At 42.5% G+C, this 142,812-nt stretch overlaps 1 protein-coding gene across 2 annotated transcripts; it reads right to left on the bottom strand.

Moving 5' to 3' along the window:
• Nucleotides 1–7,802: 7,802 nt before the first annotated feature.
• On the bottom strand, nt 7,803–107,025 carry LOC121277479 (E3 ubiquitin-protein ligase MARCHF3). 2 transcript variants are annotated; one of them, XM_041187018.1, is made up of 6 exons: nt 106,743–107,025; nt 71,402–71,548; nt 45,011–45,249; nt 40,486–40,690; nt 15,474–15,683; nt 7,803–10,029 (listed from the first exon to the last, which is right to left on the bottom strand). In XM_041187018.1, exons 3-6 carry the CDS (start codon nt 45,235–45,237, stop codon nt 9,871–9,873), a joined length of 801 nt encoding a protein of 266 aa, XP_041042952.1. In that variant the 5' UTR covers nt 45,238–45,249; nt 71,402–71,548; nt 106,743–107,025; the 3' UTR covers nt 7,803–9,870. The 2 variants fall into 2 exon arrangements, with proteins under 2 accessions (XP_041042952.1, XP_041042951.1); XM_041187017.1 differs by lacking the exon at nt 71,402–71,548.
• Between the last annotated feature and the right edge of the window lie 35,787 nt (nt 107,026–142,812).

The following is a 142,812-nucleotide window of genomic DNA, read 5'->3' on the forward strand; positions in this document are numbered from 1 at the left end:
CAATTTCCACAAACAGCAATCTGTTAACGACCACATTTTTTGGGGGGGATTTTGAGGGAGGGATAATACTGTCCCCAGTCTCTTCAAAATAGTGTCAGAGGATATTTTACATGGCTACAGTTCAACGTCTCATCCAAAAGACAGCACCTCCAGCCGTGCAGCACACCCTCAGTCCTGCAGTGGCATGCTGGCCTTGATTTTTGTGCTTACGTTCTAGAGTGGGACTCGAATCTGCAATCTTATTCTTCAGAGGCAACCAACTGATCCACAGCCGATACTAGGTTCTCCTTAAAATCTTCTGTAAATAGTAAGAGGAGAGGTGGGCTGATTAGAGGAAAAATGGGGGTCTACACATGGAGGCTGAGGTACGAAATGACTAGTTTGCATCTATCTTTACCAAGGAGGAAGACATTGCCAACGTCACAGTGAAAGAGGTGGTAGTTGAGGTACTGGCTTGAATAGGAACACAGATATTGTACCAAGTAGTGGAGCTACGTTTTCAAGGAACTCGCCTGCGGATTAAAGAACAAAGCGAAATTACAGCTCCAAATATCCAGAAAGATATTTAACATTCCAATCAATAAAATAATTGGATTCCATAGAGAAATTGTGGGTATGGAGAAGGTATTAGAAAAGCTGGCTATACTTAAATGGTTAGGACTAGATGGGATGCATTTGAGAGTAGGCTGGAAATTACAGAGATACTGGCCATAATCTTCCAGTCCTCCTTAGATGAAGGGATGGTGCCAGAGGACTGGAGAATTTCAAATGCTCCACCCTTGTTAAGAAAGCCTGCAAGGATAAACATAACTGTAGACCAGTCAGCTTAACCTTGGTGGAAAAGCTACTAGAAATAGGAGAAAATAATATATATTTTCAAACAAAGAGATCAAACCTTTGCAGTACTTCAGATGTGGTCTCACCAAGACCATGTACAGCTGCAGTAAAACTTCCCTACTTTTATATTCCACTCCCCTTGCAATAAACACCAGCAATCCATTTGCTGCCCTAATCACTTGCATACTAATGTTTTTGTCACTCAGATCCCTCTGTATCACCGAGTTTGGCGGGGGGGGGGGGGGGGGTTGGTGGCGGTGCAGAGGTGAGTATGGTGGCCATTACCAAGGAGAAGGTGCTAGGAAAACTGAAAGGTCGGAAGGTGGATAAATCACCTGGACCAGATGGATTACACCCCGCGGTTCCGAAGGAGATAGCTGAAGAGATAGTGGAGGCATTAGTGGTGATCTTTCAGGAATCACTGGAGTCAGGAAGGGTCCCAGAGGACTGGAAACTCGCTAATGTAACCTTCCCTGTTTAAGAAGGGAGTGAGGCAAAAGACAGGAAATTACAGGCCGATTAGCCTGACCTTGGTCGTTGGTAAGATTTTAAAGTCCATTATTAAGGATGAGATTTCAGAATACTTGGAAGTGCATGGTAAAATCGGGTAAAGACAGCATGGTTTCATCAAGGGGAGGTCATGCCTGACAAATCTGTTAGAATTCTTTGAGGAGGTAACGAGTAGGTGAGACAAAGGAGAGCCAATGGATGTTATCTACTTGGACTTCTAGAAGGCCTTTGACAAGGTGCCGCACAGGAGGCTGCTCAGTAAGATAAGAGCCCATGGTGTTAGAGGCAAGGTACTAGCATGGATAGAAGATTGGCTGTCTGGCAGGAGGCAGAGAGTGGGGATAAGGGGGTCCTTCTCAGGATGGCGGCTGGTGACTAGTGGAGTTCCGCAGGGGTCAGTGTTGGGACCACAACTTTTCACTTTATACATTAGTGATCTAGATGAAGGAACTGAGGGCATCCTGGCTAAGTTTGCAGATGATACAAAGATAGGTGGAGGGACAGTTGTATTGAGGAGGCAGGGAGGCTGCAGAAGGATTTGGACAGGTTAGGAGAATGAGCAAAGAAGTGGCAGATGGAATACAATGTGGGGAAGTGTGAGGTCATGCACTTTGGTAGGAAGAATAGAGGCATAGACTATTTTCTAAATGGGGAGAGAATTCAGAAATCTGGAGTGCAAAGGGACTTGGGAGTCGTAGTCCAGGATTCTCTTAAGGTTAACTTGCAGGTTGAGTCGGTAGTTAGGAAGGCAAATGAAATGTTGACATTTATTTCAAGAGGACTAGAATATAAAAGCGGGGATGTGCTGCTGAGGCTTTGTAAGGCTCTGGTCAGACCACATTTAGAATATTGTGAGCAATTTTGGGCCCCGTATCTCAGGAAGGATGTGCTGGCCCTGGAGAGGGTCCAGAGGAGGTTCACGAGAATGATCCCAGGAATGAAAGGCTTAACATATGAGGAACATTTGAGGACTCTGGGTCTATACTTGATGGAGTTTAGAAGGATGAGGGGGGATCTGATTGAAACTTACAGAATACTGAAAGGCCTGGATAGAGTGGATGTGGGGACGATATCTCCATTAATAGGAGAGACTAGGACCCAAGGGCACAGCCTCAGAGTAAAGGGAAGACCTTTTAGAACAGAGATGAGGAGAAACTTCTTTAGCCAGAGAGTGGTGAATCTATGGAATTCATAGCCACAGAAGGCTGTGGAGGCCAGGTCATTGAGTGTATTTTAGACCGAGATATATAGGTTCTTGATTGGTAAGGGGATCAAAGGTTACGGGGAGAAGGCGGGAGAATGGGGTTGAGAAGCTTATCAGCCATGATTGAATGGCGGAGCAGACTCGATGGGCCGATTGGCCTAATTTCTGCTCCTATGTTTTATGGTCTTATGGAGATATCCCTTTTAAGACTGGGATGAGAAATTTTTTTTCTGAGGGTCACTAATCTGTGGAATTCTGTGTCCCAGACAGCAGTGGAAGCTGGGTCATTGAATTTATTCAAGGCTGAATTAGATAGGGTTTTGATAGACAAGGGTTATGGGGGGGCGGGGGTCATGGTGTGATAGGAGAATAGCTTTGAGACTGCAGCCAGATCAGCTATGATCTGGCTCAAAGGGCTGAATGGCTTACTCCTGCTCCTAAGTCCTGTGGGTAAAAATTAACAGTAACTTGGACAAATGTGGATTAATTAAGGAAATTCAGCATGGCTTTGTGAAAGGGTTATCGTGTTTAACTAATTTAATTGATTTTTTTGCTGAGATATCAGAGGGTTGATGAGGGTAATGTGATGGATCTGGTGTACATGGACTTCCAAAAGGTGTTTTGCCACAACCTAGGTTTGTCAGCAAAGTTGAAGGCCATGAATGAAAAGGGCATTGGCTCCATGGGATAGGCACCTGCTGTCCATGCTCAATGTCAGTGTGCCTGCTCCCTGATATTTATAGGCAATACTTTAAAGTTGGACGATGTAAGACCATTCAGATCATGGTGATAAGGACTGTGGTAATGTGGATAGTAGGATTGGTAGGGATTACTGTTCCTGTTCCTGTTGTTCCTGCCCAGATGTTCTGGGCCCAATACAAGTTTAGAGACAGGTCATGCATTTATTGCAGATCTCTAGGGAAATCCAGGCAGAAGAACTGTTGTTTGATTATGCTGAAGGTTTGCTCTGAGGTTTCTTATAGGACAGTTCTGCATCTGTGGTTTGTCTCCTGACAGCAGAACCAGGTGGTGTATTGGGTGCATAAATCATACATTGCCAAGTGGCTAGGCTTTAATTTGATGGTCTGAGCAGGATACAAACACACCAGGCTTCTTACATGGAACACACAGTAATGGGCAATCAATTGATCAGCTCCTGCATCTTTGGGGAACCTGCAATCCACATAAAGCCCATTGCCTCACCTGGTCCCCAGAGAATTAAAAAGTCCCTTGTGCAGAAATGGTTATTGAAATGGGAGATTTCACTGATATCATCTGCTACAGTCTGGAAGAAGTTTGTGGTATAAAAGTTTAACAACCATAGTGACCTTTGCAGCCTCAGGCAGTGGTGTCCATGACCTGTTTTGAGGCCCAGGTTGGGCCTTCAAAAGGTGACACAGCTTAGTTACATGTTCTGTCATAAAACATTACATCTCCATTTTGTTGACAGGTGTGCAAAATTGAAGTCGATGGGATTCTCCACTAGTTGGAGACACACCACCCAGCACAAAGGAAGGTGGTTGTGGTTATTGGGCTCTATTCATCTCAGCTGCAGGCCATCACTGCAGGAGCTCTTCAGGGTAGTGTCCTGGGTGCAAACATCCTCAGCTGCTTCATCAGTGACTGTTCCTCCATCATAAGATAAGTGGGGATGTTCGCTGATGATTGCACAAGGTTCGGTACCATTCACGACAACTCAGATACTGAAGCGGTCCATTCTGGGTAACATTCAGGTGTGAGCTAAGTGGCAAGTAACATTTGCGCCACATAATTGCAAGGCCAAGACCATCTCCGAGAAGGGAGAATCTAACCTTGACATTCAGTGGCATTACCATTACCAAGCCCTCCAACCACATGGAGGGTTACCCTTGACCAGAAACTTAAATGGACCAGCCATATAAATTCTGTAGTTGCAAGAGGTCAGAGGCTTGAACTTCTGCAGCGAGTAACTCGCTTCTTCCCGACTTCCCAAAATAAGTCCACCATCTACGAGGCACAAGTCAGGAGTGTGATGGAATACTTTGCATGTGTTTGGATGAACACAATTCAACAATGCTGAAGAAGCTTGACACCATCCAGGACAAGGAAATCTACTTGATCCCCATCCAGCACCTTTAACATTCACTCCCTCCACCACTGGTGCAATGGCACCATCTACAGAATGCGCTATAGCAACTTGCTAAGCCACCTGCGACAGCACCTTCCAAACCCATGACCTCTACTGCTTAGAAGGACAAGGGCAGCCAGAAGCATTGGACCATCACGGCCTGCAAGTTCCCTTCCAGACCACTGTGATTGCTTCACCGTTGGTGACTAGGCTCTGAACTCTAGAATTCCTCTCCCCATCTCTATCCTCCCTGAGACGTTCCTTAAAACCTATTTCTTTGGCCAAGCTTCGGCTCAAAATCCTGGAACTCTCTTCCTAACGTCACTGTCAGTATACCTACATCACATGGACTTGTTAACAGTTCAAGAAGTCAGCTCACCACAACCTTCTCCAGATCATTAAGGGATAGGTGATAAACACTGGTCTTGCCAGAGATATTCACATCCCATGAATGAATAAAAAAGTTTCTCACCAGCCACTAGATGTCACTGTAGCACCTGTTATAAAGGTAGCCAGCTTGATTTCAGCACATTTCTTGCTTGAATTTAGAATTATTTCTAGTTTCTCTGAATTCTACTTATCACACAATTAAAAAGGTTGAATTTCATACAAGTTCTCCTGTTGTCCACTAACTTTGAGAGTAAACTCAGAGCCCTTGGAAAAATGGCATTTACCTAATAACAGTTTGCATTTATAGAGTTCTTCTGATGCAGTACAACATTCCAAGACACTGCTCAGGAGCATAACATAATTCGAAACTGAGCTACGCAAGGACAAATGATCAAAAGCTTGGCCAAAGAAATAGGTTTTAAGGAGCGTCTCAAAGAAGAGAGGTGGGGAGAGGAATTCTAGAGCTCAGAGCCTAGCCACTAACAGTGGAGCAATTGAAAGCAAGAGTTGCTTGGAGATCTTGGAGGGTTGTAGGACTGGAGGAGGTTCCAGTGATAGGAAGAGGCCATGGAGGGATTTGAAAACAAGGATGAGAGTTTTAAAATTGAAGAGTTGCCAGACAGGTCAGTGAGCACAGGGGTGAATATGGGATGCCTCTTGGTGCAAACTAGGATACAGGAGTTTTGGATGATGTCAATTTTCTATAGGTTTGAAGATGGGAGGCTGGCTACGAGCATTTTATTAGTCAGTGCTGGAGGTAACAGAGGTGTGGATGAGGTTTCGGTAGCAGATGAGCTAAAGCAGGGCAGAGTCAGGGGATGTAATGGAGTTGGAAGTAAGTGGCCTTTGTGATGGAGTGGATATGTGGTCATCTCATGGTCAGATATTACATCAAGGTTGTGAACAGTCTGACAGTTCCCAGATGGAGAATGGAACTGGCAGAGGGGCCAAATTCAATAGCTTCAGTCTTCCCAATAATTCGTTGCAGAACATTTCTTACATCCAGGATTAGATGTCTTACATACAAACAATATGACAAACTAAACAATGACAAATCGGTACAGTGGAGATGTCAAGCAAGGTGGTGGTGAGGTGGAGCGGAGGGTTGTCAGTGTACAAGTGGAACCAGATATTGTATTTTGGACGATGTAAATGAGAAGCAGCATGGAAAAGACAGATCCCAGGGGTTCTCCAGAGGTAACAATGCAGGAGTAGGAAGAGAAACCATTACAGGCGATTCTCTAGCTACAACTGGATAGATAAAAATGGAATCAGACAAGAGCAGTGCCACCCAGTTTGACAATGGAGAGGCAGTGGAGGAGGAACAAGATACGAATTTTTGAAACCTTCTCTCATGCCCAGAAGACATAGGGCTGAATTTTACATCCTGTGGGCGTGTGCCCGACCCAATCAGGCATAAAGCGCGCAAGCTATCGGGGGAGTATCCCGACATCATCATGCACTCACCTGATATTTCGCTTGGCAGGTGTGCTCAAGAGTCGGAAGCTCGCTCGCCGACAAGGGGGCAATGAAGCTCATTAACTGCGCTATTGTCTCCAATTTTTCGTGACCCATCCAAACTTATGGTTGGCGGACGGGTGAATCGGCCAGGCGGCCTTTACATTTTTCATCAAACCTCATCCAAGGGCAGGATTGAAACTTCCGTTATGAAATAAAAATTCTGTCCACAGCTATTTATTTTATCAGCTATATTTTCAGCTGATTGATTGTGATGCACAGACATTTGCCTGCAGCTTTTTCAATCTTTACCTGAGCTTTTTCAGGTCTGCCGCTCCCTGAGGCAGCGGTCTGCCTTCTGGGAGCTCTCTCGCAGTGCTCACCTGTGCCAGCGGAAACGCCATCACCTGCTCCCACTCTGGCAGCGCTGAGCTTTTCAGTGTGCATTTTACGCTGGCTGCCCGTTAATTGGCTAGCTGGTGTGAAATTGTGGTCAGGGACTGATCGCAGGCGGGGACCTGTTTCCTGACTGGTCCTGTGCCCGCCAAAGCTCAAATTCAGGTCATGAAGGAAAACATGTCTATCTCATCCTGGCTACTTTATACATTTTTTATTATAAGAAAGATAAGACAAAGCTACGGCTCACACAAAAGGAATTTCTAGCCTTCAGAAAACAACAAGGACCTTGTTATCTCTAAAGTGGTGCAAACGCCCCCCATGAATGCAGAAATCAAATTCCAAGGAAATGCACAAAGACCTTTCATATTTCTAAAGCAGAGCTCTGACCAGCAAAGACAAGACGATATATGTGAGGAGAAAGGGGCTCTAAAACCACAAACTTGTTAATGGATGCAACATTAAACATCTCAGGAAACCAGACAAGGAAAATGCATCCTTTATCCAAACCAAGGGGAAGAAGGGGGAGTTAAGTTACATGACAACACCCCATCCCACCACCAAGCTGCTAGAACCTGTAATATTACCTTGTGGAGATGAATCCAGGCAGTCCGCCATCTTCTATCAGCAGACCAGCAACAGAATCAGAGCTCTATCCAAGTTTTAAATTGCCTGGCCCTCATCTACACTTTTGTACTAGAATGTCTGAACTTCAGTACCAGTCCCTACTGCAAGACTGATTAATATCTACATGCTTCTCCTTCTGTGCTGTATCATTCTATAATCCTCACCATTGCATGACAGACCCATGTTTTAAACACTTGTAAAAAAAAAATCACTCAAAAGGAGAACCAAATTCTATCAGAATAAGGATCAACAATGAATAATTAATGCAGGATAAACTTTTTGTATTTCAAATTTTATTTCAATAACTATTGTTCCTGGTTAATACAAAATTTGTAAATAAATTATAACAGCTGCAAAAGTGAACAGCAAAGAGCAGAAAACACATGCATTGTTGTGCACAAAACTAAATTTTACAGAGTAGCAAATTAGTTTAGGTTATGAGAAGTTATGACAATGCACGACTAATGAAGCCATGACCATAGCCTTGATCTACGTTTATGGAACACATTGGCAATTTCCAAAACAGCTTCCCTCAAATTCTCCACCTCGCATCTCGAAAGAAAAGCAATTGGTTTAAAACATACATTAAAAGTAAAAAAAAAATCATTACTTACACTAGATACATAAAATGTATATAGGATTCAACAAAATGGCACAATATGGATGGCATCTCTCTTTATATATACTTTCCAGGAGGTAGAAATTTAGAATGTTAAGATGAATCAACACAAGTTTAGAAGGGCACAATATCTTGTTCCTTCTATTGCCATTATCCCTAACATTTTGCATATTTATTCTTCTCATCATACTAAATTTTCAGGTCAGTTCAGATTTTGTGTCATTTTTCAGACATTTCTATGTACTATACATGTACTCTAAATGTACTATACAATTTTTTTTAAAATTTAAAAATCAATGCATCCTGCTAAAATATTGCCAGTCCTGAATGTTTGAACAGGAACATTTGTTTCACCTAATGTTATTTTATCAGAGTGCAGAAACCTTTGGGTCTCAGAAGTCATATAATTTTGGAAATTAAAACAGCCTGAAAAAAGATCAAAGAATTAAAAATACTAAATTGTAAATTTTGTCTGCGGTTGAGAAAATTCACCGCATCAAGTTCGAGCTAACTTAATTACTGTCGTGAAATGTTATAGATCCATCAAAACAAAAATAAGTAAATATCTTTTTGATCACTATGTTAACAATACATTGATATGGCATTATACATTTGGCTTAATAGCATAAATGAACAGCCTGTAGTACTGCATGCTAATCACAATACATTTAGGTTTAATTTCCACTGGTAGAATATTCCACTAGACTTTAATATTTCTACATCATAATTATGCACACAGGATATGAACCTATTTTCAGATGTGCTAATGAGCAATTTTGCATATAACGTAACTAGGTACCAAAAATTATTCTGGACTACAGCGCCAGTGTATTGATTTAAAGAAATATTTCCCATACAAAAACAAATTATACTGCCTTTTTTTTATACAAATGCATTACATCCAAAGCAACATTGTGTAGGCAGGCCTCAAAAGATAAAAATGATGCATAACACAGTATTTTGCAGCAAACTTAAGACTGCTTAGAATAATCAATGTTAATAAAATTAATATATTAAATAGTCGGAGTCTTGAAAAAATTGGCAAATCTGTCCCAAATTGCATTCTGATGGAATGGAAAAAAGAAATTATTTCAAAGTGACATATCTACTGCATAGCAGTATCATGATCAACAGGCCATTAAATTATCATCGCACTTGCATAATTTTTTGAAAAGAATAAGTCTAAAAGCATTTTCATAAAAGTTTTGATTTTAAAATTGTGACCGTCCCCATGACAAATTAGTTGATAACCAATTATAGTTAGAAAAGTTCCAAGTTCTGGAAACAAACACAATTTTCTGAATCTGATAAAGCTTTTATGCAGAAAATGAAAAGTGATCTATCAACCCCATTTTCTAGAATAATACACAAAATCTACATCATTACCATCAAGTACATTTACCATCAAGTACATTACCCAATTAATTAAGGGGAAAAAACAAAAATCCATAAAGATTATCTGACATTAAAATGAAACTAAATACAAAAAGTTACATTATCAGTAATGTTAGTATGAAGGGCTATATTGTTGGCCTGATTGTAGTAATAAAGATTACACAATTTTATGAAAAGCTGAAAATATTATCAAATCATCCAAAGCCCATTAAGTCGCTGTATTGTGAAGCTAGGCTAACTTCTGAAGAAAGGTAGCATACTAAATTAATTTGCTTTGGCTAGAGCTCATGGAATTTTCAACCCAGAATCTTATGAAATTGACATAAGTTATACAATTGTTTCTTTTGAGTTCCTTTTCATTGGATGGAGACCAAGAAGCAATTGTTGAGAAGATGATGCAACCGACGACTTTGGGAGAAGCAGCATTACTCTTTGATTGGTTCGACGCCACTCATTGTATAATCGATAGTGATAACGGAATGAAACCTTGTGGATTTAAAATAAATTCGGTATGAATAAATTTCCTTCATACCTCCACGATACAAATAGCTAAAAAAAGTTAAACATGAAACATTGCACCCAGAAAGTGTTAGACAAAATGAAAACTGTTACTCCTTAGTCTAGTTAAAGAAAGAGTTACTTTGAACCAACTAATTTCCATTAAATGCCATCAGTTTATTTAACAGTACGTTTTCAAAAAAATTGAATATCCCATCATCGTTTTATGACTAAACTGAACGGCTGAAGAAATATTTCAACTAAATTACTATTGAACACTAGGACAGGAGGAAGAATATTCATTTAAAACGATCACATTTCAGGAGTGGTTTCCTCATTTAAAAAAAAATCGTATGCTTCTTGCATCTTTTCCGCGCCCCCCCACCACCCCCGCCAGTTTTTAATTCCAGCACCAGAACTGTTCTTGCTCTCCAGCAAAGCCTCTCACATTCTGTGGCACCGAGGCAAGTTTCTGAGACAAGAACAAAAACAGAATTACCTGGAAAAACTCAGCAGGTCTGGCAGCATCGGCGGCGAAGAAAAGAGTTGACGTTTTGAGTCCTCATGACCCTTCAACAGAACTAGGTGAGACAAGCCTAACTAAACTCTGACATCGTTGTAGATTTTACTGTAATCATGTTCAAGATTTGGGTACATTGCAATATCTGACTTTTCACCTAGCCAGAGGAAACAAATATTTTTTTCCCAGTGGTAATCAATATCTGGGCCTGAGAGAAGGTCATAGACTTGAAACATTAACTGTATGGCCCTCTAAGCACAGGTGCTGCCTGAGTTACTGCATGTTTCCAACATTTTGTGTCTTTAATTCAGGCTTCTTGTCAGTACTTTGCTTTTTTGTACCAATATCTGGTGTTTGAAATCAGGAATGCCATTATCCATTGGGGAGGCGGTGGCACAGCAGTATTGTCATTGGACTAGTAATCTAGGGTCCCAGGGTAAAGCTCCATGGAGCTGGGTTCAAATCCCACAATAGCAGATGGTGAAATTTGAATTCAAAGTGAATTCAATGAGGACCATGAAACTAATGCCCTTTAGGGAAGGAAATCTGTCACCTGGGGCACACAACTCCAGATCTGCAACATTGTGGTTGACTCTTAAATGCCCTCTGAAATGGCTTTTCAAACCATTAAAAAGCCAAAAAGGAGTGAAATTGATCTAGGTACTAGAAACGGCAACGTAAACTCAGCCCTGTCGATCCTGCAAAGTCCTCCTTACTAACATCTGGGTTGCTAAAACTGGGAAAGCAGAGACTAGTCAAGCAATAGCCTGACATAGTCATACTCATGGAATCATATCTTACAGATAACGTCCCAGACACCACCATCACATCCCAGGCTATGTCCTGTCCCACTGGCAGGACAGACCCAACAGAGGTGGTGACACAGTGGTACACAGTACAGGTGTCCTGGGAGTCCTCAACATCAACTCTGGACTCCATGAAGTCTCATGGCATCAGGTAAAACATGGGCAAGGAAACCTCCTGCTGATTACCATGCACTGCCCTCTCTCAGCTGATGAATCAGTGCTCCTCCATGTTGAACACCTCTTGGAGGAAGCACTGAGGGTGCCAAGGGCGCAGAATGTGCCCTGGGTGGGGACTTCAATGTCCATCACCAAGAGTGTCTTGGAAGCACCACTACTGACTGAGTCCTGTAGGATATAGCTGCTAGACTGGGTCTGCGGCAGGTTGTGAGGGATCCAAGAGGGAAAAACATATTTGACCTCATTCTCACCAACCTGCTTGCCACAGATGCATCTGTTTATGACAGTATTTGTAGGAATGGCCACCGCTCAGTTATTGTGGAGATAAAGTCCCAACTTCACATTGAGGATACTCTCCATCATGTTGTGTGACACTACTACCATGCTAAATGGGATATATTTCTAACAGGTCAACCTTGAGGCATTGTGGGTCATCAGCAGAATTGTGCTCAACCACAAACTATAACCTCATGGCCTGGCATATTCCCCCACTCTACCATTACCACAAAGCCAGGGGATAAACCCTTGTTCATAGAAGAATGCAGGAAGCATGCCTAAAAATGAGATGTCAGTCTGGTGAAGCTATAACACAGGACTACTTGTGTGATAGATAAGGCTAAGCAATCCCACAACCAAACAGATCAGAACTATGCTCTGCAGTCCTACCACATCCAGTTGTGAATGGTGGTGGACAATTAAACAACTTACTGGAGGAAGAAGCTCCACAAATATCCCCATCCTCAATGATGGAGGAGCCCAGCACATCAGTGCAAAAGATAAGGCCAAAGCAATTGCAACAATCTCCAGCCAGAAGTGCCGAGTGCATGATCCATCTCAGCCTCCTCCGGAGGTCCCCAGCATTACAGATGCAAATCTTCAGCCAATTTGAATCACTCCACCTCAAAGAAATGACTGAAGGCACTGGATACTGCAAAGGCTATGTGCCCTGACAATATTCCGGCAACAGTACTGAAGACTTGTGTTCCAGAAATAGCCGCGCCCCTACCCAAGTTGTTCCAGTACAGCTACAACACTGGCATCTACCCAGCAATGTGGAAAATTGTTCAGGTAAGTCCTCTACACAAAAAACACGACAAATCCAACCCAGCCAATTACTGCCCCATCAGTCTACACTTGATCGTCAGTAAAGTCACGGACGGGGTCATCAACAGTGCTATCAAGTGGCATTTGCTCAGCAATAACCTGCTCACTGATGCTCAGTTTGGGTTTTGCCAAGATCACTCCTTACAGCCTTGGCTCAAACATGTGCAAAAGAGATGAACTCCCAGGTGAGGTGAGAGTGACTACCCCTGACATCAAGGCCGCATTTGACCGAGTGTGACATCAACGAGTCAAAGGAAAACTGGAGTCAATGTGAATCGGGGGAAAACTCTCCGCTGGTTGGAGTCATACCTAGCACAAAGGAAGATGGTTGTGGTTGTTGGAGATCAGTCATTTCAGCTCCAGGAGATCAGTGCAGGAGTTCCTCAGGGTAATGTCCTAGGTCCAACCATCTTCAGTTGCTTCATCGATGATTTTCCTTCCACCATAAGGTCAGAAGTGAGGACGTTCGCTGATGATTGCACAATGTTCAGCACCATTCGTGACTCCTCAGATACTGAAGTAGTCCATGTCCAAATACAGCAAGACCTGGACAATATCCAGGCTTGGGCTAACAAGTGGCAAGTAACATTCGTGCCACACAAGTTCCAGGCAATGACCATCCCCAACAAGAGAGAATCTAACCATTACCCCTTGACGTTCAATGGCATTACCATCGCTGAATCCCCCACTATCAACATCCTGGGAGCGTTACCATTAACTAGAAACTGAACTGCATTAACCATATAAATACTGTGGCTTCAAGAGCAGGTCAGAGGCTAGGAATCCTGTGGCAAACAATTCACCTCTTGAATCTCCAAAGCCTGTCCACCATCTACAAGGCACAAGTTGGGACTTGCCTGGATGAGTGCAGCTCCAACTACACTCAAGAAGCTTGACACCATCCAGGACAAAGTAGCCTGCTTGATTGACACCCCATCCACAAACATTCACTCCCTCCACCACCGACACACAGTGGCAGCAGTGTGTACCGTCTACAAGATGCCCTGCAGAAACTCACCAAGGTTTCTCAGACAGCACCTTCCAAACCCACAACTGCTACCATCTAGAAGAACAAGGGCAGCAGATAGATGGGAACACCAGCACCTGGAAGTTCCCCTCCAAGCCACTTACCATCCTGACTTGGGAATATATCGCCATTCCTTCGCTGTTGCTGGGTTAAAATCCTGGAACACTCTCACTAACAGCACTGCGGATGTACCTACACCACATGGGCTGCAGCAGTTCAAGAAGGCAGCTCCTTCTTGAGGGCAATGAGGGATGGGTAATAAATGCTGGCCTAGTCAGTGACGCCCACATCCCATTAATGAACAAAAACAAACCTGTCACCCCTTTATATGTCTGTTGACTTGCAACTTGCTAATTCATATGCATTTCACACCTTGAATACCACATGTGCGGTTGCACTGTGCAAAGTGTCAAATGCATATCTTAATCTAATAGAGCTGAGAATATCGTATCACTGCCATAATTTGCATTCAGAATGCTGGGCTTCGGTAGTTTGGATCAAATAACAGCTTCAATATAACTACTAATCGTTGGCAGGAGGAAAGGTGCAGAAGAGTCAAAAATGGCAGGAATAAAACTGGTGGAATTGCTATACCCGAGCACTTTGGGAAAGTCCCATCTGTTTTTAATGTTCTCAATGTTCATATTGCAAGTGAAAGGACTAAAAACTCTAGACAAATATAATCCCAGTAGTTTCCTTGTTAAATGGGTTAGAAACAGAGTTTCCTATGCAGGGCATAGTGAGACTGCAGAGCCTACAAATACAGATGCAGCAAAAAAACCTGCATCTCCAGTGCCTTTTATGTAGGAAAACATCCCAGGATGCTTCAATGTGCTATAATCAAACAAAAAGTTGCAACAGCCTGAAGGCAGAAATAGTGAGATAGGTGCCTAAAAGCTTGGTTAAAAGAGGCAGATTTTAAAGGAGGAATTTCAAATCCATGAAAAGAAGAGACGAAAGTAGAGAAGTTTAGGGAGAAAATTAATGCCTAAAAGGAGGAAAGTACAGATGTGAGTGGTGGCAGGAAGGGGATGGGGGATGCACATGAGGCCAGAGCTGAAGGAATTGAAAGTTCTCGGAGGGTTGCAGGACTGGAGGAGGTCAGAGAAAAAGGCTGAGTGTTGAAGCCGTGGCAGGATTTGAACATGAGGACGACAATCTTTAAAATCGAGCAGTGACAAACCAATGCATCAGAAACTAAGGATAATGCACTTCAAAGTATCTTCTGCCATCAATTTCTTCCATATTTTTGTTTTATGTTGTGCTGGGTTATGAACAGATATTAAAACTTACCAAAGCAAATCTCTCAAAACTACCCCTTCCTGTGAATAGAATACAGCACAAAAAGGGGGTACGATGTTTCTCATTTTATGGATAGTCTTCATTGAGTCATGCAGCATAGGTAGAATATAGGAAAGTGCAAAATAGCTTTTGCTATGTCTGACACTTTGGTATTAATAGCATAATTAGTGATTAAGAACATAGGGGTTATAGTAGTCAGAGAACATCTATGTTAGAGCAACGATTTAAAAAAAATTGTTACTGTACATAAAAGGGTTCCTTGGAAACTCTGTCACTGCAACAATTAAGTGGAGGAGATGGGTGCATATACTGACTCATGGAAAATCTTTCTACAAAATAGAACACATTTATGTTCATGATGACTGCTTCATTACTGTTTGTTTCAATATGTTTAATGATGAATATAATATTTTGTTAGATCTACCATTCTGTTCAAACTATAATGGAATGATTCGCAGTAAATGGTATTTACAAGGAAAACATAATTCATACTTACTAGAGTCCAAAATAGATAAATAGTGAAGAGTGCAACAGTTAGTGCAATGAGTCCAACTGCTTCTAGGCGGCTGCTGAAATGTAGATGGTCCACTGCTCCCCGCAAACACAACCAGCCAGAGACTGTGGCCAGAGGGGTTATAAACAGGAAGCACACAATATCGCCAAACAAAGTCCGCTTCTCATGTTGTGGGCCTGGATTTCTTAACCACTGGGTGGGGTGAGAAAGGGAGATAAAAAAAGGCAAAACATTAATCATGATTTACTTGAGTGAAGTAGTCACTCACTTTCTCTTAAAGAGACATGTCTAAAGTCAAGTTCCCTTTTTCTGAATCCCTCATGTAATTTTTATTTGTGGGTCCCCAATCTCAATCCCATTCTATTTAGAAACATACAAGTTTTGAGCTTAATTTCACACTTCCTATTAAACATTCTGATATGTTGCACTGAAATTGGATCCTCCATGCATAGATTTCACAGTAGTTATTCCGGGACACACATATTATAAGCAAGAACTCTAGATAAAGGAAATTGCTCTCCTGAGTAGGTGCTGAACAAGAAAATAAAACAAATTAATAGTTAATGTATTATTTTCCAGAACACTGCAAGATCATACTTATGCACACAATTACCAAGTTTCCAAGCAAAATAACTTTGTGGCACCATTTTTTAATCCTTGGAGTGCCATAAAGAGTAAGAACTTACATCTAGTTATAGCATCTTTCTGACCTCAGGACATCCCAAAGTGCTTCACAACCAAAGAAATACCAGGACTCCTCCTTAGCTCTTCTTCAAAAAGTGCCAAAGGATCTTTTACATTCTCCAAAGGGATCAAACATGATCTCATCTCAACATCTCATCCAACAAATATCACTTTTGTAGGTGCAGCACTCACTCAGAACTTCACTGAATATCAGGTTATATACTAAAGTCAGGAGGGCATATCTTTAGAGGTGAGAGTGCTCCCTCTGAATTTAGACTGAATAAATTTATGTATCTAGGCACTGTGATTTCAGAGACACCAACGAACCTCTTCCTGGGAAGAGTGCCCTGCAGTCAGCATCACAGTGAAGCAGTCTGGGAAGAGCATCCTGAAGTCAATTCCTGTTGAAAATAACAAGAGTGACATCACAAGACAGTACGAGAGAGCAGCGGTGAGATCAGAACCAGCGTGAGTGCGAGGAAGCTTCAAAAAGTGACATCAGCACAAAGGTGAGAGCTGATTGGTGAGTGGTGTTTTTCTCCAGTTTAAAATAGATTAAGCTAAGGAAAGATATGGATTCTAGTTTTTATTTAAAGAACATAAATAATTTAACATTTTTTAAACTGTATTTAACTTAAAGTAAGTGTTTTTTCTCAATTAAAGGCATGGCAAAGCAGCTCAGTTCCATGTTATGTACCACCTGCAACATGTGGGAAGTCCTAGATGCTCCTTGCGCTCTGACTGACCACGTGTGCAGGAAGTGCCACCAGCTGCAACAACTTGAGCACGGAGTTTCGAAACTTGAGCGGCAGCTGGAGGCACTGAGGTGCATCCGTGAGGCTGAGAGTTTTGTGGAAAGCACGTTCTTAGATGTGGTTACCCCACAGCTTGGGGAAGTGCAGACAGAGAGGGAATGGGTGACCATCAGTCAGAATAAAGGTGTCAGGCAGGTAGTCAGGAAATCCCCAGGGTGCATCTCGCTCAAGAAACGTTTTTCTGTGTTGGAAAATGGTGAGAGTGATAGTTCCTCTGGGGAGTGCAGCCACGCTCATGGCACTGTGAGTGACTCAGCTCCACAGCAAGGTGGGGGGAGAGAGAAGGAAAAAGAGGGGAAGAGCAATAGTGGTAGGAGACTCGAAAGAAAGGGGAACAGGCAGATGTTTCCGCAGCTGTAGACGTGACCCCAGGGTGGTATGTTGCCTCCCTGGTGCCAGGATCAAGGATGTCGCTGAACGGCTGCAGGGCATTCTAAAGGGGGAGGGCAAACAGACAGAGATCATGGTACACATTGGTACCAGTGACATGGGTAGAAAGAGGGATGAGGTCCTGCAAGCAGAATTTAGGGATTTAGGAAGCATATTAAAAAACAGGACCTCAAAGATAGTAATCTCTAGATTGCTTCCGGCGCCACGTGCTATTGAGTATAGAAATAGGAGGTTGGTCCAGGTGAATGCGTGGCTGGAGAGATGGTGCAGGAGGGAGGGTTTTAGATTTCTGGGACATTGGGACCGTTTCTGGGGGCGGTGGGACCTGTACAAGGCAGGCGGGTTGCACCTGAACCGGAATGGGACCAACATCCTTGCAGGGAGGTTTGCTAGTGCTATTGGGTAGGGGTTAAACTAACTTGGCAGGGAGATGGGATCTTGAGAGGAGGTTCAGAAGGAGGAGATGCAGAGTCAAAATTAGGAGAGCAAATGAACCTGGATGGTACAGAAGTTACAGGCCAGTTAAGGCACAAGGGAGTTTAGCAAGGTTGGATGGTATTTATTTTAATGCAAAGAGTCTGACGAATAAGGCAGATGAGTTGAGGGCACAAATTAACACATGGAAGTACGATATCACTGCTGTCACAGGGAAGGAGGTAAAAGAGGAGGGTGTATTGCAATATTGATCAAGGAATCAATTACAGCAGTAAGGAGGTATGACATCTTAGAAGGCTCCTCAAATGAAGGCATATGGGGTAAAACTAAAAAGCAAAAAAGGAGCAATCACATTGCTGGAAGTGTACTATAGGCCTCCAAACAATCAGAGAGAAATAGAAGAGCAGATATGTAGGCAAATTTCAGAGAAATTTAAAAATAATAGGGTAGTAATAGTGGGGGATTTCAACTCCCCCAACATTAACTGGATTAGTCATAGTGGGATAGTTTTAGAGGGGGCAGAATTCTTAAAATGCATCCAGGAGAGCTTTTTAAGGAGCTACAAGAGAGGGGGTAGTCCTGGATTTAATTTTAGGGAATGAAGTTGGGCAAGTGGTAGAGGTATCAGTGGGGGAGCATTTTGCAGATAGTGATCATAACTCCGTTAGATTCAAGGTTGTTATGGAAAAGGACAAGGATGGGCCAGAAATCAGAGTTCTAAATTGGGGGAAGGCCGATTTTAATAAGATGAGATATGATTTGGCCAGAGTGGACTGGGAGCGGCTACTTTTAGGTAAATCTGTGTCAGAGCAGTGGGACTCATTCAAGGAGGAAATAGGGAGAGTACAAGGCCAGCATATTCCAGTAAAGATAAAGGGTGGGACCAACAAATCCAGGGAACCCTCCCTGGATGTCAAGGGATATACAGGATCGGATAAAGAAAAAAAGGGAGGCTTATGGCAGATACCGTGGGCTCAAAACTGCGGAAGCCCTAGGAGGAGTATAGAATATGTAGTGGGAACTTAAAAAAGAAATTAGGAGAGCAAAAAGGGGGCATGAAAAACCATAGGCAGGTAAAATAAAGGAAGATACAAAGTTATTTTACAAATATGTTAAGAGTAAGAGGATCACGAGGGAAACAGTAGGGCACATTAAGGACCATTGTGGTAATTTGTGTGTGGAGCTGGCAGACATAGGTAAGGTTCTAAATGAATACTTTGTGTCACTGTCCACAAATGAGAGGGATGATGTGGGTATGGAAATCAGTCAGAAGGACTGTGATATAATTAAAGAAATTAGCATAGAAAAGGAAGGAGGTTCTAAGTGGTCTGGCACACTTAAAATTGGATAAATCTCCAGGCCTGGATGAAATGTATCCCAGGCTGTTGAATGAGGCAAGAGAGGAGACAGCTGGGGCACTGGCAATAATTTTCAATACCTCTCTGGCCACAGGAGAGGTGCCAGAAGACTGGAGGAGAGCCAAGGTGGTACCGTTATTCAAGAAGGGAGGAAGGGATAAACCAGGGAACTACAGGCCAGTCAGTCTAACCTCAGTGGTGGGGAAACTATTGGAAACAATTCTGAGGGACAGAATTAATCTACAGTTGGAGGGGCAGGGATTAATCAAGGGCAGACAGCATGGTTTTATTAAGGGGAGGTCATGTCTGACCAATTTGATTGAATTTTTCGAATAAGTGACCAGGTGTGTAGATGAGGCAATGCATTTAACGTACTCTACTCGGACTTCAGCAAGGCTTTTGATAAGGTCCCACATGGGCCACTGATAATGAAGGTAAGAGCCCATGGGATCCAAGGCAATTTGGCAAATTGGATCCAGAATTGGCTGAGTGGCAGGAAGCAGAGGGTGATGGTTGAGGGGTGATTTTGTGACTGGATGCCTGTGCCCAGTGGGGTTCCACAGGGATTGGCGTTGGGTCCCTTGCTGTTTGTGGTATATATAAATGATTTAGACTTGAATGTAGGATGTTGATCAGTAAATTCGCAGATGACATGAAAATTAGTGGGGTGGTAAATAGTGAGGAGGGTAGCCTTAGATGACAGGAGGATATAGACGGATTAGCCAGATGGGCTGATCAGTGGCAAATGGAAGTTAATCTGGATAAGTGTGAGGTGATGCACTTGGGCAGGACAAACAAGGCATGGGAATACACAATGAATGGTAGGACCCTGGGAAGTACCGAGGATCAGTGGGACCTTGGTGTGCATGTCCACCGGTCCCTGAAGGTAGGGGGAGAGGTAGATAAGGTGGTTAAGAAGGCACATGGGGTACTTGCCTTTATTAGCTGAGGCATAGAATATAAGAGCAGGAAGGTTATGCTGGAACTGTATAAAACGCTGCTTAGGCCACAGCTAGAGGACTGTGTGCAGTTCTGGAATCTGCATTATAGGAAGGATGCAATTGCATTAGAGAGAGAGTGCAGAGGAGATTTACCAGGATGTTGCCTGGGCTAGAAAGTTTTCGTTGTGAGGAGAGATTGGAGAGACTGGGGTCATTTTCCCTGGAGCAGAGGAGATTGAGGAGGGACATGATTGAGGTGTATAAAATTATGAGGGGGCATAGATAGGGTAGACAGAGAGGAACTTTTCCCCTTGGTGGAGGGATCAGTAACTAGGGGGCATAGATTTAAGGTAAGGAGCAGGAGGTTTAGAGGGGATGTGAGCAAGAATATTTTCACCCAGAGGGTGGTGGCAATCTGGAACTCGCTGCCTGAAAAGGGTGGTAGAGACAGAAACCCTCAGAACATTTAAGTAGTATTTGGATGTGCACTTGTGGTGCCATTGCATACAAGGCTATGGGCCTAGTGCTGGAAAATGGGATTAGAATAGTTTGGTCCTGGTGTAGACTCAATGGGCTGAAGGGCCTTTTTTTGTGCTGTAGACCTCTATGACTCTGACACATTTGACTTCTAAGCATGTTAAAAAAAGAACTGGTCATATCTATTATATGACAAGGGCAATTGTTATGTATGGGCTTTTGATTGGCTTAATCTGATCTTTAAAAACAGGTTTTTAGAAAGTTGTTCCCAATGGAAGGAAGAGTAAGAAATATTTTGAAAGGGTCAGAAAAGATGCAGAATATTAATAGAAATTAAAATTATTGTAAAATTAAAGTTAAATATCAGAGGCAGAAAATGCAAAAGGAAGTGAAAAGTGGACTGGGGAAATGACACAGCAAGTAGAATTTCCCATAGCCTTGAAAATCTTTCCTTTTTGAATATATATCCAATTTCCTTTTGAAAGATTTATTGAATCTGCTTCCAATATCCTTTCAAGCAATGCATTCCAGATCATCAAACTTGCTGCATAAAATAATTTCTCCTCATTGCTCTCTGGTTCTTTTGCCAGTCACCTTAAATCTGTGTCCTCTTTACTAATCCTCCTGCCAGTGAAAACAGTTTTTCCTTATTTATGCTGTTAAATCTCTCAATTTTGCACACCTCTATTAAATCTCTCCTCAACCTGCTCTGCTCCAAGGAGAATAATCTCAGCGTCTCTTGTTTCTGCACGTAACTGAAGTCCTTCATCTCTAGCGTCACTTCCAGTAAACTCCACCACCTCTCAGATTACTCTCCCTCTCTACAGTTCTCTCGGTTGTTGTGGTTCTCTACCTCACCCTGCACCTCTTCCTCTGCTTCTTAAGCACCTTCCTCACTGGTGTTCTTGCATTCTCTGCCTTCCCATCTCTCTGTATACTCCTGGACCCTCGTCTCCATCCTGGAATGTTTCTTTTTAACCCACTCTGTTTATAACATACTATTCTTGTCTTTGTGCATCTAGACTTTCTCAGCCTTTCCACATAAATTCGTTGTTCTGATGGCTCGATCAGAGCAAATACAATTCTACAAGATATCCATATATTTTAGAAACAGACATCCTACTTGGTTGGTCATATCATCATTAAGTGATGCAAAAACTTTTTGGTAACAGGCATCTGTAGTAACAATTTCTCCTTACCTACTCTATCAAAACCCCATACAATTTGAATTAATCTATTCAACCTCCTCCTTTACTTCAAGATGATAAATTCCTATATTCTCTAATATTTCCATATAACTGACATTCCCAATATAATTCTGGTAAACCTCCTCTACACCCTCTCCATCCCTCAAAATCCTTCCGAAAGGGCGGTGGCTGCAATCAGACACAATGGGCAGAGTTTTGCCCTTGATGGGCGGGCGGACCCCACCGGCTCGGCAGCGGGCGGGCAGCCGTTCGCCACCGCCAAAACGGGCCCCCCCTCCCGCCATTTTAAAGCTAGCCGCTTTAAACGACAATGTCATATGAGATGGGACATGTTAATAAATATCACAAACTTTATTAAAGTTTTTAAAAACAGACATGAAACCTAATCCCACTGGTGGATGAGGTTTCATGTGTTTTCAGAAGCCCGCTGGGGCTCCAGGCCTCGCCGCCAGCCTTAAGGTTGGACGGGCAGGGCCTTTAATTGATTTAACTACTCTGTCAATGGCCTCAATTGGCCATTATAGGTCGGCGGGCGGACAGCTGATTGCGCTGTCCCCCCAGCCTTCCTGAATATTTAAATGGGGAGGGATGACGTTGGGGGTTTCCCCCCGATGTCATCCTGCGTCAGTTTCACATCGGTGAGCGAGCCTCGCCCCCAACTGGCCGACAGAAAAATTCTGCCCAATACTTCACCAGAGACCTTTCTTGCCTTTGATATTCTTAGCTTCTGTTTATGAAGCCAGAAATTTCAAATATCTTTTCAGTACTGTAATAAAGTAATGCTTTATATCAAAAATAACTTTGTTTATTTACTGGCTGAAAACTGCTGATTCAGTTTTAAATGACTGAAACAGTATTCCAGTGACTTAAAACAACAGTTTCTAAGATGGCTGAACATTGGTATCACTGTACCTTACAAACTTCAAAGCCTTTAAAATGGAATCAACCTGCCTGCAAGAACCCATCAAATATAATTACCTTAGAGAAATGTGAATGTGTCACATCTTCTGACCCATTCACAGAAATCCAGACAGCAACTGGGTGGGGAACAAGACATTAGACTCTGGCTGAGGGAGGAACCCTGGTAGCCATAATCTAATTAAGATAAAATTGTGGATCTGGAATCTACTAGCCTTGACCATGTTTCAGTAAAAGGACAGTTTGAGAGAGTGAATCATTTAACAAGCCAACTAACCCTCTTTTGTGTTTAAGACATTACTTTTCTCCAGAGCACAGAACAGAAGCAGAGACCCCAGGATGGGACACTCTTTTTCTCAATCTCTCCATCCAGTCTGCAAGCTTGAATCCTGTCAGCTGTTTGACCATCCACATGCCACAGGCAGCATTTTAAGAAGCAACCAACAGCTGGTGATGCCATAAGGACATAAATTAATCGTTTGTCACCATATTTAACTTGTCTCAATGCCGAATCCAGAGGCATCACAGAACTCAGCCTGAAACCATCCAAGTCCAGTTTACAAGACCCGTATAACTTAAACGTTAAAAAAAAGCTGTTTAATCTGTTCTCCCACCTTATCTTGCACGCATGTGTCTGTGTGTGCACGCGTCTGTGCCTGTCTGTCCGTCTGTGTGCCTGTCCATGCATGCACACTGTCTATGTGCGCGCATCTGTGTCTGTCCATCTGTCTGTCTGTACCTGTCCATCTGTGTGTGTGCATGCAAGTCAGTATATTTATTAAGGGATTAAAGGGTGGCAAGTCCCCAGGACCTGATGGCCTACATCCCAGAGTCTTAAAGGAAGTGGCAGCGGAGATAGTGGATGCATTGGCTACAATATTCCAAAATTCCCTGGATTCTGGAAAGGTTCCAGTGGATTGGGAAAATGCTAATATAACACCCTTATTCAAAAAGCTGGGGGGAGGCAGAAAGTAGGAAACTATAGACCAGATAATTTAACATCTGTTGTTGGGAAATTGTTGGAATCAATTATTAAGGAAGTAGTAATGGGGCATTTGGAAAGTCAAAATGCAATCCATCAGAGTCAGTATGGCTTTATGAAGAGTAAATCATGTCTGACTAATTTGCTAGAGTTCTTTGAAGATGTGACAAGCAAAGTGGATAATGGGGATCCTGTAGATGTAGTATATCTGGACTTCCAGAAGGCCTTTGATAAGGTGCCGCAGAAAAGATTAATACACAAGATAAGATCACACGGAGTTAGGGGTAACACATTAGCTTGGATAGAGGATTGGCTAACCAACAGAAAGCAGAGGGTCGGGATAAATGGGTCTTTTACTGGATGGCAAGCTGTAACTAGTGGGATGCCACAGGGTTTGGTCCTTGGGCCCCAACTATTTACAATCTCTATTAACGACTTGGATTCAGGGATAGAAGGCACTATAGACTATAGGCACTATAGGCACTATAAATTTGCAGATGACACCAAAATAGGTGGGAAAGTAAGTTGCAATGAAGAAATAAGAAATTTACAAATGGATATGGAAAGGTTAGGTGAATGGGCCAAAATTTGGCAGATGGGGTTTAACGTGGATAGGTGTGAGGTTATCCGTTTTGGTCGGAAGAATAAAAAGGCAACTTATTACTTAAATGGAGAGAAACTTCAGAATGTTTCAGTGCAGAGGGATCTGGGTGTCCTTGTGCATGAATCACTGAAAGCTAGTACGCAGGTAATAAGGAAGGCAAATGGAATTTTGGCATTTATTGCTAAAGGGAGAGAGTATAAAAATAGGGAAGTGTTGTTGCAACTGTACAAGGCATTGGTGAGACTGCACCTGGAGTACTGTGCACAGTTTTGGTCCCCTTACTTGAGGAAGGATGTAGTTGTACTGGAGACGGTTCAGAGGAGGTTCACTAGATTGATTCCCGAGATGCGGGGCTTGACTTATGAGGAGAGATTGAGCCTATACTCGTAGAGTTTAGAAGGATGAGAAGAGATCTAATTGAGGCAAATAAGATGCCAAAGGGGATAGATAAAGTAGACGTGGAGCGGATGTTTCCCCTTCTGGGGCATTCTAGAATGAGAGACCATAGTAGATTTAAATCCGACACGAGGAGGAATTACTTTTCTCAAAGGGTCGTGAATCTGTAGAATTCACTACCTCAGAGTGCAGTGGATGCCAGGGTCGCTGAATAAATTTAAGGAGGAGATAGACAGATTTTTAATCAGTACTGGGTTGAAAGGTTATGGGGAGAGGGCAGGAAATTGGAGTTGAGGCCGAAATGAGATCAGCCATGATCGTAATGAATGGTGGGGCAGGCTCGATGGGCTGAACTGCCTACTCCTGCTCCTAGTTCTAATGTTCTTATGTTCTCATAATGGGTTAAGTACAATAAATACTATTCTCTTTCCTTTGTGAAAGGTTGCAAGGAAACCTACGTGTGGATTTTACAGTCACAGCCCATAAACAGTTCAACACCAATTGAATTGGCAAGCACATCCTTATTAAAAAAACCTGTTGTGGCCAAACAAGGAGTGGGAAAAAGAAGGGAAGCATTTTACCTCTCAGCTGATCGTAACAGTACCCTCATCAATTTGCCCTGCCACCTTCAAAGATTCCTGCATGTGAAACCCCATGTCTATTTGCTCTTGCAAACCCTTTAAAATTATACCATTGTTTAAAATAACTTCCCCCACTGTGTCCCCGAATCACTGATTTTCCTTTTCATTAAAAGGCAGAATTGGCAGAAAAATCTTTCTAGACTAGTTTTCTGAATTATATATTCAAAGTTACAATTGAAGCCGCCTCCAACATCCTTTCAGGCTGCGCATTTGCAATCATCACTTGCTGAGTAAATTTCTCCTCAAAGTGATACAGGTCTGAGCAAGTCCAATGCCACCTTGGCCATAGAAGATGTTTGAATGCTTTCACCTCGTGTCACAGGCAGTTCCTTGCAGCAGCACGCAACCCGGTTCCTTACCCTTACTCATGACTATCATAGACCACTTTTTGTGTGATCGAAAGTTGCCCAATAATTTTTTTTCTACTCAATACTCTCTTGATGCTGGCAAGGGTTAGAAACTCACTTTGCAGAGAACCATGGTCAGGAATCCATGTGCTCGCACTTTGTACCAAAAAGCTGTTGACATCAGCTTTGCTCCTTGGCAACTTTCAATGAAAATGGATCTGGAATGGAACTTTGCATTCATTATGATGGATATAGTGCAGGGCTTTAGTAATGTTGACAAGGGCAGTAGGAACCAGGTGGGGTTTGGATTAGAATTAGAATTTAGGTCACAATCTTAATTAGCCAAACAATTAGTTACAAATAACAAATTCAACAACAGTATTCTCACAAGGAATTCCAGTCATTATATAAAAAAAATCTCCAGAATGAGATAGGTTCAGTTAATGGTGGAAAAGCAAATGTTCGACACAAAATCAACCTCGCCATCTCAATTCACTCCTACATATCCTTTTTTGAGCTAACATCAATAACGTGGAAAAAATAATCTATTCAACAATTTTGACATGTCATTTAGCAACCTTTACAGCTTTGTAAATCCAAGCTTAATTTGACATTGTGAGTTTTATGCAATAGATTTGCAATTTCCTGGTGGGTGCAGAATTGCATAGTGTACATGTTGTAATGTTGCACAATTCAGCACAAAAATATCATAAGTTCAACTAAGTGATCTGGCAATACTCGGATTACAAGGAGGAATGGTGTATTTTGAAAATGAAAGCCATTGTGATGTATTGGAGCTTTAAAATTAATAATCTTCAAAACATCTATTAACTAACCATTTAGTTTTGTTTTGATATTTTTTTAAAAAAACAAGCTTACTTTTAAAAGGTGTTACAATGTTTAAAAAAAATCATACAAATGATTGTTTTCCAACTTGGAAATGTAATATGATTTAATCTCTCCATTTAAAAAAATACTATTTGTAAAATTTTGTGCCAAGTGTATCTACATTTCTATTAAAATACATTGGCAATGTCTTTGGGACATTTTCATAGCGGTAATTGTCTAATTCTAGACAATTTGGCTTAATTGCTTATTAATTTGATGAGATTCTAGCCATCATGCTTTTAAAAATGAGGTACAAAAAGCTGATTACCTTTAACTCTTCTTGCTCCCATCTCTACTGTTTGTTGTTGTGAGAAACTGTTTAAACATGAGCCACACCACTTGGAACAATCAGCCTACTAATCTGTGGGATCTGAATACAGTATTGGCAGATATGCAGCTATTAGCCCGGTTTACTTTAGCAATAAAGTTATTACAATTGAAACATTATGGCCGAGGTCAATAACTCCCTCAAGTTCTACGTTCATTTAGAGAAATGACAAAGAAAAACGTGTTAAGCATTTTCTGGTACTTTGCTAGGCATTACGCTTTTTAAAAATATTATTGGTTAATTTTATTAAAATAGTCTATTGCTTTTTCTCTCCATTTCAGGTGGAGTTTAAAAGAGCATGTTTTTCAATATTCTTCATCCTAGGTCAGGCATTATTTTGGCATGGAATCATCATAGCATTTTAAAAAGAATTTTGACAAGAATTCACATGGACAAAGACTAGTCTTTCTTTCCAGCACCCCCCCCCCTACCAATTCCCAATTTGTTGTGATGTCCCTCAGAGTTGAACAGCATGCCTACACTTATTGCCTAGGCTTACATATGAAGAATGGTCACTTATCCATGATATTAAAAACCAGACACTTTGAACTGAATAATTGGGCATTTAAGTGCAGACAAGTTTATGGAACCCAAGAAGGTGCAAGTTTTTCCAATCATCTAAATTGATATTTTTATTTTAGATCAAATTTCCAGACTTGGAAGTTTTCATTCAAAATTGAAAAAAATCTTCTGAAACTAGAGCTTCTCTTGTAGCTATTTAAGGGAATATTCCGGCCATCAAAAAGTCCACAACTGCGATACATCACTCATGTTACATCCTTCGGTACTAGTTTCATTGTTCCTCATGAAATTCTGCACTGCTTTCCTCAAGACAAAAAGCCTTCAGTTAACAATTAAAAATAAACTGATGGAAATTCTTTTATTATGATCCTTATACCCCCTTATACATTCCATCTATCTGTTAGAAATGTTGGGCTTTTAAGATGCGTTTCTTAAAGGTTTGATAAACTGGTTAGAATAATGAGCATCATTCAAATATCGAAGTGATCGTATTCTAAATGTTTGGTAAATGAGTTAATTCAAAGATAAAAGCAAAATACTGCGGATGCTGGAAATCTGAAACAAAAACAAAAATAGCTGGAAAAACTCAGCAGGTCTGACAGCATCTGTGGAGAGGAACACAGTTAACGTTTTGAGTCAGTATGACTCTTCAACAGAACTGATGAAGTCATACGGACTCGAAACGTTAACTGTATTCCTCTCTGCAGATGCTATCAGACCTGCTGAGTTAATACAAAGGTTCATTTGCATTTATAATTTACTGAAAGATTTACACTTTGATTAAGACTTCAATACAAGTTCCTTAAACAAACTTGGATTTCTCAGAACATGGAAAATATTTTGCTCAGTTCATTTAAAAAAACTTTCAAAAGTATTTTGCCCCAACACATGGTGATTTAATAAATACTGTAGATGTTAAATATTTTACAATTAGAAAATAGGGGTAAGTTTAAAAACTACTATTTTTCACTCAGTATGTTTCTGTTTTCTGTCTACTGAATTGACTTTCCATTTTTGTTGATTGTCTTTTATGCCATTGCTCATCATCCCTTTGACTTTACAACAATTATTTTCCCTTGTGATCCATTCCATCTTTGTTCCTTTGCACTTTTCCCCTTCCTAATTGTTCCCTCAACTTATTTTGCAGTCTTTACTTTAGACTTAATTTATTAATTTTTTTGTTTCCTTTCATTGTTTGTGCACTTCTCAATTTCTTTCCTGTTGGCTTCTCTCACACCCACAAAGCCCATGGGAAATTCAAGGACCACAGCCTATGGTGAGTGACCCACATTCCCAATCTGCACAAATACTGTTGGCTTTAGGAAGTAGGGACAAAATAAAAGACACAGTACTATACATATCAGCTTGTACAAATACAGAACAATGCCAGTATGGCTCTTCAGCAGTTTCACACTACTTTCAAAACAGCTAACAAGGGGATGAGTACAGAACTGAATCCAAAGCCAGAATATCCTATGGACAAGAGAAGGAATGCCATTCTCAAAATTATTTAGAGAGATAGGCCAGGGTATTGAGGTTGGCGAGCGGGGGGGGCAGGGCCCGATCGCCGACATGTAAAATGATGTCAGGCGGAACTCCCGGCGTCATTTCAATTTTCAGGTCAGCGGGGACGCAGCTGAATCAGCTGTGCACCCGCCGACCTGTCAACGGCCAATTGAAGCCGTTTAAAAACTAATTGAACTAGTTAATGGACCGGCCATTCCAAACTTAAGGTAAGCGGGCAGGCTGGGAGCCCTGGCAGGCTTCAGAAAAAGCATGAAACCTCATCCACGGGCGGGATGAGGTTTCATGTAGGTTTTTAAAAATTTAATAAAAGTTTGCATGAAAGTGGTGAACATGTCCCAACTCATGTGACACTGTCACTTGAGGGGACATGTCAGGTAAATTTTAATTTTGTGCACTGACTGATTTTGAATTTGGCACCAATCTCCCTGAGGCAACATTTAGCCTCAGGGAGACGAGTACACTCTTTCACGCGCATGTGTGAAAGAACGCACTCCTGGCTGAGGGAATCCCCACCCCCCCAGCCCCTGCCTGCACAGGGAGCGCAGAGCGCTTCCTGGCGGACGTCACGATGGGCAGGCCAATTAAGGCCTGCCCACGTAAAATGGCGGTGCGCCCCCTAATCCGGGGTGCCAATCGGAGACGCGCCTGTACATGCCCGCTCCTGCACTCCTCCACCCCCCCCCCCCACCCTGGATGGGGGGAAAATTCTTCCCATAAAGATTATGTTGACTGAATTTCACCTGACTCAAAACATAATTCAGGGCAATTAGTTAAAGGTTATGGGGGCAAACTGAAAATATGTCCCCATTTTTAAAATGAACACATGAACATAGAAGTAAAAGTAGGCCATCTAGGAGTTCAATAGGATCAGTGAACTCTTGTCCAGCCAGTATTTTGCTTTTGTACTTGTCCAGTCAGCCCTGAAACAGCAGCGTAGCAAATTTCTGAAGACAATTGGAGCGGCTCATGGAAAGACCCCGCTAAAAATTGTGTATATTTTGATTATTGCTTTTCAAACTGGCATGATTGTGAAATTCGCAGATGGCCATGCAGTTGATAGTGAAGAGGATAGCTGTTGTCTTCAGAATGATATCAATGGTTTGGTTGAGTGGACGGAAAAGTGGCAGATGGATTTCAATCCAAGAGAAGTGTGAGGTAATGCATTTGGGGAGGGCAAATAAAGCTAGAGAATACACAATAAATGGGAGGATATTGGGAGGGGTAGAGGAATGCATGTCCACAGGTCCCTGAAGGTGGCAGAACAGGTGGATAAGATGGTAAAGAAAGCATATGGAATGCTTTGCTTTATTGGATGAGATATAGAATACAAAAGCAGGGATGTAATAATGGAACTGTATAAAACACTGGTTAGGCCACAGCTGGAATTGTTACACAGTTCTGGTCGCCGCATTACAGGAAGTACGCAATTGCTCTGGAGAGATGAGAGAGGAGATTTACAAGAAGATTAAAGCAAAATACGACGGATGCTGGAAATCTGAAATAAAAACAGAAAATGCTGGAAAAACTCAGCAGGTCTGACAGCAACTGGTGAGAGAGAAACAGAGTTGACTTTTTGAGTGCTTATGACTTCTTCAGAGCTAAAAGCTTTAATTTTTCAGATTTCAGGTTTACAAGAATGTTGACAGGGCTTGAAAATTGTAGCTATGAGGAAAGATTGGATAGGCTGGGGCATTTTCCTTGGATCTGAGGCTGTTGAGGGGTGACCTGATTGAGGTGTACAAGATCATGAGGGCCTAGATAGAGTAGGCAGGGATGTCCTGTTTCCCCTAGCAGAGAGGTCAATTACCAGGGGGCATAGATTTAGGTGATTAGTACAAGGATTAGAGGGTACAAGAGGAAAAACTTCTTCACGCAGAGGATGGTCGGGGTTTGGAATTCACTGCCTGGTTTGGTGGTGGAGGCAGAAACCCTCAACTCATTTAAAAAGGCACCTGGATCTGCACTTAAAGTGCTGTAACCTGCAAGGCTATGGGTCAGGTGCTGGAAGGTGGGATTAAAATGTGCAGTTAGCTTTTTTATTTCTTTCTGTTCAGCCAGCACAGACACGATGGGCTGAATGGCCTCCTTCTGTTCTGTAGCTTTTCTATGGCTCCAAGTTGATTTACAAGAGATTTATGAGATTCAAATAGTTTGTGAAGGAAAATATTCCATCTTCCACCTCACATTGCCTTTTCAAACTAGGTCAACATCCAAAACCACACGTTCCTCACACCACCACAATGATGTACATATCTTTCAAATTTCCAAGCGGAAAAAGAAAGCTGAAAAGCAACTTTGTCATACTTTATAAATAAGATAACAGCAAGTTTTCACAAGGGCTTCCTCACAATAAGCAAACTGAATTGGAAGTAACACTTCTTAGTTGTGTGTTACCTGTTCAAAACACCTTTAACATAGGACAATTTTCCTAAGTCTCTTCACAGAAATGCAGCACAAATCAGAAAGAAACCAACATTGAGCCAAAAGAAACAGCTATTATGCGAGGGTGACCAATTGTTTGGCCAAAGAGCTGGGCATTAAGTAGGACCTTAAAGGAGAAGAGGGAAGTGGAGAGGCAGAAAGGTTCAAGGAGTGAGGCCTGTTACAGCAATGCAATATTCCCAATGGTTGTAGGATTGGCGAAGAGATAGGGAGTTTAAGTAAGAGGATGAGATCTTTAAATTTTAGGTATTAGAGGACCAGGAGTCAATATAGGTCAGTGATCATGGGGTGACAGCTGAATGTGAATTGGTGAAGGATAGGATAGGAAGGCTAGGAGTTTTGGAGGAGCTGATATTTATGGAGGGAGGAGAAGGGAAGGCTGGCAAAGATGACATTGGAACAGTAGTTTGAAGGTGATTTTAAGCATGGATGAAGGTTTTGACAGACAACCTGAAAAAACCCACAATCTAAGCACTGGCATCCCCTTGACTACATGCTTGTCAGGTGGAAGGAAAACGTTGACATCAAGATAACAGACTACTTCCTGATCCACACCAAGCTGAGCCTAAAGATCCTGCCAAAACATCGTAAAGCTCCTTGCCAAATACAGCCAACAGTAGATGTTAAACTCCCTAAGAACCTTGCCATTGCTTTATATCTTGCTACACAACTTGACACGGCTCTGCAGTTTGATCTTCCTTTCCCAAGTGACGGAGACGATAAGTGGAAACAGCTCCATGATCAGATCTTCCAAGACTTCAGAAGACATCCTGGGACACTGCAAGCCCAAACACCAAGACTGGTTTGTTTGAGAAGGGTGAAAACATCTCATTTTCTCAAACAGACACAGCTCACAGATGCAAGTCTGTTAACAGGCCCACAGTAAACAGTAAAAATGGTAAACACAAGCCGAGCATGCTTTAAGAGAAATGCAGAATGACTGGTGGAACACAAAAACAGATGAACCACAACATCTAGCTTAGAGGCATGGTCCCTGTTATAACAATGTGTTGAAGACTTTATTTGACTACACATCACAACCTTTGCTCCTATCCAATAACTGATGAAAGGAACTAATCACTGAAAAGGATTGAAGTAACACGCCGAGATAATCAACTCAGCAGTTTCTCTGCACCGAATTGAACAGTTGCCTGAGAAAGAATGCCTGATTCTTCTTCCTTCCACTGAAGAGGTGATAAAGGCTATCAAATCAACCAAACAAAGCAAGGCCAATGGCCCAGAAGACATTCCAGAAGAGATTTGGAAATGTAATAACACAGGGAGTATTAACAAACTCACAACGGCCTTTAATAGTATTTGAGATCAGAAAAGTGTTCCACAGGATCGCAAGGATGCCAATAGTGTCAGCATCTGGAAATAGAAAGGATCCAAAAACATATGCAGCAACTATCAAGGAATAAGTCTTCTCTCAATGGCAGGGAAGATCCTTACAAGGACCTATTAAACCATTTACTAGACAGCCTCATAGATAATGCGCTCCTAGAATCATGGTGTGGCTTTAGGAAGAACCGTGGGGCAGCCAATATGGTGTTTGCAGTTACAGCAAAAGCATAAGATCTATATGTTGTTCATAGATCTAAAACAACATTTTAGTTGCTGGCCACAGTGGCGGCTTTTCACACCGTATTGTCCCAAACCCGCCGTATTAATTATGCATTCCTGGGAAACATGCTGTTTCCATGGTGGGTGGGCTCTAGTTCGCCCGCCACGCCATCACCTTGATGTTTCATCACGCAGGGCACCACATTTAAAGTCCAGCCACGCACACACCTCTCAGTGGTTCTAGCCACAACTGCTGCAATGAAGACATGGCCCTGAAAGGCAAGACGACTGAAGCCGCAACCCCCCCGCCCCCCCATCTCCACACCACCCCGGTTTAATGATGCACCCCTCGAGCACCTTTTGGAGGCAGTGGAAGCTTGTCGTGATGTCCTCTACTCCCGCCCTGGCCGCAGGATTGGTAACAACCTCACTAATCTGCTTGGGAGACGGTGGCAGCGGTGGTCAGCGCCTATGCCCTGCAAAAGAGGACAGCCACCCAGTGCCGCTACATGGTGAATGGTCTCATCCGTTTTGCCAGGGTAACTCTTTCTCATCACTCTCAACTCACACTCTCAAACCCAGCAGACATCCACAGGGATTTCACATCTCAAGGGACAACACCACTAACTCTCTCACACATCCTCACATCTCCATCAGGCTCATACCCTCTTGAGCTCACGTCCTCATCTGTCCATGGCTCCACTCGCCACACAAAGATTCCACGCATTGCCATGAGCCCTGCTCTCTCAATCTCCATCTATTCTCATGAAGGAGAAGCCTGCTCACATCAGCAGGGAGAGGTCCCAGACAGGGGGTGGAGTGGCCCACATTAGGCTCCTCACTCGCTTTGAGGGGTGTGTGATTACGCTGACTGCTGGGGACATGGACTGTGCCAGCGGTGACAGTGAGGTCAGCAGCGAACACCCACATGAGGATCCTGCACCACATAATCATCTCCCTCTCAACGCAAATGTGAGCCCTTTCTCTCTCCTGCTTATTTCTACTTCAGTTTACAGGGAGCTCTGCCAAGCAACTGACACCCTCAGCCGGACAGTATCCAAGCTCCATTCATTCACGTCCTCACCTCCAGCCAAGAGGACACCACCTCCATTGAAGAGCTGGAAACAAGCAGCCTGGAAGACCCGCCACAGCGCTTACTCATACCCTGCACCAGCACAGAGACACACACCTTGGTGGAACCTAGATTTAGAACAGGCTAGGGTTCACCATCTGGTGGTCACCGCATCGACCCAAGTCCGCAGCAGCAGGAAGCGGGTCCGTGTGAGCACTCAGAGGACTGCTGGGGATCAGGCATCTATGAGGCCCGAGTTCGCTGACGGGCCTCTGGATTTGTCCTTCTAACTGATCCTGGAGAGTCAGCAGAAGGCGGGGGAACATCATGCAGAGCTGTTGGAAGCCCTCAGCAGAGTGGCACACAACTCAGATGAGCGCGTCCGCCTACTCTCTGATGAAGTGGTGCCCACATGTGCTGTATGGAGGTCACATGGGGAGAACGGCGGACGCCATGGAGACCCTGGTCCAGCAGAACACAGATGTGTGCAGACCTGCACTCCATCACAGGAGCCATGGGTGAGTTTCTGCAGTGGTAACGCGAGGGGCACCTCAGCCTCCCTCCAGGAGCTCCTTCCCCTCAAGGAGTCAGGCCAGGGCCCCTGGACACCCGAATGGAGGAGCAGCAGCAGCTGGACACCCCTGGGTCATCCACTCAGGAATCTCAGAGGCTGTCCTCTCCCTTCAAGTCCGCTTTGCATGTGACCCCCCCTCAACCTCGTCCTTTGTCACCACAGAGGGGGCAGCTGGCCAGTGAGTGATTCTGGAGGGAGAAGTGGCCTTTCAGAGCCTCGTGCAAGCACTCTCCCACACACATGGATCCTTTACATATCACACTCACATCAATGTCCTGACCATTTTCAATGCTGCCTGCTGGGTTCGCTTTCAGTTGTCCATCTGAGCTGATCTGCATCTCCGCCCACCCAGTCACCACACTCCCACACAGCACCTGATCTCGCCCACCACGACTGTTGTTTCACTTTCGATTTGGACAGCATGGTCTGGATTCACTTTTTTGTCAGCTCCCCTGTCCTTCCCCCTGCCCCAAACACCCATTTTCCTCTCCCCAATCACAGTTGAACCCCCCCCCCAAGCAACACCTTCTATATCTCCGCTGTGACTACCAGCCGCAACCCTTTCCCTCAGGGAGGTCCAGGTGAACGTGCATGTTCTCATCGTTCCCGAAAATCCCACCCACATCCACATTCACCTCCCCAACCTTCACCTTCCCACCCCCCGGGTGCCTCTGAGTCCCCACCAACCCCCCCACCACCATCCCCCCCTCATTGCCCTCTCTACCGCTACTATTGAACCCTCACCCTCCCACCCTATTGTCTCACTCTGCCCTCAGTCATTCTCACCATTCCCTCACACCATGCCCACCCTCAGTTCGCCCCCCCCCCCAGAAGACAGACCCCTCCCTTGCATGTTCACTTGGACATGCTCCCCTCTGGGCCCCTTCTAACTTTGGAACCCCAATTGCCTCTCTGGAACCTCCCCTGCCCGGCAAAAATCCCTTCTCCCCTGACCGAATCCCTTCCCCTGCCCTCCTGACCCCCCCCTCCCCCCCCAATTAATTCCTCTCCCTTCTCGACTCCCTCAGATACCCTTGCATCTTCTGCCACCCTTAGTCCTTCCCCCTCCAGACTCCTTCCTCCAGCCCTGAGCCTCCCCCTCCCTCCAGCCTCACTTCTTCCTCCAGCCTTACCCCTTCTCCCTTCCTGATTCCCTCATTTTTCCTTCAGCTGTACTCCGTCCCCCTTCCTAACTCCTTCTTCCACCCTTACTACCTCCCCTCTCCGCACTCCTTCCTCCCCCTGCACACCTGCTCCTTTCTACACTCTTTCCTTCCCCTAGACTTCCTCTCCTCTCTACACTCTTTCCACCCCCTGGACTCCTTCACCCCTCTGAACTCCTTCTCTTTCACCTTCATCCCCCCTACTCCTACCTCCAAGTTGCTATCTTCTCCCCTGTTACCTCTTCCTCCCCCCCCCGTACTCTCTCCCCTCCCAAACCCACCCCCCAACACCTTTATTTCCTACTTCAAACCTCAACCCCCTACACCTTCATTCTCCCCCTCAACACCTCTTCCTCTCCCAGTCGATCCTAGATCTTCTTCCCCCACCCCCTTGACCATCATCCGTTGTGAGCATCAACAGTGACTTTTCAACTTCCGTGAGCTGCTTTGCAGCAGAGCCATGTACATGAGAATCCACCTAGTATTCCATGGATGTTCCTCCAGTGTTCCATTGCTGTCGGGCTCCAGCATCTTCTGTTCCTCGGATGTCTGCGATGTGAGCAAAGCCCTGGCGGTAAGTCCGGACTTCAGCACGTCACAATTGTCAAGCCGTGTTCTGCACTGGTGTATTTTCCGCCTATGGGTGGGAGGGGGGGGGGAGGGGGGAGAATGATTCTGGCGGGCTGGCCTTATAATCCCCAACATTCGATAGCGGGGAACGTGGCCAGCCATCGACGGGGTGAGAGGATGGTCGCAAACTGGTTACATGATGTCGTGAAACCGATTTTTTGCCTTCTTGCCATATTGTCAGCTCACGTCACCAAACACTCCCGAACACCAGCAGTCACAGAAAATCCCGGCCATGGGTAGTATAATCCATGATAAATCACCAGCCAAGCTTGTTCACGTATTTCATCTAAGAATTTAAACTTGCCCTGATTTTATCTCAATAAAGTCAATTCACACAAAGCTTTGTTGCCAAGTCTTTCCCTGCCTTAAAAGTGTGAAAGACCCCCAAAACTTTGCACAGGATTGTAGAAAAATTCTCATACCTTAGTAGTGTGTTGTCTAGGAATGCCACCATTGATGAAGATATCAGTGCACACATCCAGAAAGCAAGTTGGCCTCAGGCCAACTCCATGATCATGTCTAGAAGTAGCATGGCATTAAGCTGAAGGCTAAAATCAAACTACCAAGCCACTGTCCTTCCAACTCTGAGATGGCTCAGAATCCTGGGTCCACTAGAGGGACCACAATAAAGCTCTGGAACACTTCCAACAAACACACCTGATGTCCATCATGAGAATTTGATGGCAAAGCAAAATCACAAACAATGAGATCCTCCATCATGCTGGTGTTATGACACAGCAGTTGGTAAAGGCTGAGTTGTTTAAATCCCTGAGGGAAACTTGAACAACTGTCACAAACTGTATTTTCAATTGGCATGTTTGAGATTCAGCTCTGAATTCAGGAATAAAAGCACCAAACCTCAAGAGGTTTTTTTATAAAAACTAAATTAAACATTTATTAATTTAACAATGAATTAAACACATACACAGGTCTACAATAATAATAGCTTTTAAACAAATCCCCAAATTAATCACCCCCAGGTAAACACCAAGGCAACAATAATCCATAAGCTTTAAACAGACACCAAGTAAAGCACATTTGACTTTATGAATTCAAAATGAGGCCCCTTGCAATTTGGTTCCTTTGCAGACAGTTGTAGGCTTACAGGCTGGTTAGATCTTAAATGCCTCTGGCCTATACACACACAAACTCCTTTCTGTTTATACCTAGCTTCCCCTTTGAATGTAAAATTTCCATTGCAGGTTTTATATTTTCACCTCTCCTAACAATAATCCTTTCAATCCAACAATTTTATTAGTAATATAAACACATTGCTTGGTGTCTGTCAGCTAGGTGCAAGATTTTACCCATTCTTTTGAATGGTTTATTCAACAAATGCAAATGTATTCTTTACCTTCTATCCTCACTTACTGTTTACCCAATTAACATCTCAAACTACTCTACATCAAATTACCCAGACTAGCTGGCTTTAATCCAGTTAAGCCACACATACATAGACACACACCCTACTACAATTCCAATTTAACAATAATTTCCGATAACATTATAGACATTAATATCTCATCATGACACTGGGTTCAACATGCTGGAGACCACCCTCCAGAAAATTCAATTTAAATGAATGGGCAGGAAAAGTCTCCTACATGGTTAACTGCAGAATTCCCAAGCAGATCTTCTACAGGGAACTGTCTTAGGGCAAACCACATCAAGGTGGTCAGTAGAAATGATACAAGGACACCCTAAAAAAGAACCTTACAAACGTCTGGATTGAAGACCACCTCTCTGCAGCCAACCAGCCCACGTGAAGGCAAACACCAACATTTGATTCAGCATACTAACCTCGCAACATCCGACATGCCTGAAGGGAGGTCAGAGGTGGCACAGCTCCAAGCATCAACAATCATGTCATGAACTGCCAATTCTGTGCATGTCCATGCTGACCCCATATTGGACTCTTCGGTAATGAGTGGTCCCACAGAAATCACTTATGGCTTGGACATACTTGAACAATGAGGAGTTACCATGAATGTGGGCTGAGACAGGCAATATAACAAGGTTGAAGGTGGCAGCATTTATGGTAGAGAAGATATGGGTTCAGACCCCAACTTCAGGATCAAATAGGCTACAAAAATCTTGTTCAATCAGAGACAGAGACTGGGGTGGGGAATGGGATTGGTGGTGAGTGTACAGTGATTGTAGTTAGGGCCAGAGATAATGGTTTTGGTTTATTCAGGACTGGATGTCTGACAAGCAGCCTGACAACACAGAGGCAGCGAAGAAGTCAAAAAAGAGGTGGTGGACAGGTACAAGTTGCATATTGTCAGCGTACACATGAAATCCCATCCCACGTCTTTGGTTGATGTGGCCAAAGGGAAGCATGTAGACAAAGGAAGGGACAAGGCCACAAAGGATCCTTTGTAGCTCCTGAAGTAATGAGGAAATTAATTTGGGGATGCTCTTGCTATGACTGGATAGGTAAAAGCAGAATCAAGTGAAGGTAATCCCACTGAGCTAGGCAACAGAGGAGAGGGGCTGGTGGAGGATGGTGTTTTTGATTGTTAGTCTGCAGGGAGGTTGGGATGGATGAAGTGAGATAGTCACAGAATATGTATCATTGTGATTTTGATCAGGGCCATTTCAGTGCTGCAGCAGGGTTGGTGAAGTTGTAAGACTGGGCACAGAAATTGAAGGTGATAAGATTTACAAGAACTTGAGAAGAAATAAAGGTTGGAGATGTAGTTTAAAAGATCAGAGGGGTAGAGAATGTAATTTTTTTTGAGTAGGGGAGTGGTGATAATGGTTTTAGAAGAGAGTGGTGGGTGAAACAGTGTCTGAGGAGAGCCATTTAATATGTCAGCTATTATGGGGACCAGGAGCAGAATTTGGATGGTCAGCAGCCTAATGGGAAGAGCCAAGAGAAAAGCAGGTGGATTCCATAGATAAGATAGGAGAGAAACTGTTAAAAAATATGCTTGAGGCTGGGCAAGGAGGGAGTGGGGTTGTAGCAGAGGCAGCTGAACAGATGGTCTTAATACCAGTGAAGAAGAAATAAATGAGCTCTTCATAATGGTTGGAGGTGTGGATGGAGGGAGGAGAGAGGGGGTTTAGGGAATAGTTTGTAGCGCAGTAAAGAAGCCAGGCAGTTATCTTTGCTATCCAGGATAATCTAGGGTTTGCGAGCAGTTTTGGAAAAGGAAAACAAGGCCTTATGGTGCATGATATGGTCCAGAAAAGATCATACAATTCTCTTTCATTCATATATACTCTGTGCCGGATAAACATTTTCACGTCTCTTTTCTGATTGGCGATCCCAGTTCAGAAATCTTGCGGTAATAGCCGATTAGGACTTTGCTCTTTCAATACAAGTGTTAAACAATGTCAGACCTGCTCTATTATTTTATCAACAGATCTTTGTTTTAAGGAGAGGCAATAAGAAAATTCTAATGTGATAAAAAGCACAATTTTGAGGAGGATAGAAAATGCCGAAAGTTTGAAGATATATATTTTGATTTAAAAAGGTGTTAGAACTGGACGACAATGCAAGTTCTTACTGTTATATAGTTGTACTTTGAGGGAGCAAGGAAAATTAAACATGCGGAAGTGTGAAATTTACAACTTCAAACTCATGTCTCACTGATATCAACACTTGTTGAAACGTTAATGTGGTATGCTTTCTATATGTGAATATAGAAGGCTAGGAAGGCCTCCCAAAAGGAAAAGTACTTGGAGGAACTTGAATTGAGTATTTATAGGGAAAGTAGTTGTTCCTAATTAAGTAAACGTATTAGTTAGGCAATAAAAACAATTTTTGAAAAACTCTGAAATTTATGCTCATTAATGGATGTTAGTATTGAGAAGGAAACAGTGTTCATTTCAGATCCCCAATCTGATTATCAGATATAGCATGAGTTTGATAAGGAAGAAATGCTTCCCCAACTGTACTTCAAAACCAAACAGCACTCCCTTGAAAGAAACTCTATGGCTGGTTAACTCAAACAAAAGCTTTTCCACAGCCTCAAATTTACACAACTACAATTACATGGATTTTTAAAAAAATGGAAATTAATTGCTGCACATTGTGAACTATTTTTGGAGAACACTATTTGTGGACATGCATGACTTACTGACCTCTATTAATGGTCTAGGTTTACGCTCCACTGAAAACTTGAAATGGCAGAGTTCACAGTAACTGGTGTTTGAAGAAGAAAGCCAGTGCTCTAGGCAGCTTCTATGAATAGTTCCTAGGGTTCCTGTACATTCACAGGGGGATAGCAGATCTTCCTGGTTGCTGCCTTCATGGCAGATCCTGCACATAGGACGGTCATGGAGTGTGCTACAAAGGAAAGAGGTTCATCAATGGCAACTTCAAAGCTATTTTAAACAATCTAGAACACACCCAAAATGCTATACTAGTCATATTAATATCACAGAATCACAAAACTGTTCACAGAATCACAAAGTGCAGGTGAGGACCTTCAGCCCATCGAATCTGCACCAACACAAGAGAAACACCTGACCTGCCTACCTAATCCCATAGCCTTGAATGTTATGACATGCCGAGTGCTCATCCAGGTACTTACTAAAGGATGTGAGGCAACCCACCTCCACCACCCTCCCAGGCAGCAAATTTCAGACCGTCACCACCCTCTGGGTAAAAAAGTTTTTCCTCACATACCCCCTAAACCTCCCCTGTCCCTCACCTTGAAATTATGCCCCCTCATGACTGACCCTTCAACTAAGGGGAACAGCTGCTCCCTATCCACGCCCCTCAATCTTGTACACCTCGATCAGGTCACCCCTCAGTCTTCTCTGCTCCAATGAAAACAACCCAAGTCTATCCAACCTTGCTTCATAACTTAAATGTTCATCCCAGGCAACATCCTGGTGAATCTCCTCTGCACTCCCTCCAGTGCAATCACATCCTTCCTATAATGTGGCGACCAGAACTGCACACAGTACTCCAGCTGTGTCCTCACCAAGGTTCTATACAACTCCAACATGACCTCCCTACTTTTGTAATCTATGCCTCGATTGATAAAGGCAAGTGTCCCATATGCCTTTATCACCACCCCGCTAACATGTCCCTCTGCCTTCAGAGATCTATGGACACACACGCCAAGGTCCCTTTGCTCCTCAGATCTTCCTAGTGTCATGCCGTTCATTGAATACTTCCTTGTCAAATTAGTCCTTTCAAAGTTTATCACCTCACACTTTTCAGGGTTAAATTCCATCTACCACTTAAATGCCCATTTGACCATCCTGTCTATATCTTTCTGTAGCCCAAGACACTCAACCTCACTGTTAACTACCCGGCCAATCTTTGTGTCATCCGCAAACTTACTAATCCTACCCCCCACAGTCATCTATGTTGTTTATATAAATGACAAACAATAAGGGACCCAGCACAGATCCCTGTGGTACGCCACTGGACACTGGCTTCCAGTCACTAAAGCATCCTTGTGTCATCACAGGAGGAGGCCATTCAGTCCATCATGTCTTCACCAGCTCTCCAAGTCAGCAATTCACCTAGTCAGCAATTCACCTAGTCAGCAATTCACCTAGTCAGCAATTCACCTAGTCAGCAATTCACCTAGTCAGCAATTCACCTAGTCAGCAATTCACCTAGTCAGCAATTCACCTAGTCAGCAATTCACCTAGTGCCATTCCTCCTGCCTTCTGCCCATATACCTTGCACATTCCACATTCTTCCTTTTCAAATAACTGCTCTTTTGAATGCCTGGATTAAATTTACCTCCACCACACTCAGGCAGTGCAATCCAGACCTTAACTATTCTCTGTATGAAAAAGTTCTCTCTCACTTCTTGTCCTTGATCCTTTCACAAATGGGAACAGTTTCTCCCTATCTACTATCCAGACTTTTGAATACTTTTATCAGATCTCCTCTCAGCCTTCTCTTCTCCAAAGCAAAAAATCCTAACTTATCCAATCTATCTTCATAACTGAAGTTCCTCATCCCTAGAACCATTCTTGTGAATCTTTTCTGCAATCTCTGCAAATCCTTCCTATTGTGCGGTGACCTGAACTGGACGTAGTACTCCAGCTGATGCCGAACTGGTGTCTTATGCAAGTTTAACATAGCCCCTTTGGTCTTACACTCTATGCTCCTATTAATAAAGCCTAGGATATCATAAGCTTTATTAACTGCACTCTCAACCTGTCCTGCCACTTTCAATTAATTATGCAGACATACACCTAGCTCCCTCTGCACTAGCACCCCTTAGAGTTGCTTCCTTTATTTTATATTGTCTCTCAATGTTCTTCCTACCAAAGTGAATGAACTCATTTCTCTGCTTTAAACTTCATCTGCCTGCCCATTCCACCAACTTATCCAAGTTCCCCACTCATAGTTTACAATGCCAGGCTTCATGTTAGGATAGAGCAGTGCATATTCTGTCACCCTCCAGAACAGGCGCCGCCCCCTAAAGGAGCACAAGGCTCAAAATGGCAAAGCAATATTCAGGCCACGAGGAACAGCAGTCGCAGCAGTGTCTGCCCAGCCCCCTGCCTGGGCAGCTGGAGTCTCAGACAGGGTGGTGTGAGGAAATGCGTCTTGGCATCTTCACAGCCACCCTAAATTCCTCCTCGATGGTAAAATGTCTAAACCTCCTGGGCCCAGGTGGGGAGTCTGTGAGAGTGGGCGCTCGCTAGTGGAAGGGAGAGAGAGAAAGGGAAGGAAGAGAGAGAGAGAGGAAAAGCGAGAAAGCGAGAGAGAGAGAGAGAGAGAGAGAGAGAGAGAGAGGAAAAGCGAGAAAGCGAGAGAGAGGGGGGAAAAGCGAGAAAGCGAGAGAGAGGGGAAAAGCGAGAAAGCGAGAGAGAGGGGAAAAGCGAGAGAGAGGGGAAAAGCGAGAAAGCGAGAGAGAGGGGAAAAGCGAGAAAGCGAGAGAGAGGGGAAAAGCGAGAAAGCGAGAGAGAGGGGAAAAGCGAGAAAGCGAGAGAGAGGGGAAAAGCGAGAAAGCGAGAGAGAGGGGAAAAGCGAGAGAGAGGGGAAAAGCGAGAAAGCGAGAGAGAGGGGAAAAGCGAGAAAGCGAGAGAGAGAGAGAGAGGGGAAAAGCGAGAAAGCGAGAGAGAGAGAGAGAGGGGAAAAGCGAGAAAGCGAGAGAGAGAGAGAGAGAGAGGGGAAAAGCGAGAAAGCGAGAGAGAGAGAGAGAGAGAGGGGAAAAGCGAGAAAGCGAGAGAGAGGGGAAAAGCGAGAAAGCGAGAGAGAGGGGAAAAGCGAGAAAGAGAGAGAGAGGGGAAAAGCGAGAAAGAGAGAGAGAGAGGAAAAGCGAGAAAGAGAGAGAGAGAGGAAAAGCGAGAAAGAGAGAGAGAGAGGAAAAGCGAGAAAGAGAGAGAGAGAGGAAAAGCGAGAAAGAGAGAGAGAGGGGAAAAGCGAGAAAGCGAGAGAGAGAGAGGAAAAGCGAGAAAGAGAGAGAGGGGAAAAGCGAGAAAGCGAGAGAGAGGGGAAAAGCGAGAAAGCGAGAGAGAGGGGAAAAGCGAGAAAGAGAGAGAGAGGGGAAAAGCGAGAAAGAGAGAGAGAGAGGAAAAGCGAGAAAGAGAGAGAGAGAGGAAAAGCGAGAAAGAGAGAGAGAGAGAGAGAGGAAAAGCGAGAAAGAGAGAGAGAGGAAAAGCGAGAAAGAGAGAGAGAGAGAGGAAAAGCGAGAAAGAGAGAGAAAAAGTGAGAAAGAGAGAGAGGAAAAGTGAGAAAGAGAGAGAGGAAAAGCGAGAAAGAGAGGAAAGAGAGAGAGAGACAGAATGTGGAAGGGAGAGAGAGTGCTCGTGAGTGGAATGGAGAGTGTGTGTGCGAGTGGAAGAGAACGAGAGAGAGAGCGCAAACATGAATGGAAGGGAGAGGGAGGTTGGGGGTGGGGGGAAGAGAGTGGAACTGAGGTGGGGAGGGGGGTGGGGAGAGAAACCCTGAGACCGGGAGTGACCCAGACACACACACACACACACTTCCCCTCCTCCTCCTCCTCCATCTCCCCAAAATCTTATCCACAAAGCAGGCCAGGGCAGAGGAAAACCCACGCTGAAAGGCAACCAGCTTCCGACCCCCACTTTTGTATGATTTTGGCCAAGGTCAGCTTGGAGCGTGCACCATCAGAGGTGAACGCAAGGTCACTGTTAGTCAAACCCAACTCCTTAGCTTGGCCGTGGTCCCCACCCCTTCCCTGGTGACCAGGACCTGGGGCCTAGTCTGTCTTTTTAGCTCTGCTTCTTTAGCAAAAAAAAGGCAGAAAAGATTTTACTGGTTAACTCTGCTGCTTGGCACTTCTTAGTGGTCATTTTTATTACTTTAAAAAAAATTTATCAATTTATTGTTTTGACATTGCTTTTTAAATCCATGTTTAATGTTGTGCCAAACGTATCTTTCTGAAATTTGCTCATCAGCCACTTGAGTGAAAAAAAAATTGAAACGTGGACCCTCACATGAATAGGTTACACCCCTGGTCTAAGGTAAACACAGTCTTGTTGCACAGTAGAAACTATGTCTGCTGGCTGTCTGGAAAAATTCAGTGTTTGTTTCCAAAGTACAAGGTCAGTAACCCAACCAAATAACACAATTTATGCTAGAAACTTATTTACATTAGGGTTCAAAATATATTCTCTTTGCCTTTGCATTGCCGTGATTAATCTGATAGAAAATTTCTTGTACCTGTGTGTGTTCAGTGTCCTAACTACCGCTGTTGACAGCAGTTGCCCATCTTTAGCTGAAACTTGCATGACATATTGTGGCTGCCCATTCACGACATCAGCAGAATCTTCCACTGTTTTTACTAAAGGTACCAAGCTAGTGCAGTCTGGAAGAACCTCAGGCAGGTGACTGCAATGGCTGGTTGTCATGGCAACAGGAGTTACACCGTCAATTAGTGTGAACCACATTCATACTTCCATCTAAAAGGAAAGTGGGGGAAAAAATAGATTCAAATGATTAAAATCTGGGGGACATTTGCAAAGAGAAAAAAAACACTTTTCTGCATCACGTGTAAGGATTAACTAAACCGTTACTAAACCAAATCTAACTTTTCTAATTTCTTTTGTGGGGGGTTGGGTGGGGAGGAATTGGTAAGTGGAAGGAGATTTTGGGCTGATCAGAATATAAATTTTCTCATTCTTCATCACCAGTGTCAGCAACAAGTACTGACAAACCATGTCTAGAATGAATTGGATGCTCACTTCAGCAGAACACCATCCGCTACCTCCTTAAACTGTATTGGAGTAACAGCTACATTCCCACAACACTTAGTGCCATTTAAGGGTATTTTTGCGCTTTGGACTTGCAACTAATCATAGAAGGCTTAAGGTGTATCAAAAGCAAAGAGGTAGTGTTAACCTGTTACAAATCAACAAATCAATAATTAAGCTGAAATATTAAGTAGAATATTGTGGCCAGTTACAGAGGCTTTACTTTAGGAAGGAAGTCAAGGCACAAAGTGGACACAGAAGAGATTTATTAAGATGATGCCAAGAAACAGAGGTATAAAGAGAGCTCGAGATTCTCTGCTTATTTTTTATTGAAGAACAGAAATTTAAAATGAAATCTGGTTGCGGTGTTCACAATTACGAATTAAGGGTTTAGATAAAGGTATGGAGAGGAAAGCCATTTCTAGTGGTCAATGAATCGATTACATCACAAATTTAAGATCACCAAAACAAAAGGTAGAGGATGTGATTATATTTATATGCAGAAGGTTGTTAGGACATGAAATATAGGATAATGTGCTAGAAGCAAAACCATATTTGGCTTTTAAATGCAAAGCGGATAAATATTTGGAAAATAAATATTTCAAAAGGTATGAGGAAAGCGCAAAGAAATTCGACTAAGTGACTAGCTCTTTTAAGAAGCATAATGGGTGAATGGCCCCCTTCTGTACAATTAAATTCAATGGCCCTTATCTTAACATGGAATCGGAAATGGTGTGCAAGAGCCCCAAAGCGCGTGGCAGACCCAGTAATTGGCATTTCGAAGATGTGGATTTAATGGTTGGGGCTTATTTCCATAAATTTCCTCATACTCCCACCTGGATTTGATCTGTATCCACTAACTGACCATGGGCAGGAATTTGGGAAGCAGGAAGCTGCTGCCACTGGGACTCCCTAGAAACAATCCCCAGTAGTCAGGGATATAGCTTTACAAGTATCTGAAAGGCCAATATGTTTTTACAAAAACAACTGACAACTATCAGATTAAAAAGAGACAGCAAAAAGCATTGTCCTATTAATTCAATGATATATAAAGGTCATTGCACATGGCTTAGCTGCATTTTCTATGAAATGGACAGCATAAAATTAAAACCACTGAGAAGGCAGGGCAAAAACTATACACCTGTAAAGGTCCAAGTTTGGGATTATAGGCAGAAACATCAAAGGCCAAGGCAAGATGGTGGCATAGTGGTAATATCACTGGACTAGTAATCTAGAAGCCCAGGCTAATGCTTTGGGGACGTGGGTTCAAATCTCACTATGGCAGCTGGTGGGATTTAAATTCAATTAATAAATCTAGAATTGAAAGCTAGTGACCATGAAACTATCAAGGATTGTGGTAAAAACCTGTCCGGCTCAATGTCCTTTAGGGATGGAAATCTGCTGTCCTTACCTTGCCTGGCCTACACAGGACGCCAGATCCACGGTAATGTGGTTGACTCCTAACTGCCCTCTGAAATGGCCCAGCAAGTCATTTAGTTCAAGAGAATAAAGGATGGGCAACAAATGCTGGCCTTGCCAGTGATGCCCACATCCCATGAAAGAGTGAAAAAAAAGTTGCTATCTTTTCAGTGAAAAATTAAATAGACTCCCTCGTTTACATTCTCAAGTGTAGCTAAAGATCCCATTGCATTATTGAAAGAGAAGGGGAGCTCTCCAGGTGTTCTGGCAATCTTTATCCTTCAAGCAACATCAGTGAAAAAAGTTTCTGAGATCTCACTGCTGTTTGTGCAACCTTGCTATGCAAAAATTAGTTGCCACATTTCCCTATAACTAAAACAATGTTTTTTTTTAAAACATTCATTCATGGGATGTGGGCTTCACTGGCTGGGCCAGTATCTATTGCCCATCCCTAGTTGCCCTTGAGAAGGTGGTAGTGAGCTGCCTTCTTAAAACTGCTGCAGTCCATATGGTGTCGATACTCCTATAGTGCTATTCCTTTTTTGAGATTTTTTAGCGATTTGATACATTCGTGGCTTGCTAGACCATTTCAGAGGGCATTTAAGGGTCAACCACATAGTTGTGGGTCTGGAATCACATGTTGGCCACATAAGGTTAAGATGTCAGATTTCCTTCCCTAAAGGACATTATTGAACCAGATGGGTTTTTATGACAATTGACAATGGTGTCATGGTCATCATTAGACTTTTAATTCCAGATTTTTATTGAATTCAAATTCCACCATCTGCTATTACCCTGGGTCTCTGGATTACTGGCCCAGCAGCAATACCATTACACCATTACCTCCCCAAAACACTTCAAAACCAGTAAAGTACTTTGAGACATTCTGAAGTCACAAAAGATACTACATAAACACAAATTCTTCTTTCCTTGAACAGTGCCATGTGACGGCACACGAGGAAGGCTTTGCTTAATATCTCATCTTGAGGACAACAGCTTTAATTGTGCAGGACTCTCAGTACATCGTCTTTCACAATTGTATTTATTGAAAGGGTTCAATAGAATAGATAGACAAACATTACACAAACATTTCTGGAGTTCTGTGAATGCTTTGAGCGATGCAGGTTTTGACAAAAAGGACAAATGGTGCAACCCTTTGGTTGACACCAATATCACCACAGATCTGGTGAGTGATCCAACAGTAGAGCCTCCAGGGTTTGACCTCTCTTGAATACAGCAGGGTCTACACTCAACAGGATTTCCACTCTCCATACAAGGACATCATACCTCCTCCACAAATTGAATTTCAAAGACAGCCCAGCATGCAAGCGTGTTCACCTGGATCAGACTGCTCACCACATTCTGAATAAATGTGGCCTATGAAAATTTGCTGCAGGATTCAAGGTGATTGATCTAACAACACAGTGCTGTGACTTGGCTACCCAGCTGGGACTTAAGACTTCAGAAGCTGCAAGACGTCACAGGCAGGAAGAATAGAATTAAACACTGCCTGTTATGGTAGAAGTGCCAACTCGAATTCTGAAGTCAAACCAAGCTTACCAGTGAGTTCTCCAAATAACTGAATTAAGTCCAATTCAATGATCTCAAAATAATCACCACCTGCATGTCAAAAAACAAAGTGACACTGCCTCCAGTCATATTTGGTACAGAGGTGCTGTTGCTGATGAGAATCAATGCTATGGGTTTAAAAATTGACATATTTAGCTGTACTAGCTCAGAGTGTATGTGTCAAGGGAGAAAGGAAAGGTGGTGGTGGAGTGGTGGTGGGGGGGAGGGGGGGGTGGCGGGGGGTAAGAACAAAGATCAGTTAACTCTAATTAAATGCACTCCTGGCTGGCCTCCCACATTCCATTCTTCGTAACATCTTTCATAGAGAAAATGGTAGTACCTATTATTAAAAGGTGGTTATAGCAGGGCACTTAGAAAATCATAATGCAATGAGGCAGAGTCAACATGGTTTTGTGAAAGAAAAATTGTGTTTGACTAATTTTGAGAGTTCTTTGAGGAAGTAACAAGCAACATGGAAAGGGGAACTTGTAGATATGGTGTACTTGGATTTCCAAAAGATATTTGATAAGGTATCACATCAAAGGTTGCTACACTAAATAAAAGCTCACTGTATAGGGGATAACATATTAGCAGAGAGAGGATAGGTTAGCAAACAGGAAGCAGATAGGGGTAAATGGATCATTTTCAGGTTAGCAAGCTGTTACTAGTGGAGTTCCACAGGGATTAGTGCTGAGGCCTCAACTATTTACAATTTATATAAATGACTTGGATGAAGGGACTAGTGTATGGTTGCTAAATTTGCTGATGACACAAAGATAAATAACAGAATATGTTGTGAAGAGGAAGTAAGTTGTGAAGAGGACATGAGTCTACAGAGGGATTTAGATTGGTTAAGTGGGTGGGCAAAAATTTGGCAAGTGGAGTACAATGCGGGAAAACGAGAGATTGTCCGCTTTGGCAGGAAGAATAGAAAAACAGTATTTTATTTAAATGGAGAGAGGTTGCAGAACTCAATGTTACAGAGGGGTATGGGTGTCCTGGTACATACACATAGTTAGCATACAGGTACAGCAAGTGATTAGAAAGGCAAATGGAATGTTGCTGTTTATTGTAAGGGGAATTGAGTATAAGCTTAGGGAAGTGCTGCTACAGCTGTACAGGGCTTAGTGAGACCACATCTGGAGTACTGTGTACAATTTTAGTTTTCTTACTTAGAAGCAGTTCAGAAAAGATTCACTTGACTGATTCCTGGGGTGAAGGGGTTGGATTTATGAGGAAAGGTTAGACAGGTTGGGCCTGTATCCATTAGACTTCAGAAGAACAAGAGATGATCTTATTGAAATATATATCTTGCAGGGACTTGACAGGGCAGATGCTGAGAGGATATTTCTAGAATCTAGGACAGGGGGACACAGTTTAAAAATAAGGGATCTCCCATTTAAGACAGAGTTGAGGAGAATTTTTTTTTTCCTCTGAGGGTCATTAGTCTGTGGCATTCTCTTCCCGAGAGAGCAGTGGATGCTGGGTTATCGAATATTTTAAGGCTGAGTCAGATTCTCCATTGACAAAAGAGTCAAAGGAAATAGTGGGTAGGCAGAGAAGTAAAGTTGAGGCCACAATCAGATCAGCCATGATCATATCAAATAGCGGAGCATATTTGAGGGACCGAGTGGCCTACTCCAGCCCCTAATTCTTGTGTTCTTGTTGCTCATGTCCTAACTCACACCAAATCCTGTTAATCCAACCCTGTGCTCGCTGACTCACACTGGCTCCTGGTCAAGAAATGCCTTGCTTTTAAAACTCTCATCCTTGTTTTCAAATCCTTCCACGGCCTTGCCCCTCTCTACTTCTCTAATCTTCTCCAGCCCTCCAAGACATCGGGGCTCCTCTGGCCTCGAGCATCTCTGATTTTAATTGCTCTATCAGGTGTCCCGACAACTTGTGAATGTGGAACTGAGCCACAGACTATGCAACATCTCCTGCCCATGCATCTCGCTAGAAGAACCCTGCACTGTTGCGGATCTTGCCGAATTCAACAACAAGGCGCAAAAATGCGTCAAGTTCTGGCTGGGCCATGTATAGACTGTCCGTGGACACGATAAGAAAAAAGGTGTCCATGTCTTTCCATGGCTGCCTAGGCTCTAAGCTTGGGAATTTGTTCCCTAAACCTTTCCGCCTCTCTACCTCACTTTTAAAACCTCCGACCATGCTTTGCCCTGATATCTCCTTAGGCGGCTCAGTGTCATATTTTATTTTATAATGCACCTGTGAATTCCCTGGTAGGTTTTATTATGATAAAGGTGCTTTATACATATAAATTGTTGCTGTATCTCTCGTGGTTTAGTTGGTGGTTTGTACCAGGTTGCCTGATCTCCAAAATTTCTTAGCACAGATGAGAGGTTTTGTATCCTATGGCTCTATTTATAATGCAACTACCATAGATTTTGGAATATGTCAACCTCTGAAGCATCGAAAAATCCCTCCAAAAAATGGGGGTTGACTTAAACACAGAGCATAGAAGTAAACTGCTGGTGTGGGTGTGGGTGGTTTTGAGATGTCATTGGCATCCAATACAAAGAGTGGGGCATGTCTTAAGCTCTCACGTATCTTTGCAACACAGTCCTTAATGCCTGCTTGATCTCTTGCACCTAGTAATAATGTACCAGCATTTATAGGGTGACTACTAATGTGAGTATAGCATGTCATGCCTGAAAAGTGAGTTTGGGGGCGGGGGTTGACTTATATGTCGAGTATATGCAAAAACATGATTTTTGGGACCAGAAAAATGGGATTGTTTTATATGCTGCAATTTACAGTATGTATCTCAGCTGTAACAGCAATTCCAGCCAGGCAGTACCTCCTGTCTGGCTGGAACTCCAGCTGCTTTGTATAGAAGACAACCCTGCACATTCACATAATCACATCTGTGCTGAGCTTTTAGGAGCAGTTAAAATTTGCACATTGCAAATACAGAGTGGTGTTTTCCCACACTCTAAATCGGTTATGTCAATATTATGGAGATTTACAATGTGGCCACTGGATCAGCAGCCCCAGGTACTTTTGAGTCTGCTTTAACTTCCCTAGAAAGAGTCAAGTTTGGAGCTGATACTGTATTTAAACTAAAGATTAGTGTTGAAGTAAAATTGAAACGAGTTTGCAGTGATGCTAAACTTGTAGAATAAATACTAGTTTTATAGGTCTGAATGGGAATAGCATACCACAAAGTCATATCTCCTGCTCATGGTTGAATTAGCTAAGATTACTTAGCAGCTTTTTTTTTTAAAAACAAGAAAACTGATTTGTGCCCATGCTTGCATATTCTGGATTTGCTGAGTTCAAATCCTCTTAATCTAAACTCAATCTTGAATGCTAATCCCTTGTCATAAATTTTAATAAAATGTTGCCAAGCCATATATGCAGCTGAATTGAATCAAAAATCTAGTGGCACCAAAGCTGAGAGTTAAGAATCAAAATAATGTTTGTATTGAATGGTGTACTAGTTGATTCCATTTATGTATTTAGTGTATTCATAAGAATGTTTTAAAACTAAAAGACAAGACAATCATTTCGTACAAAAAAGCAAAATACCATGGATTCCGGAAATTGGAAATAAAAACAAAATCCTGAAAATACTCAGCAGGCCAGGCAGCATCTGCGGAGAGAGAAAAAGTTAGAGATCTGATGAAAGATCATCCCATTTCTCTCTTCACAGTTGCTGCCTGACCTGCTGAGTATTTCCAGCATTTTCTACCTTTATAATCATTTAGCATCTTGTTTTTGTTGCAATAAATGTTTCATGAAAGTACTGATTTCAACTGTTCAGATAATTGAAGATAAGCCACACTTAAAATGACATTTCCTTCTGTAGAATAAAATTAGATAAAACGAATCTGCACTGTATTGGAAAGTAGTGGCTTAGTCAAATGATTTTTAAAAAAATCATCCCATTGGTTAAAAGTGAAGTGGGACTTTCCCGAAACAAAATAAATCCTGTACATTTTGAAACCAGGCAGGCAAACTTTGTCTGCAACATTTACTGTCAGCAAAATGAGGTCAAACTACAGGAGGGTGGGGTGGAAAATGCACAGCTTCAGTTCCTTGAACTGGCACAACTCCAGTTTCGGCACAGGATATACAGCTGCTCTCTTTCTGCTACCTCTAACTTCATATTAAAATCTATAGGGTTGCTTAAAAAAAAAAACTTGGCACAAGGAGGTTATGTTGAACTTGTATAAGACACTAGTTTGGCCTCTGCTGGTGTATTGATCCAGATCTGGGCGTTGCACTTTAGGAAGGATGTGAAGGCACAGAGAGTGCAGAAAAATTCATGAGAATGGTTCTAGGGATAAGCAACTTCAGCTATGAAGACAGATTGGAGAAGTTGGGACTGTTTTCCTTGGAGAACAGAAGGTTGAGAAGACTCTGGCCCCCACCACCCTCCAGCGCCATGCTGTGCTCGGCCCCCACCCCCCCCGCCCCCCTCCCCTCTGGCACCGCGCTCCGGCCCCGCCACCCTCCCGCGCCACACTCGGGCCCAGCCGTGCTCCGGCCCCACCACCCTCCCGCGCTGTACTCCGGCACCGCTGCTGCCACGTTCTGATGCCAGAGCCACCATGACCAGAAGCTAAGGCTACAGGGAGAGACCAAGGCCCTAGATCCAGGAGCAGGGAGTCTGACCCAAAGAGTTGGCTGGGACAGTTAGCGCCACACAGAGAGGTGTTTGGCAGCTTCCCGTCCGGAGCCACCACATCAGGTGGTGAAGTGTGAGTAACCTCGGGTGGGGGCGGTGGGGGTGGGTTGAAGAAGAGGAGGAGTGGGGACACTGGCTTAATACGTGGCATTCCCTCCCTGCCCTGTCTCAATCCTTACTAACATCTAAGAGTCTTTTAATAATGCTTTATAAAAAACACAGGTATTTACCACAGATATCAGTGAGATGGGTCTGCCTGTTTCTCACTGTAGAGCCCATCTTTGTATGATGTTCGATAGTTGACTCTCAAAAAATTCATATATAAAAGCGCAAAGACTATTGTTTTTTTGATTTTTCAGGGAAAGAATGGACGAAATTGAAGAACGTGGTCCCTAAAGCACCCTTAAAAATCCCATGTATTTAAAAAATAAAATTGGATTTATTCAGTCTGGTGAAGCAATGGCCCTGCATAGCACTGGGAGACCAGTCAAGAATGGTCTGAGACTAGTTTGACATTTTTGTGTTGCTTTGAGTGACAATGCAACAATGCAAGAGGCTGCCGACCCTCTTAATATTTACTATATCACTCCATATGGGAATTATAACCAAAGGTTCAGCTTTTGAAGCAGAGCCAGTCAATCCTGAGTGGCTACATGGTGGCAAGATGAAACCCATGCCCCAATCATGGCACATGGGATGGTTAGCCACATTGGACAGAGAACCCAAAATTGTTTTGTTCATTACTGCTAACAATACAGTACAATGCAGTGTAACCTACTAGCCTTGGAAATACTACTTATATTAGAAATGAAGCTAGTTTAAATGCATATACTTATTGGGAATCAAGTTGCAACTTACTGATCATAACGTTTTGTAAGCATATTAGCTGTTAGAACTATTGAGTTGTTATTTCTTTATTAAAGGTGTAGGCCTGCTCTGTATTTAATCCAGAAACTGAACTGGACTAGCCATATAAATACTATGGCAGGTCAGAAGCCAGGAATCGTGCGATGAACAACTCATCTTCTGACTCCCCAAAGCCTGTCCACCACGTACAAGGTGCAAGGAGTGTATGATGGAATACTCCCCACTTGCCTGGATGAATGCAGCTCCCACAACACTCAAGAAGCTTGACACCATCCAGGACAAAGCAGCCCGCTTGATTGACACCACATCCACCACCTTCAACATTCACTCCCTCTGCCACCGATGCACAGTATCAACACTGTGTACCATCTACAAGATGCACTGCAAGAATTCACCAAGGCTCCTTAGACAGCACCTTCCAAACCCATGACCACTACCATCTAGGAGGACAAGGGCAGCAGATAGATGGGAACACTAACACCTGGAAGTTCCCCTCCAAGTCACTCACCATCCAGACTTGGAAAAATATCGCCGTTCCTTCACCGTCGCTGGGTCAAAATCCTGGAGCTCCCTCCCTAACAGCACTGTGGTTGTACCTATACCGCATGAACTGCAAAGGTTCTAGAAGGCAGCTCACCACCACCTTCTCAAAGGCAACTGGGGATGGGCAATAAATGCTGGCCCAGCCAGCAAAGCCCACATCCCGTGAATGAATACAAAAAAATTAACTGACATTTCAAATGAACCAAATGACAACTCAAAATTACACATACGTATTGACTTCCATACATATAATTCTCAGAGATAAACTATCATAGGTGAATTAAAAACCTGAATTACACACCAAGAAAAAATGTAAAGTCAGGGGCTATATTAACAATAGCTAGAGGGTAATACACAGCTAAGACACTTCAGATCAAATCACAACTAAAAGACAAACTGTAAATGAATTGAGCAATGGCTATAATATAATTAATATTTAATAATACACATGACAGTGTTATGGACTTGATTTTCCAGACATGTTTCTCGTAAGAAACAGTGAACTTTATTTACAGGGCTTCAGCAGTCATATGCTTCCATCAAGAACCACAATGAGGCACAAACTCCACCCCTAAGGTTTCCCGCACTTGGAACTGATTCGTTCACACTATCACGTGACACCACACAGTCCATTAAGTCTTAAAGCTGCGGTTACAACAATAACATTAAAAGGGGAAGAATGTAAACAGTTTGTATTCACAAGAACCACTATGTTCATGACATTACAAACATATACAGGGTTATGAAATTATATGTTCAGTCTCAGGCGGTTTCCTGATCCAGGTAGAAGGACGTAGCTCCACTACTTAGAATCTCTTACTGAATCTTCATTTTCTGGAACGCAACATCATCAGGGACCTCCTTAGGCACAGTCAGTTCAGTGTTATCCTTTCCAACAGAGACATCTGGTATGTCTTTCCTTGGTTGATCAATCACAACGGGGACCATAGGTTCTACAATGGTTACAGGTGGAACATTGGCTTGTTGGGGTATCTCCCTTCTTCTCAAATGATCCAGGTGTTTTTTGGGTGATCTGGCCCTCCACTTCTACATGGTACAACAACAGTCCAGTCATAGAAACTATTACACTAGGTAACCAACTCGATCCACCACTGAAGTTTCGTACAAATACTGTTTCGCCGGCAGTAAATTCATGCTCTCAACTAAGCAAACCATGAGTCATTTTTGATTCCCTTGACTTTTCTCCACCTTCCCCTCCAAATTTGGAAGTACCAGGCTTAATCTTGTATGAAGGTGGTACTTCATAAATAATTCTGAAAGTGTTCAACCTCTAGTAGTGTGGGGGGGCTGTTCTATAGTGAAACAGGAAATGTGAAAGTTTAATCTCCAATGATCCTCCTGATAACATTTTCATCCTAACTTTAAAAGTTTGTACTGCTCTCTCGGCCAATCTGTTAGACGATGGATGATACGGTGCTGTCTTTACATGTTTGATACCATTCAGGCTCATGAATCTTTGAAATTCAGCATCAGTAAATGCAGTACCATTGTCTGAGATTGGCTTCTGGCAATCCATGTATAGATTGGCGTGACATTTCTATAATCACGCCTGATGTTGGTGATCTAACTTCATACGTCTCTAACCATTTGGAATGTGCACCAATTATTAGTAGAAACATGGTGCCTAGAAATAGACCTACATAATCTATATGTAGTCTCACCCAGGGTCGACCAGACCATTCCCACGGGTACAGTGGGGCTGCAGCAGGCAACTTACGAAGTTGCTGACATTGGAGACAGCATTTAACCATTCGTTCCATATCACTGTCTATACCTAGTCGCCAGATCTAGCTCCTTGCAAGCATTTTCATTTTGGAAATTCCAGGATGCGCACTACGCAACTTAGTTAGGAGCAGTTCCCTTCCTTGTGAAGAAATGACTACTTGCACAGCCCATAATAGGATATCATCCTGGTTACTCAATTCATTCGAGTGAAGGATGGCTTCAATTCATAAGAACATAAGAAATAGGAACAGGAGTAGACCATTCGACCCCTCAAGCCTGTTCTGCCATTCAATAAGATCATGGCTGATCTTCGTGTATTTCAATTTCCACATTCCCATCTAAACCCGATAATCTTTAATTCCCTTGCCTAAAAATCTATCTACCTCTGCCTTAAAAATATTCTATGACCACCTCCACCACCTTGTGAGGCAGAGAATTCCAAAGTTGCACAATCCTCTGAAAAAAAATTTCTCCTCATCTCTGAACTAAAAGGGCGACCCCTAATTTTAGAACAGTGCGCCTTAGTTCTGGACTCACCCACAAGAGGAAACATTCTTTTGACATCCACCTTGTCAAGGCTGTTCAGGATCTTGTACACTTCAATCAAATCACCCCTCACTCTTCTAAATTCCAGTGGAAACAAGCCAGTCTACATAACCTTTCCTCATAAAACAACTCACTCATTCCAGATATCAATCTAGTAAACCTCCTTTGAACCGCCGCCAATGCATTTACATCCTTCCTTAAATAAGGAGACCAAAATTGCACACAGTATTCGAGATGCATTCTCACCAATGCCCTGTATAACTGAATTTTTCGGGGGCTGGTTCCTGGGACCATCCCTTTCATATTTGGTCTCGTACTCTAGACAAGACTGGATCACGGGTTGGTCCAATTCCTTATTCGTCTTGCGCAGACAGGTGAGAATCCAGGAAATTCATCGCTAATATGACCTCTTGAGGAGTTGGAACATGTTCTACTAAAAGGATCAAAATTAAACAGCACATGCACTCTTTGAACCCGGTGGCCCAAGTAAACAACTTCATTTGCCTGAAAGATACACTTTTCCTCTTTCAAGTACTCTCCTGCGAAGGAAGGCGACACAGGGCATCTGCATTGGTTATATGCATCCCTGGTCTGTGCATAAAAGTATATTCATATGCTGATAAAATCAAAGCCCATCTTTGAATTCTTGCAGAAGCTGTGGGAGGGATAGCTTCTTCTTCACTAAATGGACACACGAGCGGTTTGTGATTAGATACTATAGTAAAGCGTCAGCCATGTACATCCTCATGGAATTTTTTAACTCCAAAAATAATCGATAATCCTTCTTTCTTGATTTGTGAATAACCCTTCTCGGCTGCAGAGGGGGTTCTGGATACATAGCCTATTGGCCTTTCTGAGCTGTCGTCCATCTTGTGAGATACTCCCGCACCATAGGATGCATCACAAGTCAGCACCAATTCTTTTGTCGTGTTGCAGTGCACTAAAAGGTTCAAAATTAAACAGCATATGCACTCTTTGAACCCGGTGGCCCAAATAAACAACTTCACTTGCCTGAAAGATACACATTTCCTCTTTCCAGTGCACCCCTGCTTCCAAGAATCATTTTAAGATTTCTTCCAAGTTAGCCAAGTGTTCAGCTTCTGTTCAGCCAGTTATTTGGACGTCGTCCAGGTAGACCACGAGGTAGTCCTTGCAGCAAGCTCTCTATTACCTCTGGAAAATCACACAGGCCGAAGAAACACCAAAAGGCAGGCACCTGTATTGATACAAACCTTGTGCGTGTTTATGGTTATAAATCCTCTGGATGTATCATCCAGTTCCAGCTGCTAATATGTGTGATTCCTAACTAATTTAGCGTAAGTTCTCCCTCCTGCTAATTTGGCATACAGATCGTCAATCCTGGGGATAGGGTACTTGTCCAACTTGGCAGCCTTGTTTACTGTTAACTTGTAATCCTCACAGATACAGATGGTCTGATCCGGCTTCAAGGCAGTGACTATGGGTGCTGCCCATTCCAAAAATTGAACCTCTGCATGATTACAGGGGGGTTTGGGTTGAAAATGACCTTTTGAGGTCTACCAATTTGTTGACATTCTTCGAATAGGGGCCTTCAGACTATAGATTAAATTTTACTCCCACAGACGCTTAGGAGAATTGCTTCCTTTTTACCTCCAGTTATTTCGTTTGCTTGGAAAAGAAAGCGAGGCGTTCTATATATTGACTCCAGTCCTCTGTGGATGAGCTGAAGGGGTAGATCCTGCCAAAAAGTGACATACCAGGTGAATATATTTTCCCCTTATATTTAAAACAAAATACTCATTCACTGGGCGAGGGACAGGACCGGAACCAGTTTATCCTCGTTGCCAGTTGTTATGCACTTGATTTTTCTAGACAGGTTTCTCATAAGAAACAGTGAACTTTATTTACAGGGTTTCAGCAGCAGTCACATGCTTTCATCAAGAGTCACAATGAGACAACAACTCCACCCCTAAGGTTCCCCGCGCTTCAGGCTGATTTGTTCATGTGTCACGTGATACTACACAGTACAATAAGTCTTAAAGTTACAGTTACTACAGACAGTTAATCCAATACACAGCATAAACATAGAAGACAAATGAGATAATTGAGGCATGGTATTGTTCACATTTTCCTGCTAACCCAAGTCTATTAAAAAGAAATGAAATTTGGAAAGAGTACTTTGAGAAATTGAGAGAGGAATCATGGTCAGCTGATGCTGTGGTTATTAAGTTTCCTGTTAAGAAGAACTAACCTCCCTTTATCCTCTAATTGGAAATGCAACCACAGCATCAGCCGACAACTGGTTTCATAATTCTTCCCAGATACAGCTTCAAATGATTTGCCACGTTCTGCAATTAACAAACGTGGGAGGGCTATATTCATTTAAATTACAAGCTGTAGTAGGTCTGTCAGCGTGGCAGCTACTATGCTGAAGTTTGGGTCGAAATTGTGGTAGAACCCATACAAACCAAAGAACCTCATGATTTCCCATTTTGTCGTGGGAATGGGGAACTGTACTACTGCTCGTCAATTTGCAGCCCTGGGCAGTACTTGTCCTAGACCCGCTATGTGTCCTAGATAGGTCACTTGAGCCTTAGCAAACGTGTTCTGAGGTTAACCACTAGATCAACTGACTGTACTTTCTGGAAGAGAGTTTCCAGTTGCTCTAAGTGAGTTTTCCAGTGTCGCTGTACACTAGGAAGTTGTCTAGCTACACTACATACTTGGCTAAACCCAATACTACCTCGTTCATCAGTCTTTGAGAGGTGGCTGGGGCATTTTGGAGATTTGACTCAACACCGGTATAACCTATCTGGAGTTATGAAGGTGGAGATTTCCTACGCGCGGGCAGTCAAGGGAACCTGCCAGTATCCCTTGAGTAAATCCATCTTTATAAATCTATCTTTACCTCCCCTATCCATGCGGTCTTCCCGCCAGGGTATCGGGTAGGAGTTGGCTCTGGTTATGATATTAACTTTTCAGCATGAGCACAACTGGGGAGCTCCAGCTACTGCTGCTGGGCTCTATTAGTTGGTGCTCCAGCATGTAGTTAATCTCCTCCCATACCTGGGCCAGCTTTTCTGGGCCTAGATGATAGGGATGTTGTCTTATGGGAGGGGCCCCTCCCACATTCACATCATATAGAGCTAGTGTGCTGCAGCCTGGCTTGTTTCTGCATAAGCCTTTGAATGCAGTGAGCAACCTCGTCAAGTCTGCTCGCTGTTCTGTACTTAGATGGGTGAATAAGGGGTCTAGGTTTGCTAGTATCTCTGTATTGGTTAGCTGGGTAGGAGTGGGTTCAACATGGGCCTCGCCCACGTCTCCCTCCAATTCATCCCCATTGCCATCCTCATCCTCTAAGTCGGTGGCAATGGGACAGACCTTAACCTGCTTGTCACCTTCTCGGCTGTGATATTGCTTTATCATGTTGACATGACACAGTCTTTGCTTTTTCCCCTGAATGGGAATTTCAATTAGATAGTTTATTTCCCCGAGCTTCTTTGTTACTCTGTATGAGCCACTGAACTGGGCTTTTAAGGGTTCACCTGGTATTGGTAGCAGCACTATCTCTGTCTCCTGGCTGAAAGGTTCGGGCCCTGGCATGTTAGTCTGCCCGTTTTTTCATAGTCTGGGATATTTTCAAGTGTTTGCAGGCCACATCACAGGCTGTTGAGTCGTTCTTGGAACACCATTACATGAATAACATGGAGACTTCCTCTTTCTATTCTTAAAAACCTCTCCTCGATTAGTTTCAGAGGCCCTTGCACTTGGTGTCCGTAAACTAATTCAAACGGAATAAAACTGGTGGACTCATTGGGTGAGTCCCTGGTAGCATACAGAAGAAAAACAAGTCTGTTATCCCAGTTATGGGCGTACTCGTGGCAGTATGCCCTGATCACTGTTTTTAGGTATTATTCTAACACCCCCCTATGACTGCAGCTGGGTCTTGCCCAGGTTTCCCATGACTTCCTAGAATATTTGGGACACGAAATTTGAGCCCTGATCTCGGTGGGCAGACCATACCTGGTAAAGAATTGGATCAGTTCCTTCACTACTGTTTTGGTCGATATAGTTCTCAGGGGAACAGCCTCTGGGAAACAGGTAGCTACATCCGTGATGGTAAGGTTATACTGGTAGCCCCCTTTTATTTTGGGCAGGGGCCAAACAGTCCACAAAAACCTTGCTGAATGGTTCCCCAAAAGCCAGCATGGGAATCATAGGTGCAGGTCTTATTGCAGCTTGGGGTTTTCCCACAACCTGGCATGTGTGACAGGTTCTGCAAAACCTTATCACATCCCTGTGGAGGTGTAGCCAGTAAAGATGCTGGATGATGCAGCTTGGGCTTTGAGCATATCGACATGCCCAGCTATTGGAATTTCATGAGATAGCGGCAATGTTTCCCTCCAGTGCCTTGGTGGCAGCACTACCTGGTGGGTCAGTGTCTACTCCTGTGAGGGGGTCTCCACTTCATCAGCACCTCATTTTTAACGTAGTAGCATTTAGAGACTGCCTCTGCCTCAGCTTCAGTGTGTGCAGTCTGACCTAATGTTTTTAACAGTGGGTCAGCTTGTTGGGCTGCTACCAAGGAAGATTTATTTATTTATTATCTCTTTAGGGTCTTCTAGACTCCTGAAAAAGGTTTCAGGTAACCAGACCATATAGTCCCTGTCTCCAGTGCCAGTTCAGCCTCCACTGACGGAGGTTGTCTGGCCATAGAATGCATTGCCATACAGTCAGGGAAAATGCCAGGCTCTGTCTCCTGCAGCTGTTCTGTCTCCCTGATCTCAGTCGGCTTCTGTGGGACCACTGGGGTTGCTACTGCATTTGATCCCGCCAGGTCACTGCTGAGGAGCAGGTTGATCCCGTTCCCTGTGGACAACTCCCACAGTCACTGGTCCTGACACAAGGCCGCACTCCAGATGCACCCGTTATAAGGGGATGGGCATGCACCGTCCTTCAGTCCCCTTTACCAACACCTTGGCACTTGCCAGCACTCTTTGGTGGGAAGGTCATGCCTCTTCCCAGCAGTTGAGTTTGGTTGGCCCCTGTATCCCTCAGTATCACTGCAGCTTACTCACTTCAGCCTGAGCATGCAAAATCCTTGTAACTCTTAGGGATTTGTTTAACCTCATCTGCACTCTCAGGAGTGCTTCCACAGGGACTCACAGCCACTGTCAGAGCCATAGCCTGGTCTGCCATTTTCTGACTCATTCTCTGCATGGGGGTGGTATGGGCTCTGATAAATCCCACTGGTTTTTCCCACAACCTCTAGCAATTTTTCCTGTAACGGCGCGGAATTTGATGGTACGCCTCTGGCACTAACTGGTAAGCACTTAAAATAGCCCTTTTTGCTGCCTCATGGTCAGCAGCACTTTCGTCAGGCAAGAGGGAGTAAACCTTGTGATCTGTCCCCGAAAGTCTACTCTACAGTAATAAAGGACCAGCGTTGGACTGGCCACTTTAACTGCTGTGTTAACCGCTTGAAAGAGATAAAGGCGGCTTCTACCACTGCTTCATCAAACTTGGGGATTAAACGAGCAAACCGGGTTGTCTTAGCTCTAAGTCTGAGCTAGTGGTGTCTTCAAATGACACAATAGGATTTCTGCCCATCAGCTAGAGTTGTATTAGATTAAATGCCCTTTCCTTCTCTCGGTCCTGAAATTCTCTCTCTTCTCTCCGTGCCCTCTCCTCTCTTTCCTCTTACTCCTTCCCTTTTCTCTTTCCTGAAATTGTAATTTCCACTGCTCTAATTTTCATCTCTCTACTGCTACTCCAACCATTTCATCGTCCTCAAATTCCACCTGTAGACCGTTGATCACCCATTTTAAAATTTCGGGTTTTCTGGCTTTCTAGCGAAATTCTAACCCCAAGTGCCTCACTAAATCTTTTAGCTGTTTGAGGGACAGAACTTTAAATTCTCAAAAGTAACTTCCCCTAATTCTCCGGGAAAATCAATGGCATCAAATGTCGATATTTTCACACTTTAGTAGTATAGACTCAAGAAAGCCTTTTTGCAGTTTTTAAAATTGGTTTCAAAGGAACAATTTACTTTCCCCACTCTTGTTTGGTTGTTTAGTCTGTCGGAACAATTTCGGCACTGAGCCCTCAATTTGATAAGACAGGTTCCCGGGCAAGGTTCCCCAAATTGTTATGCTCCCGGGTGAGGAGGGATGAACTGACTCACTTTCTGTATTCAACGCCCCCCCAGTTGGTCGCAACAAGGATAATTTAAAAAGGATCCTTTCCTTCATGGATATCTTTCCACAGTCCAAACAAATATTTTAAAAGGAGCCAATTTAACCAAGCTTTCTTGAGTCAGATAAACAGAGAGTTTATTAGTTACTAGAACACAAGAAACATAATAAAACAAAACACAACACATATACATACAGATTAGAAATGAGAAGAGTGTGTCCAGAAACAAAAGCTAAAAAAAGATACGAATCAGTCTTTGGCTTGTCCCTGAGGAGTAGATAGTGAAACATTGTGGCTGTTAAGTTGGATGATTCCGGTAGAGTTGACTTTGGCAGCTGAGCAATTGGTTTGGAGATTCTTGGTTCTGCAGGTTAGCTGAAAGGAGTTGTCCTGTTTCCTTATTGACTTGGATTTGCTGACTTGTGACTTGCTTCCAGCAATCAGAGAGAGGGAGAGATTTTTATTTTACCTCCAAGCGCGAGGATGCCTTGTTGATGTTCTTCAGTTGTGATCTTCACAGCATACACTGACACAGCTCACACTAGAACAATAACTAGCACATAGAGACCAAGGTTGCAGTTGACTTTTAACCCCTTTTCTTATGTATTCCTGGAGTGGAAAAAAAACAAACATGCCTTTTGCTCAGAAACTGCTTTCTTTCAACTTGGATCATTTTTACAGCCTGGGACATAGCAGAAACCGTCTGCTGTTGAGTTAAGATGGTAATCAGCCTCCATTATTCCACAACCACAGGAGATCACAGTTCAATTTTTGAATTGCATCTCTTCCTTTGAAGTGTCTCTGTCTGAAGTAGGTCTTGGTGCATTTTAGGTGCGACATTCCATTCTCTCTGGATTAGTTGATAAGATGTAATCCACATAGGAATTTTCCAGCAAGTGGTTACTTTATAGTCCCAGCCAGCTTTTGCTTGCAGATCTTTTTTTAAAAAAAACACTTGTCTTACTTAAAAGTTCAATATGTCTGTGAATGATTTGGGGCTTTGATCCATGACCATGACAATAAAGAGACCAATACTGTACACAGTGTTCCAGATTTGGTTTCAACACTGCACTGTACAACTGAAGCATAACCTCTCTCCTATTATATTCAATTCTCCTCGCAATAAACAAGAACATTCATTTAACTTGCCTAATTATTTGCTGTATCTGCACACTGACCTTTTGCGAGTCATGCATCAGGTCCCTCTGCATCTCAGAGCTCTGCAATCTCTCACCATTTAGATTAGATGCTTTTCTTTAATTCTTTCTGCCAAAATGGAAAAATTTATATTTTCCCACATTCTATTCCATTTGCAAGATATTTGCCCATCACTTAATCTATCTATATCTCTTTGTAGTCTCCACTTCACAACTTAATTTCCTATCTATCTTTGTGCCATCAGCAACTTTAGCAACCATACCTTCGTTCCCTTCTTCCAGGTTATTTATATAAATTGTAAAAAGTTGAGGCCCCAGCATGGATCCCTGTGGCACACCACTCATTACATCTTGCCAACCAGAAACTGACCCATTTATGTCGACTCTGTTTCCTGTTAGCTAGCCAATCTTTTATCTAGATACTGCTGTTTGGCAGCTCAGGCTTAAGTGATTATAGCCTGGTCTCTGACCACCCAGTATAATGCACATCCAGCACTGTGAGCAAGGACCTCCCACACACTCTCCTGAACTTCTTACATATAAACACCTTTATGGAGATGCCATCTGAGAACTTGAAGCATTCCAGTGTCACTACTATGCTTAGCCTCAAGCCATCCTTGTGCCTCTTCAGATCCTATTCCTCTCCTCAAAATGGATAAGCTGCAGGAGGTGATCACTAGGTTAGAAGCGATCATCCTCAGATTGGCTGGCAGTTCTCGATGGGTGGCACTTCACCTCTAGTGTCCTTGACCCCAGGGGAAGGCACGCCACTGGCTTAAGTGCCTGAGTGGCATGAGATGTGACAGGCCTTCCTGGCAAGAAGCAATGCAAAGGTCTCACCAACTTTCCAGCCAGTGGCCAAGACCCCTGCTGCCTCCACAAGATTCCATTCTTAGTCTCTCCTTCCTGCCAGTGGGACAGGGCATACCCATCAGAGGTGGTGGCACAATGGTATATGGTCAGGAGGGAATAGCCCTGGGAATCAGCAGCTTTGATTCTGGATCCTATGGAATCCCTTGGCATCAGGTCAAACATGGACAAGGAAACTGCCCACTGATTACCACCTACCATTGGCCCTCCATGCTGAATACCACTTGGGAGAAACACTGAACATAGCAAGGGCACAGAGAGTACTCTGGGTGGTGGGCTTCAATGCCCATAACCAAGGTAGCGCCATTACTATCAGAGCTGGTGAACTCCTGAAGGATATATCTGCCAGACTGGGCCTGAAGCAGGTGATGAGAACACCAACAAGGAAAAAATCTTACATGAGCTTGGCCTCACCAATCTACCTGTCACAGATGCAGACCTCAGTACAGCCTTGGTGCAAACATAGATGAAAGAGCTGAACTCCAGGAGTGACGGGAAGAATGATTGTCCTTGATATCAAAGCTGAAAGGAGCGCTAGCAAAATTGAAGTCAATGGGAATCAGGGAAAACTCTCCACTGGATGGAGTCATACGAAGGAAGATGGTTATGGTTGTTGAAAGCCGATCATCTCAGCCTGATGTCATCACTGCAGGAGTTCCTCAGGATAGTGTCATAGGTCCAACCATCTTAAGCTGCTTCATCAATAACTTTCCCTCCATTATAAGGTCAGAAGTGGGGATGTTTGCTGAGGATTGCACTGTGTTTATTACCATTTGCAACTCTTCAGATGCAGCAGTCCATGTCCGTATGCAGCAAGACCTGGATGACATTCAAGATTGGGCTGATAAATGACACGTAATTTGCATGTCACACAAGTACCAGGCAATGACCATCTCAAACAAGACAGAATCTAACTATCTCCATTTGACATTCAGTGATATTACCAATGCTGAATCCCACACCATTAACATCTGGCGCTACCATTGACCAGAAACCTCACTGGACCAGCCATGTAAATACTGTAGGGACCAAGAGCAGGTCAGAGGCTGGGAATTCTGTGATAAATAACTCACTTCCTGACTTCCCAAAACCTGTGCCGCCATCTACAAGACACAAATCAGGAGTGTGATAGGATACAGCTCCAACAACACTCAAGCAGTGCAACACTCTCCAGGACAAAGCAGACTGCTCGATCCACACCCCATCCATCACCTTAAACATTCAATCACTCCACTACCAGCACACAGTGTGCATCTTCTACAAGATGCACTGCAGCAACTCACGATGGCTCCGAAAACACCTTCCAAACCTGCGACTTCTATCACCTAGAACAACAAAGGCAGCAGATGCATGGGAACACCACCACCTGGAAGTCCCCCTCCAAGTCACACACCATCCTGACTTGGAAATACATCCCTGTTCCTTCACTGTTGCTGGGTCAAAATCCTGGAACACCCTCTCCAACAGCACTATGGTGTACCTACACCACATGGACTACAATGGTTCAAAAGGGAGGCTCATCACCACCTTCTCCAGGACAGTTAGGGATAGGAAATAAATTCTGACCGCCAGCAACACTCATGTCCTGTTAACCAAAAAAAAAAAAAATAGCTGGGAAGAAAATGAAACAGGAGGATGGAAAAGAATGAAATGCAAACTGAACCTTAAGGCCATATGCCTGCAAAGGTTTGAATGATCACTAGTATTAATGTAAACAAATTGTAAACCTGTAGTAATCAGAAAACAGTTAATACCATAATGTGCTCATCCTATAACCAATGTGCAGTCACTGTTGGTACCAACAGCCACTATAGTAGCAAAGCTAAAGAAAATTATCCAGAGTAGATTTTTAAACAGTACCCTGGAGGTATTACAAGGCAATAATCTAATTTCAGATTTATTTTGCTCTTGTAATTTATGGCATCATGCGATTAGATAACTGCCTTCTAATCATTTGCAGACAGGCAGTCTTTATCCTGTCTCATTGAGGAAGCCATTTTTAATCATCAAATAATGAAAATATAGCTCAATGAATATGGATTATAAATTTAAGGTTTAGATTTATTCAGAGCTTTACATTCTAAAGGCTTTTCTTTAAAATGTAATGCAAATATGCTTTACACTTATCTGTACTGAAGGCACTCAAAATAATTTTTGACAGTATAATTTGGTCCCATCAGTGGCATAATTTTAAGGGAACACAAGGAATGCTAAATTTAATAGCAGATGTCACCATTTCTTTTCCTAAAAAGAGGCATTGTTTAAATTCCTCCAGTTTGTTGTGATATTTCCTATATACCTCTGATCCATAAAAAGATCAGCACCTTAGCAGACCTCAGACTGAACAAGATAAGCATACTTTGTTCAGATCTCCAATATCTGCAGTATTTTGCTTCTTTTAAGATAAACACACTTGTGGTTCCTGATCATGGTTTAATACAAAACAACCTGAAACCAAGCAATTAAAAACAACACAAAAACAGAATTACCTGGAAAAACTCAGCAGGTCTGGCAGCATCAGCGGAGAAGAAAAGAGTTGACGTTTTGAGTCCTCATGACCCTTCGACAGAACTTGAGTTCGAGTCCAAGAAAGAGTTGAAATATAAGCTGGTTTAAGGTGTGTGTGTGTGTGTGTGTGTGTGTGTGTGTGTGTGTGTGTGTGTGTGTGTGTGTGTGTGTGTGTGTGTGTGTGTGTGTGTGTGTGTGTGAGTGTGTGTGTGTGTGTGTGTGTGGGGGTGGGGGTGGGGGGGGTGGGTTGCGGGGAGAGAGAGAGAGAGAGAGAGAGAGATAAGTGGAGGGGGTTGGTGTGGTTGTAGGGACAAACAAGCAGTGATAGAAGCAGATCATCAAAAGAGGTCACCAAAAGCCACTGCTCTTCAATTAAAAGCAACGTTGAAAAGGTACTCTAACAAAATGAGAGAAAAAATATCCCTGGGCTTGTTCCCTTGTGTACCTCTGGCTTCAACTCTTTGGTTCAGTTAAGAATCGGGACAATTTATTTTTCTAGAAAACCAACCCAATAGTTGGACTCATCAAAAAGCACCACTGTAATACAACATCTATTTTACAGTTATTTCAGTCTGAATAATTGTTCTAGGACATAGTACATTTTACATTACCAATTCAAATATCAAAATCACTTTTCTAATATAGTATTAGAGTATAATTTAAAATCTTAATATACTAGAATCTTTCAAAGATTGGACGATAATTATATCACAGCTTAAATGAATATTTTGTTCATTTAAACTTTGGCCATTCAAATATTATCTTTTTCCAATATTAAACTTATCCTCCATCAAGATGGCAACCCTACAAATTTTGAATCTGCACTAGATAGATTTTTGGGTTAAGCATCGCTGATCTCTTTCTTATGACTTATGATCCTTACAATTAAAAATTTTGCATCAGCTGCCTTAATTCAATTTATAGACTAGCAAAGAAACTGAACAAAAGAGATGCTGAAAAAATTCTATAAGCAATACTTCTGTTATGTCTTGTGATTCCCAGAAGTTTAAAGGCCCAGATTTTCGTGGAGTTGGGAAGCCTTAAAAAAGTGGTGGGATCCTCTCTAGGATTCCCACCTCCAGTCTGATTTCCAGCAATTTTGTTGGTGCAGGAAATTTCAAACCACCCCAACTCCCTTCAATCCCACAATTTCAGGCCCATTCTGTTAATAGATGTGGTGCACGGCACCCCAGAGGAGCTGTGAACCATAGTGGAACCCAAGTCCTGAGTCAGGAACCAAAAAAGAAATTCAACATTCCCTTCAAAATGCCTTCTCAGGAAGCTGTCAATCAATCACAGCCAATTATAATATCAATGACAAGAGCTTTTTAGCCACTTCACACCTCTATCTTGTATAAATAAACACAGGCATTGAAAAAAAAATCAGGTTATTACAAGGGACTAAAGGTGTCAAACAAAGCTATCGTCTGCCTTTTAAGCTATGTCAGTATTGCCTGCTGAGCTAAGTGGATTAACCAATCTTGGAGTTCAGCCAAGCATTCATAACGTGGCCATCTGGCAATCATATCTACAGAAACAGTTTAAACAGCTGGTCAGACACCTGTTTTTTTTCCCTCTTGATGGTCTCATTATGAACACTTGGCTAAGCTCCAAGAATGGCTCCCTAGAACCAAAAATATGGCAGTTATGGGCTCTCTTAATGGAGATGGGTTTGTGAAGTCTGGAAGTTTCTTGATTCATGCTTCCCAACTCCTTCACAAAAATCTGGCTCTTAGATTCAAATGCTAGAACTTTATTGAATGCATTTCTCAGGTCACACCATGTGCTTGTTGCTCAGTACCACGACCGTACTGCAGTAGTGAGTGATATGGCATGCTGGGTACTTATGTATACATATGCATGAGCATATAGTTCATATTGGAATAGTACAAGATTATAACAGTTTCTCTATTTGAATACAATTGTACAAATAAGTAGGGAAGTAAAAAGACATATAAACCTCTTATTCAGAATTAATGCTGAGGAATAACTATGCTTACTTTAGAGGGATCTGGGTGTCCTAGTGCACGAATCACAAAAGACTAGTATGCAAGTAGACAAATAATTAGGAAAGCTAATAAAATGTTATCATTTATTGCAAGGGGAATCAATTACAAAATTAGAGAGGATATGTTTCACTTGTACAGGGCACTAGTGAGACCACTAGTGGAGTACTGTATACAGTATTGGTCACCTTATTTAAGGAAGGATGTAAATGCGTTGGAAGCAGTTCAGAGAAAGTTTACCAAACTAATATCTGGAATCGGTCTTATAAGCAAAGGTTGGACAGGCTAGGCTTGTATCCGCTGGAGTTTAGAAGAGTAAGAGGCGACTTGATTAAAATCTTTACGATCCTGAGGGGTCTTGACAAGGTGTATGTGGAGAGGACGTTTCCTCTTGTGGAAAAAATCTGGAACTAGGGGTCACTGTTTAAAAATAAAGGGCAGCCCATTTAAAACAGAGATGAGGCAAAATTTTTCCCTCAAGAGGGTCATGAGTCTTTGGAACTCTTCCTGAAAAAGGTGGTGAATGCAGAGTCTTTGAATATTTTTAAGGCAGAGGGGGGATAGATTCTTGGTAAGCAAGGGGGTGATAGGTTATCGGGGGTAGTTGAGATGCAGATTTCTGGTTACCATCAGATCAGCCATGATGATTATTAAATGGCAGAGCAGGCTTGAGGGGCTGAATGGCCTACTCCTACTCTTTGTTCGTATGCTCGTATTTACAGATGTATCATTTAGTTATTCATAAAAGCTGCATTAATCTAAACAGACAAGTAGATGACCTTAACTGAGTAGTTATATTAATTCCTAGTTTGTTTTAATTTCATAACATAAACCAAAGCAAATTAAAGTAGAATTAGAGAAAAAAGAATTAGCAATTTGAATAGCAGGCACACTTAACAAAAAACACTATTAGATTAAGAATTATTTCAAACAACTTGATCAATAGGGTACATTTGCTGCTAGTCTGTCTCAATCAGAAGACAGATGTTTCTAATCTCAGGTTAAATTAAATGGATAAAAATAAAACACAGATGTATCTGCAGGTTTGCCTTATGTTCTGCTCAAACAAAATGCCTCAAATTTAAACCCATAGAAAACTCCCTGAACATGCATACACTGTGGACCCATTCTAGAACTTAAAATACACATAAATCCTCCACCAACACAAATCACCAAAGGGAAGATAACCTTGGAGTTATCAATAGAACTGAAATAATATTAAACATGAAATGGCTCCATTTGCTTCAACTGAAACATGCTTTTGAAGTTCATACAGCCCAGGTTATAAGGTTGCAAATTTAATACGTGTAAATTCTTAATTCATATAAAAAAATGATATGCAATGCAGCTGAAATGGATCTTATATGTTTCAAGTGAATGTGAAAAAACCATAAATTTGAATAAATGTTGCTAAAAGAACACTTTGTAATACTAGATCCAGTTGGATCAGATCTATATATTTTTTCTCATAGCAAAACTGGTGTAGAAGAAGCAATTTAAGCCATAACATCACAAAGTAATAGATTCACAGATAATTAACTTACAAAAGTACAGCATACACTTTTTAATGGAAGAGTAAAACCTGAAAAATGTTTTTCTCCTCCCTGATCAATTTTTCTTCCGTCTGAAGCTAATTCATATTGGGGGACTGGATGGAGGTGGTGGGGGGTCATGAGGCTCTTAGTGACTAGTACCTTCTTTAAACGAGCTGTTGGACTATTTGACTATGCAACCATGCACACCGGGTGCTGATTAGGAGCATGAACCCTGGCCCAGAGTGCAGAGGTCAATAAGAGCATCTTTACCTCTGCTCAGTCTATTAGCTCAGCTAATTCAGCTGTTGATCTGTGCTCGATATTTTTCTGATTCAGCATCAAATAACTTTCTGATAAACAGGCTCCACGTTGCTTATGATTGGGAGTTTACCTTTGCTGCCCAAAATCTAGTCACACCTGGAGAGAGAAAGCAAGGGAGAGCCAAGAAAAAAGACTTACATTTAAATATTTTTCAAAACTTCACAACAAAGTGCTTTACGGCCAGTTAGATACTTTTTGAAAGGTAATCACTGTTGTATGCAACATGGCATCCAATTTGCACATAGCAAGATCCCATAAGCAGTAATTTGATAATGACTAAACAATCTTTTGGGTGATGTCGGTTGAGGGATTAAATATACAAGCACTCGTCCTAATTTCAAGTGTCTAACTTGCTCCCACATCCTTTTGACCCCACCAAAGTCTTTCTGAAAATTGACAATGCTCTGCTTCAGTCATCAATTCTAGTTGTGCATTCCACAGATTCACAAGCCACTGTCTAAAAAAAAACTCCTGTCCTCTGTCCTAAATCTCTTTCATTCTCATACCCATGTGCCCCCATTCCAGTACCCGAACCATTTAAAAGTCTGTTTCGATCTACCCAGTTCTTTTCTTTCATAACTTTACAAACATTTTGTGAAATACCCATGCAATCTCTTCCACATATGAAGAAATGTGCCAGGCCACTCAGCCCTTCAAGCCTGCTCTGCCATTCAATAAGATCATAGCTGATCTGTTTGTAACCTTCTGCCTACCCCCGATAACCTTTCACCCCCTTGTTTATCAAAAATCTATCTATCTATCTCTGCCTTGAAAACATTCAGACTCTGCTTTCACTGATTCTTGAGTGAGTTCCAAAGGCTCTCTACCTTCAGAAAAACATTCTTCTCATCTGCCTTAAGTGGGTGACCCCTTAATTTTAAACAGTGACCCCTAATTCTAGATTCTCCCACCAGAGGAAGCATCCTCTTCACATCCATCCTGTCAAGACCCTTCAGGATCCTCTATGTTTCAATCTATATTTCACCCCCCCCACCAATAAGTCAATATTTGCACTTCCTCATACCAGGCAGCAGCATCTTGGTGAATCTCTCTATTGCTTCACCATCCTTCCTAGTCTTGAGCCCAATACTGCAGAGTACTCTAACTATTGTCTCATAGTTCATATAGCTTCACCATTAAATATTATTACTTACCTGTTTAGTACTTATTGCCATAAAACAATATTCAGTTAGCATTTTATATGCACTTGATGTGCTGTTTTTTAGTCTTGTTAGTCTAAAGTCCCTCTTCGTCCACATCATCCAGATTTCTCACACCTCACCAAGAGTATATCTAATTATTTTCATCAGAAATTATTACTTTACAGTTGCTAGCACCAAATTTTATCACCCCGTTCCACCAATTTATCGCTATCCCCTTACAGTTTGCTATGGTCCTCAGGTTTACTTACTATACTTTCTATACCTATTTCAGTATCCATTGACAATTTAGACACCACTCACTTTAGTCTGACATTCAGATCATTGATGTACACAGTAAAGAGAAGCAATCCCAAAACAGAACCTTGTAAGATATAGCTGCCCAATTGAAGCCATTTGCAGAACTACTATTAACACCTATGCTTTCTTTTTCTTTCCAACTAATTAGCTTTTAAATCCAATTTGTTACCTCCCTGCAATCTTCTCCAATTGTGGTCTGTGCGGTACCTTTTCAAAGGCTTTCTTAAAGCCCATCCACACCTCTTCCTCTGCATTATATCCCCCCTCAAAAAAATTCAGACTTTGGAGAAGAATTTTCCTTTCTGAAATTTCATTTTAAATACCTCAGAATGTTCCCTCCCACACATGTTAAACCAACAGGCCTATAATTATCCAGCATTGCTCGGTCTTCATTCTTGCCCCTGAATATGATTCCAAGTGGTCATGCATCTTGTTTGAGCCTATACAATTAGCAAATTAGCATTGAGGAAGCAGCACATTACCTTGGGAGGTGAAAAAGGAAGGAGGAACAAAATTTGAAAAGATGGGGATCATTTGGCACACAAAAAAAATTGTGCAATTAAAAACTTGTGGTTTAATTTTATAGTGGCTGTAAAATTCAAGTAATGCTTGAATATACTGTATTATGAAGCATTAACAATGCTCAGCTAGTAATCACTGTCACTGACCATACAGAGACAGGAAAAATTATACTAGGTACCAATGGGATTGCTTCAGACCCAAAACACCATGGTTAACTCTTAACTGCCCCCTGAAAAGGCTTTGCAAGCCACTCATTTGTATAGAGATAGGCAATTGCCAGCAATATATGAATAAATTTGTTTAACTCTCCATATAAAAAGGGATAGAGTTGCAGCAACAATACCATTGACCATAGGGTACTGCAGGCTGGAAATGTGATTTTGTGAAGGTGTGTCACTAGCATTCAGCATACATTGAGGACAATTGCAATCTGTTCTTGGCAACTGCCATTTGTTCCTGGCAAAAACCGTCAGTAACTCTTGTACTAATTTAGTGGTAATCTTGCAATAAACTGACAGAACACACCTCACTTTGGTAAACAGGTATGGTGCGAATTAGACTTTCTAAACTCTACTCTATAGGAATTAGAGCTACACCTAATATAGCAAATACACTTCAAACACTCATATACCCCTTCAGAAATTATCACCATCAGTGCAAAATTCCACATTTTTTCATGGATTTTTAGTGCTAACATTAGCTTCCTAAATGACAATTTCATTCCTACTGGGGTGGATTCTAATGAAAGTGCACTTAACAAGTTTACTGTAGAGAAATTGGGACCTTTAACCTACACTGAATTTAATTTCTCAATATGACTGCAATATATTTCTTCAGCTCAATTTTTCCACCCTAATGAATAAATAATTCACAATCTCCACAATCTTATCAACTCCATTCTACACTGCTCCAGGTGACGTACTGTTCCTTCAGAACACCCACCAGTAATTTGACTACAATGACTGTAATTCCTGAATTATCTTTTTGCCTCTTATTATAGATCAGGATAATATTTTCTTTTCTCAAATCCTCATACATGGACTCAATTCTTGGGATTCCAAGGATTTGCACAAGTATATATCTAATTTTATTAGTTACTTCCTTTTCCTTCGAAAATAGGTGTGGTGTGGGGTTGGTGGGGGGTGGGGGGGGGGGGGTGGATGGAGAAAGGTGCATTCAATCTGGACCCTTCAAATCATTTTTTGTTACATCTTTTTCCCTTAGTCTCATGTCCCAAAGACATGAAAAGGATCATAAACTGTTTAAATCAAACCTTACTTTTTTGCTTATTTAAAAAAAGTGGACATCGTTGAACCAAAATGACTGCTATAGGTCACATGATTCACAAGTTGGCTACAGTTTCTGGAAATTTCCAACAGCAGTTACAGGACAAAAGCTTAATCCTCATCCTTGTGGAATCTCACACCTCTCATTGAGGACACATTGCAATCAATGAAACCAGGGACCAGCAGACAACTTGTCTCCCCAACCTTTCCTATAACAAAGGGAAAGCCATCAAAATTCATGATACCTGCAGAGGCTCTAAAAGCCACCATCCAAGGTAAGTAATAGGTTTTGACCAGAGGCATAGAAACTGCTTGTTAGCCTGCATCTGACACATTAATGGGTCACAACACATGACCCAAGCTTCTGGCCTTTGGAAAGTTTTATTACATTTCTAGACTCGCAACTCAGCCTGCTGTTTAAACTCCAGCCTGCAAACATCAAAGCAAGACTCCAGGCTGACCACCAGCCTGCATCAAATCTGAGCCTCCTCTCAGCCTGTTTCTCTGGAATATTCCTGCCAGCACCTTCCAGGTTTCTGTTTACCAACCTCATCTTACTGTGTCACCACCGACTTCAAAGGAATTCTGCAAAATCTTACTTCAGCTGGCAGAACTAACTCCTCAGTGAAGGAATCCTCATTGGTCTCTGACAATCACACAACTGATATCCACATGCGTGGTGCTTTTTCATTTAAGTTATTCATAGTTGCAAAAACTCCATTTTCCTATCTTCTTATTGTGTGCTTGTGCATGTGTATGTATATGAATTTGTGACCATTCCTGGGTTTGAATGTGTGAATAAACTATATAAAAACAAAAAAACTGCGGATGCTGGAAATCCAAAACAAAAACAGAATTACCTGGAAAAACTCAGCAGGTCTGGCAGCATCGGCGGAGAAGAAAAGAGTTGACGTTTCGAGTCCTCATGACCCTTAGACAGAACTTGAGTTCGAGTCCAGGAAAGAGCTGAAATATAAGCTGGTTTAAGGTGTGTGTGTGGGGGGCGGAGAGATAGAGAGACAGAGAGGTGGAGGGGGTTGGTGTGGTTGTAGCGACAAACAAGCAGTGATAGAAGCAGAATATCAAAAGATGTCAAAACATGTGTACGGAACAGACGGTGACAAAATAAAGTTCAGTGAGTTTTGTCCAAACCCCGTCTAACTTAAGAATGAATCTTAGAAAGAAAGAAATTCAGCTCTAGTGGGTTTTTTTTTTTATTTTTTATTTTATATAGACACAAATAACTCAATTACAATACTTGCTCTTCCTTGATATAATGTTCAGTTGTGAGTCCTACTGGTTTCCCAACAGTTTGTTTGCCACAACTATATTTGTTTTAAAAAAAAAGTTGCTTGTGTATTGTATTCACAGAAATTCAGATCTCGTTGGGCTTTTTTTTTTAAGCTGCTCTTAGCCTCCGTAAGCTTATGATAATAAAACATTTTTTGTTTGGTTTGTACTTGATCAAGTATTTCACAAGTTGTTGCCCGTTGGCTTATCTTACTTCCCCATCCCTCATGAATTAAATAGTTGAAGTTGAACACAGGACTGTAGATGCCTGAATTCAGCACTCCTCCAGAGGCAGGATGAATGTAATCTCAAGCCATTCTCATGCATGAACCATTTTCAGAGGAACTTGCAAGCAAGTTATCCATATTGTCAGTGAAATAATTGAGATCAAGAAAGGGGAAGCAAAATAAAACTTGGAGTTTTTAAAATATATAAATATTAAAGTATGGTACATTAAAACTTGATCTATGAGAATTTCCAAATTCCATTTTAAGATTATCAAACTCTCAAAATAATTCTGTAGACATGCATCTTGTTACTGAGTATATGTTTGGTCTCACTGTAGAATCCCTTAACTACAAGATGTAATTTGTAATCCTGCTGAACAGTGTGGAGCTATAGGGCAGAAATTACCATTCATCAGACATGAGTCAACATTAAAATCCCAAATCATTCCCTCTGCCAGGCACCAGGTTACTTGATAGTTTAATCAGATCAAAGATTTAGCAATGCTCATTTCTGTGAGCCAGCAGCTTCTGTTAATTGTTTAGGCCTCTCAAATAACGAGTACGCATGAATGATTTCTCTGAACACTGGATGCTTTATTTCACAAATCACATTCAACTGCTGTAAAATGTTCATTGGGTTGGATGGGGAAGGGCTGAAGACGATTCATTGGGGTGAATTTATTGATCATTTATTATGCAGATTAAAATTAATTTAATAACGAACAAAACAGATGAGAAGTGTGTCCTGGTCTCAAAAAGTATAGAATTTGATGAGTTTGAATAATAAAAAAGCCACGTGATTTTGTTTTAAATACACTATTCATAAATTGCAAATTATCTATTGTCAGATTAAATGTTTTGCACATAGGACACAATTCCATCAATTTCATTCTCTAAATCCTTGGTCATGATTTTGATGTGGTGCTACTCCAGCCACAGTTGGATATTACTTTTAGCCTAAAATAATAGATTATTACATATGATTATACTCATCTTACAATCTCTTAACACTAGGTAGCAAAGGTGCTCTGCCAAGCACCTTCTCCCAGGCTCATTCTCTTGGTGACACAGTCAGTAAGTTTTATTTAAATGTTATTTCCTGGATCAAGTATTCCAGGTAAAATTACCAGATTTAATTTTATTTAATCAATCTGCATACTCCATTCTTCTTCACTTTATCAAGCCAGGGTCATTGACTGCCTCCTGTTTTCTTTTTCATCCCTCCCAGCCTTGTGATATTTATCTGTTGACAATACTTTTCTTGACATTTTCTGAAGTCCTGAACTTTCCCAGCATTCACTCTGCAAGTCAAAATTTGGGCGCATCAAATGCTTTCTCCCGTATTGGGAATTTCTTCCCCATCAAACCTTCATTTTTGAAAAAAATACAGATCTCTTTGGACATAGTCCCTTTAGGGACTTGTCAATCTGGTCTGACTAACCCTGATCCAAATTTGATCAAAGTGTTGTCCTTAAGGAAGTCCACACTGACCAGGAGATGACAGAGCTACCAAGATGCAAGGCACATAATAAGGCATTAAAAGATATTGGGATGGTTTAGGAGGAAGAGTACATGCAGACAAGAGTATCCACTAATCCCTTTTGTGAAATATTCTTATAGGACAGGGAACAGAATTTTAAGCAAGCTGTAAATTTCTTAAAGGGGCACAGAATCTCACAGTGCAGAAGAGGCCCTTCGGCCCATCGAGTCTGCACCAACATGTGAGAAACACCTGACCTGCCTACTTAATCCCATTTACCAGCACTTGGCCCATAGCCTTGAATGTTATGACATGCCAAGTGCTCATCCAGGTACTTTTTAAAGGATGTGAAGTATAACACCTCCACCACCCTCCCAGGCAGTGCATTCCAGACCATCACCACCCTCTGGGTAAAAAAGTTTTTCCTCACATCCCCCCTAAACCTCCTGCCCCTCACCTTGAACTTATGTCCCCTTGTGTCAGACACTTTAACTAAGGGGAACAGCTGCTCCCTATCCACCCTGTCCATGCCCCTCAATCTTGTACACCTCGATCAGGTCACCCTTCAGTCTTCACTGCTCCAACGAAAACAACCCAAGTCTATCCAACCTCTCTTCATAACTTAAATGTTTCATCCCAGGCAACATCCTGGTGAATCTCCTCTGCACCCTCTCCAGTGCAATCACATCCTTCCTATAATGTGGTGACCAGAACTGCACACAGTACTCCAGCTGTGGCCTCACCAAGGTTCTATACAACTTCAACATGACCTCCCTACTTTTGTAATCTATGCCTCGATTGATAAAGGCAAGTGTCCCATATGCCTTTTTCACCACCCCACTAACATGCCCCTCCGCCTTCAGAGATCTATGGTCACACACGCCAAGGTCCCTTTGTTCCTCAGAACTTCCTAGTGTCATGCTGTCCATTGAATACTTCATAGTCAAATTACTCCTTCCAAAGTGTATCACCTCATTCTTTTCAGGGTTAAATTCCATCTGCCACTTATCTGCCCATTTGACCATCCCGTCTATATCTTCCTGTAGCCCAAGACACTCAACCTCACTGTTAACTACCCGGCCAATCTTTGTGTCATCCGTAAAATTACTAATCCTACCCTCCACAGTCATCTATGTTGTTTATATAAATGACAAAAAATAGGGGACCCAGCACAGATCCCTGTGATACGCCACTGGACACTGGCTTCCAGTCACTAAAGCATCCTTCTGTCATCACCCTCTGTCTCCTACAATTAAGCCAATTTTGAATCCACCTTATCAAATTACCCTGTATCCCATGTGCATTTGCCAGTGTTACTGTTTCATCAATCTTTCCACCACCCCCTTGGGGAGTGATGGTGGGTGGAGAGACACCAAATTGCTCTGTAGAGAATCAGTATAAATAGGTGCTCCATAATTACATGTTGCAGATTTCATGAAGCCTGGATTAACGACACCAAGACTCAAACAGGATATCAACCTGATCTGCTGGATATGTAGCTCCATCAATTGTTCAAGATTATGGTTATCCTATTATAATTGCTACATTCTAATTAACCCTCTCTAAGAATGTGTCATGCAAAAGTAAACAAAAATTTCACATTTTAAATACTTCAAATAAAAACTGAATAACTGCTGCAGTAGGTATTAAGTGTCAGCCTTAGCTCAGTGGTAGCAGCTCACAGTACTGAGGGAGTGCTGTACTGGAGGTACCTGTCTTTTGGATAAGAAGTTAAACCAAGAACCTGACTGCCTTCTGGAGTAAATGTACAAGATCCCATGGCACTGGTTAAGGCAGATCCAAGGAGTCCTCCCGGTGTCATGTTGAGCAGTTATGCCTCAACTAAACACTAAAAGCTGATTATCTGGTCATTATTTTAATGTTGTTCTGGAAATCTATTGTGTAAATTGGCAGCTGCATTTCCAACTGCACAACAGTGATTAAACTTCAAAAGTACTTCATTAGCTATACAGAACACAAGAACATACTGTGACCATGGTAGGCACAATATAAATACAAGTTCTTTCTTTCATCAATAGCCACATCTAGACAGAAATGCGATAATTTTAGTCAAAGAAAATGAGGCCTTCCCTGTAGAAACTAAAATGCCACCACTTCTTCTGCAAATTAACAGAAACTTATAGGTAGAGGTAGTTAATCTCAGTTAACATCTGGTCTTTATTTTCCTGCCAAACTGAACTATTCATAGTTACAAACAACGCAAAACTGTTACTCAAAATATGCTGTAGTATTCAGAATTGCTGAAGTACTGTTCTGCAACCCAGTGCGTGGGAACAATGGTTCAATTTTAGGAACTACTCGGAGATTTAAACAGCGAGGAATTTTTATTTTGATTGCTTCAAGTAAAAAAAAACATTAAATTGCATGCTTTATCTATGTCTAAAAATCTAAACAAATATATTTACTATGAAAAATACAAAGCTGACATTTACAACGTTAATACCACACAAAATTTCCTGTGTACCTTACGTCAAAAACATCTAACACTAAACCACACTAATAACTACACTTCCTCCTTATTCATATCTTGTGGCAAAATAATACTCTGAGGGGAAAACAGCAATGAGAATTTTGCAGTTTGCACTAAGTTTGCTTCTTGAGAAGAAGCATTTTAGTTTCAACCCCTTTTCTTCCTTAATAAAAAGCAAAAATTGACCTCATTCCCAAAACATTTTTTTGAAAAGTTAGCTTCTTTATTAAGGAGACAGATTTTGCACCACTTTCAATAGTTCTTCCAGCTTGGCTGTTTATTACGGGATTACTTTGTTTACATGTGCATATTTAGCAAGCCAGACAACTAATGATGTCTACTGTGTAGCAACAGGTAACTAAAATGAAATTTGTACAATATTTCATCTGTAATACAAAATTTACAGCATTTTGACCTATAAAAACAGGAATCAGGGAATTTAATCAATGTGTGACCAGCAAAGGTTTCTTGTTGACATTCAAGGGCCATAGCTTAGAATCATGCTCTATGAAATGTCCGTTTAACAAAATACACTTTCTGTTGTAGGGTATCAACATCTTGAAAACATGAACATTGATAAATGTGGTTAAAAAATACATATCAAGACACTTACACCTCATGTCACGTTGCTGCAAAGCAGTTTTGGGTTCAAAGTGACAAGGATCACAGTATAGTTACAGCCAAATCAATGTCACGTGTGAAATTCAAAGAATTAGCCAAGGCAATTTAGGCTTTGCACTGGTTGTAATGTACTGCTGAAATGGAGTGCAAAGTATATTTATTTTAATTCTAACTTGAACATTGTTAAAGTGCTAAGAATAACCATTGGGTCACACATTATCCTTTAACATTAGAAAAAGCCAACTATCAACCCTTTTTCACCATTTGAATTTTCATTGTCCAGTGACCAGGAGCAAGTAGTATACTTAGTACTGTTCATTTGCATGATCCTAAATGTAGGTTCTAGTAACTGTATTCCAGCAGACAAATTTTTTTAAAAAACTACAAATAGATCAGATACTCATTGACAGGCCATTAATTATCATCAACAGCCTCCACACTGTGAGAAGTTCCAAACTAGACCAAATATTTCAACCAGACCTAGCTATTTTGTCGAGTACAGTGAAGAGGATAAAAGTCAGAATAATTATAAACATAGAAAATGCACCACTTTCCAGTAATCCCACCAACCTCCTCCACCTGACTGAAATTGTTCTCAGCTTGAACAACTTCTTCAACTCCGCTCACTTTCACTAAATAAACATGTTGTTTTGGGAACCAGTTATGGGTCCTAGGTATGCCTATTGACTATTCCAGTCCTACTGAATCCTCTCCCCTACCTTCTTTTCTGCTACACTGATGACTGTATCTGCTTTCACCCCGAACTGAAAAACTCCATCAATTTTGCTTCCATTTCCGCCCTTACCCATCTCATAGTCTTCATTTCCCTTTCTCAACCTATCTCCGTTTTGGGAATAGGCTATCCACCAATATTTAATATATCCACTAACTCCCAAATACCTTGACTGCATTTCTTCCTATCTCACTTTGTTTCCGTTTTATCTTTGAAAGAGCTATCCAGTTTGATCCCACACACCAGCTTTTCCCCCATAACCCTCCCTGCAAATTGGTCCACTTCACGTACACTTTCAAAAGACACTTGGACATTTCTATTGAATCTGATCCCACATCATTTCATGCACTGTATTGAAGATCATCCCTGCATGGAAAAAAAAATCCTCATTTCTACTCTAGGTTCTTTTGCCGATTATTTTAAATTTAAGGCCTCCGGTTATTGACTCACTTGCAAGTGGAAACAGTTTCTCCACCAAAAATCCTCAATGATGAAAACCTCTACAATCTGAGAGTCTGGGAAATGTTTGCTTTCAGGAAGAACATGGGTGTCTTTGTACATTTTTAAAAATTCTTTTATAGGATCTGAGCATTGCTAACAAGGCTAGCATTTACTGCTCATCCCCAACTGCCCTCAAGAAGGTGGTGATGAGGTGCCTTCTTGAACTACTTGATTTCCTCAATGTCTCCTTTGACACACGGTCAAATACTATCTTAATATCAAGGGCAGTCATTCTCATCTCATCTCTGGAATTCAGATCTTTTGTCCATGCTTGCATTCAGGCTGCAATGAAGTCGGGAGCAGAGTACCCTGCAAAACCCAAACAGAGCATTGACAAAAAAGTTTTTGCTGAGTAAGTGCCGCTTGATAGCACTGTCAATGACATTGGTGGTAAGGTATGATTCGGTTAATATGACTACATCAGGTTGCTGCTTTACTATTCTATGAGACAGCTCTTCCAATTTCGACGCAAGTTCCAGATGTTAGTGAGGAGGATTTTGCAGGATTGTGGGTAAGTTTGTGCCTTTGTCGCTTCCAGTGTCTAGGTCAATGCCAGGTGGTCTGTTCGGATTGATTATCTCTTGTAACAAACTGCTACACAAAAGGACAAGTGGCTTGCTAAACAATTTCAGAGGCCAATTAAGAGTCAACCACATTACTGTGGATCTGGAGTCATGAGTAGGCCAGACCAGGCAAGGACAACAGATTTCCTTCCCTAAAGGATATTAGTGAACCAGATGGGTGCTTGATGAGACATACTGAGAAAATATGCATCCCCTTGGCTGGGGTATCTGGAAGACAGGGCCACAGGCTCAGAATAACGGGTGGATCATTTAGGATTGAGATGAGGTCAAACTTCTTCCCTCAAAGGATTGAGAATCTTTGAAATTCTCTACCCCAGAGGGCTGTGGATACTCAGCCTTTGAGTGTATTCAAGACAGAGGTCGTTAGGTTACTGGGGTATTAAGAGGATTAAGGGATATGGGGATAGTGGGTGAATGTGGAGTTGAGGTAGGCGATCAGCCCATGATGCTAATGAATGGCAGAACAGGCTGGAAGGCTAAACGGCGTTCGCCTGCTCCTATTTCTTTAATTTCTTCTGCAAGGGCTCAATTAATTCTCCCAATTTCTCAGTGTCCTTCATATCTGTTCTAACAGTGTCACCTTCCAGTTCTTCCGATAGGTCTTCCTTTATTATCAGTCATGGATTACCCATTGATCATGGTTGACAGGGCTCTGGACTGTGTCAGTTTCACTGCCAACACTTCTGCTTTCCCCCTTTTCCTCACTCCCAGAACCACATTATGGTTGCCCTTGACCTCACCTTCCCCCCACTAACCTCCACATTCAACGAATAATCCTCCTCCATCTTCCCCTTTCTTCATTCTGAAGGGACCATTCCTTCCATGGTACCCTGGTAGACTCTTCAATGACCACCAACACCCACTGTGCATGCCACAGGAGATGCAATACCTGCCCTGTCATCTTCTCCATTTCCACCGTCCAGGGTCCCAAACACTCCTTACAGGTAAAAAAGCAAGTTACTTCTCCCCCTTTCGATTCAGTATGCTGTATTCACTGCAAACAATACAAACTCCTCTACACCGAAAAGACCAAATGCAGGTCGAGTGCTCACTTTGAGAGACACCTCCATTTATTCTGCAACTATAACTCTGGAGCTATAGGTTGTCTCTCAGTTTAATGGCTTGCCCCACTCCCATTCTGACCTCACTGTCATTAGTCCCCTGCATTATTGTAATGAAACTCAATGGAGGCCCGAGCAACAGCATTTCATCTTTTGATTATGGACTTTACAACCTTCCGGACTGAACATTTGATATTTCAGATCATACCCACCACTCCCTTATTTTCAGGCAGCAGCTGTTAACAATGTTTTGACATTTACACCACCTCTCGAAGCATCTTTTGTTTCTTTACTTGGTCCATTAGCTTCCCTTTTCTTCCTTGCACAATCTTCCCTTTTGTTACTTAATCTCTTCTGATTTCTGACCTATTGGAGACCTTCCCCTTTGTTCTTTCCTCCACTCTCCCTGCTTTTTTTTTACAAGTTTGAAACCTATTACATCTCTAACTTTTCCAGGTCTGATGAGAGGTCATTGGCCTGATACATTAAATTATTCCTCGCTCCACAGATGGGGCCTGACCTGCTGAGTATTTCCAGCATTTTCTGTTTTTATTTCCATTTTCCAGCACCTGCAGTATTTCACTCTTTTGACAGTTAATACACAAACTGGTTATGGTGAACATTATACCCAAACCAGTTCTTTAAATATAATTGTTAAATGTTGGCTTAAAACAAGGTGACAGCAACTCAACTAGCTGCAAAACAAAAACCAAAATAATTTGGTCACCAAACAGAATGGGAAATGACTTAGAAGCCACACATGTATACATTTTCAATGATCTCATACTTCCTCCTGAAGGTTTGCCAACATTTCTATGCTCCTCTCAATTTTATTATGTGCTTATATGCAATCTGTAAAAATAGATTGCTATATAAATAAATTGGTGAGAGAAGAAAAGCATTGCTATTTTAATATAAATTGGTTGATAGGAATTTCTTAAATTGAGGAAGTCAATTGCAAGAAGAACTCACACTTTCAGCAGATATATATGATTTCCCAAAGCACTTCACAACTAATAATTACATTGAAGTGTGGTCATAATTAAGTAAACAAACAGGACACAAATCAGTGCACAGCATGATCACAGAAGTATTAAGTGAACAAATGACCAACTAATTAACCTGTTGGTGTCGTTGGCTGCAGGAGGAATTTTAGCCAGGACACAACAAGTCCTTAAGCCTTAAGCATCTTTAATTAGTGGCATGGAATCCTTTATACACTAAAACAGATAATAAAGAGATGTGAAAATCCAAGTGGAGGCTTTTCGGAAGAAAATAACTGTTTTAGTAATTGATTTAGTGTTTTTAGAACTCGTCCTCGCAAGGTCCTTTCCAAACAATTCAGCTATAAGGGAGCAGATTTACAGGTTTATTTAAGTTTCTGGAATGCAAGTGGTAAACAGAGTACTTCCCACAATCATCAAATCACAGCCTTAGTCACGACAGATAGCAACAGTTTTACGAGTAGACATGATGAGACAACACCTAGCTGCTGCTGCAAATTTTTCACTCACTCTAAAATGTAAAATAGCCCCTGTTATAACTCAGCTTGAAACTAACTTTGCTAACACCATGACAATTGTATATATTAATATCAAAAAACTTCAATTATTATTACTTTTCACTCACAACATGCTATTTAGCTTTAAACTCTGTAGAGAAAGAACTTAATAAATGGAAAAGGCAGCTGGGCAGTTTTTTTTTCAAAAATTAATTAAGTGTAAACTATTCAATTTGGCCCACACATGAAAAAACACCTTTATTTTGCAAGCCTGGTTAGTTTCTAATTATGTAACAAAATGTGTTACTTGTATTTCACCAGAACTTCAAACATGACTTAAGGCATGTGCTCAGGCTTGTGCTCTCTAGCATCATCAACTTGGAAATCATAATTATTAGATTAAAACTAACCAAGTTAGGTTGTTAGGGAAGCAGAGTGCTTCAAACCAATAATTTTTGAAGTATCCATATCTATTAAAAAAATGACAACTGAAACAGATTGGGTTATCTGTATCGTTAATGTAACACATTCTGTAGAACAAACTTAAATAGTTCTTATTGGTTAACCCAAAGGCAGCTGTCTTTGTGCCACAAAAAGCAGCTTTCATTACACACTGAACTATAAAGAAAACACATGCCATATCTGTACTGACTAGTTGTGCTTTGCTCATATTACTCAAGTATTCCAGCTATGCATGTGTCCATGATAGTTTTACATGTAATAGCATCCGAAAGGCCCTTGACTAAATAATGGTATTTATGTGGTCCTTTTTAAACAGCTGTAGTGATCAGCTTAGCTGTCACAAATCATTTCTGCAATACACCTTGAGGAATATTTGTTATCATTGGCTTTATTCAACTTGGCATTATTCAATTTTCCCTATTTGTTAAAACATGTTATTGTCCTCCCCAAGAACCAATATGCTGAGAAAAATATATTCAGCACAACAACAGAAAAAAGAGGAATACAAAGGCCAGTGAACAAAAACACATGTTTGGAAGTCTCCAGTCTCTGTAAGAATTCCAGATATCACCAGTAAATGAACTTTCACTTGAAAAAATAAGTTAAATTGTCCCCAAAATTCAGCAGGTATCTACTCATGTCACAAAGGAATATGTTGCAACAGCAATTTAGATGAGCTAATTCTTGAAATGCAGTGATGATTAGAATGATTTGATCTCTCTCCTTACAATAAATATAGATCACATTGTGGCATCTCATCTTTTGAGATATCAATCATGTAATCTCAGCTCCATGTTAATTTGGTTTCAAGAATATCTTCCAGTGGTAAAATATCATTTCCCGATCACTGGTACATACATAACTACTATGAGGTGATAAACCACAGATTTCATCCTAAATTCTATGCAGGATTCCTTTACATCCAGATTTTCAAACAATGGAGACAGTATTTTTGACAGTGACTACTTTAAGGGAAAGCATACTAAAACATGGAAGATCAATTAGTGGATTAGAAGTGGAAAATAATTAAATAGGAGCTGCACAAGGTGCAGGTAAAATATGGTCCTACTAGAAGCATGGAGAGTGTGTAAAAGACTAGGGTTCAATAAATAAGACAAAAGGTTAGAATCAACTGAGGTTTATGAATGACATTTGAGAAATAGGTATTATAGAATGAAACCAGGAGAATTATAACAAGCACATTAGAAAAAAAAGCAATTGGGAGGTTGAGTAAGAAAGAAGACTGGCCTCAACAAAAGGGCTTTTGTAACTGTAGCTAAACTATATTTAATATTTCATGACAACATAAATACAAAGTTCACTATTTCCATAAATTTTGGTTATGTCAAACTTTTCCCAATTTGAAATTTAGACATGAGAAAGTACTTTCAACTTTCCTATGTTAGATGTGTTCCTACAGTTACACCATTAGGAACTCCAGTCACCAGTCGGCATTGTATTAGCTTTCCTTGACAAATTGTTCAATGTTTTTTTGAAAACAAAATGTCAGTTAATTGAATTTTTTGATGCCCAAAGTAAGGCTTTAATCAAATTGAAAAATATTGAAAGTGGTCACTGCTGCTATTTTGTCCCATTTGCATCCACCAAGCAAGCAGAAGTTCTAAGACACTCTTTCAAAGAACAGCAGTGGGGATATCCCCAGTGACCTCACTTAATCAAAATTAAAAAACAGATTATCTAGTCATTAGTGCTTGCTTTTCTCAGAGTTTATGGTGTGCAAATTGGCTGCTGCATTTCCTACACTACAACAGTGATTACACTTCAAAAAGTACTTAATTGGCTGTACTCAGATGTCCAGTGGTCATATAAAAGTACTCCATAAATGCAGTCCATTTTTAATTTGGCAAACACAGGAGTCAACTTGTGCAGCAAGGTTCCACAAACAGTAATGAGATAAATGAGCAGTTAACTAATGGCAAAAATAAATTAAGTGCCAATATTGGCAGCACGCCAAAAGATTTCTCAGTTCTTCTTTAAATAGTACCATAAAGTCTTATAGATCACTTAAACAAGCAAATGACTCCCTAGTTTAACATTCCTTCCAAAATATAGCACATCCTCTTAATATAGCAATATCCTCTTAATTCGACACTTGAGTGCAGCACTCTCTGTTGCGCACAAATCCTGGAGCATGGCTTGAATCCACAATCTTTGAATCAAAGTAGGCAGTACAGTGAATCGAGCCAAGCTGAAGGAGACGCAGAGCTATAGAGAGAGAGCAGTGAGATTAGTTTTAATTTGCACTGACAAAGAGTCAGTACAGACTTGATGGGCTGAATGGCTTCTTTCTGGTTTATTCTACAATTCCATTAACATGGGATGAGAAGACAGTTCCAGTTGAAGAGCCAGCACTGGCACAGAGATGCTGGGGCATATAATCTGATTCAAATAGTTAAGTGCAAATCCTCTCGCCCAAAATGGACTTTAAAAGATTCAAGAATGTTTCCCTCTCCCTATGGCACCACATACCTTCCTCATTGCATATCCCAACATAAGTCAAGCAGTTCTCATTGCAAGTTTTTAAATAAGGAATAAGTGGCATTTAATTTGGGCTGGTTCCGAGACTAAAGGAGCATTTGAATTGTTGTACATTCATTCTCTGGTCACTTCCTTACAACAGCTATCTCCATTAGCTTGTGGCTCCATCTAATAAACCTGCACTCGTTGAAAAGATGGAAGGCCAAAACACTGACTGGAGGAGCTTCTCCAGCTTCCTTTCCCCTTTCTTTCCAAAATTTGCTAGGGCATCTCATTCATTCACTGAGAGAGGAAGTTTTTAAAATGGAGCTGTAAGCTAATGGAAACTCTGGTTTCTTAACAGTTTCCTTTTTGTAGAGGTCCACTAAACAGTTTATTTATCTCACGAGGGATCAATTAATGCTCAGCAGGAAGAATACTGACAGGAAGCATGAATGGGAAATGGAAATGAGCCTAGATTAAAAACTTAGTTCAGTTTCTCCCACAGACAGCACCTCAAAATGATTCATGTTCAAGAAGTGCGGTTTCAACAGATTTTTTTTGAAAAAGGACAAGGACATTTATTTATAGTGAAATGTACAATTTCAGATACAGCAAAATATCAAGTGTTGAATGAGTCCAAACTCATTTATTTAAATTCTATTTCTCTAACAACACATCCCAAGTGGCCTGTGGCACTACAGACTGAAAATGCACTGTTACTGAAATGGAATCAATCAATCTCCAAAAAAACAATGGCTGGATTAAACTGTGAACAATCCTGATCACTTAACACACAATTTATTCAAAACATAGTTGAGGGTGCGCAACATTTGGTACTATATGGAACCTCATCTATTTAGGCAAATTTACACAATAGTTTGGATTTCTGCTTGCATTTGTCAGTGCACAATTTCTACCAATTCACTTTAATGGAGGGAACATGATGGGCTGACAACAGATAACCCTAACCAGCACAATCAGCATCAGCTACACTGACAAAGTTGATTGTTAATATTTAAATTGATTCTGGAATGAAATGGATAAAAGTTCCTTTAAGGAATTTTACTCTGCTCACTGCAGTGCCAGATTGGGTTCGGACTCTAGATTTTGACTGCATTTACATTACAACAGTTGCATTATTACATTACTAGTTGTAACCCAAGAACAGCCCAATATTAAATTGTTTACCATTCTCCATGTAAAGGGACAATTTCAAAGTTTGCAGACAACACAAAACTTGGGAGAATTGTAAACTGCGAGGAGGACAGTGTAGAACATTGGTGGAGATGGCAGATGAAGTTCAATGCGGAGAAGTGTGAGGTGATACGCTTTGGTACAAAGAACATGGAGAAACAGTATAAAATAAAGGATACTATTCCAAAGGGTGTGCAGGAGCAGAGACACCTGGGTGTATATGTACATAAGTCATTAAAGGTGGTCGGACAGGTAGAGAGAGCTGTTACCAAAGCATACAGTACTCTAGGCTTCATTAATAGGGGCATAGAGTACAAGAGCAGGGAGGTTATGATGGGCTTATGTAAGACACTGGTTAGGCCTCAGCTGGAGTATTGTGTACAGCTCTGGGCGCCACATGGTAGAAAGGATGTGATTGCATTGGAGACAGTGCAGAAGAAGTTTACAAGAATGGTTCCAGGAATGAGACACTTCAGTTATGAGGAGAGATTGGAGAAGTTGGGACTGTTTTCCTTGGAGAGGATAAGGCTAAGAGGAGACTTGATGGAAGTTTTCAAAATCATGAGGGGTCTGGACAGAGTAGATAGGGAGAAACTGTTCCCGCTCGTAAACAGATCAAGGGCCAGATGGCACAGTTTTGAAATGTTTTTCAAAAGAAGAAAATGTGAGGTGAGAAAAAGCTTTTTCACACAGCGATTAGTTGGGGTTTGTATTGCCTGGAAGTGTGGTGGAGGCAGATTCAATTGTGACATTCAAGAGGGCATTGGATGATTATTTAAATAGAAACAATGTGCAGGGTTACGGGGAAAAGGCAGGAGATTGGCACTAAGTTAAGATGCTCAGAGAGCCGGTGCAGACAGGACGGGTCGAATGGCCTCCTTCCACACCGTGACAATTCTGTGATTCGTTCTAAAAAATCTTGTTTCGATATATTCTCACGCACTTACAATGGTGAAAATATCTTTGGCTCAGAAAAGTAATGGATTACATGTTTGCATACACTTTCTGTTAATCCCACTAAAAATTGGAAGTCTAGGTGTAGAATAGGATACAGAGTCCACATGCCCAGTTCCAAAATGAATACCTCACAATCACACACTCCCCATAAGTTTTCAAGATGCTCTGTCTCCATTGGCTCCCTGGGCAGTCCATTCCACACATTCGTTACAAAGCAGTGAAATCTAAACTGCCCATGTACTTCCCCTCTTCTGCCTGAACCCAATGGGCTTTAATTATAATTCATACGAACTCGGAGCAGCAGTAGGCCACTCGGCCCCTCGAGCCTGCTCTACCATTCAATAAGATCATGGCTGATCTGAATTTAACCTCAGCCCCACATTGCTGCCTACCCCGATAATCTTTCACCCCCCTTGTTAATCAAGAATCTTATTTAGCTCTGCCTTAAAAATATTCAAAGATTCTGCTTCCACCGCCTTTTAAAAGGAAGAGAGTTTCAAAGACTCGGTCTTTCACCCTCAGAGAAAAAGTTTCTCTTCGTCTCTGTCTTAAATGGGTGACCCCTTATTTTTAAACAGGGACCCCTAGTTCTAGATTCTCCTACAAGAGGAAACATCCTTTCCACATCCACCCTGTCAAGACCCCTCAGGATCTTAAAGGTTTCAATTATGTCATCTCTTACTCTTCTAAATTTCAGTGTCTACAAGCCTAACTTGTTCAGCCTTTCCTCATAAGACCAGCTGCCCATTTTTGGTATTAGTCCAGTAAACCTTCTCTGAATTGCTTCTAACGCATTTACATATTTCTTTAAAGAAGGAGACCAGTACTGTATATAATACACCAGGTGTGGTCTCACCAATGCCCTATAAAACTGAAGCATAATCTCCCTACTTTTCTAATCAATTCCCCTCACAACAAATTATAAAATTCTAATAGCTTTCCTAAATACCTGCATAATAACTTTGTGATTCATGCACTAGGACTCTCAGATCCCTCTGAATCTCAAAGATCTGCAATCCCACACCATTTAGATAATAAGCTTTTTTATTCTTCCTGCCAAAATGAACGATTTCACATTTGCCCACATGATACTCCATTTGCCAGATCTTTGCCCACTCACTTAACCTATGTAGCCTCCTTATGTCCTCTTCACAATTTACCTTCCTACCTGTCTTTGTGTCGTCAGCAAAGTTAGCCACCTTTCCTCCGGTCCCTTCAGACAAGTCATTTACGTAAATTGTAAAAAGTTGAGGCCCCAGCACTGATCCCTGTGGCACACCAATTGTCACATCTTGCCAATCAGAGTTGGCATTTATGCCAATTTTCTGCTTACTGTTAGCTAGCCAATCTTCTATCCATGCCGATACATTAGCCCCCTACACCATGAGCTTTTATTTTCTGCAATAACCTTTCATGTGGCACTTTATCAAATGCCTTCTGGAAATCTAAGTACAGTATATCCACTGGTTCCCCTTTATCCATAGCACATGTGACTTTTTCAAAGAACTCAAATAAATTGGTTAAACATGATTTCCCTTTTACAAAACCATGTTGACTCTGCCTGATTGCCTTGAATTTTACTAAGTTCCCTGCTATAACATCTTTAATAACATTTTCCCTATGATAGATGTTAGGCCAAGTGGCCTGTTGCATTCTGTCTCCCTCCCTTTTTGAATAAAGGAATTATATTTGCTATTTTCCAGCCTAATGGAACCTTCCCTGAATCCAGGGAATTTTGGAAAATTAAAACCAGTGCATCAACTATCTCACTAGCCACTTCTTTCAAGACCTGGGAATTTGTCAGCCTGGAGCCCCAACAATTTGCTCAATGCCACTTCCTTGGTGATTGCAATTTTCCTGAGTGCCTCCCTCCCATTTCCTGATTTACAGCTATTTCCGGGATGTTACTTGTGTCCTCTACAGTGAAAACCGAAGCATAGTACCCGTTTAATTCATCTGCCATCTCCCTACTTTCCATTATCAATTCCTCAGACACAATCTATAGGACCAACAGTCACTTTGTTAACTCTTTTCTTATTTAAAATATCTATAGAAGCTCTTACTATCCTTCTTTATATTATCAGCCAGCTATCTCTCATACTCTAATTTTTCCCTCCTTATTAATCTTTCTGTCATTCTTTGCTGTTCTTTATATTCTTTCCAATCTTCTGACCTGCCACCCATCTTTGCATAATTATATGCTTTTTCTTTAAGCTGGTACTATCTTTAACTTTTTTAGATGGTGGGCCCTCTCCTTGGAATTTTTCCTCTCTCATTGGAATGTATATATTCTGTGTATCCTGAAATAGCCCTATAAATATCTGCCACTGAACTTCTATTGACATACTCCTTAACCTCATTTTCCAGTTCACTTTAGCTAGCTTTGATGCCTTCATAATTGCCTTTATTTAAGTTTAAAATACTAGTCTTGGACTCACTCGCTTCTTCATCATATCGAATGTAACATTCCATCATATTACGATCGCTGCAACCGAGGGTTGCCTTCACTAGGAGATTAATCTTATCTCGTTGCTCAGTACCAGGTCTAGTACAGCCTGCTCTCTGGTTGGCTACAAAACGTGCTGTTCTAAGCAACTATCCAGAAAATGCAATGAACTTCTCATCTACACTACCTTTGCCCATCTGATTTTTCCAGTCTATATGTAGATTAAAATCTCCCAAGATTATTGCTGTACCTTTCTGGCAAACTGCCATTATCTCTTATTTTATACTCTGTCCTACTGTGTAGTTACAATTAGGAAGCCTGTACACCACTCCCACAAATGACTTCTTGCCTTTATCGCTCCTCACCTCAACTCAAACTGCTTCTACATTCTGGTTTCCTGAACTTAAGTCATCCCTTTCTAATGTGCAAATACCATCATTAATTAACAGAGCTACCTCTCCAACTTTTCTTAACTTCCCGTCATTCCTAAATGTCACGTACTCTTCAATATTCAGGTCCCAAACTATGTCATCCTGTAGTCATATCTCTGTGATGGCTTTCAGTTCGTACTTAATTATTTTTATTTGTGCTCAATTCATCTGTTTTGTTTCGAATGCTATGTGCGTTTAGAGACAAACACTTTAGTTTTGTCCTTCTATTATTTTTGTAGCGTCTACCCTTATCAACTGAGTTACTCTTAGATTTTTGCTCTTTGTCCCGTCCTGTCACAGTTTGTTTATCATTTCCCACATTAATACCTGTCTCTTTTGCCTTGTCTCTACTCTTTGGTTTACCACTTCTTCCCAAATTTGATCCCTTGTCCCCCTATTCCGTTTAAAACCCTCTCTACTTCCCTAGTTAGGTGGCTTGCGAGGATACCAGCCCCAGCACGGTTCACGTGTTTACCGTCCCACCGGTACAGATCCCACTTTCCCCAATACTGGTGCCAGTGCCCCACAAACCAGAACCCACTTCTCCCACACCAGTCTTTGAACCACACATTTATTTCTCTACTCTTATTTGTCCTATGCCAATTTGCACATAGCTCAGGTAATAATTTGTGGATTATTACCTTTGAGGTTCTGCTTAATATGGTGCCTAACTCCTCATACTGACTATGCAGAGCCTCCTTCCTCATCCCCCCCTACGTCGTTGGTACCTACATGGACCACAGCCACTGGATCTTCCCCTTCCACTGCAAGTTCCTCTCCAGCCCTGAGCAGATGTCCCAAACCCTGTCACCGGGCAGGCAACAAAGCCATCTGAACTCTTGCTCTTTACTACAGAGAACAGTGTCAATGCCCCTTACTATACTGGCCCTACTACCACTAAATTCCTTTTTGCTTCCCCCACTTGGATGGCTTCCTGTACCAGTGCCATGGTCAGTTTGCTCATCTGCCCTGCAGCCCCCTCTCTCAAACAAGCTGAGAAAACCTCAAACCTGTTGGACAAATGCAGACGCTCACACTCCTGTCTTCTGGGTCCCCTTATCTGCCTCACTCACAGTCACACCCTCCTATCCCTGACCACTGATCAAATCAGAAGACCCTATTTGAAGTGGTGTGACTGCCTCCTGGTATAGAGCATCTAGGTAACTTTCCCCCTCCCTGATGTGTCACAGTGTCTGCAGCTCAGCCTCCAGCTCAATGACTCTGAGCTGAAGTTCCTCAAGCTGCAAACACTTACTGCAGATGTGTTTGTCCTGGATCACAATGTTACCCAGGACCTCCCACATGCTGCAGCCTTGACACATCACCTGCCCTGCCATCCTAAATATGATTTAAATAATTACTTAATCACTTATTTAATGTTGCTTTCTTATAAATTTGATTAGCTTTACCACCAAATTGTGTACTATTTTAAACCTTAGAAATAGAATAGAACTAACCCACTTACCAGATAGTCACCAAACAGCTAGCTCCTTTCCCTGTAGTAGAGCAAGAACCAAGAATCAATTGCCAGACAGACAGGCAGCAAAGTGAGGAGACCAGGAGTTGTAACAGGGAAGCTCAGCCAATGTTAATGGACAGACCTCATTGAAATGCCGCCTGCTGATTCCTCAAACAAAATGGCTGAAAAGTGACTGCCCAGCCATTAAAATTGGACTGCAAGGGCTGCCACCAGGGGGTCTGGAGAACAATCTCCAGTATAAGGCAACTACTCCAGGAGGAGAATCCCGTCAGAGGCAGAAATATGGAGCAGGGAAGATTCAAGGTTTTTCTTTTGGAGGGGAGTCTGCAGGAGCTCCACAATTTTGTTCTTGGCTGATGTTCTCAGCAATTTTGCCTGACAGAGTAATGGTGGCTTCCCTGTCGCTCAGGCCTCAAATTGACACCCCAAGGACCTAATCTACATAGTCAAAGAAGACCTTATTGGTTAGAGGTAAATGACTTTGCCGCATGCAATTTTAAATTGCAGTTAGCTAAACTAAGGCAGGAAAAAGTTGTAAGTCACCACTCCATTTTACCTGATCACCTGCCAGGTTTCTGAGAGATGGGGGGGGGGGGGGTGGGGGTTTAAAATAGACCCTCGTCCTTAGGTGTAGAATTTGTGGTAATTTCAAACATATTATCAGGATTCAAATTTTCTATTCCTTTGACAATCTTGAATAATATTAATACTGAGCCTTTGCGTTAGCGTAAATGATTGCAGCCTCTTCCACCACACCCTCATAGCTTAGATCTCTCAGCTAAATACCAATGTGGTTGCCATTTACTTCAATGCCTGGCTAACCTTGCACTGTTAAGTCAATTAGATTTAACGTTATACATGGCTATATCAGTGCTTTGTACAGAATCATTATTACCTCCTGAGCGCACTCTCTCTCTACCTATGGGTACAAGATCTGATTTGTTTTCCTTACTGCTGTCCACATTATGCTATGGGTAAAAGTGCACTATTCACCAATGTCCCTTAGGGCAAAGAGTAATTAGGAGAAAGAGTAATTAATATTATTTAATACTAAGTATCTTCCAAAAGATTTAATTTAATTTAAAGGGGGTAAGTCATGGCAGAAAAGTTCAAAGCTGTGGTGTGCTCCTCCTGCTCTATGTGGGAAGCCGGGAACATTTCCAGTGTCCGGGGCCAGCATGTGTGTGGGAAGTGTCTCCAGCTGCAGCTTCTGGAAGCTGGGTTTCGGAGCTGGAATGGCGGCTGGGGAACTGTGGAGCTACCATGAAGCAGAGAGTATCGTGGATAGCACATATAGAGAGGTGGTCACACCGCAGGCTAAGAGTCCACAGGCAGGAAGGGAATGGGTGACCACCAGGCAGAGCAAGAGGACTAGGCAGACAGTGCAGGAATCTCCTGTAGCTATTGCCCTGCAAAACAGATATACCACTTTGGATACTGTTGAGGGGAATGGCCTCTCAGGGGAAAGCAGCAACAGCCAAATTTGTTGCCTCACAGTTGGTTCTGTTGCACAGGGGAGGAGTGAAAAGTGTGGGAATGCAATAGTTATAGGGGATTCAATTGCAAGGGGAATAGATAGGCGTTTCTGTGGCTGCATATGAGACTCCAGGGTGGTACATTGCCTCTCCGGTGCTAGGGTCAAGGATGTCTCAGAGCGGCTACAGGACATTCTGAAGGGGGAGGGAGAACAACCAGTGGTCGTGGTACACATTGGTACAAACAACATAAGTTTAAAAAAAAGGATGAGGTCCTAAAAGCAGAACATGGGGAGTTAGAAAGTAAGTTGAAAAATAGGACCTCAAAGGTAGTGATCTCAGGATTACTACCAGTGCCACGTGCTAGTCAGAGTAGAAATAGCAGGATATAATGGATGAATACGTGGCTGAAGAGATGTTGTGAGGGGGAGGGTTTCAGATTCCTGGGACATTGGGACAGGTTCTGGAGGAGGTGGGACCAGCACAAACTGGACAGGTTACACCTGGGCAGGATCGGGACTGATGTCCTAGGGGGAATATTTGCTAGAGTGGCTGGGGAGGGTTTAAACTAAAGTGGCAGGGGGATGGGAACCTATGCAAGGAGTCAGAGGAGGGGGAATCAAGGACAAGAACACAAGACAGAAAGGGGAATAAGAAAAAAGTGATGGGCAGAGAAATCAAGGGCAAGAATCAAACAGGGCCTCAGTGAAAAAGAGTGGGAATGGGACAAGTAATGTTAAAAAGCCAAGCTTTAAGGCTTTGTGTCTTAATGCGAGGAGCATTCGCAATAAATTGGACAAATTAACCCTGTAAATTGATGTAAACAGGTAAGATATAGTCGGGATTATGGAGACATGGCTGCAGGGTGACCAGGGATGGGAACTGAACATCCAGGGGTATTCAGTATTTAGGAAGGACAGACAAAAAGGAAAAAGTGGTGTTGTTGCTTTGCTGGTTAAAGAGGAAATTAATGCAATTGTGAGGAAAGCTATTAGCTCCGATGATGTGGAATCTGTATGGGTAGAGCTGAGAAACACTAAGGGGCAAAAAACTTTAGTGGGAGTTGTATATAGACCCTCAAACTGTAGTGATGATGTTGGGAATGGCATTAAACAGGAAATCAGAGACGCACGCAATAAAGGAACATCTGTAATTATGGGTGACTTTAATCTGCATATAGATTGGGCAAATCAAATTATTAACAATACCATGGAGGAGGAATTTCTGGAGTGTATATGGGATGGTTTACTTGGCCAATACATTGAGGAACAAACTAGAGAACAGGCCATCCTAGGCTGGGTATTGAGTAATGAGAAAGGAATAATTGGCAATCTAGTTGCGTGAGGCCCCTTGGGGATGAACGACCATAATATGACAGAATTCTTCATCAAGATGGAGAATGACATAGTTGATTCTGAGACTAGGGTCCTGAATCTTAATAAAGGAAACTATGGTGGTCTGAGGCGCGAGTTGGCTATGATGGATTGGGAAACGTTACTTAAAGGGATGACGGTGGAAAGGCGATGGCAAACGTTCAAAGAGCGCATAGGTGAACTGCAACAATTGTTTATTCTTGTCTGGCACAAAAGTAAAACAGGAAAGGTGGCCAAACCATGGCTTAAAGGGAAATTAGAAATTGTATTAGATCCAAGGAAGTGGCATACAAATTGGCCAGAAACAACAACAGACCTGAGGATTGGGAGCACTTTAGAATTCAGTAAAGGAGGACCAAGGGATTGATTAAGAAAGGGAAAATAGAGTACAAGAGTAAGCTTGCGGGGAACATAAAAACTGACTGTGAAAGTTTTTATAGGTATGTGAAGAGAAAAACATTGGTAAAGACAAATGTAGGCCCCTCACTGTCTGAAACAGGAGAATTTATAATGGGGAATAAAGAAATGGCTGACCAACTAAATACATACTTTGGTTCTGTCTTCACAAAGGAGGACACAAATAACATACCAGAAATGTTGGGGAACACAGGGTTTAGAGAGAGTGAGGAACTGAAAGAAATCAGTATTAGTAGGGAAATGGTGTTGGAGAAATTGATGGGATTGAAGGCCGATAAATCCCCAGGGCCTGATAATCTACAGCCCAGAGTACTTAAGGAAGTGGCCCTAGAAATAGTGGATGCATTGGTGGTCATCTTCCGAGATTCTATAGACTCTGGAACAGCTCCTACAGATTGGAGGGTAGCTAATATAACCCCACTATTTAAAAAAGGGAGGCAGAGAGAAAACAGGGAATTATAGACCAGTCAGCCTGATGTCAGTAGTGGGGAAAATTCTAGAGTCCATTATAAAAGATTTAATAAGCTGAGCACGTGGAAAACAGTGGCAGAATCGGACAGAGTCAGCATGGATTTACGAAAGGGAAATCATGCTTGACAAATCTACTCGAATTTTTTTGAGAATGTAACTAGTAGAGTTGATGAGGGGGTGTCAGTGGATGTGGTTTATTTGGGCTTTCAGAAGGCTTTCGACAAAGTTCCACATTAGAGATTAGCATGTAAAATTAAAGTGCATGGGATTGGGGGTAGTGTATGGAGATGGATAGAAATCTGGTTAGCTGACAGGAAACAAAGAGTAGGAATAAACGGGTCTTTTTCCGAATGGCAGGCAATGAATAGCGGGGTACCATAGGGATTAGTGCTGGGAGCCCAGCTATTCACAAGATATATTAACAATTTAGATGAGGGAGCTAAATGTAATATCTCCAAATGTGCAGATGACACAAAACTGGGTGGGAGGGTGAGTTGTGAGGAGGTGCTTCAGGGTGATTTGGACAAGCTGAGTGAGTGGGCAAATGCATGGCAGATGCAATATAACGTGGATAAATGTGAGGTTATCCACTTTGGTAGCAAAAACAGGAAGGCAGATTATCTGAATGGCTATAAGTTGAAAGAGGGGAATGTGCAACGAGACCTGGATGTCCTCGTACACCAGTCGTTGAAGGTAAGCATGCAGATGCAGCAGGCGGTAAAGAAGGTAAATGGTATGTTGGCCCTCATAGCGAGAGGATTCGAGTACAGGAACAGGGATGTCTTGCTGCAATTATACAGGGCCTTGGTGAGACCACACCTGGAATATTGTGTGCAGTTTTGGTCTCCTTATCTGAGGAAGGATGTTCGTGCTATAGAGGGAGTGCAGCAAAGGTTTACCAGACTGATTCCTGGGATGGCAGGACTGACAGATGAGGAGAGATTGAGTCGGTTAGGATTATATTTGCTGGAGTTCAGAAGAATGAGGGGGGAGGGGAATCTTATAGAAACCTATAAAATTCTAACAGGACTGGACGGGGTAGATGCTGGAAGGATGTTCTCGATGGTGGGGGAAGTCCAGAACCAGGTGTCACAGTCTGAGGATACAGGGTAGATCATTTAGGATTGGGATGAGGAGAAATTTCTTCACCCAGAGAGTGGTGAGCCTGTGGAATTCACTACCACAGAAAATAGTTGAGGCCAAAACATTGTATGTTTTCAAGAGGGAGTTGGATATAGCTCCTGGGGTGAAAGGGATCAAAGAATATGGGGAGAAAGTGGGAGCAGGCTATTGAGTTGGATGATCAGCCATGATCATAATGAATGGCAGAGCAGGCTCAAAGGGCCAAATGGCCTACTCCTGCTCCTATTTTCTACGTTTCTAAGTTAGCCCTTTGTTGTGCCCGGTAGGCAATGGCCATTCAGTTTATATCCTTCCTGTTAATCTTCCTTCACTAGTCTCCTTATTTACCAACCCGCCTTCTAAAGCTAAGATCAATGCCATGTTAACGCAGCTCCATTGAGAGCCATTCTTCAACTTAGCCAGTTTTAAATTCACTTCAGAAGCTTGCCCCCATTCTGTACCTTCATACCATGGTAATATCTAAAACCTGAATACATCACATCCATGGAATTTCTGTTGTCAACAAAACAAAGTAAATACAGTAAAACCCCCTCATTTCAGTTCAAATCACAAGAAACAACTACTTGTTGCCTTGGCAACTGCTCTTCACAAAAACATCTTGGCAAACAGTCACATCCGCTTCAAAATTCCAGATTATACACGTTAGACACCATAAATTCAAGAGTCAATCTTGCAATTGAGAAGAATCTGCACAGGCAGCTCATGTCACCATCTCAATCTCTCAATGTTTAACTGCCACTTGGCAAAAATACAATGTATGAAAAGTACTATAATCATGTAAGCACAAATCTTGCAACACATGTGCACCTTATGGTTTATTTGTATTACAACGCCTAGTGTCCCTGTGAAGCAGTTTCTGCTTTACAGCATGTTGAGGTTGAGGTGTAATATAGGGAAGGTTCAGAATCTGACTCCTGGGAACCCAGTCTCATACAAGTTAGAGTTGATGATGAACGGAATACAACTCCATTGTAGTGCCAAATCCATTTTTAAAAGTGCTCAGAATTTCATTAAATTTCCAGCACTTTTTTTTAAAAAAAAACTTAACCTGAAGCCATGTTGTAAAAGCATTTACAACTTTATGGTGAGGAGGCAAGCCTGTAAGCATGTACTTGTAGACCTCCCTCCTGGGTGGAAGATTACTAATTGGGGAAAAGCTGTATAAATGAGGCACTGCCCGGCTGGAGCTTCTGGTCTGAAACATAGAAAATTCAAGTAGGAAATGGCAAACAGACCTTCCACTCACCAGCTGCAAATATTACTTGCTTCCTTACATTAAAAGAGGTTTAATTACTTTTCATAAGTTCACCATCTACTTTTTCTAGAAACAGCAGACTTCACTCTGGAATAAAAGAGTGACCCTGATAAAATAGGTTTTCCACATAAATGTGAATGTTTAATAATTTAAAATTATAGTTTTATTAATATGCACATTTGCTCATGTTTTGGGAAGGCGGGGGGTGGGGGAGGGGGGGGGGGTGGTGGGGAAGAGATGGGTGAAATCACTCAAATACAAAATCCCCAACTCACTTACTTACATTAGTGTCTTTTACATCTCCTGCTGAATCAAGTAAGTGAGCGGCCACCTGCTTCCAGGCTTCTGCCTATATCTACACCATTCACATTGGCCAGCAGGATATATCCTACAGCAATTCAGGTGCATTTACCCTGTAGTTTTCCCTCAGAGTGGAGACTGAACTCCGCAGGAAGAATTGAGTACAAACCAATATCTTGCCACTTCTGTGCAAGAACAAGTAATTTACTTTGCCTGCCAAAAGTTTCCATGAACATATTCACATTTAAATTCTCTCACAAAATATGATACAAACAATATGGAGAAATCATTGTATAGGATATGTAGTCCACTTGTGGTAAACGATCTGATAACTCAATTGTGCTCCTTGCAAGTTAGAGTCGTAAACTCTTGATTTATGTTTCATAAATTATATTGTGGGCTTGAGTGTCTCAAAACCGGCAACTCCAGGACTGAGACCGTCCCAGATTTTGGATGTTTCTGGTTTTTGGAAAAAGATCCTGAGGCATTTCACAGTGCCTGTAGTATAATTAAATAAAGATCGACAGTGATCAAATCTCAGTCTAAGGCAACTACATTGAAGCTGGATAGTGTTCTGGTAAGGCCATAGTTTAAACACTGTTCACTTCAGATCACTGGAACACTAGCGAAACACTTAAGATGGAAGTTGTGCAGAGAAATGTAAATCCCCAAACTTTTGAGAGCTGGGTCAGGTGGGGTCAATGGTCGCTGTGACCACTCAGTGTGAGAAACTACAGGTGTGCAAAGTGGATAACTGCTCGCCATGCCACCGTGCCAATGCAGCAACTCCCCGAACAAGTAGGTAAGTTTTCTCATTCATTTAATAGCACTTAAAATTCTTGTATGGCCCACTTAAAAAAAATGTCCAGTTTTCAGACAGCTGGATTTGAGGTACTTTACCCATACAAGAAAAACTTAATTTTATGCAGTAACTCACCGCATCCTCACTTCACATCCAATGAATTTTTTTTTTTTTTTGCAGACAAACATGGTCCACATTTGCACACAGTAAGATCTCACAAAGAGCAGTTAATCAGAATTTAAATCGCGTTGGTTGAGGTGGGAATATTGATCAGAACTCTCTGATCATTTCCTCATGGGGTTTTGAGATCCTTTACATCCCCTTGAACAAGGAATGTCGTTAAAGTTTTCCACCAATGACAATGTGTCCAATAATAGAGCACTCCTTCAGTCGTGCACATATAAAGAGAGAAAACGTTTTATTTCTTTTTTGCACTATTTTTATAAAGCCGAACTGAAGCAAGATGAACTATGATTCCCAAGACTCTCTTGAATCTCTGACAAATAGGCCTCCAATAGGCAGTTGATTATTATGAAATTGAGGGAGAGCAACTTTTACAGTCATACATCAAGGCATGTTGCAAGACAATAATGTAACCTTTTCCCAACAAGGGAAACTTATCTAATACCAGATTTTGAATCAAATGCTGAAACAACATGTCTGGACATACATGTCTGGACCAAGCAGCAAGATGCTAAAACAGATTCAACCACATGCTTGCCTATAATACTGATAACATTTTAGCCTTTGGTCAAAGTACAAATCACAAAGAAGATGTTGATTCAAACAGGATTAGGGATCTGAAACGTCAACTCTTTCTCTCTCCGCAGATGCTGCCGGACCTTGAGTTTTTCCAGCATTTTCTGGTTTTATTAGGGCAATACTGCTAGATTTTTTTGAACATGAAACAATACACAAACATGAAGTAGCTTATTGATTGCCTTCTTAAAAAAAAACATTTTCCCCTTCAGACTCCTTTAGATGCTTTACAACTATCTTCGATAAGATTAACACCGAAATCTTGGTGATCATGGATATTTTAAGCAGTCTGTTAAGGCAGAAAGTTGTTTATGCTTTGCACCCCTTGTTTCTTTTTAAACGTATGACAGATAATGAAGGTGGAATATTCTTGCCAACAATGAACATATTTTTCTTTGCAGTAGGTAGGGACCATAATTAGTAGCACTGTTTTTTTTTTAAACTGCAAAATACCGTAAGACTGGTGAATAACCCTGCAGATTGAATTGTTGGCAGTTAAGGGCAGTCTACACACAATGGCCATTCCAATATACCTCAATAGTAATCTTTTATTAAGATTATAGGTTAGATCATACCTGCAGTATTTCAACACATTTACATTAAGTAAAGCTTTGAGTAAAATAGCATTTCAATAGAAAAATTTAATGGCATTAAAATATTTTCTTTCAATTCCAATATCAGTAGCAGTGCCGAGACACATCACACTGGTGCACAGCGCCATAGAGTGGGAAGATCATATGTGTCTGTGTTGCTACTCCCCTCATGCCCTCAGAGCTCATCTTGCCCACATGACCCATGTCCTGTTCCCTTGATCCTATTTCCACTAAATTACCCAGCTTCACCTCCTGGTCCCCATGTCAGCCAATATTGTACACGGTGTTCTCTCTTCAGGCATTGTCCCCCTCTCCTTTAAATCTGCCATTCTCACCCCACTCTTCAAAAAGAAGCCTTGGGCCCTTTGTCTTTGCAAATTACCATCCCATCTCGAACCTCCTTTCCTCTCCAAAGTCCTGTGTTATCACCTCCCAAACCCGTTCCCGTCTTTTCCAGAGCTCCACGTTTCAATCCCCCCAATCAGGTTTCTGCCCTGCCACAGTACCAAGGGGACTCTTATCGAAGTCACAAAAGATATCAACACCCCTTCCCATTCTCCACTGCCCTTCTTGACCTGTCTGCAGCTTTTGCCAAAGTCGATCACACCATCCAATGCCTCTCCACTGTCATCCATCTGGGTGCGACTGGTCTTACTTGATTCCATTGTTATCTATCTAATCATAGTCAGAGAATGGCTTCCCTTCCTGCTCCATTATCTATGGTGTCCCCAAAGAATTTAATTTTGACCCCTCCTATTTCCCAACTACAAGCTGCCCCTTGGCGACATCAGCATTAGTTCTCACACGTACTGTGATGACACCCAGCTCTACCACACCACCACCTTTCTTGACTCCTTCACTGTTATTAAATTATTAGAACTGCTCATCTGACTTCCTGTACTGGATGAGCAGAAATTTCCTCCAATTAAATATTGAGAAGACTGAAGCCATTGTTCTCAGTCCCCACTTTAAACTCCATTCCCTAGCTACCGACTTCATCACACTCTGGCTTAATTTCAGACTGTTGTCAGTCTGTTTTCAACCTTGGTATCACATTTGATCCCAAGACAAGCTCCTGACCTTATATTCATGCCATCATTAAGACCCCTATTTCTACCTCTGTAACTACATCCAATTTCACCCATTTTAGCTCACCTGCTGCTGGAACCATCATCCATGTCTTCAGTCCCTCTAGCTTGACTATTCCAGTGTGCTCCTGGCTGCTCTTCCAGATTCTACCCTCAGTAAACTTGAGGTCATCCAAACTCTGCTGCCAGTTTCTTAACTTGCAGCAAGTCCCATTCCCCTAACACCCTAGCTGACCTACATTGGCTTCTGGTCAAGCAACGCCTTGATTTTAAATTCTAATTCTTGTTTGGTCTTTCCCCTTCCTACCTCCAATGTCTTCCAACCCACAATCCTCCAAGATATGTGTTCCACTTGCCACTGGACTTGGGGTATTCCCAATCGTAATTGCTCCACCATTGGTGCCGATGCCTTCAGTTGCCTAGGCCCCAAGCTCTGGAATTCCCTCCCTACACCTCTCCGTCTTTCAACCTCACTTTCCTTCTTTAAAACACTCCTTAAAACATATCTATTTGACCAAACTTTTGGACATCTGACCTAATGTCTCATGTGGTTCAGTTTTATAATGCTTCAGTGAAGAACCTTGGAACATTTCATTACATTAAAGGCACTATTAAGTTGCTGTTTGATCTTTTATTTAGTCAAAATTGGTGCAGCACTAAGGAAGTTCCATGGAATTGGAAGATTATACTGGTCCATTTGTTAATCTTTTACATCACTTAAATTGATGCAGTACTAAGTGAGTGCTGCACTGTCACAGATGCAGTTTTGCTATTAACTGGAAGCCCAATCTGCCCTCTCAGGTGGATACAAAACACACCATGCCATAATTCAAAAAGCAAGGGAGTTGTCCCAATCTCCTGGTCAAAATGATCCTTTAACTAACACCATTGAAATAACAGATTAACTAGTAATTCATATGATTACTCTTTGTGGGACCTTGCTATGTGCTAATTGAGTACCATATTTCCACCCCAAGATCAAGAGTTCAAATCTCACAATGGCAAACTATGAAACAATGTAACTTAATCTTAAACAGATGGAAACGGGCTTGTACTCGAAAGAGGTACAAAGTGAACAGCATACCCACGCAAGGCACCAGAAGATGACCTGCATGATGGAACCATTCCCAGCTAGAAGGCAGTACCTTCCAGACAGGTGAAAAAGGGAGGGGAGAAAACAAAAGGCGCGTGTCCCAGAAAAAGATATCCATTGGGTTTGAATGACTTCACTAAAACTTTGTGGTACCGCCTCAACCCAATTCATAAATGGGATCACGGACTTGCAACAAACATCAATCAATAATCAATGCAAATTCTGAAGAAAGCCAACTTTAGCTAACTCGTGCTTCAAATACCTTAACAGTACTTGGAGACTTGATATCATTCATTTTAATGTCAATTGTTCCTGTGGTTTTTATACCAGAGTTGTGTTGCTGGTAATTTTTCTATTGCAGCGGGTATCAGCAAACAAACACATGTCAAATGTCGCTCTCACTAATCACATACCTCAACATGCCAAATCAGATTCTTCTTTGACATGCGAAAGGCGTTTTCTTGCTCTGAACGTTTGTCTACAATAGACACCTACCCAAAATGAGGATGCTCAAGATGTCTTTTTTTTGCGGGGGGCGAGGAAACAAAGATAAAAGGAATGACTTTACCCCAACCAATATAATCCAGGACCGAATGGAGTTTTAAATAAAAACAGAAAATGCTGGAAAAAAAACTCAGCAGGTCTGACAGCATCCGTGCAGAGAGTAACAGCGTTAAGGTTTTGAGTCTGTATGACTCTTCTTCAGTTTTATAATGCTCCAGTGAATCTCTTTTCCCAAATGGAGTTTTTGCGCCCTTAACAATTGTGAATATACACAAATCTATATGTATTGCAAATAAAAACGTATTACATACTGATGGTTGTAAAGAATTCATGTGCTTTTTTAAAAAAAAAGTCTGTTGCCTCTCGCATTCACACCAGGTTCGCTTATACATGAATTAAACAGCTGGCTGGCGATGCATACTACAGCCGAATGTCATAAGAAAAACATGAGATGTGGTCTCTTTTCACTGTATCCTTCTGATGGGACAAGGGGGCTGTTCGGTGAAGAGAATCCTGTTTTGGAAAGGCACTACTCGTAAAGTTCATAGCCAGAGAGCAGCCTAAGGCAGAGACAGGAAGAAGTTCAAGATTGCAGCTATCGTTACCCTTTTGTGGTGACACACGGACTGAACTCTATTTTTGAACGATGACAACCAAGTTTCCAGCCTTCAGCAGCCCAAATGAAAATATCTAGGATCTCCTGCAACCAACCCTTCGTGTTAATGACAACTAATCCGCATTAAAACTTCATGGCTGGAGCCGGTTAAATAGATCAAAACCTCAAATGTCACCAGAAAATGAAAACTCACCGATTCATTTAGGCTTTTTTTTACTTCTTGAGCTGCACGAGTCGAGTCTGTCTTTTCCCCCTTGGCTTCAATGATGAGGGGTGGAGTGTTGGGGGGGGGGGGTGAAGGAAGGAACTTTCGCAATAGTGAGCTTAACATTCAATGCTTTTCGCTCATAAAGAGGAAAGCCGCTATTCCGCCAGCGGGACCAGTATTCTGTCGCCTCCACCCCTGCCGCTCCCAGAAACAGTTTTCCCGGAGTGTCTGTCAGCTGAGAGCCGCGGAACCTCAGGGCCGTGGCTGGGATTGACAGCCGCTCCAGTCACTCGGGACGGCGGAATTTAGGACGCGGGGGGGGGGGGGGGGGGGGGGGGCGGAGACCCCGCGCCCGCTCCCGCTCCCACTCCCAATCATCAGCGGCGCCAGGGGCGGGACTTGAACTCAGCAGCTCAGACACAAAGCAGAGCGCGCCTCCCTGTGACAGGCTTGCAAAGCTCGGGCGACCAGGATTTTGACCCAGCGACAGTGTAGGAACGGTGATATATTTCCAAATCAGGATGGTAAGTTACTTGGAGGAGAACCTCCAGGTGGTCGCATTCCCACCTATCTGCTGCCCTTGTCCTTCTAGGTGGTAGTGGTCGTGGGTTTGGAAGGTGCTGTCTAAGGAGCCTTGGTGAATTCCTGCAGTGCATCTTGTAGATGGTACACACTGCTGCTACTGTTTGTCGGTGGTGGAGGGACTGAATGTTTGTGGATGGGGTGCCAATCAAGCGGGCTGCTTTGTCCTGGATGGTAACCAGCTTTTTGAGTGTTGTGGGAGCTGCACTCGTCCAGGCAAGTAGGGAGTATTCCATCACACTCCTGACTTGTGCCTTGTAGGTGATGGACAGGCTTTGGGGAGTCACGAGGTGAGTTACACATTGCACTATTCCTAGCCTCTGACCTGCTCTTGTAGCCACGGTATTTATATGGCTGGTCCAGTTCAGTTTTTGGTCAATGGTAACCCCCAGGATGTTGATAGTGGGGGATTCGGTGATGGTAATGCCATTGAACATCAAGGGGTGATGGCTGGATTCTGTCTTGTTGGAGATGGTCATTGCCTGACACTTGTGTGGCATGAACTGAAGAAGACTGCAGCCCCCCAGGTTCAGCAGCGCATCTCTCAAGCAACTTTTGGATGCCATGGAAGCCCACCGGGTTGTCCTCTACCCCCGTTTTGGCTGCAGGATGGGCAGCAACAGCAGTAACCCAGCTTGGGAGGCATAGGTGGTCAGTGCCAACACCTTTCAAAAGAGGACAGCCACCCAATGTCGCAAGAGGATGGATGATATCCTTTGTTTCACCAGGTTAAGTCACTCTTCTCATTGCTCCCAACTCACACACTCACAAACCATCACATACTCACAGGGATCTCACTCACTGCCAGTGAAAGGGACATCACCATTCACAATTTCACACAAACCTTCACTGTCCTCATCCCGTCGATGGGATCACTCACCACCCACACAGGCCAGGTATACTTATCATCTGGCCTGGCAGGCATCCTGCTTACACTCTCCCCATCTCTATTCATGCAGGAAAAGCTGGCACACAACAAGAGAGAGGTCGCAGACTGGTGGCAGGATGCCCAAAATCAAAGTCCTCATGGACTTTCAAAATAGAGCCATTCAGCTGGCTGGCGAGGGTCTGGACCGGTCCTGAGCTGATGGTGAGGTCAGCGCTGCTCTACCAAGTGAGGGTCCAGCTGTGCAACATCCATCAGACAACCATGCTGTGAGTGATGTGTCCTGTTTCACAGGCCACTGCCATGCACCAATTATCTCCCCTTGCTTTCGCAGGCACATCTGCAAAACAGCTGATGGAGTCCACGACCCAGGGCCTCCAATCAAGTGCCCAAGAAACCTCTGAAGAGAAATCTGGAGGCACCATCCCTGATGTCCCATCACAGCGCTCACCCACACCCTCCACCAGCGCAGAGACACACACCTGGTGGGACCTAGCTTTAGAATAGCCCCAGGATGACAATCTGATGATCACATCACACTTTCTGATCCACAGCAGGTAGAGGCAGGGATTTCTCAGGTTTCTGGCACTCGGGACTGCTGGAGGCCAGAACTTTGCTGAGTCTGAGTCAGATGAGGAGCCCTGGACTCGGTCATGTCATAGTTGCTGGAGCTGCAAAGGCAAGCTCGGGAACATCAGGAAGGGATGTCTGCTGCACTCCTCAGATGGAGGAGTCCATCCACCTTCACTCTGAAGTGATAGCGTCGGCATGTCAACACACCGAAGTCAACACAGACAGGATGAAATGTCCGCTGCACTCCGCAGATGGAGGAGTCTATCCACCTTCACTCTGAAGTGATAGCATTGGCATGTCAACACACCGAAGTCAACACAGACAGGATGGCGACTGCCAGGGAGACCTTGGTCCAGTACCTTGCTCCTGCAGTGCTGTGTGGGCTCAACCCCATCGTTAATGCCATAGTTGGCCTCCAGCAGTGTGTACGTGAGAGGGGTGCCGAGCAGCTTGGTCTCACTTCAGCTACCTGTGCTTCTCAAGGAGTCAGCCTGGGGCCCCCGGGCACCCATAGGGAGGAGGATCAGCAGGTTTGCACACTCAGGGCCCAACCATCCAAGTGACCCTGAGAGAGTCTGGCCCATCAGACTCCCCTCTTTCTGTGACCTCAGCAGCTCCAGCTGCACAGGCTGAGGAGGGTGCCACTGCCACACAGCAGTACCCCGAAAACAGCCCGGGGCGCTCAATTCTCAGTCCGAAAACAGCCCGGGGCGCTCAATTCTCAGCCCGAAAACAGCCCGGGGCGCTCAATTCTCAGCCCGAAAACAGCCCGGGGTGCTCAATTCTCAGCCCGAAAACAGCCCGGGGCGCTCAATTCTCAGCCCGAAAACAGCCCGGGGCGCTCAATTCTCAGCCCGAAAACAGCCCGGGGCGCTCAATTCTCAGCCCGAAAACAGCCCGGGGCGCTCAATTCTCAGCCTTCCAGAGGTCATCACAGACAAGGCGTAGCAGTAAAAACAAAAAACTGCGGATGCTGGAAATCCAAAACAAAAACAGAATTACCTGGAAAAACTCAGCAGGTCTGGCAGCATCGGCGGAGAAGAAAAGATTTGACGTTTCGAGTCCTCGTGACCCTTCAACAGAACAAGCATAGCAGTCAGCTGGCTGACTCTACCTCTGCTGTGGATGTATAGGGAGCAACAAGACATAACGGCAGGGTTAGGAATGTTAAGAAGAATTTGTTGCACAGCATGGGCATGGGTGTTAATCACTTGTACATGCTGTTCCCTATTGTCAATCAACTCCCAAGAATGTCTCTCTGCCTACGGCTCATTGTTCTGATGAGCAGTGTTCTTGTCACTCAGATGTGAAACCTTTCTGCACAGGATAAAGGCAGGTGTCTTAGTCCAGGGTCTCTTCCCTGTGCTTTGTGCAGCCTTCAGACCACAGTGATGGTCCAGCCTCACACTCCCTGGAAACATTACTGATGACTGCACCTCGATGGTGCTTGTCATTGCTGCCAGAATGTAGTGGGCTGGTGCCATAGAGTTCTCTCATTCTCTCAATGTTCTCTCAACACCTTTAAGGTGGGGCTGGCCCTCATCACATCAGCATCTGTGACCACTGATGCTGTGCTCCTGAAGGGCCCAGATGCTGAAGGTGGACAAAGGATCATATGCTTCAAAGGTTTCATGGCTGCGCAAGTGATCTGCTCTTGGCCAGGCAGGAGTCAAATATTCTCAGAGGCTATGTGAACATTTATGGAGTACCCTTACTGCATGTCATCATCATCCTCCTGCAATCAAGTGAATATTACGGCCTCCACTGTGTCTCCATGACAGGAGCATTCTCACAGAGGGTATTGGCACTGCCATAAGCCAGACTGGAGTCAAACATTCACAGCTGCGATGTGAGGATCTATGGGGCACCTCACAGCATGTCATCATCATCCTCCACAAATCTGGCAGCTATGAGGGCGTCCCGAGCATGCTTTCCTCGTCTAGCCAGTGCGAGAGCCTCATCCCTGTCATCGTCTACTCCAAGGACCTCCTCACCCTCATCCCCGTCAGCGTCCTCCACATTGGATGAGACACGCAGCTCCTCCATCTCCTCCTCAATCAACTCATCTCCCTGGTGGAGCACCAAGTTGTAAAAGGCGCAACAGGTGATGATGATGCGTGACACACTCTGTGGACTGTATTGCAGGGCTCCACCAGACCGGTCCAGGCACCAGAATCTCATTTTCAGCATCCCGATGGTCTGCTGCACCAAGTTTTGAGCTGCTGCAAGAGTCTCATTATTGCGTTGCTCTGCTACAGTCTGAGGCCACTGCACGGGTGTCATTAGCCACGGCCTCTGCGGGGAGCCCTCGTCCCCAAGGAACTATACCTGCAGCTTCTGTAGACCCTGGAAGACTCCAGGGATCTGCGAGCGACTCAGGATGTAGGCATTGTGCACACTCCCTGGAAACCGTGCGCACACCTGCAGGATGCGTTTCTGGTGATCGCACACCAGCTGCACTTCAGCAATTCAGCAAATGGAAGCTCTTGCAGTTGATGTAGTCCACTGTGTGTTGCAATGGAGATCTGAATGTCACATGAGATAAGTCGATCGCACTCTGCACCTGTGGGAAACCTGAAATCTGCACGAATCCAATCACTCTTGCATCCTGGATGTCCTGGTCCCAGGCAAAATGCACAAAGGTGCGTGTCTTAGCAAAGATGGCATCCGTGACCTCGTGGATACATTTGTGGGTGGCGGATTGTGAGGTCCCACAGAGGTCACCTGTGGACTCCTGAATGGAGCCACTGGTATAGAAATTGAGCACTGCGGTCACTTTCACAGCCACTAGCCCTCTATATCCCTGTGGCGCCAAATCCTGCAGCAGGTGCCAGGTGTGAGTGACCAGTTCTCTAGACATTTGCAGTGTTCGGCAACACTGGTTCTCAGTTACCTACAGGAATGACAGGCGGTGTCTATAGACCCTGGGTGTCGCTAGGCATCGGCCTGAAATGGCTCGCTGTGGCTCTTGGGCGGCATGTGCTGGAGCCCCAGCCACCCCTTCTTCCAGGGGTTGTTGCTCCTGTCTCTGCACAGCCCTAAGCCTCATTCACTGTCTCCTCAACCATTTTCATGCTCTGTGGGCCATCAGGCCTACAGCTAGTTCACCAGGCTCCATGATCCTGAGGTACTCCTCCTGCAGGATAAAAGAGAGAGACGCTGGTTAGCATGGGTGTACTAAGAACCTGTCCTAGTTAAGTGTGGCAGCCCCTTAAAGCTTCCCTGAGAGTGCTGACCACCACTTGGATTGCCAGAGTTTAATGCACTGCAAGTCTGCCCTGTTGTCTTGCACCATGGGGGAGACTGGTCCAAACTGGGATGCTGACATTGCAAGGGGCTGTGAGCACCTCCAGCGGTGACTGCTCCATGACCAGTTTTGTCAAGGAGATTGTACAACATGCACAGTTGTCCAACTGTTCCGCAATCCACTTAAATGCTCATGAATTTGTAGTCTGTGCTGGGGTGGTTGTGGTGGGGGTGTGGGGGTGGGGGGCGGGTGGGGGGGCGGGGTGGGGTTGTGGGGGGGGGTGGGGCGGCGGTGTTGGGGGGTGTAGTGGGGGGGGAAGCTCTGGAGCACTTGGTTATACTTTGATGTGTCTGCATTGCTTAATTGGGCAGATAAGCTAGGAGCCCAACCCCAATCATATCAATGTGGCTGCGCCTGAACTGTCCCAGTTGCAGAGCAATGGTCACTTTATACAGGTTTCCCTCATGTGTGGCCGCTTCCCTTGCGCATTCCACCCCCCCACCCCAAATGCTTGTGCGCTATATTCAATGGCAGGGCCTTGCAACCCGCTCCCGCACAAGTCGCCTCAACGGCAGGGCTGTCCTTGCCCCAACCCCGCCACCAGTCGCCTCAATGGCAGGGCTGCCCTCAACCCCGACCTCCCAACACCTCTGAAGCTTGAAGTCCAACCTGGCGAGTGGTGCACAATGTTGCTGTGTATTCACCTCCAAGTTCCCATCAAAGTGCAGGCCGCCAAGTGCACGCCTTTCATGTGCTGTTGTGAAATACGTTGGTGTGCTTTCCCGCCAATGTGGACAGACGATCCAGCGGCAGTTTTGGTCCCCGTATTTAAGAAAGGATATACTGGCATTGGAGGCAGTTCAAAAAAGATTCGCTAGGCTGACTCCTGGGATGAAGGGGTTGACTTATCAAGAACAGCTAAACAGGTCAGGCCTTTATTCATTAGAGTTTAGAAGAATGAGAGTGAACTTATTGACACGTATAAGATTCTGAGGGACCTTGACAAGATAGATGTTGAGAATGTTTCTGCTAGTGGGGGAATCTTGAACTGGGGGACAAAGTTACAGAGTAAGAGGATGCTCATTTAAAACTGAGATGCAAAGGAATTTCTTCTCTCAGAAAGTAGTGAATATCTGGAATTCTCTACCTCAGAGAGTTGTGGAGGCTAGATCACTGAAAGCCGATAGATTTTTGAAATATCGGGGAGTTGAGGGCTATGAGGATCTGGCACAAAAGAGGAGTTGAGGCCTGGGGCAGATCAGCCACGATCTTATTGAATGGCAGGACAGACTTGAGGGGCCAAATGTCCTACTTCTGCACCTATTTCTTATGTTATGTTAACATCTCCTTGTTGTGAATAGCAAGAACTATACAGGCATATGGCAGTATATTGCCTTGTCCTTGAGTGGGGGATCAAAGCATGTGGCAGGATCCTTTCTCAAATGGATTCCTGGACCTGAATCCAGAATGGCTGGAATCACAATGATGTGTTCCAGTGAACCCTCAATATTTGTCTAAATGCATGGGATTTTTTATGGAATTTGTTTGGTCAAAAATATGTTTTGTGTATTAGCTGCATTCTGCTGCAAGTTTCAAACTTAAATCCAACTAAATGTAGCACATAATATCCTTTCTTATATGTTATGACACAAATACTATCTCAGATAATACTTGCAGAATGCAACTGACTCCATGGCCCAGATTTTCATGGAATCGAGCCAACTCTGGAAGCTTTTAAAAATGGCAGGCAAGACTCAATTCTGGGATTCCCACTCTCATTCCTGACTCTGGCAATTTTCAGCAGTGCGGATGAGGGTGTGGGTATGAGCCTGTACCCTGCACTCATGACCTAGCCGGCTCCATTGTGGGGGTAGGCATCCAATAAAGCCCTGGAGTTTTCATGCAATTAGGCCAGCTTCTCAATGACTTACAGCTCATGTCTGTCAGAGGAGTCATGAACCCATTGCCTGGATCTGGAAACCTTTTGAAAGATAACTTTATTAGGTCTTACCAATGCCCCCCATGTTTCCCAAGCCCCTTCCATGCCACTATGCCACCTCTATGTACTCCATATCTTTCATATCCCCCCAGATCCTGTCACCCAGTATGTACGATGTGCAGAACCAATGGGCCATATAAAAACAATGGCAAGTCCTGCAATGCTGAGGAAAAGAACACCCATTCGGGAATATGCTTTGAAACAAACTGCTGTTCTTACAACCCTACAAAACTGTCAGTCAGACAGAGCCATTCATAATATCAATAACAGAAGCTTTCTGTCGCTTCTTACCTCTTAATCTGTGCAAATAAACATACAGGCATTGACGAAACAGAACAAAGAAAGAATAACTTACTTTAACCTTATAAAGGTGTCAATTAATCAAAGCTAACACTCCACTTCCACCTGTCAAAACAGAACGCCTACTGACCCAATCCATTTGCGAATCTTGGAGCTCAGTGAAGCATTCAAAATGAGCCCATTTGGAGAAAAAGATGTTTGGGCATCTGCCTCTGTTGATACAGTTCCCATATGGAAGGACCATGGGGGTCATGGAGTAGGCATGGAGATTTGGGTGGGTGTGAGTTGGTGCAAGAGGTGGGGCCTGGTTGACTTAAAAACTTTTAAAACAACTGGGATGTAGGGGTGTTTTCCTATTTACCATATCTAAACTTCATAGTTTTGAAAACGTCTTATTATTTTTCTTATTAATCCTCTCTGCTCTGATAAAATGAACCTGTTTTCCAATTCTGTCCTCGTATCTAAAGAATGTCATCGCTGATGTCATCATATTGTATTCCTTACATAATCCTACATAATATTTACCATACAGAAAGAGGCCATTTAGTCCAACAGGTCCATGCTAGTGTTTATGCTCCACATGAGTCTCTCACTATCCCTCTTCACCTAACTTCATCTATTCCTTTCTCTCTCATGTATTAATCAAATTTCCCCTTATTTCCATCTATGCAGGTTTCCTCAATGACTCGATGTGGCGGCAAGTCCCACATTCTAACTGTTTTCCAGGTGAAGAATCCCTTTTGGAACTATTAGTGACTATTGTATATTTATGCTCCCCAATTCTGATCCCCTTTGCAAGTGGCAACACCTTGTCTATGTTTATCCTAGCAAACCTTTTCATAATCTTAAAGGTTTCCATCAGGTCACTTCTTAATTTTCTCTCTTCCAGAGAGAAGAATCCCAACCTGCTCAATCTTTTTGATAATTATAACACCTCAGTTCTAGTATCATTCCAGTAAATGTTTTTACATTTTCTCCAGTGCCTCTATATTCTTTTCATAATATGGACACCAGAACTGTTCACATTACTCAAAACGGTGCCTAACTATTCTCTGCACCATCTTCATGGCATGGACATTCTTCCTAAAATAAGGTTTCCAAAACTGGACATAATATGCGAACTACAGCATATTCAATGATGTGCAAAGATGTAGCATTACAGTTCTGACTGGTTTTAGCTGGCATGTTGGTGCTAACCCAGTTTTCCCACTACACACATTGGACAGTTTGAAGGGAAATACAATGGCCACCAAGTAACAAGAGATGCTTAAGTCTAGAGTGTGAGTATTTGTGTCTGGGGCTATCCAGTCCATACAATTATACTTTGTAGAGAACAATCCATCAACTACCTCATGGCATCTGACAGCTGCAAGTTTGCAAGAATTTGTGCCAGAGGATGTGGCGTTGGGAGTGAGATAAATGGGCATCTGGTGATATGGAGCATTCTCCAGGGGAAGGACACCACTGCTTTTCTGGGCGAGTAGGGATGAATGCACCAGTTGTTGAAGGTTCAGATCCAGGAGAGAAAAGGAGATCCAAAAGATGAGAAATTGAAGACAATAAAGCAATAGCGACACCTGTTCCTTCCTGCAATACACAGGGTGCTTAATAAAGTGGCAACTTTGAAATTGACTTTATTGCAAATAGCTAATGGTTCATGCCTTTTGGCTAATTTAATTGATTACCCAATTTAAAAGTAGGCACTTTAAATGGTGGGGAATGTACTTTTATGTGTTTTGCTCACGGCCAGGGTTTTACAGGTTCTCCCGCCCGGTGGGATGTTACAGTCCTGCCAAATTGAATATAGATTTAAATGGCTCTGCATATCTGCCGGGTGGAGACATGCCAGGCCCTAGTTTCTTTTAACTGCTTTATAAATTTGTCTTTCCACTTATAAAGATTTGTGCAACTAAATCCCTTTGTCTCTCATTCATTGTCCTCCTCTATCACTTTTAAAGTTTCACTTTAGTGTATAGTTCCTCTCCTTATCCTTCCTGTTTAAATCTATCGCTCACATTTCTCCACATCAAGTTTCAACTGACATTTATTTCCTGAACCTAAACTGTTCATATCCTCCAAAGTCACATACATTCCACTTCAGAGTTAATAACACTCCTTTGTTTTGTCACTTGCATATTTTGGTATTGTGCCCACTGACCTAAGTCCAGATCACTTATATGTAAATCAGAAAGACTAATGGTCCAACTGAGTTCTGGCGGACATCATTATTTACATCTTTCTAGTTGATCTACAATGACTCTTTGGCTGCAAATTTGGTCCCGTTGCAATGCTGCTTTGGGCATTACAGGAGCCCAGAGGAGCTAAAAATGGTGGTGGATCCACTTCCACTTGTAAAGTTTAATATCATAGGAATTTCCTCCATGTGTCAGAATAACAACTTATATTCATATTGTGCCTTTACTGTAATAAAACATACCAAGACCTTTCAGATGAGCATTATAAAACAAAACATGACACCGAGTCACAGAAGTAGAGATGGGCAGAATCTTCTGGTTGGCGTGCAGGGGTGGGCCCAACATGTCGACATGTAAAATGATGCATGATGATGTCGGGCATGCGTCCCGATGTCATCGCGCTATTTCATTCGGCGGGCACACACCGGAGTCGGCTGCGCGCCCGCTGAAATGTCAACAGCCTATTAAGGCCATTTAGAAATGAATTAAAGCAGTTAAGAACTCCGTCTGTCCAACCTTAAGTTGGGGGGGGGGGGCAGGCGAAAAGCCCAATCAACCTTCGCATTTTTCAGGAAACCTCATCCACAGGAGGGATGAGGTTTCCTGAAGCTTTTATTATATCAATCAATAAATTTACAAACATTTCCCCTCTCATGTGACACAGTCACAAGAGGGGTCATGTTTAAATAAATTTTTAAATAATTTCTGTCATGATTTGATTATATATTCAATCTCCCTGAGGCAGCTCCGTGCATACACAAAAGAGTGCAGGCCCCAACCCTCCCTCCTCCCCCCGTTCGCATAGGTAGCACTGAGCCGTGCATTACACGGACCTTAATTGGCCCACCCATGTAAAATGATGGCTTGGTACCGATTGCGGGCAGCGATTGGCTCCCTGCCTGCCCGCCATAGGAAAAATCCTGGCCATGAATCAGATGACCAAAACCTTGGTCAAAGAGGTAGATTTTAAGAAATGTCTTAACAGAGGAAAGTGAGGTAGAGAGGTGGAGCTATGTGGGATGGGAATTCCAGAGCTTAGGGCCTAGGCAACTGACGGCATGACCACCAATGATGGAATGATTAAAATTGGGGACGCTCAAGTGGCTAGAATTAGATGACCACAGATATTTTGGAGATTTGTAGCACTGGAGGAGATTACAGGGTTAGGGAGATGTAAGACCCTGAAGGGACTTGAAAACGAGGATGAGAATTTTAAAGTGAAGATGTTGCTTGACCAGGAGCCAATGTAAGTTGGTGAGCACAGGGGGATAGCTGAATGGAACTTGGTGCAATTAAGGACATGAGCAGCACAGTTTTGGACACCCTCAAGTCTACAACGGATAGAATGTGAGAGGCCAACCAGAACTTTGTTGGAATTGGTAAGTCTAAAGGTAACAAAGGGATGAATGAGGGTTTCAGCAGCAAATGAGCTAAGGTGGGGCAAAGCCAGGCAATGTTACAGAGACAGAAATAGGCGGTCTTAGTGATGACATGGATATGCGATCAGAAATTCTCCTCGGGGGTCAAATATGACATCAAGGTCATGAACAGTCTGGTTTATTCTCAGACACTTGCCAGTGAGAGGGATGGAATCAACAGCCAGGGAATGCAGTTTGGAGCAGGGACTGAAAACAATGACCTCAATCTTCTTACTGCTTAATTGGAGGAAATGGTGAAGTATGCAAATTGTGACAGGAATCAATGTCAAGTGCTGATTTGGCTTTCAATCTGCCATTTTAAACCTCTCAGGTCCCATTTATGCCCTTTCTTATACAGAGTTGAACATGCGTTCAGATATATACCTGCCACCTCCTGCCCATTAGAGCCATATAAAAGGGATCAGTATGGAGCTTTCCGGTGAGGTGCTTTTGACTTACTTTTGCTGATGCAGAGTTTTTGCAGGAGTCACACAAGCTGTTGGAGTCAGAGGGGAGTGATGCTGGAGCTTTGTTGGAACTCCCCTTCTTCCCTTCAAATCTCCAAAATATTCAGTTTTTCTCCTACCATTCTGACCCCGTTCCCCACAATATTTAGCCTCTGTGGCACCTCTCCTATGGTTGTAAAGTCTCACTCATCCTGTTCTCCTAATAGGCTGCATTGTTGTCACTATCCTTTCAGATTTTCACCCTGACTGCCCTCACTTACCCAATACATTTCAGATGTTTGCTGCTAATATTTTGGATGCTGCTGGAATCACCTTTTTTGAATTTCGCTGGCTGGGAGTTTGGAAAATATTTTTTCAATGCAGTATTTAAAAAAAAAGAAAGTAACCCTTCTCTACCAGCTGCAAGCTCTTACAGTTTCAGAAACCCCTGGTTCTGTATTTTTAAAAATTCCCATTTAACTTTTGATGTCTGAGCTAGAAAAAAATGGAGTAACATAAGGAATGGGGAATTCCGATTAGAATGTAAATTCCCCTCAATTATGTCAGCAACTTACGTTGCTCAATTTTAAACAATTTTATAACTTCTTACGAATTGTGGAATGGAAAAAAAATTACTTTCAAGATGATAAGCTGCTTTTGGATCGCTCAGACATCAACACGTTTAACAAGGAACAAATGTTGCCTCATAGCCAAAAGTGAGAGACAATTTAATGATTAAAATACAAAAGATCTAGAAGAGGATCTTCAGGTTTAACTGATACTCTGATTTAGTGAAATAGATATTTCAGGAGGAATTTTGGGGAAACTTTATGGGGCGTGCAAGAGCAAGAGCAGGAAACGTGGTGTTAATTAGACGGGATGTGAAATCTCAATTTCCTGATGGAGGGTTGAGATCACACAGAATCACAGAACTGTTTCAGCACAGTAGGAGTCCATTCAGCTCATCATGTCTGCACTGATTCTCCAAATGAGTAATTCACTCAGTGCCATTCTCCCACATCCTTCCCGAAAGCCTGAACACTCTTCCTTTCCAAATAACAGTCTAATTCCCTTTTGAATGCTTCGATTGAACCTGCCTTCACTACACACTCAGGCAGTGCGTTCCAGACCTTAATCAGTCACTGTGTGAAAAAAGTTTTTTCTCATGTCGCTCTTGCTCCTTTTACCAATTGCTTTAAATCTGTGCCTCTCATTCTTGATCCTTTCATGAGTGGGAACTGTTTCTCCTTATCAACTCTGTTCAGATTCCTCATGATTTGAATACCTCTATCAAATCTTCTCCCAGCCTTCTTTCGTTCAAGGAAAACAGACATAATTTATCTAATCTATCTTTAACTAAAGTTCCTCATCCCTGGAATCAATCTTTTCTGCACTGGTCTCTAAAGCCTTCACAACTTTCCTAAACTGCAGAACTGGACGCAATTCTCCAGCTGAGGCCAAACTAGTGCCTTATACAAATTCAACATAACTTCCTTGCTCTTGCACTCAATGTCCCTATTAACAAAGCCTTTGATACTGTATGCTTTATTAACTACCCTCTCAACCTGCCTTGCCACCTTTAATGACTTATGCATATACACACCCAGGTGCCTCTGCTCCTGCACGCCCTTTATTTTATATTGTCTCTTCTTGTTCTTCCTACCAAAATGAATCACTTCATATTTCTCTGTATTGAGCCTCATCTGCCACCTGTCCATCCATTCCACCAACTTGTCTATGATCCTTTGAAGTTCTGTGTGATCCTCCTCACAGTTCACAATGCTTCCAAGTTGCATATCAACAGCAAATGTTGAAATTGTGCCCCGTACACCAAAGTCTAAGTTACTAATATATTTCAGGAACAGCAAGGGTCCTGACACTGACCACTGGGGAACTCCACTACAAACTTCCCTCCAGCCTGAAAAACATCCATTAACCACTATTTTCTGTTTCCTGTCACTCAGCAAATTCTGTATCGATGTTGCTACTAACCTGTTTGTTCCATGAGTTATAACTTTGCTCACAAGTTTGTTGTGTGACACTGTATCAAATACCTTTTGGAAGGCCATGTACACAACAATAACAACATTACCCTCATCGACCCTCTCTGATACCTCTTCAAAAAACTCCAGCAAGTTAATTAAACATGATTTTCCTTTAAGAAATCCATGCTGACTTTGCTTAATTAGCCTGCATTTTGCCATGTGATGCAGATGCAGAGATAGAGTCCGCGACAGGTTTGTGATGTGTCGAGCCTCATGCTGGCCTGTGGTGGGTTCCTACTTGCAATGCACTTGCATGCCATGAATCCTCATTAGCCTAAAACTTTTAAAATTATGTCCTGCCTTCAAGATAAAGTCACTGGTGCAAGGGAATCTCGTGGCACCTCGTTTATGTTTGTTTAAATGTAGCGTGCACCGGTCAGTTTTGTGCAGTTATGTGTAAGGTCAGCGGTTTTCCTGGTTTAACTCTCCGGTACAAGGGAGGGGAGCAGGTGAATGGCAGCTTGCAGGGAGGCTCAGGCCCAGCAAGGGTGAGTCAGTGGTGCGGGTGCAGGTGTGGAGTGGAGTCGGAGGGATGGGGCAGAATTTTCTCTTCGACACGTAAAATGATGCACAGAGACGTCAGGCAAGCGTCCCGACATCACCGTGCGTCATTCAGACCTTCCATTCAGCGGGCACGCGCAGGAGGCGGCTGCACACCTGCTGAAGTGTCAAAGGCCTGTTAAGGCCGTTAATAAACCAATTGAACTAATTCTCAATGCTGCCTGTCCAACCTTAAGGTTGGCGGGCAGGTGAAGAGCCCAAGCGGCCTTTGCATTTTTCAGGAAACCTCATCCACGGGCGGGATGAGGTTTCATGAAGGTTTTATTAAAATAGTAAATATTTTTTACACATTTCATAAACATGTCCCAGTTCATGTGACACTGTCACATGAGGGGACGTATCTATATAATTTCAATCTTTCTTTATTTTAAACTTTCAATTTGAACTTAATCTCCCTGAGGCAGAGATAGTGGAGGCATTGGTCAAAATATCCCAGAACTCATTGGATTCCGGGAGGGTCCCAGCAGATTGGAAAACCCCTAATGTGACACTCCTATTCAAGAAGGGAGGGAGACAAAAAGCAGAAAACTATAGGCCAGTCAGCTCAACATCTGTCAGTTGGAAAATGCTAGAGTCCATTATTAAGGAAGAAATAGCAGGGCATTTAGAAAAACTTAATGCAATCAAACAGAGTCAACATGGTTTTATGAAAGGGAAATCATGTTTGACTCATTTGCTAGAGTTCTTTGGGGATGTAACAAGCAGAGTTGATAAAGGGGAACTGGCAGATGTAGAGTATTTGGATTTCCAGAAGGCATTTGACAAGGTGCCACATAAAAAGTTATTGCACAAGAGCTCATGGTATTGGGGATACTGTATCAGCATGGATTGAGGATAGGTTAACACACAGAAGACAGAGAGTTGGGATTAATGGGTCTTTTTCAGGTTGGAAAGATGTAACTAGTGGAGTGCCACAAGGATCAGTCCTAGGGCCTCAATTATTTACTACCAATATTAATAACTTGGAGGAGGGGGAAGAGTTTAATGTATCCAAATTTGCTGATGATACAAAATAGGTGGGAGGGAATGTTGTTATAAAGACATAAGGAATCTGCAAGGGGATATAGACAGGTTGAGTGAGTGGGCAAAAGCTCGTGACATGGAGTTTAATGTAGGAAAGTGTGAGGACATGCACTTTGGTAGGAAGAATCAAAAGGCAGACTATTATTTAAATGGGAGAGACTCCAAAAAAGTGCAGCACAGAGGGATCTGAGTGTTCTTCTGCATGAAACACAAAAGGTCAGCATGAAGGTGCAGCAAGCATTTAAGAAGGCAAATGGGATTTTGGCCTGTATTGCTGGGGAATTGGAGTTTAAAAATAGGGAAATCTTGTTACAACTGTACAGGGTGTTGATGAGGCCATACCTGGAGCACAGTGTACAGTTTTCGCCCGCGTATTTAAGAAAGGATGTACAGGCGTTGGAGGCAATTCAAAAGAGATTCACTAGGCTGATTCCTGGGATGAAGGGGTTGACTCATCAAGAACGGCTAAACAGGTTAGGCCTTTATTCATTAGAGTTTGGAAGAATGAGGAATGATATTATTGAAACATACAAGATTCTGAGGGGGCATGACAGGGTAGATATTGAGAAGATGTTTCCACTAGTGGGAGAATCTCAAACTAGGGGACATAGTTATAGAATAAGGGGACACTCATTTAAAACTGAGATGCAAAGGAATTTCTTCTCTCAGAGGATAGTGAATGTCTGGAATTCTGTACCTCAGAGAGTTGTGGAGGCTAGATCACTGAAAGTAGTTAAAGAGGCGTAGATAGATTTTAAAAAATATTGGGGAGTTGAGAGCAATGAAAATCTGGCCCGAAAGAGGAGTTGAGGCCTGGGGCAGATCAGCCATGATATTATTGAACAGTGGGGTAGGCTTGAGGAGCTGAATGGCCTACTCCTGCTCCTATTTCTTATGTTCTTATGTTAACCAATGTTGCCAATCTACCACCTTTTCTTCCTTTCCTGTCTCTCCTCAACACCTTGTACCCAAAAACATTTAACGCCTAGTCCTGCCCTTCTTTTAACCAGGTTTCTGTTATAGCAATAATATCATAATTCCATTTGTCAACCTGTGCCTACAGTTCATCAATCTTATTAACCACACTCTGTGCATTCACATACATGCACATTAGCCCTGATTTAGGCTTTTTTATTTTCCCGCTTATTCTGACCTCACCTAATAACTTACTGCTCTAATTCTATCAAACTCTCCAGGTATTCTATCTACCTTGATGCAACTCTCTGATATATCCTCATTAGCAGTTGACACTTCACTACTTCCCACTGCCAGTTTTTCTTGTCTGTACTCTGAATTTCCCCCCAGGGAAATTTAAATTTTGAAAAACATCTGTGTCACCTTTCTGCCCTCAAGTCTAAAGTTAATGGCGATGGAGTTTGGCAGGAATGTTTTGGTCGTGATGGAGAGCTTCCCTATTTGACCCAGGAGGCTCTTTTATAGCCAATCATACCTGCTGGATTGCCAGCTGATAGTTTCACCACTGAAAACTTCCCCCACCACAGAATCGCACGTGTCTCCCATGCACACCGCCAGCACTTTAATATTTAATTTTGATCACATGGGGAACAGAGAAAAGCAAGGGAGTGGAAGTGATGCACAATTCCAGTTATGCTGTTGGGAACAGTGAGCTGTTAACAAAATCCCTTCCACCCCCGCCCCCTTAATCTCAAAGGTGAAATTTGAAAATTTTTAAAAATCTCAAACCAAATCCCAAACCAGTGTCCACTTGCAGTCATAATGGAGGTAGGAGGAGCAGGAGTGCTTCCTCCTAGCCCACCTCCTTATCTGGTTTCCTACCCATCATCAGACCACTATCCTCATGCCCCACCACAATCAGACTCCCCTCCCCTTCTTACGTTGGATGTCTCTAGGATCAGTGACTAAACACTCACCATTACTATTGTGCCATCACTTACTTAGCTGCAGGCTCCCTACTTGCTCCTGGCCTCCAAACCCCTCTGGGGCATTCCCCACCCAACAGACAGTCAAGCCCATCAGTCAAGCTGGCTTCTGGTTGGGAAATCCACTGGAAAAAAGGATGCACTCTTCTTGACCAAAACTTCCTCCCCACCTCAGCCCCACCAAACCCATCTCAGTCAATCTCGGGGTCTTTGTCTTTGGTAGTTTACAGATTTGTTAAAATGAATATTCTTTGGATGGTAGGTGTTTGCATTGTGAAATGATGACAAAGCTTTAATATAGAAGGCAGCTTGCAGAAAATGGTCTCCAAGTCAAAGAAGCAACTATTAGAAGAGATTTTCAAAGAGGTAGAATTTGCAAGGGTCTTAAGGGTGGAGAAGGAGATGGAGGGGCAAAGGGATTTATGGAAGGCTTGCCAAACCATGGGCCTATGTGGCTGAAGGCATGGCTGTCAATGGCAGGGTGAGGGGAGAAGAGTATGTACAAGAGAGCCAGAATCAGGAGCAGTCAGCAGAGGATAACCTGTTTCAGAATGTCTTTCATTTTGAAAGGAGATACAATTTCCAAGACAATAGGGATAGTTATAAAATATGCCCGGAACTTTGTATTTTAGGATTAGCTGAGCTGTTTTTAGAGACTGGGGACAAAGAGCAATAGGGGTAAGGGCTATCAAGCCCAACAAAGATTGGAACTTAGGACTTTGTCCTCTCCCTCACACTCCCATTATTAGGTTTCATTGGGATGGAAATTGAAGGGGTTTAGCTGGAACCACATTGAATATTTTGTACAATGTTTGCATAATGTTATTATTATGCACATAGGGCTAAAATTGACATTTTTTAAAACCTGGAAATATGCAAATATTGAGAAAGTGTCAAATTTTCATTTTTTAAAAAGATGTCAGATGTGCTTATATTAGTTATCTAGTTCAACAGAACTATTCTGAGATTGGATTTGCCTGCCCCAGAGAAAGAAGCCAGCTAAAGTCTGGTTTTGTACCTGCATTGACGTGGGACAGGGTTCCTGTTAATAGAACTGAACTCCTGTGTATGACCTACAATTTTTTTTTAAAGTATGGTCACAGCACTGACAAGATTAAAGTATAATCTTCTGCAACATTCAACGTGACCATGGATGCAGAAGTAATGGTGGCAGTGGTTTAATGTAATGGGCCAAAAGGTTGTAAGACTAGAATAGTGTGCTGTTTGGATCCTTGTCCACATGGTGAAGCAAAATGGTAACAAATTTTAAAGTGTTTGGGAATCCAAAGAACATAGAAGAATTCCTGCAATGTCCACAGACAATTCTTTTGATCTGACACAAATATAGAAGTGAATTCTTGGCTATCAAAGCAGCATAATTAATCAATATCTCAGAAACAATATTCTAAGAAGAATATTCAGTTTTCAAAATATATCAGAACTGATTCATGACAGAGGATATCCATGGTGACCTGTGACACACTTAAGTAACCTTGGACACAATTTCACAAGCATTCAGCCAAATGGTGAATTCCCTTTTCCAACTGGGACATTTGGGGGAATCACAATGAATGCTTGGTGCTTTCCCGAGGGGCAGCAAGGAAATTCAAAGGGAAAGTCAGCCTGTGTTGCTCTGATCCATTGCCTTGCATATAGTCATGGAATCATAATGGCGTAGAAGGAGGCCATTTGACCCATTAAGCCCATGCCAGCCCTCTGTAGAGCTATCCAGTCAGTCCCCTGTTCTACACCCATAGCCCCAAGTTTATTTCCCTCAAGTGCCCATCAAATTTGAAATTATTACTTGTCTCAACTTCCACCACCCTGGCAGGCAGTGAATTCCAGGTCATTAACTCTCGCTGCGTAAAAGGTTCTTCCTTACATCACCCCAGCATCTCTTGCCCAAATCCTTAAATCTGTGTTCCCTATCGCTGTGGTACACTTTTAAGTGGGTGTGGTTATGTTTTACATTACTAGAGCAGAAAATGATGCAATGTATCACATGATTCAGACTTAGTTTCAGTTTATTCTGAGGAAGATGCCAACTCAGACATGTATGCAACTTCTCCAACTGTGTAATGCTGCTACCAACATACATGTTTTTGTGTTAATCAATCTCTTATGTGTGGTTGGTGCCTTGATGTTTATCAGCAAGTCAGCACAAAGAGAAGAAAAATACAACAAGATGCCAGCGGCAGAGGAATTTTCATTTTCAAGCACACTGTCCACACGGTGATACCAATGCTGATGGAAGAAGCTGGTAAGCAGAAAAAATCCTAAGTTTAAAACTGTCTAGTCAATGCAATGTGTGTGATCTGTAAATGGAGATCAGAGTCTGTGTTCAGTAAGCTGAGACAATGCTGTAGTATTAGGGTATTTAGCGCTGGAAGGGATAATGTGAGACTGGGGAAGCAGTACCACCCACATTATGATGTAGAAAATCACATGGGAGTCGTAGAGTGAAGTGGTGAGTTTGGTAGAAGTCAGCATGCAGATAGCACCTAGTCGGGACTGTATCCTGTATACAAGTACGTAGTGTGTGTTATTAATAAACAATTATTTTCAACCATACAATCTTCTAGACCCCTTTACGAGACAACAAACAATCTTAAAACATGGTGGCAGCATGTGAAGAACCCCAGTACCCTTAAGAATGAAGAAGTAAAGAAACCACAGTCTAACCTGAGAGGAGTGCATCTAACTTGAAGACCTCAAATACGCAGCTGGAGATTGTCTAAGAAGCTCCATTACAGGCATGGAGGCTGAAGGGCAGAAGAAAGAGCCACTGTACATCGTAACAGGACTCCACCAGAGCACATGGAGGTCTGTAGTGAGACCCAATTGAAAACAGAACCTAGCCAGATCGCAAAAGGGTGAGCAAACTTCAAAAAAGTCTGTAATAAGCTTTTGAATTTGGCACAATAATCAGGCAGCACTGGTAGACCAATTGTTTTGATGAATGCTGCAGCCCAGATTCAGAGTTGGCACCGTAACACATGGCAGCATTGCATGAACGAAACAAAAAAATTAAAGAAAAGTCAGAGCAAAATATCTTCTTCAGTTTGATTCTCTAAACTAAGGAAAGCAACTAGCTGGCCAAAATGACTCATTCAAAAGATTTTCTGCAGAAGTGCTGATGTTTAAAATATCTCCATAACCGTGATGGGAGTTCGCCAAATCCTGACAATTGTGGGAAGAGATTAAAAAAATGATTATTGCAGCACCATTCAAAAAAAACTTTAAAGCTGTATTCCCCTGTGCTGAAAATAACCAAGGATGGTAGATCAACACTGCTCAACCAATTAAGGCAGATGGAAGGGTCTGACCAGGCACAAAATTGGGCATTATGGAGAAGAAGATTTTTAAGATATATGATTGCATCAGGCTTGAATATGAAAACTGAGGCTGAACAAATGAACACATCATTATATTCAGTAGGTCCAACTGCTGTCAACATAATTGCCAGACAAGGAGTAAATGAGTTTTCCAATAACTTTGAAGAGGTCATGAAGTCCTTTGACACCTACTTTAACTGAAGAAGAAATAAAATTTTGGCGACAGCAAAATTTAACAAGAGAGTCCCAAAGCCCGGGGAAGTTGTAGACTCTTTCACAAATGAATTGCATAGATTGGCTGAAGACTGTGAATATGGTGACCTTAAGGTGGAGCTCATAAGAGACCGAATAGTAATGGGAGTGGTCGACGATACTCTTTCAGATGTACTCCAATCCAAAGAAGATCTGACTTTGGAAAAAGCCATCCAAATGGTCAGACAATTGGAAGTCTGCCAGAAAAACCGAACTGTTTTGATTGGTGAAGTTAAACCATGGTATGGAGCAGCCTGAAGAGTCCAGCTCATAAAACAACAAAACAGCAAGGAAAGCAATACCAAAGCAAAACACAAGATGGTGGAAGACCATGTCAGCGTAAAGGTACCAAAAGACCTCACAGGCGTGAGCAGTGTCCTGCAATCACTGTGCAGTGCTTTCACTGCAACCACCTGGGACACTTTGGAAAGATGCTTAAGTCCAAAACCTCGAGGCCTGCAGAGGATTCTAAACGAAACTGTTAGATAAATGAATCACACCCGTAAGAAGTCTAACAATGTTTCTTGGGAGAAATTAAGGATCCCAGATTCACATTTCGGAATGCTGACGTACGTTTAAATGGTCACCTCACGAGTTTCAAATTAGACACAGGAGCTTGTCAGATAAAAACCCATCACTAGTGAAATAATATCTGAAGCCACCTACAACACAGTTATATGGACCAGGAGGCATCAAGCTCCAGGTCAAAGGTACATTGCAAGCAATGCTCCAATATAAAAACAAACAAATACGGGAGGCATTTTATGCGCTCCACAACCAAGAATTTTCTCTCCTGTGCAGGAAAGTCTGTGTCAAACTCAACCTCATCCAAAAGATCAATGAGATTAACCAGCAAGGATTTGGTCCCAATTTTAAAAAGATTTTCCAAAACATATTACTGGACTGTGGCAACTGAAGACTGCATTCAGTGTAAAGCTGAGAGATGATGCCAAACCCATGTGCTTGTTTACACCGTGGAAACTCGCTTACAAACCAAGTAAAACTGAAACTTGATGAGGTGACCAAGATGAGGGACATTTCCCCCATCACTCAGCCGACAGAATGGTGTTCCAGGATGGTCCCAGTACTGAAGCCAAATGGATCTGTTCTCTGTGCCAACCTGACACAATTCAACAAGGCAGTGGAGAGGGAAATCCATCTGATGCCTTCAGCGGATGACAGCTTGACCAAACTTGATCAAACAAAGAGCCCAGTGTTCTTAAAACCTGATGTCAACAGCGCCTTCTGACAAGTTCCATTAGACGAGAAATCTAAGTTGCTGACAACTTTTACGACCTCATTTGGCAGAATCTGCATCAATCATTTGCACTTCGGCATCGCCTCAGCTCCTGAGATTTTTCAACGTTTGATGTCGGCCATCTTGCAAGGCCTGAAAGGAGTCATCTGCCATAGGGATAATGTCCTTGCCTGCAGTACGACTGTCGAGTAACAGGACAATAGGCTTACAGCTCTCTTGAAACACTTGCAGGAAGCAGGAATGATGCTGAATGATAAGTTCAAGTGCTCTAAGACCTCCATCTGTTCTTAGGTCATATTGTGAGCAGAAAAGGCATCATGGCAGACCCACATGAAACAAATGGAATGAGTCAGTTCCCAGCCCCCTCATCCATTTCAGACCTCCAAAGATTCCTTGGCATGGTGAGCTAGTTGGCAAAATCTTTGCCCAAACTGGCGCAGAGTCACTGCGATGCCTTCTCAAAAATGCCCAAGCCTGGTGTTGGGATGCACACCAACGGCAAGCATTCCATCAGATGAAAGACATGCTTCCCTCACCAGATATCCTGGCTCACTCTGACCCATCCCCGCCAACTACAATTGCAGCAGATACCCCATCAGTAGGACTAGGGGTGGTTCTGTTTTAAGAGCAGGCGGGTGGATGCCACCGACCCATATATTACGCGTCCAGGGGCCTGTCAGATGCAGAGATACAGTATTCAGTTATTGGAAAAGAGGCCCTCGCAGGAAGGTGGGCTGAAAGTGAACACCAAGACAGATCACAAACCATTGGTTTCACTATTGGGTGAGAAAGAGCTCGCCAGGATGGCCCTTAGATTTCAGAGATTCTGCTTGCATCTCAGCCTGCATCCAGAGGGAACATCAAATGACTGCAGACCGTCCAGGCCCGCAGTTGACCATCCTGCGACACACGATGTCAATCTGGTTGACAAGCTTGAGTCATATTCCCAGTTTGTGACAACCCAACTGCTGGCAAGGTCCAAAAGGTTTTAACATATGCCAGGAGCAGGTGTGCGATGAAGAGTCTGTCCTCATCCATCACTACTGTCTACAAAATTGGCCACTGCAGCATCCAGGTGGCAATGTAAAGAAAATTTACTTCAAACAGCAGAAAACACTTCACTGTTAGAAATGATCTGCTAGTGTATGCCAAGCGATTGGATGGTTCCGTTTCACTCCAGCTGGAGATTCTACAATGAATCCACCAAGGTCAATTGGAGATCACAAAGTGCAGAGCATGAGCCCAGTCTGCAGTGTGCTGACCGGGAATATCAAGATCAATTGAAAAGGTCATTTTAAACTGCCAGCTGTGCCCAGCGGGAGACCTTTATCCCTATGCAGTTCCCTACCAGACCATGGGAATGTTAGGGAATGGATCTATTCTGAAACGTTGTTGACTATTTCTCCTGGTGGATCGAAGTGAACTGCTTACACACAATGACGCCAGAGTTGGTCATTAGGTTGTTGAAAGAAATCTTTGTGATCCATGGCATCCCCGACTAGGTGGCACCTGACAATGAGCCACAATTCGCTAATGAATACCACTCATTTTGCCAGCAATAACAGATTTCAACACCTCACCAGCTCCTCAATGTATCCACAACCAAACGGTGAGGCAGAAAGGAGCATTCACACTATTAAAACCCTCTTGAAGAAAAATGACTTTCTGATGGTGCTTTTGACATATAGGTGCACCCCAGTACAATGTGGATTAGGACCATCAGAGCTGCTGATGGGCAAAAAACTTCACACTCAAATTCCCATGCTGTCAATGGAATTAATCCCAGGGCAGTCAGGGGCCATCAGAAGGTTTACGACTGAGAACAGTCCTACGGACAGCAACAAACTTCCAATTACAATAGGAGGTAATGCACTAGAAACCTGCCCAGGCTAATCAAAGCTGACAAGGTTTGAATCAGGGACCTTGACAGAGAAGGCGTCATTGTCCTGAGCGATGAAGCTCAATGATGGTCTTCCTTGATACATACCCCAGGAGGCACAATCAGACGGAACAGGAAAAGTCTCCTCCTCATTCCTCGTGGTGAACCTCCTATCTTGAGTGAACCGGGTGTAAAATCTCAAATAATATCAACACCAATTATGACAACTTCAATAAGATAAAAATCAAAATACTGCAGATGCTAGAAATCTGAAATTGAAACAGAAAATGCTGGAAAAACTCAGCAGGTCTGGCAGCATCTGTGGAGTGAGAAACAGAGTTAATGTTTCGAGTCACCACAGTTTTAATGTGGTTTAGGCCCTTCAGAGCAGCTGATGAGCAGAAAAGTTCACTCTCAACTTCAACTTCAGATTAACAAAGTCAGTCCAAAGCAGTTGAGACTACCACTTCTCCAAACTTGAAAAGAACGAGATCTGGAAGAGTCGTAAAACCTCCGAACTACCTGAATCTGTAAAGTCAGAGACTAAGGGCGAGAAGGGATAGCACGTAAATACATTTGGGTAAAGACTTGGAGGGAGGTTTGGGACTTTAAGGGTTAATGTGGGACTGGGGAAGCAGTACCGCCCACATTTAGATGTAGAGAGTCACATGGGTGTAGTAGAGTGTAGGAGTGAGTCTGGTGGAAATCGGCATGAAGATAGCAACTAGGCAGGACTGTATCCTGTATATATGTATATGGTTGTATCAACCACACAAGCCTTCAGACCTCTTCATGAGACAAATACAGCTTTGCAACAAATACGTCAAAAGGTTCAGCACGCAGCTGGGAAAGGTGAGTAACTGGGACGTGAGCTGTATCGATTGCTGGCAAGGGAGAACCAAGAAACCTCATAGAAATTGGCTGCTTAAGGTTGTGAAAATGACAGGTACAATCAAGAGTGGATGAAAGCTAGAAATGTCTTTGGCACCATTTTTCATTCTGTGGAGCCTTGGTGCGTTTCTGCCACAACTCTACTTCGTGGGTGGAGCTTCAGAAATGTGCGCACAAGTGGCAATAGTGCCACTCATCCCAATTGCTGCAAAAACAGTGGAATGTACTATGGTGAATAGAGAGAGGAACTACAAGCAATTGACACACTGCAGAGAGTTTGAAACCTGAAAGGTAAAACAGCAAGAATATTCATTTAAACGGCAGAGAAGAAGAAAGGCCTGGGGAATATTACAAAAGTGTCCACAAAATTCCCAAGCTTAAATTGGAAGGTGGCTGACCTACTCTCTTTAAAGAACACACAGAATTATGGTTTGCCAACTCAGGCATGTCTGAACCAGGCTAACAGGCCAATAATGATTCGATTAGCCATTGGAAATAGACTCAACACACCTGGGCGTACGGAAGCTGGCCAAAAAAATCCCAAAAAGATTTGGTCAACTTTGGAAGACCAGTTCAGAGTCAAACTGAATTTCTGTATCCACCAGAATTGATGTCATATCGTTAAAAGCCTAAGGAATCCATTGATCATTTTATCAGTTGCTGCAGAGAAAAGGGGGCCTACTGTAATATTTAATAAGTGGAGTTTGCAGAATAAATTGCTTAATTAGTGATTGCATCAAGGCAAATGGACACATTAAAAAAAATCTGCTAAACAAATCCAAAAGATACAGCATCGATGAGTTACACAAAGATGGATGAAAGTATGAGCTGATTATTGCAGGCAACAAAGTTTGCAAGTGTCATGTATAACCTCAACCATTGCACAGTGACTGGAATAGCCAAACATGGGAATACATTTGGAAGGTGCAGACTTCTATATGTTGCCCAACATTTCTTGGCTTCTGCAAGCCATGTGCCAAAAAAGGTCACTAGCAGCAGCAACGTAAAAGAGCAAAAGCCGAAGGAGCTATAAGAAATTGTGCAAAGGCTTTAACAGATTGTAAATAAGCAACACCTTTGAGCAGCAACAATGACCAAACCAGATCCTACAGGAAAAGCAAACATGAGGTGGCATACAACGAGGATGATGAGCAAGATGCTGTGAGGCACAGTGAGCATACATTCCATACTGTGCATGTCACAGAACACATTGATGCCATTACACCATCAGAAGTATTTGCCACAATTCAGATCATGTGTCCTCAGAAAGTTGGTAAACATTCACTACTGAAAAAAAATAACACAAGGGCAAGTGTGAACATACTGGCTCTGAGAATTCTGCAAACAATGCATCCACAGAAGTCAAAGACTATAGTGAAACCCACTACCATGAAGCATATAATGGTTCAGTAACTCCATGTGTAGGATCCACCATGCTAGAGTGTAAATATAACCAGTCATCCCACCTGTCACAGATGTTCAATGTAGTAGAAACCAGTATGTTGAGATCTCACTATCCATGGAATGAGCCAAACACAGCAAGGCAGATCAGCATCAGAAGACACGCTCCTAGGTTGCAGATGAGGCTAATGAGAGAGATAGTCTATTGGCGGGGTATGAACAATGACATTGAAGTCACAGTTAAGAAGTGCAAGGGCAAGTCAGGAAAATATGCCAAATCAGCACAAAGAACCATTTGTACCGCACAAACTTTTTATTCATCCTTGGACCAAGATTGCTTCCAACCCTTTCCACATCCATGGGAATGAATTCTTAGTTGAGATTGACTATTTTTCTAAGTATTCTGTCATTGGTCAATTGCACAATACATCAAAACAACTGGAGCACACAATCTAAGTGCTATTTTCAGTTTATTTGGGGCACTCAGAGAGATGATCTCAGAAAACGGTCCTCAATTTACTAGTCAGTCATCCAGGGGCATGTGTGAGAAGTTGGGAATAGGTCACATTGTATCTTCTCAGCATAACCGCAGTTCTAGCAGCATCACCAAAGGAATGATTCGTGTGGTCAGATCTTTAATTCTAAAGTGCAGACAAAACAAATATGATCTGCGCATTGCAATGCTATACCTTAGAGTGCAACCATCCTATCACTGGAAGAACTCATGTTTGGCAGACCATTGCCAACAAATTCATCTAGTTTCATCAATCTACCCTTCCAGAAGTCAGGGAAGAACTTTCGAAGAAACAGCAGAGGATGAAAGACGTGCATGACAGGAATGCAAGTGAAGAGTTGCCAGGTTTAAAGATAGGACAACAGATTTGAATTCAGCCAAGGTGACAAGGATCTATCCAGAGCCAAGTTCATACGAGATCATCACACCCAATGGTGCAACTATGTGATGGAACAGAGGACAAATCAAGCAAGTAGCAAATTCTCAACCATTGTGTAACTTCATTGCATCCAGGACAAGATCCAAGGCAAAAATCCAAAGCAGCATCCAAGTGTGACATTTCCACAGGCCTTTCTGAGAAGATGTAACAACCTCAAGCTAACAATACAGTTACTAAGTATGAGCAGACAACCAAGGACTCTCCCGGGACTTATAAATCTAGGAGCATCTTAACTCGTAACTCTGTAATGTGTAAATGAGCATTTCCATATATTGTAAATAATTATTGTTATTTATAAGGAGGAGTCGTTTATTTGAAAAAAGGGAGTGCTGTGGTACACCTTTATGTGGGAGCAGTTATCTTTTCTGTAAACGTTACTGGGGGTGGGGGGGGGGAATAATGCATTATATCATGTGATGCAGGCTTAGGTCGGAATTTTCCAGCCCTGTTGTGGCGGTTTTCCCGCCGTGGATCTGGCAAGCCAGCCAAAAACCCTTTGACTTTGGCAGGACTGCAGATCCTGCTGGAGGCCAGGGCTGGCAGGGCTTTAGTCTCAGTTTATTTTGAGGAAGCTACAAACTGAGACACGTGTCCAAGTTGTCCAACTGTGTAATACTGCTACCAACTTCTCAAATCCTTAATAAATGAATTTTGTGTTAACCAATCCCTTACGCATGGTTGGTGCCTTGATGTTTAGCAACTAAATAAACATAAGGAAAAGAAAAACACAAGTGAACCTAGTGAATGTACAATTAGCTCATGGGAACATTTTTCTTTGGCTGTCTTATGTAACCTGTCATAATCTTGTGCACTTCCCTGAAATCTCAGCTCAATCCCTTATGCTCCAAGGAGAACATCCCCAGCTCCTCCAACCTAATGTTCTAGACAAAATTCGTCATCCGTGGAACCATTCTGGTAAACCTTCCCTGCAACCTCTCTAGGACTCTCATATCCTTCCTAAACTGTGGTGACCCGAATTGGATGCAACACACTATTTGAGGCCTAACCAGCGCTTTATAACGTTTCAACATAACTTACCAGTTTTTGTACCCAATGCCTTTATTTATGAAGCCCAAGATCCCATATGCTTTGCTAATTCCTCTCTCAATGAAGTCTCATGGCACCAGGTCAAACATGGGCAAGGAAAGCTCCTACAGTTTACCACTTACTTCAATGGACATCACCAAGAGTGGCTTGATAGCACTACTACTGACCGAGTGAGCCAAGTCCTAAAGGACATAACTGCTAGTCTGGGTCAGCAGCAGGTGGTGAGGGAACTAACAAGATGGAAAAACATACTTGACCTCATCCTCACCAATCTGCCTGCCGCAGGTGTATCTGTCCAGGATACCATTGGTAGGAGCGACCACTGCACAGTCCTTTTGGAGGCAAAATCCCAAATCACAATGACCCTCTATCGCGTTGTGTGGCACTACCAACGTGCTAAATGGGATAGATTTTGAACAGATCTAACAACTCAAAACTGGACATCCATGAGGCACTGCAGACCTTCAGCAGCAGAATTATACTCAACCACAATCAGTAACCTATGGCCTGGCATGTCCCCCACTCCACCATTACCACCAAGCTAGGGGATCAGCCCTGGTTTAATGAAGACTGCAGGAGGTCATGCCAGGAGCAGCTCCACGCATACCTAAAAATGAAGTGTTAACCTCGTGAAGCTACAACTCAGGATTACTTGTGTGCCAAACAGCGTAAGGAGCAAGTGATATACAGAACTATGCAATTGTTCAACTAACGGATGAGATCTAAGCTCTGCAGTTCCACCACATCCAGTTGTGAATGGTGGTGGACAATCAACTCACTGGAGGAGGAGGATCCGCAAATATCCCCATCCCCAATGATGGGGGAGCTCAGCACATTAGTTCAAAAGAAAAGGCTGAAGCACTTGCAGCCATTTCAGCCAGAAGTGCCGAGTCGGTGATCCATCTCGGCCTCCTCTGGAGGTCCCCAGCATTATAAATGCCATTCTTCAGCCAATTTGATTCACTCCACATGATGTCAAGAAACACATGAAGGCACTGGATACTGCAAAGGCTATGGGCCCTGACAACATTCTGGCAATAGTACTGAAGAAATGTGCCCCAGACCTTGCCATGCCCTAGCCAAGCTGTTCCAGTACATCTGCAACAGTGGCATCTATCCAGCAATGTGGAAAATTGCCCAAGTATGTAGTTGTACACAAAAAACAGGACAAATCCAACCTGGCCAATTACCGCCACATCAGCCTACTCTTCATTTTTTTTTAACATTTGTTTAATGGACGTGGTTGTCACTGGCTAGGCCAACATTTATTGCCCTCCTTTGTTTAAAGGACATTTAAGAGTCAACCACATTGCTGTGGGTCTAAAGTCACATGTAGGCCAGACCAGATAAGGGCAACGGATTTCCTTCCCTAAAGGACATTAGTGAACTAGATGGGTTTTTGCATCAATTGGCAATGGTCTCATGGCTACCATTGATGAGAATAGCTTTTGTTTCCATATTTATTAATTGAATTTAAATTCCACCAGCTGCTGTGGTAGGATTTGAACCCACGTCTCCAGGGCATTAACCTGTGACATTACCACTACACCACCGTTTCCCCTGACAGTGTTGTCAGCAGCTCAGTTAAGGAGCGCTTCCTCAGCAATAACCTTCTCACTAATGCATAGTTTGGGTTCCGCCAGGGCCACTCAGCTCCTGACCTGATTACAGCCTTGGTTCAAGCATGGACAAAAGAGTTGAACTCCAGAATAAGGTGAGAGTGAATGCCCTTGACATCAAGGCAGCATTTGACTGAGTGTGGCATCAAGGAGCCATAACAAAACTGGAGTCATTGGGAATTAAGAGGAAACTTCTCCACCAGCCGGAGTCATACCTAGCACAAAGGAAAATAGTTGTGGTTGTTGAAGGTCAATCATCTCAGTCCCAGGACATGGCAGGAGTTCCTCATGGCAGACTCCTCGACCCAACCATCTTCAACTGTTTCATCAATGACCTCCTCTCCATCGTAAGGTCAGAAGTGGAAATCTTCGCAGAGGAATGCACAATGTTCAGCACCATTTGCGACTCCTCAGCTTGTTATGAAATGGCAGGTGGTAATTGACGGGCTGACCAAATCCCAAAGGGAAACTTGGCCAAGCTATCACAATGATTTGCAATTTGTATTTTATTACAAGAAGATATGTGCACTGAAGTCAGAAGTAAAGATTCCGCTACCACTTTTGGAGATTTAAAATATTAAATTAAAACCTTTATTAATAAAAGCAAAGAAAACTTAGACACACAAGAATACAGCTACACAGTTAAATTTAGTCTTACATCATTTTCCAAAAGATTTTTACTTATCTAGACTCCCAAATAAACACCACTTTTCGAGGCAACAGTCCAAATAGATTCTTAATGTCTAAAACATCTGGTAATATAACTGCAAGGTACTCACTGTTACTTTAAGGGAGGTATTTCACAAGCTTCCCTCTCACTTGACAATGGAAATCCAAGGCTTGTAGCAAAACTTTGCTTTCTGGAATAAGCACACATTTCTCTGGGGTGGCTGGAAGCTGATTTTCACATGTCTGCCTTCGTACAGTCCACCCCTCAAGATCTCACATGGCCACTTTCCCCATACAGCTTTCAATCTTTCCTTAAATAGATTTTCTCCCTTTTGATCTTTAAATTGATTGTTCTAAACTTTCCTTGGAAGTTACCTTTTCCAGAATGTAAAAATCTTTTATGTTGTCATTATAACCAGCACTTTCAGGAAAAGTAAATTCAATAACTTTGCCTTATTTATTTACGATCTTTGCCAGTTGTAAAACTTCCTGTTATGCCGCTTTCAAATTCAATAGTTAACAATTCATCCCACTTATCTTCTAATGCAAATTCCCATTCATGGTGCATGTCCTGGGATCTCATTTTAGCTTGTGTATCTCCATTTCAATGTGCCTGCATTTATACCTTAACCCTTTGATGATTTAAACCTTGCAGCCTGACTGTCTTCAGTGACTAATTAAATTAGTCACACACACACAAAATACAGACACAGCCCCCCCACAAGCCTACTTCACTGTATCCCATAGTAATGTTAGGAGAAATTATATTCTCTTTACAAGATACTGAAGCAGTTGTGTCCTTTTGCAACAAGACCTGGACAGTATTCAGGCTTGGGCTGATAAGTGGCAAGTAACATTCATGCCACACAAGTGCTAGGCAATGACCATCTCCAACAAAAGAGAGCTTAACCATCTCCCCTTCACGTTTGATTACATTACAATTGCTGAATCCCCCACTATCAACATCCTGGGGGGTTACCATTGCCCAGAAACTGAACTGATCCAGCCACATAAATTCTGTGGTTACAAGAGCAGGTCAGAGGCTGGGAATTCTGCAGAGAGTAACTCACCTCCTGAAACCCCAAAGCCTGTCCACCATCTTCAGGGCACAAGTCAGGAATGTGATGGGATACTCTCCACTTGCCTGCTTGAGTATAACTCCAACAACACTCAAGAAGCTCAACACCATCCAGGACACAGCAGTCTGCTTGATTGGCACCCCACCCACCACCTTCAACATCCACTCTCTCCACCACCGATGCACAGTGGCATCTATACAATGCACTGCAGCAACTCACATGGTTCTTTTGACAGCATCTTCCAAATCTGCAACCTTTACATCTAGAAGGACAAAGGCAGCAGATGCATGGGTATTGCATGGAACCTCCTCTAGAGTGCACAATCTCCATGGGGGACAGCGAGCTCCAGTTCCTCTGCTGGAGTCCTCACCCTCCAGGATATCCCTGTCTCTAGACCTCCTTTACTCTCACTTCTTATTTGTAATATCAGCCTATAAAAACTGAACAAATAAAGTCTAACATCCAAACGCTGCTACCTTCAGCAACAGGCCATGCTGCTACATGGCTGGAGCCATGGTCCTGTTGCTGACCTTTTCAGCCACCTTTGTGCTGCTTCCACATACCTGGCGTAAATCACTCCCAATGTTCTTCCTATGCAACTACCAAAAAATTGAGTGAGCAATGTAAAATTGCAGTCAATTGCCCCTTTAACAAACTCAATAGTCTGCTCATTGCTTTTTTTTCAAAATGGCAAATGGGCTTCCTATTTGACATTCACTCGCCTTCTGTATTACTGGTGGGATGACACTGGATTGCTGACCACGCTGTATTTTACATAAGCACGAGTGGGTCAGTTTGCCCGATCTGTGGCTGTAAAATCTAGCCCGCTGTTTCTAAAACCTTACCCACCTTTGATGGTAAACTGACTGGCCTGTAGTTACTAGGAACTTCTTTACACCCTTTCTTGAATAAGGGTATCATATTTGTCACTTTCCAATCCTCTGGCACCTCCCCCATGTGTAAGGAATGTTGAAAAACTATGGCAAGACTTCCCAGTATCACCACCCTCACTTCTTTTAGCAACCTGGGATGCAAGCCATTCAGTTCAGATGACATATCCACTCTAAGCATAGACAGCCTTTCCAGTATCTCTCTATCAATTTTTGCCACATGCAGTACTTCTCCCATTTCCATTTTTACTGATATTTTCCTGAGTAAACCCGATATAAGTACGCATTAAGCATTCTAGCCCTGTCCTGTGCCTCTAAGTATATATCACCCTGTTTGTCCCTAATAGGCCCCAACCTGCCTATGGCCCAATTACTATTCACATGCTGGTAGAAGACTTCTGAGTTCCCTTTCATGTTGACTGCCATCTTATTCACACAGTGTTATTTCCCTCTTCACTTCACCTCTCAATTTGTTGTATTTGGCTTTGTTCTTGTTTGAAGATTTCACCTGAATTGCATCTTTGTTTGTTTCATCACATTTTCTATCTCTCTCATCATCCAAGGAGCCCTGGCTTTGGTTCCTCTATTTTGTCCCCTTGTTGGAATGTACCTAACCTGTACATGAAACATCACCTTCTTAAAGATTCCCCATTCTTCTCTTACAGCTTTTCCTGCCAGTCTTTGGTTCTATTTTACCCTGGCTAGATCCTCTGTTATCCCATTGAAGTTAGTCCTCTTCCAATTTAGAAGTTCTTCTTTAGATTATTCCTTGCTCTTCTCCATTGCTAATCTAAACCTTATGACATAATGATTGCTATTATCCAAATGTTCCCCCAAAGATCTTGGTCCACTTGGTTCATCTCATCCCCCAGCACCGGATCCGGCAGTGCCTCCTTTCTACTTGGGCTGAGAACATTCTGGTCGATGAAGTTCTGCTGAAGATATTTCAAAAATTCCTCCCACTTTCCTTTTACTCTAACACTATTCCAATTAATATTTGGTTAATTAAAGCCCTCCAATATCACCACTCTAATTCTTATCCATTTCTTTGATTCTGCTGAAGATTTGCTCCTTTATTTTTCTCTCACTATCGGGACACCTGTAGAATACACCCATTAGCATGATCATACCTTTCTAGCTTCTCAACCCTAACCAAATGAATTCTGTTCTTATCCCCGCAAGAAAATCATCTTTCCAACACTACAATGTCTTCCCTGATCAGTAATTCCACCTTTATTTCCTTCCTTACCTTTTCTGAACACTTTGTGCCCTTGAATGTTAAGCACCAAGTCTTCACCATTTTAAGCTATGTTTCTGTTATTTCCACTACACTATATATTTTTACATGGCTATTTGTGCCTGTCGCTCACCAATGTCATTTGAAAACTGCAGAAACAGGTATTTGAGACCTGAGGTCCTACCCAGCCTCTTAAATTGGTAGGGGAGAGACTTAAGAAAAAAGGTACTTTTTGAAATTGGTAAGGAGGGAAAGCGAGATTTTAAATACAATGAGCTCTAAACCAGCAATGTCCCAGAAACCCCTTGCTATTTGGCAGTGGAAGTGTATCAGGGCATCAATATTTGATAAGAAATGCTGTAGTATATTCATTTTACCACTTTTTGGTAACATAGAATATTCAGAAAAAATCTGCAAAAATTGTTACCTAAAAGCAGAGGCTACAAGGAACTGTCATAGTTTAGTGCAACAAATTGCTGCATTATTGTAGCTCTCAGTTATCAAATGCCAGCCTCCAATGAATTTTGTTCCAAATTGCAAAGTTGTGCACTACAAGGTTGTTGTAGTGCAAATTTGTCTTAGGATGATTTAATTATTGTATAAGATATGGTCAATCACTATAACACCAAGTGATACACAGCTCAATTATTTATTTATCCCATTGTGCATTGATGCAATTGGGGTGTTGGATATTATTTGTTACTGATAAGCAACACTGGAATAGTGGGGGTGAATCATTTAAGCTTTGACCTTTAAGAAACAACAACTTATATTCATATAGCACCTTTAATGTAATGAAATGTCCCAAGGCGCTTAACAGGAGCATTAGAAAACAAACACTGAGCCACTTAAGCAGACATTAGGCCACATGACCAAAAGCTTGGTCATACATGTAGGTTTTAAGAAGTGTCTGAAAGGAGGAAAGTGAGGCAGAGAAGTGGAAAGGTGTAGGGAGGTTTGTGGCAACTGAAGACATGGCCACCAATGGTGGAGCAATTATAATGGGAACTGCACAAGAGACCAGAATTGGAGGAGCACAGGTATCTTGGAAGTTTGTGGGATTGGAAATTACAGAGGTAGGGAGGGGCAAGGCCATGGAGGAATTTGAAAACAAGTATGAGAATTTTAAAATCAAGACGTTGCTTGACCAGAAGCCAATGTAGGTCAGCAAACACAAGGGTGATAGGAGAATGGGAATTGCTGCGAGTTAAGACATGGACAGCCAAGTTCTGGATGACCTCAAGAATCATTAAAAGTGTTTTCCTGCTTCATTTAGTAAAACAGCTGTCCAATGAGGAACTGAAACAATGGAATCTTATGTTTGATCCTGCTCTATATTGAATTAGCTAGTCTCATCAGAGGTCAGAATAGGGTTTCTATAATTATCCTCACTCTCCTGAACTGCAAAAGAAATAAATTAACATGATGATGCTTTCCTGTGGCTCCTGCCAGAAAGTTCACATATAGGCTGAGGACTTGCTCAGTCTCAGTTGTAACCAGGTACTATGTTTGCCTTACAGAGGCCAAGTGTAAACTTATGGTTTGGAACCCAAACATTTTCTGTTTATTGGCTCACATACAAACTCTCTTAATGACAATACAAATCAGAAAGACATCACAATCCTATCAATGTTGATAAGGCCCCATGTAATATCTATTTCCAGTTGACCTGAGAAGATTTTCGGGTCCTTCTCTACTGCAGTCCATTAAGCTGATGTTGCTCCCACATGCTGTTAAATATGGAATTCCAATATAAATCCAGCAATAATGAATGAAGTACTGTGCACAGTTCTGGGTTCCATTTTACAATAAGAATATTGAGGTACTGGAGAAGTCTATTTAATATTTGCTGAGATCATTTAATAGAGGATACGATGAAACATTACAATGAAGAGTTTACACTTTAAGTGCAATCAGTAATCTGGGCACAAACTATGTTCAAAATTGCCTTGGTTTTCCATGGTGATTTTTTTTGCTCAAGTTTCTGTGCAAACCTGCTTGTATATTGCTGAATGAAAAACCTTTTATTAACCAGTGCAACTGGACAGGGTTTTGGAAAGAATTTTATAAAAATCAATTTTGCATTAAAAATGTTTCTTGATATATTTGAGTGGCAACCTGATGCACTTTCATCAATACAGCTGAAACCGGGTTTATCGCAAGTTAAAAGCATTCGTAATCAGAAATTCCAATTTATCACCAGTCAATAACCTGATTTTGAATAGTAGAAAATGATCAGAAAAACTGTACAGAATGATTTACTGATTTCATTGATGTACAGTAGACAAATTGCATATTTTAAAAAATAAGTAAACCTTGCCTGTTTGTGTCCTTGAAAACAGAACTTTAAGAGCCTCTTTGAGGGTCCA

This window comes from Carcharodon carcharias, chromosome 4, assembly GCF_017639515.1.
Source record: "Carcharodon carcharias isolate sCarCar2 chromosome 4, sCarCar2.pri, whole genome shotgun sequence".
In the NCBI taxonomy this organism is placed as follows: Eukaryota; Metazoa; Chordata; class Chondrichthyes; order Lamniformes; family Lamnidae; genus Carcharodon; species Carcharodon carcharias.

Bases quoted from the DNA above. Each gene is read 5' to 3' on its own strand.
- LOC121277479 (XM_041187017.1), bottom strand. From the start codon at position 45,237: ATGTGGTTCACACTAATTGACGGTGTAACTCCTGTTGCCATGACAACC. The intron at 15,684-40,485 runs GTCAGTAAGTCA...CACCCCACCCAG, and splicing joins AACCTAGACCATTAATAGAG to TGGTTAAGAAATCCAGGCCC. The intron at 10,030-15,473 runs GTAAGTATGAAT...TAAATCCACAAG, and splicing joins TTTATCTATTTTGGACTCTA to GTTTCATTCCGTTATCACTA.